The sequence below is a fragment of the Macaca nemestrina genome, chromosome 13 (genome assembly GCF_043159975.1).
Source record: "Macaca nemestrina isolate mMacNem1 chromosome 13, mMacNem.hap1, whole genome shotgun sequence".
Lineage (NCBI taxonomy): Eukaryota > Metazoa > Chordata > Mammalia > Primates > Cercopithecidae > Macaca > Macaca nemestrina.
In genome coordinates this window covers 84723813-84850692 of record NC_092137.1, presented here as the reverse complement: position 1 = coordinate 84850692, position 126880 = coordinate 84723813, and the positions used below count along the sequence as shown (strand labels likewise).

Below are 126880 nucleotides of genomic sequence, written 5' to 3'. Positions count from 1 at the left end.
ACGGCGGCCGCGGAAGAGGGCGGGCCTGGCGCGCTGCGACCGCTTCCTGTCTCGGCAAGCGGCTGCGTCACAAAGTTCCGAGGGGCGGCGTCACAAGCCCCGCAGACCCGCCCAACAGATGCCATCCTGTTTTTTTTGTTTGTTTGTTTTTTTGTTTTTTTTAGAAGCAGTGTGGAATGGTGGAAAGAGCAACGAATGGACCACATGTCCAAGGATAAGACCTGAGTCTCTGTTTTCTCATCTATAGAATAAGAAAAATACAGTATTATTGTGAGGATCCAATAAAATTATGTGTGTGAAATATTTTGTAAATTGCAAAACTTCTAGGCAAATGTCCAGGTGAATTATCTTGGAAAACACTTCCCTTCACACTGTCAACAGTCCCCCCTTTTGAGACTCAGTCAAAGATTTTTGTAGTATATTTGGGGAAACCTGTAGCCTCTCTGGATTTTGCAAAACCTGAGTGAGAAATTACTTCACCAGGCCTAGCATTTACTTTTTCTCTTGGACTTACCTGAAAAGAGCTGTCCGAAGTGTCATCTGTGGGAAGGTAAAGAAAAGAGGGGAATATGCTTCAGGAGGCAGATGGGGCTGGGCTGTCGACCCTTCAAACATGAAAAAACTGTGCTGCCTGGGACCTTTTGTGTGGTGCTTTCTCAGCCTGCAACAAAAAGCGTTCCCAATTTGTAGGGTCTGGAATGGCAGGGGTTGTTGCCTGGGAACCCTCTGCAAATATCAAACCCATTTTTGGGCTGAGGAAGGCATGGTTCTAATTGAATTTTTCCTCCCACCTTCTGTTCTGCAGCTGTAACAGGATTGCTTGTGCCATTGTGGCCTTTTTACCAGGGCTGGACTGGAAAAAGCAAATTTTATCCAATGCAATATATGAACAGGAATTAAGTCTGAACTTTTGAAGTATATAGTTTATGTCCTGGTATCTTCTTGCTGCTGGAATTTATTGTGCCCATCTTAAGGATAACATAACAGCAAGTCTTCATCTAAGTAAAAAGTAAAAGGGAGAAAGGCAGAGAGAGAAATGGGCAGAAACTTTGAAGGGTGGATCTCACTTTCCTTGTAACTCTATAAATGAGTTCCAGTTCTCTTTCATCTTAAAGCCTGTCCCCTTCAGCCCCTGCAAAACCCTTTTTTGACACTGAATTATTTCCCTCTTCCTATGGTTAAGCTGCTCAAAAATAATCTCTATTCATCATCTCCACCTCTTTACTGCACATAACTTGCCCACCTTCTGCCTTGCCCAGTTCACTGCCCACCTTGCTCTGCCTTCTGCCTTGCCCAGTTCACTGGCCTTGCCCTCCTGATATCACAATTGATCTCTCAGTTATAATCCTTTTCCTCTCTCTGGCCCCACTTCTGCTACTTTATTTCAGGCCACTGTCGTCTCATGGCTGAATTACTTCAACAGCTTTCTAATGGGTCCTCTTGTCTCCTATGTTGCCCCGCATTAATCCATTCTTTTTACTGCTTCCAAAGGGATGCTCAAAGGCACTTCGAGGCTGTCAGGATGCTCCAAATCCCCCAGCCTGGCTTACTAAGCCATTTGAAGTGGCCAGTGCCCACCTGTGGTCTTATGGCCTGCCCAGCCCTTCTGGTGTCCTGCCCTCCAGCCATACTGATCTGTTTGCAATTTCCCTAAGCTCGGCTGTTGCTCTTCTCAGGATCTTTACGCTGATTGCCTTCTCTGTCACAAATGCCTTCTGCCTTTGCTGGACTGATTCCTATTCATCTGTCCTGCCTCAGCACAGCCTCCCTTGTCTCCTGGAAGCCCTCTTGAGTCTGGGGGTCTTGATCTTGGGTCCTTCCCATGTTCCCTTCCAGCACCATGTGTTTTCCACATTCTTTCCCACTGTGTTTTTCTCTTCTCTTGACCATCTCCCTTTCTAGAGACTGGACACCTGAAGGCCTCGGAGGCAGGGACTAACATTAGGATTCATGCATAAGTGATATATTAAGGAAGGGCTCCTGTGGAGCCTGGTAAGAGGTGCAGGACAGTGGAAGGGAGGAAACCCAGCAAGAGGGCATCCTCAGGCAACATCCTGGGGGCAGTAGCTACAGCCTGACCCTGAAGGGAAGCTTTGGAATATAAGTTACACCTTGGAATTGCCCATGGAAGGCCAGGGAGATGGACTGTAGTATCCCAATACCTATGGTTACTGGTCAAGGGCTGCCCTGGGGGAAGTAAATTCCTAGGATTCCAGCTCTTCTATGTGTGAGTGTGTATGGACAAGCTTTTGAGTAGCTGGAGGGGTGTCCTTACTGCTGAGGTATACCGAAGGTGGGTGGTGTGCAAAAATGGCAGAAAGTGAACCCCGGGGTCCTGGGTGGAGCATTGATGTTATCATTAGAGTCCTGATCTTTGCATTGCTTGTCTCGGTGCCTGCAATGCCTGGCACATAGAAGATGTGTAGCAATTTGTTTTTTACATAAATGGATAACAGATTTCCTTTCTCAACTCAATTACTTGTTTGTGGATTTTCTTTTCTTTTCTTTTTTTTTTTTTGAGGTGGAGTTTCGGTCTTGTTGCCCAGAGTGGAGTGCAATGGTGCGATCTTGGCTCACTGCAACTTCTGCCTCCTGGGTTCAAGCGATTCTCCTGCCTCAGCCTCTCAAGTAGCTGGGACTACAGGTATGCGCCACCATACCCAGCTCATTTTGTATTTTTAGTAGAGATGGGGTTTCGCCATGTTGGCCACGCTGGTCTTGAGCTCTTGCCCTCAGGTGATTCACCTACCTCAGCCTCCCAAAGTGCTGGGATTACAGGCTTGAGCCACTGCGCTCGGCCTGTTTGTGATATTTTACACTGTTCAAGTCTCCCTCCTTGAAAATCCCCATTCCCTTGGCTTTGAACCTCACACTTGGTCCCTTTCTCCATGCTGCTTCCTTTCTTGGCTCACTGTCCCTGCTTCATTTTTTGCATGGCATTCCCCGGGGTTCTGTCCTCAGCCACCATCTCAGTTTACTCACTGTGAGTGGTCTTGCCTGTATTTATGTGTAGATTAAGTGTGGGTCTATATGCCCAATTCATAATTCCTCCATTCACTTATTCTTTCATTTAACAAGTATTTCTGAGAACCTGGAATGTGCCCACCACTATTCTAGGTTCTGGGGATGTAACACTGAACAGATCATACTAAGATTGCTGCTTTCATAGGGCTTGCAGTCTGGTAGCTGGGTGGGAATGGGGGAAGACAATATGCAATAATCAAAATAAGAAAATTATGTAGTACATTATAAGAAAAATGGTAATGCAAAGCAGGATGGGCAGTATTGGAAGGACTGCATACATCTCGGGCAGGGGGATATTGCAAGTGTAGATAGGGCGGTCTGGGTAGACCTCATCGAGAAGACGGCAGTTGAGTACTCTGAAGGAGCCAAGGGGGTAAACTGTGCAGTTCCATGTGGCGAGAACATCCACGTGGAGGGAACTACAGTGCAAATTCCTTGAGTTGTATTCTTGACATGTTCAAGGACATGACAAGGAAGCGTGTGGTTAGAACAGAGTAATTCTGAGGAGGAAAAGTAGGAAATAAGATCAAATGGAAATGTGGGGTGAGTAGATTATGTTAGGGTCCTATGAGCTGTGACAAGGACTTTGGCTTTTGCTCATAGTGACAGGGAAGCATTGCTGGGCTTTGGGCAGAGGTGTTACCCATCTGACTTACATCTCCTGCCTCCAGACTGGTATATTCGATTGCTTTTTGGAGACCCCGTGGGCAGCTCAAGTTAAATACTCAGTCCTCATTATTTGCAAATTTTGCAATTGGAATGTGCCTACCAGGTAAAATTTATTTGTAATCCCCAAATCAATATGTAAGATGCTTTTGTGGTCATTTGTGGCCATGCATAGAGTGAGAAAAGCTGGAATCACCTGATAGCACATTTCCAGCCGAGGCTGAACAAAGTAATGCTCTGATTTTGCGTTTCAGCTCTCACACTGTAAGTAAGTGCTCTGTTTGCGGTCCATTGAGTGCCACATTTTTTTTTTTTTTGCATTTTTATGCTTTTCCTTGGTTATTTCACTGTTTAAAATGGCCCCCAATCATAGTTCTGAAGTGCTATCTAGTGTTTCTAAGCACTAGGATGCTGTGATGTGCCTTATGGAGAAAATACATATGTTAGATAAGCTTCATTCAGGCATGAGCTATAGTGAGGCTGGCTGTGAATTCAATGTTAATGAAACAACAGTCTATATTAAACAAGATGCCTTTAAACAAAAACACACATAACAAAATGTTATGTATTGATGAACTGATGGAAAATATTTTGACTGGAGGCTTCTCAGAACCTACCCCTGTATTTCCTTCAGGAGCAATGGTTCAGTATTCACAATGCAGCATTCACAGTGACTATAGAATATAGTTACTGTAAATAACAAGAATCAACTCTGTGTTTGTAATACACTGAACTCCTTGTCTTTCTTCCAGACAGGATTCTCCTTTCGTATTATTAATCTTGACAATTTTAGCTCTACCATTCACTGACTCACCCCAGCCAGATAGAAACTTCCTTACTCCTCACATCAAACAAGTTTGAAGCTCCCCCTCAAACATCCTCTTCTCTCCATTCCCATTGTCACAGCCTTAGTTAGATCTTCATCTTTTGCTAGGACTAATATGTCAACCTCCTAACTGATCTCTCTGTCTCTGATCTGGCCCCTCTGATCTCTCCTTCATTCATCTCCTAGAGACACCCTTCTGAAATGCAGCTCTGATCGCATTATTTCCATGCACAAGCCCTTCAGGGAGTTCTCTTTTTGCCAATAGCAGTGATCTGATCTGGTACTCATTGCTAGATACCTACTGAATATCCACCTCCCAACTTTTTTCAGGTGGTAGTGTGCCCCGTTCACTTCCTCAGGCTCCTTTATAGCATGTGGCCCAATACTCACCAACAAGTTATATGCAGAAATTACTGGGTGCAGCTGATAGGAAGTGCTTTAAAGAGGATAGACTTGACTGGCATTAACCTTTTGTCCTTTATCCTTCTTTCTTTTCCCTGGGATATGATTTTGATGTGGCAGCCATCTTGCTGGGCGTGAGAATAGAAGAAAAACACAAAGGATGGTATTTCATTTGTTTATTGCAGTGCAACAAATCATCAAAAACTTAGTGGTTTGAAGCAACAACCATTCATTTCCTCACAATTCTGCCTTCTGAATTGGGCTAAGCTGAGTGGTTCTTCTGCAAGTCTTGCCATAGGGTCATCTATGTGGCTGGTCCTGGATGGCTTCAATCATATGTATGGTGCCTCGTTTTCCATCTGGTTTCTCCTTCTCTAGGAGACTAGGACATCCTTACATGATTGTTTCAGGGCAGAAAAGTGAGGGCAGATGTTGCAAGACTTCTTGAGGATATGGCTCAGAAATCACAGAAAGAAACTCTGCCATATTCTCTTGGTCAAAACAAGTCACATGACCAACTCAGATTAATGGACCTGTGTTCCAGGATGGAAGCCATGGTAATGGGCATCTTTGCAACCAGTCTGTCATAGAGCACAAAATCAGAATGGAAAGAGCCTGGATCCCCATGGTTACTGTGAGTCATAAAGCCAGTGCTGGACTTATTTTTATATAAGAACTGTAAATCTTATATGTGTAGCTTCCAGAGAAGTTGTTTTTGTCACATGGAGCTGGCAGTAATGGTGCCGGCCTTGGAGGTTGAGAAGAGAAGGGACAGATAGAAGGTAAAATATTTAGGAGGCAGAATTCACAGAATCCAGACATCCCCTGATAGTATTTTGAGAATTTTCCATAGACACCCTGTGTTAGTCTGTTTTGCATTGCTGTAAAGGAATACTGGAAACTGAGTAATTTATAAAGAAAGGAGGTTTATTTTGGCTCGTGATTTTTCAGACCAATCAAGAAGTGTGATGCTGGCATCTGCTTCTGTTGAGGGCCTCAGGGAACTTTTACTCATGGCTGAAGGCAGAAGGGGAGCAGGCATGTCACATGGTGAGAGATAGAGTGAGAGAGAGAAAGAGATAGAGAGGTAGGGAGAAGGGAGGGAGGTGTCACACTCTTAAACAATCAGCTCTTGCATGAACTACCAGAGCCAGACTCATTCATTACTATGGGAATGGCACTAAGTCATCAAGATCTGCCTCCATGACCCAACACCTCCCACCATGTCCCACCTCCAACATTGGGGATCACATTTCAACATGAGACTCAAATATCCAAACCGTATCACATCCCCAAGTTTATTCCTGATTACCAGTTTCAAGCTGAACACATTTCTAACTGGTAAAAGTCATTTCTAACTATGATGTTTTGTACCCTGGTGCTTCCCATCAGTTGTTGAGATCCCATGGGTAATTAATTATTACCACAAAGATGCCAAAACTTATTAATGGTTCATAGCACTTAAAAAATAAGGTATATTCGCACTTTGGGAGACTGAGGTGGGTGGATCACCTGGGGTCAGGAGTTCGAGACCAGCCTGGCCAACATGATGAAACCCCATCTCTACTAAAAATACAAAAAATTAGCTGGGCGTGATGGTGGGCACCTGTAATCCCAGCTACTTGAGAGACTGAGGGAGGAGAATCGCTTTAACCCAGGAAGTGGAGGTTGCAGTGTGCCGAGATTGCACCATCGCACTCCAGCCTAGGCAACAACAGTGAAACGCTATCACAAAAAAAAAAAAAAGAAAAAAAAAAAAAAGAAAAAATAGGGTACATTCAAGGTGCCAGTCTTGAATTATCTACCATTTTTTTAATGAAGAAAAAAGCAGAAAAACTCTGTCCTAAGGAGCAAAGCCATAGCTTTTTCCTTGAGGCTGGTGCAGTTTTGTTAATATTCGTGTGACTATTTGAGTCCCTACTGGCTTTATTATATGCTCTATAATTCTCACCCCCAAACCAGACTTTCCCCTATTCATTTCTGAGAGCCTCCAGCAGGGCTTCCAAGTGCATGCAAATCACTCTCGATTATTATTTACTACTGTTGCTTCCAAAGGCAGGACCTATAGTCCCGCAGATCTGACAGACTCCAGGAGATACTGCTCTCAGCTGGAACTATTTTCCCCTTGATGTTGCCTAGCAGCCTGCAGACCCGGAGGGCCCCTGATGATGTTCTCTGCCTCCTACCACCATGCAGCATTTATTGTTCCTCTTCACGCCCACAGCACATGCTAAATACCCCTTTCCTTGTTCAGACTAAAAAGGAAAGTGATCCCTTCTGGAGATGCTTGCTTAGAATCCCCCAGCAAGGTGGACTAAATGCAAAAGTTTTACAGCAGAAAACTCTTGTGCTTCCTGCTGGAAATAACTATAAGACACACTCTCTCTTTCTCTCTGTCTCTGATGGGCTTCAGAAGCACGGCTCTGAGTCGAACCCTGTTCTTGACACTGTCTTCACTAGGGGAGCTGAAATATCTGCTCCACTGCTGAGATTTTAATCAACCTAGTGCAGGAAACCATTCAACACCTAGAAAGGCCCTTGTGCACTGAGAAAGGTGTTTCTTTTGTTTTATTCAGAAATTGTTCAATACTGGTGTTGTTTGGGCCCTAAATATTTTTAGTAAGTGATACAACTTTTTCTTTTAAGTATAATTTTTTTAAAGTTTTTAGAATAACTACTTCAGGTATGTGATTAAAAACAAAAAAATCCCAGCAGTATGAAATGATACAACAATGAAAAGCAAGTCTCTCTAATCCTGAACATCAGTTCCTCCATCTTATTCACTTGAACAAACTTCCAGAGTAGTTTGTGCACTCTCATAAATATATGGTCTAGTCCTTTCAATTAATGAACACAGCTCAGGCTGATCTGGAGGCCTGGGTTAGACCAGGGTTTGAGAGAGGCCGCCTCACCAAGTCCAGATTCCCACTCCACTCTGGTCCTCAGGCTGCGCTGTTTGACTCAGCCAGCCTCCTCATTCCTTAATGGAAACTTCATTAGTGTCTTTATTCCATCTGTTGTCTTTTGAGGTCATATCAATCATGTTTGCACATGTCCAAACCCCAACAGGGGACAGGGTTTAAGCATTTTTTACCAGGAGGTTTGTGAGCCCCTATGTGGGAAGAAATCACCTACTTCCAGCCTTCAGATCCATCCGAGAATAAGCTCCAAAGTGTCTCAATACATGTCTCAGATTCCTCACTTACATAAGCCCCAGCTGCTCCACCGGCTTCATTCCCCGTCACACCCCTCACACCACATCTCACCCCTCACACCACATTTCACCCCTCACACCACATCTCACCCTAGCAATACTCCTTGCAATTCTCCCAGCCCAGAGCTTTCACACATCTCTGCCTTTACCAAGTCTTTTCCTCTCCCTAGAATATTTTCTGGGGTCCTCTTTGGAAATTCCTATGTTTCGATCAAGACTGAACTTAATTGTCACCTTTTCTGTAACTGTTTTCAATGAGTAATTTTCCCTCTTGACCCCTGAGCTGAAATCATTGTGTCAACTTTGGTCAATACTGTCTCTAGCACTTCTGTTATTCAGCCTAGTACACCATGCTCATTTTTATTATTTTATTTTTAATTTTTTCTTATGTTTTTCTCTATGAGCAACTTGAGAATAAGAACTTGACGTTAAAATGTATGCCTGCCACATAGATGGCATTTCACAAATGTTTCTTAAATGAGCTCTTAAACATAATATATAATTTTTGTACTTAGGCAGCTCTGGTGCTGTGGAAAGGGTTTTGAATTTGGAATCATTTGAAAGAAGCTGAGTATTGTTGCCCTGCAGGCTGCAGCCCAAAGTCCTTTGCATGTAAGTTGGCGTCCCCTGTATCAGGAGACCTGGCTCTAAATCCTCAGCCGCTTAGTAGCTGCAACAGTAGGTAGTCACTTAATCTCACTGAGCTTTGGTTTTTCTGTCTGGAAAAAAGAGGGTTTGTACACCCTGCAGAGTTCTGAGAAATAATTGTGACTATGAGAAGCTGCCCAGGAGAGTGCTGGGCACCTACTGAGTGTTCAATACATGTTAATTGAGTGAATGAATAAAGGAGAAAAACTTACATAAAAACCAACAGGAACAACATTCTGACTTGCAAATATATTTATGTGCTTCTACATTTTATTTTTGTGCATGCACACCCACACACAAACACAAAGACTCTGTCTTCTCTTGTATATACAGGTCCGGTCCTAGTTTATTTACTTTTGGTTGGTCACACAACAGACCTCCAGGAAGTAGTCTTGCAGGTGACAGAGAAGTTGAGGCAGCTTTGGTTGCAGTTATGACATTATGCTCCAGCAGCGTTTCATTTAATTTCATGTCTGTATTTTTTTTTTTAAGCCCAAAGCTGTTACATACCTTTCTTATATGCGTTCAGCTGGTGTGTGCCACTTACCAGGATTTTGTCAGCCGTTTTGATAGCTGCTTTCCACATTAGCATTCTATGGGCCTAGGATTTCTAGTCTTCCTGGAAAGCCCTGATATCTTATCATGTGGACGCAGGAAGTTTTTTTTTTTTTTTTTTTTTTTCCAGTGCTTACTTTGCTTCCATTTTTAGGTATGATTGAATTCTGTAAAAGCCTCTCAGTGAAAGAATGTCTTTTGACAAGCACTTGAAATCCTCCATTTGTCAGATTTCACTTTTAGTTTGTGTTTGGTCACCTTATACCACAAAGGCACTCTGGGCTCTCAGTCTCTCTCTCATATGTGCATATACCCATATGTCCTCTCAGTGCCTAGTCCCAGTCCACATCACAGCAGCATCGACCTACTCCCAATCCATTCTCCATCTCTGAGCGTATTTCAGGAAGAGTGGACCTTCTCATATCCACTTCTGTAATGGTTAATTTTATGGGTCAACTTGACTGGGCTAAGGGATGCCCAGATGACTGGTAAATATTATTTCTGGGTATGTCTATGAGGGTACTTCCAGAAAAGATTAGCATTTGCATTGATGGACTGAGGAAAGAAGATCACTGACATGAGACGGCATCATCCCATCTGTTGAGGGCCTGAATAGAACAGGAAGACAAAGGAAGGGCAAATTTGCCCACTCTTTGTTTGAGTTGGGACATCTATCTTCTCCTGCCCTTGGACATCAGTGCTCCTGCTTCTCATGCCTTCAGACTCAGCTCAGGACTTACCCTGATGGCTTTTTTGGTTCTCCAGCTTGAAGATGGCAGATGATGGAACTTCTCAAACTCCATAATCACATGAGTCAATTTCTATAATGGATCTCTCTCTCTTTATCTCTATGTATATCTATAGCTATATATCTATCTATATCTATATCTATCTATATCTATATATCTATATCTATATCTATATCTATATCTATATCTATATCTATATGTGTCTTACTGGCTTTGTTTCTCTGGAGAAGCCTGGCAAATACAGCTCTTGAATTGATCCATATTTAGCCTGCTTCTCCACTATCAGTCCCAGGTCCATCTTAAGTCTGAGCTCTTGTCCACTGATAACCTGACTTTTGGGAGCTACAGTCCTCTGTCAATAAGACGCTACTATCCCGACACTGTTCCCAGTGACAGAGTGTATTTGCAGGGCAGTGTGTGGGGAAGGTCATGTCTCCACCCCATACATCACACGCTGCCCATCCTGTGCTTCTCCTTAACACCACCATTGTAACACCAAGAGTCTCGACTGAAATCTTGGGGCTACTGAGAAGAATTATAGCACAGATCAGAAATATCTTGAAACTCTTCCCCAAATCAACTGGTCACCACAAAAAGGAATCTCTCTTTGATCATATCTCACTTGAGGCCCCAGCCTGCTAGTGGGTTGGTGAGTTAAAGCTTTCTTCTGATAGTTCCATTTCTTTACCTTCTTCATTGTGGTACTCAGAGCCTCCACCCCCCCGTCATGTTGTTCAAACAAAAACTCAAATAGTACTCCTTTATTACTCAGAGTTGTTTGTCTTCCCTCTGTATTAGCCACTCAGTCCAGCACAAGGCAGCCTCCACTTTCACAAGCAAAATGCCCACCAAGATGTCTTATTAAACGAAAGAGCAAACTTTCCTGCTTCTTTGAATTTTATCAGAATACGAAAATGATTACAGCTAGTTCCTATATTTAAAGTCAGTAACATGTTTTCCCATATGGCACACAGATCCCTACTCTCTCAAATATTCACCCTCGGTTTTATGTTCCAAATGTTTTCCCTATTGGTCCTTTAAAAAAAGACCCTTAAAATGCACTAATCCATTGCCATTTCACGTATAAAAGATCTACTAATTCATAGCTATTGTAATAATTATGGTAATTATTAATGGCAAAGGGGAATTATTGAATTATTATTAATTATTGGCATATAATGCATCTGTTATAAATAGTTGTGATAACTCATAATGTATAATCATCATGCAAGAGATGCATCTCTTTAGAGTCCCATACTTAGAGTGGTGTTTAGCTGACGGAATATACTGGAGCAGTGAACCAGCTGGCACATGTTTTGATAGGTCCATGGTGACTATTCTGATTGATAGGTGCCCTCCTTAATTGCCCTTGTCCATGCACATGTCTGGCATCTCATAAACAATTGGAAATAAAACCAGTCAAGCTTGTAACTACTTGGAATCCATAAGTCTAAGGATTAATTTATTTTAATTACTGAATTGGCTTAACCAAACAGATACTTAAGTATCAGAATTATGTTTAAGACTTAACTAAATGTGGATAACTCCATTCCAAGGGTTGGGACTATGTGTTCAGGGAGCTGAGGACCTAGCTGGACAGACAGGACCACCCCATATAATGAATACTCTATGCTTCTCTATGCTATGCTTGTTTTCCCTGGCCTCACCTGTTTTTGGGACACCCTTGGCTGCCACTGATGATGACTGCAGTTTTTGACTCTGATAACTTGCACACTTTGATTCCCAGGACTCTTTACGTCTATCTTGGGTTTCTGGTGGCTCACTCACTTGTTCAGTGGTAGTGCTTCTCAGTGGCTCCTGTAGTTTCCTGTCCCTGTTCCTCTGATCTTGTCTGAAGGGCTCTGCTGGGTTTATAGGAGGCCTGGGGTTCAGCCTGACTTGTGGCTAGGTGGCAGCTGTGTGTTGTACAGCAAAAGGGAATGGCAGGAAGCATCCCAGGCACAGTGTCTAGTGAGGGGGAAAGTTTAGAGATAGGGTAGGAAGCAAAGCCTAGAGCTTGCTGACTAAAGAGATCAGGCAGAAAAAGAGCCTGGGGAGATCTTTGAGGCAATGATCTGCAGAAGGTGGGAGCCTTTCAAAGGGAGCTGATAGCTTTGGGTAAAAGGGAACTGTGTAAAGGCTAATGGTCTTTCCAAATTTTTTTTAATCACTGTGAGTATATTCTTTCAGCAGAGGACTCTGTTCACACCCCAGGACCCCACTGCTCCTTCACCTGGAGAGAAGCCCTACAGGGGATCACAGAGCTTTTAGCAACATGACTTGAGCTGATATCTAATGACAGATCTCAGGGATTGTACTTCTCTTAAAATACTTCAAATAAATTTTCAAGGGAGCTTGTCTATGGCCTGTATCACAACCCAGAACTACCCTCGTATCAGGGGCCGATTTTGGGTCCTGCACAGTTCAGTTCTTTCCTATTGCAGTGTCCTCTCTGCCTTTCTGGATGCTCTCTTTAGTGGGATCCTTTGTGTGAGTTAGGCAGCCATCACTTTCCTCTTTGTCCAAAAGCCATAATCTCAGCGTCCTAGAGCCAGACCTTCAATCTGAGTCCCCGCTGACCTGGTAGCACTCTTGCAAATAGTTTCCTAGTGTCCTTTCCTGGAGCTCCATGGAGGTATGCAGATGGGTTTTTATGCTGATATCCAGGAAGGTACACCAATGGAAAGGCAAGAGAGCAGGCAATGATCACCAGGTCTGAGACTCTGCTGTGTCTGTTAAAGCCAAGGGAACAGGGACACCACTCCCAGGTTTCTGCTTCTTTCTTCTGTTTTAGTACAGTGGCGATCTGCTAGCCCTGCCTCCCTTCCTCCTGCCCCAGCTCTGGCTTGTCAGCCTGATGAAGAGACCTCAGAACTAATTGTCCTCTCTCTTCTGTTCTTGGGTACTGTTCATACATGTTAATGCTCCTCTCAACAGGAGTGAAGTGAAAAGTTCTCAACATGTGGTCTTCATGCTGTACGTCTGGTCACTGCAATGCTAGCCCAACTTGACAGAAGCTGGACAGAGGGTCGCTGCACAGTGTGCAAACCTGTCAGTTGCTGACAGGGATAAGTAGTGCATTTCAGACATTCCAGGCAGGAGGACTAAAAGGAATTTTTCCTTGCATTTGAAAATCACAAGATCCAGGTTACCGTTGGTAGGAAGCACATATTTCCACATTTTCTGATAGGAAGCACATATTTCCACATTTTCACAATCATTGCAGTATCTGTGTGGAGGGAAAAATGAACCAGCTGAGATTCTCTCCTATACACCCACTCCCACGAGTGCTAATGGTCTGGTCCAGGAGTTTGAACTATAGGCTGAAGTGTCATAAGGATAATATAGGGATCAATGCATCAGTAGGAGGAAATGAATCATGGCCAATGGACTACTTGGAACAGGGTGAAGAGCCCTGGGCTTACTATCAAGAGAAGGCTCCAAGGTCACCTGTGACATAGCTTAGACCTGTTAATAAAATGAAGGGATTGATATAGATAATTTCTACATTCCCTTTCAGCTGAAGACACTTACAGAAATGCCATAGATTTAACATTTCTGGACTTTAACAATGGCACATAAAGAGATGTTTGTATACTTGTGAATAAGATGCCGAACTGTGGGTGTGGTTACCAGAGTTCAGTGGTTTAGTCATGGGTGAGATGTCCTAATAATCTGTAAGTTATATGTGATATCTACCAAGAAGTGGGTACTTCATGATATGCTAGAGTTCTTTATCCTCCCCTAAAACTTTCTTTATAATGTGGATGAAGATATCAAAGCATGTATACAGATTGTATGGTTGAAGAGTGAGAGAGATGGCAAGAAAGAATGAAGGTTAAAAACATCTCCACCTTCATTTTTATCCTAGTGTACACCAACTTGCGATGTGAAACTCTCCTTCTCAAAATCCTAAGATAAGAGGTGTAAATGAGTAGAGATCTGAGCTTGTCAGCAGCATGTGAGAAAGACAAGGCCACTATTTTTTTTTTTTAACTTTTTTGGGTCATGGACCCTCTTGAGCAACTGATGAAACACATATTCACATAGAAGTATACATACACACACACACACACACAAGCATACATATAACATTTTTTGCATACCACAATCAGATGGTTCATATATCTCTGAAGCCCACCCATGAACTCAATGTTAAGAACACTTGACTTAGGAGATTCAGTCATGAGCATGATGTAGTCACCCCAAATCTCATGGGATCATGGAGCGAATTAACGAAATACACTACAGTGTTTAGTGATAGTCCATATTTAACCTGTTCACATCAACTGACCCTGGGAATTTGTGCTCCATTTTCAGTGACTATTCAAAGACATCCAGATAAGCCAGATATTTGCAGATGAGAGTGGCCATGGAATCTTGTTGTTTGTAGAAAATCCGAGGAAACTAAGAAATCTATTCATGGAGAAGAAAGGAAAAAGGCCTGAACAATGCTTAGAATGATGAGCCTGAAGACTCGAAGGAAGTAGACTGGAATTTTCAGGATAATTTTCACAATAAGTGTTGAGATTCAGGATAAGCCTCAGTTAACCAGAAAGCTAAATTTGTGAGACACTTCTATTTCCCTGGTGTTCCACTTAGTTGAGGTTTTATTGTGCTGATGAGGTTGCATGAATTAAAGTGTATGGCAGGTGCAATTCTGCAGGTAAACCTGATAAGTAGGCAGATGTGGAGGCCGAATCAACCAAGCATGCAGGCACTGTAGGCTACCTTTAAGCTTTAAAGGACACTAAAAAGGTCCTTTACCTTAGTACCTTAGTACTTTAGTATCTCTCCCAGTGTTTCCAACCTGCAGTCAGGCTTTCCCGAATGTCTGACTGTCTCAGATGGTTCTGGTTCTGACCACAAGCCCAGATATACAGTGTAAGCACAACTTCCTTTTTTTTTTTTTTAAGGTATAACAACCTAGTTTCTACCTCAAGCTCCCATTCTGCCTAATTAGTCTAGTTATCTCCAGGTAAATTCTGTAATTTTCAGGTTTTCTATGTTATTTTGGGTAGAAACCCAATCAATTCAGGATGTCTTTTCATTCTCTTTCTCCAGATTCTGGGTCTTGATGCAGATGGAAAAGAGGGGGTTTATGAGGTATCTAGATTTTGAAAAGGTCATCTGGGCCTTGGGTATAATGGCTTTGGATGAGATATTTATTAGGTTTAATGGCTCTAGGTCACTGGTCTCTGTTTCTACCAACACCCACTAAAATATCTATGCTCACTCTCTGTCATATGGCCGTAGTTCCTCATATTTACATTTCTTTGTCTCTTAGGTTCCATAGGTTCTCTCTCAACCTATTTCTAAGCCTCCATGAAAAGCTGTTCATGTCTTGTGGGGGCTCTATCTTAAGTTCCCAAATACCAAAACACATGATGCTCTAAGCTATACTCAATTTCTGTCCTACTGTGCTGGTGCAGGGAGCAGTTTTTACTTTGGTAGGATGTAAGTCATTGGGACTCTTTGTTCTGAAATTTCTCAGTTGTATCTGGTACTTCTGTCCCCTCCTTCCCTTCCTCTGTCCACTAGCTCAGCATGGGACTGACAGATGCACAGAAAAGTTTATGCCTCTTTTCCTACTCTCCGACTTTCATTCTCCCCAGCAAATCTGCTCTTGATCATCGTGGACCTTGGCACTTTATATATTTTCATTTTTATTTGAAGAAGCTAACATTTCATGCTCTGTATTTTTTAGGTATTAAGTTTTCAACTAAAAGAATCCCAATAGGTTTGGAAATAAAAATTCATGACTCTCAAGCCTTTGCTACAATTTTTCAAAATTTATTTAGAAGCTCAAAAGCGTAGTGAGCCTCTGTTTCTTCACATTCTGGGCAACTCCTTCCAGGAGGTAACACCTGCCACTGACTCAGGGGATGTGTATGAAAAATCTGATTAGAAAGTGTGGAGGTGGGAGGTTGCAGCGACAGCTAAAATTATCCCATGATATGACTGGATACGTATTTTTTTTATTTAAGTCCATTTTCCTCTGATGGACACAAATATGGAAGGAACAAAATGGAGGATCCATCATCGGTTTGTATTAGCAACTTGAAATTTGTTAACTTCTTTTCTTTACACAGATTTCTGAGGCCAGGCTTGATAAGAAGAGTGGAGAGGCAGATTTGGGATAAGGGAAGTAGAGAGAACAGCTGGAGTTGAAGGAAAGAGCAGCCAGAGGGCATTTTGTGGGTAGCAAAAGGCTGGGATGGATGGTTAGGGCTTGGGAAAAGGAAAACAGGGAGCACATTGAGGGGCACCAAAGGCAAGCTTTCCACATTTTACAGTTATGCCAAAATCGAGGAAACATGAAATCAGCACATTCAGGCAGAGGATGCGCAGAGTCGGTATTCAGTGCCAGGTCAAAAATCGACTCCATGATTTGTAAAAGGATGTAGGACACACCCTGCTCAGATTTCCAGGTGATGCAAAGTGATGGAAGAAATTTCCAATGTGACAGAGGTGAGAGTGACCAAAGAAAAATGGATGTGAACGGGGATGCCCAAGTCCAGTGGGGAGGAAACCATTCAAGAATATAGGTGGGAAAAGTGACTTTGGCATGACCTGAACCCATTACGGGACAGAGAGTTCTAGGCTGGGGGATAAACAGCCTGGGGGATGGGTGAGGGTATATCATTCTAAAATTAGAGCTTTACATCTAGAGTGAGGCCAAATAGGATCATACTTTTATGACACAGGACTGAAGAATAGCTGGGGATTGTCATGCTCTTTTCAGTGTTCTCCATTCTGCCTCCCTGATCCATTGCTGCGTGGACACAGAGAGTGCTTCCCCGATTCTTACTTTGATCACGAGTAATCAGAAAGCGTGACGTTGCTTGGAAGGCAGGCAAATGCAGCATACAGGCTTTTTCCTTGAAAGCTCCTTGTATTCTGAATTTTTGACTCACTTTTTAGGATATCTTCACTAAAAACCATTCTATCACACGATGGCAGTAGAGATATAATCTAAATTTATAAGCTATGATGCATGGATGAATCCCAGTGGGGGGAAAAAGTCTAATTTATGTTTGTCCATATATTTTTCTTTGGTTGGTGTTTGTGTTCTAAGTTTCTGGAGGCATCAAACATAGAAAGGCCCTGTAATTCCAGATGGGATTAATGCAGACAATATTTCATTCAGGAAATGCAACCATAAATAAGAGAAGGTACTTTTAAAAGGCCTCTAAATTTTTTGAGATACCGCTCAAGTGCCTGTAAAACCAAAATCAACTTTCTACTTGCATTCTTAATTTTCTCTGCACCTCATTTCTTTCCCTGATAGAGACAATTTTTCAGGCTGGCTGGAATGGGAAAAGAGCCTATGAAAGACTCAAACTTTTCCTTTTTCACATTCTCTTCACCCTAACTCTGAGTTTCTTCTGTTTTCTTCAAAGAAAATTATTTATTTGTCCCTAACCAGTGATAAATGAAGCAACAGGGGAAGTGTGGAATCTATTAGGATGAGTTGAAAATTTTTGTTTGGAAAGATTTGTATATTTTGTCATTCTGTCTGGATATGCTTTTCTCAAGCCACAAAAGGGTTCCATAGAATAATGTTCCACAATAATGTCAGATTTTCTTCTGAGAAGGAACTCAAATGCCTCTCAGGATTCATTCATTCATCCAACACTAAATGGGTACCCATTATGTGCAACATACTAGGGAAATAATACTAGCCAATATTAAGTGACTGCTACTCACACGTTTTACAGTGCTCCAGGTTTTTGTTTGTTTGTTAGAGACAGGGTCTTGTTCTGTTGCCCAAGCCGGAGTGCAGTGGCACAATCTTAGCTCACTGTAACCTCCACCTCTTGGGCTCAAGTGATCCTCCCACCTCAGCCTCCCAAATACCTGGGACCACAGGCAGGTACCACCATGCCTGCCTAGTTTTTGTGATTTTTGTAGAGACAGGGTTTCACCATGTTACTCTGGCTGGTCTTGAACTCCTGAGCTCAAGTGATCCTCCCCACTCAGCCTCCCAAAGTGCTGAGATTACAAGTGTGAACCACTGCACCCCTGACTTACTTCAAGTTCTTTACACAAACTGTCTCATTTGATCCTCTCTGCCTTGCCACGAGGCAGTTACTAGCAACATCTCCGTTTTACAGATGAGGAAGCTGAGGCATAGGGAGGTGAAGTAACAAAACCACACCATCAGTAAAGGAAAGACCCGTCATTAGCAACCAGATAGTCTGGCTTCGAAGTCCATGCTATTAACTGCTGAGCTGCAGGTGACAAAAGTTCTGTCTCCAGGTAATTTACAAACCAGTAGGAAATGAAAGCCTACAATCTAAGGCAGACATGCTGAAACTAAGCGAGATGTCATATTGATGGCACACTGGACATAACTCATGGGAAAATATTAGCCAGAACATAGGTCAATTCATTAAAGGTTTATGGTTTATTCAGGGAAAAATAGGGATATAGGAAATTATTCCATCTGGAGAGTGAATGGACATTTCTTCGCTTCTTCATCCTGGGTATTGTAGGTGGGATGTTTGATAAAAGTGTGAGGAAATTGAGTCTCACTGGTTTCAATTGGTGAGAGTGGGAAATCTTGGCTTTTTTTTTTGTTTTATTTTGGATGGAAGGCAGTGGCTATTGGCTAGTGTTTTTGGAAGTATTTTGGCCTGAGCGCTTTTGTGGGGTTGTCTCTCTTTCATTCTATTTTCCTTCTTCAATTACTTTCCTCCTGAGACTCCCCGTTGAAGCTGGAAAAGCTCAGGGAAGAGAAGCAGGCAGACTGCATGGTGTGGAGCTGACTTCAAAGGTAAGAAGAAAACCTTTGGATTTCCTTCTAACTTGCCCATCTCAGCTCATTTGGGATAGGAAAAGAGACAAGGATTCAGGTTAGAAGCTCTATCCAGGAATAGAGATATGCATTTATCTGAAACATCTCTTGTGCTATAATTCTCAGGAACCAAGGTGAGGCAGATGGATTACATAAATCCAAAACGGATCTCTTCATATGAAAATGAAATATCTGCTTGAATAGCAAAGGTGTCACTAAGACACTAAAGGTGTCATATTCTTTGGTGCATCTAAAATTTTGTTAACTTTGTATTTTCCAATTAAGTTTTATGTTAAGAATAATTTGAGGTTGTTTAGCTCTTGTCCTAGAAAACATTTTTATTTTGGAATAATTTTAGTCCTCCCTATTTTTTTCTTTTCTACATTTTGAAATTTGCATGGGTGGGTTAGAAATTAGATAGCTAAAAACACTTGCTTTCTCTGTACTTCTAGACACAAAGGATGATTAGGCTGTCTTCTAGTCCACTTTTAAATATCTAAAGTTTGAGAAAAACATCTTCAGAAGACAGATAATAGAACTGAAGCCATTCTTAGGGATCATGACATTAAATGGTGCTAAGGATACTCAAAATGACAAAAACCCAAGGAATAAAAAATAATGCTTGACTTTCATTTTACTGTTCAACCATTTGAACTATTAAAAGTGAGAAAATTTACTACAGTACAACAGTTTATGTTTTCCCATTTCCAAAGAGATAAATAAACAGAGAAATGGGGCCATATTTCTCCAAAGATGAATAGCTTAAGACAACAGAGAGACTACTCACTAAAAGCCGTAATGAGTAGGGGCTAAAAATACAGCTGCTTTACGACGTCTGCAGTAGCTTTTCAGCTATCTGCATTTTATAGGGTGAAAGAGAAAGTGTCTTCACTTGCCCCAACATATCCTCTGTTCAGTGCACTTATTCTATCTCTCAACATCATTTGTTGGCATCCAAGGTATTTCCATTTATTTTTACAACAGCCAAAAAGCAGGTTAACTTAGAAGGCCAATCTGAGTGTGAGATGGGAGAGAAGGCAGGAGGTGATGTGATAGTTTTGACTGAAATGTCTATCTGTGTGTATCTCAAACCCTAGAAGTAAAACTTTTAGTCAATTTATCCTCATTTTAAAATCTCTCTGTGTTGCCAGGCATTCTTGTTAAGAATAAACAAGGCAGTATCGTGAAACAGGAAAAGCTCTGCACCCATGAGTAGGATTACTCTCAGGTTGCATTTAAATAGTCAATTGAAATTCTCTCCTATGGAAGGTGCATCTTGTATGTCTTATAGAGAGAAAACTGTCCATTTTTAGACAGCCCTTGCCCTACTTCAGAGCCAGTCCAAACTATATTTCCTTACTATCAAAGGAGGAGAGAAAGCTGAGAAAGTTGATCTGGAGTGAGAATGAGAAAAGAGAAAATGCAGTAACAGCTTTGCAGTTTTTTATCTCCTTGGTTTTTGTGAGAATCCCTACATCCCTGTAATAAATTACCCCAATTTATTTTATCTAGATTGAATTGGTTTCTGTAACTTGCAATCAAAGCATACTAACTAAAACACAGACTAAAGAAGACACCGATAATTTATTTGGCTTGTGGATTTATTTCCAATAATTTAAAATATAAATCTAAAAAATTCCTTGTACCCAACTTGATATGACTTTAGGACAGGAAAGTCAGGTATTGACTAAATGTGCCATAAGGATGTGCTTTGAAATTAACACAGAACAGATATGAATGTTGGCTTCTTGTTATTTCTAAGAAAGTAAGCATGTTACTTAACCCCTCTGAGCCTTAATTTCCTCAGCTTTAAAACTGAAATCATTCCTACCTCATATGATTGTTTATAAACTTATGAGCTACAATATATAAAGCAGCTAGCTAAAATATAGGCATTCCTTAATAGTTATAGGAACTTTCTACTGGGGCAAAGGCTATTAATATCCTTTTTTCTCTCGTCCTGCTCAGGATTGGTTAGGAACTGGACAAGACAGCATCTAGGCATGGAGAAGTTACAGCGTCTCCAAGCAGAGACTGAAGGAGTAGGAGACGCTGGTGGGCTAAGGACCTCAAAAAGGGGAGAAGATAGAATAGGGAAGGGCAAATACAAGCTTCCTCCACCTGACAGTTTTGGTAATGACTTGCCCAGACTGATAGATCCACAAAAGACTTATGGCAAAGTTGCAGTAATCATACTACAAGGGTGGTTTCCCTTCTCACCAATCTGAGGCCCTGATGCATTTGCATGCTATATACATTTATATGCAATGCTGCATTTATATTTGGTATCCATATTTCACTGAGCCTCTTAAGTAGGGTTTCTCGACTTTGGCGTGATTGACATTTTGGGGCCACAATTCTTTCTTTTGGGAGCTGTCCTGTGGATTGCAGGATGTTTAGTTGCATTTCTGTCCTTTATTCACCAGTTATAACAACAGAAAATGGTTCAGGACATTGCCAAATGGCCCCTGATTTTGGACAGGGAGAGGGACGCCACCAGATCACCTCTGGTTGAGAACCACTGCTCGAAAATAATATTTTTATTTTATTGTTTTTTATCAAAAAATTTAAAATTTTTTTCAAAATATTCAAAATAGTTTTCCTTACCCATTTTTATTTTTTAAATCTTTTTTCTAAAATTATTTTTTAAATTGACAAAAATTGTACATATTTATGGGGCACGTAGTGATACAGATAATGTATAGTGATCAGATCAGGGTAATTAGCATATTTGTCATCTCAAATAGTTTTCATTACTTTGTGCTGGGAACATTCAATATTCTCCTTCTAGCTACTGGAAAGAATATATTATTATTAATGACAGTCATCCTATAGTGGTATAGAATACTAGAACTTATTGATCCTGTCTAGCTGTAATTTTGTATCCTTAACAAATATCTCCCTATCCCTCCCCCTACCACCCTTCCCAGATTCTAGTATCCTCTGCTCTACCTTTTAATTCCATGAGATCAACTTTGTTTCCCTTCTACAGATCAGTGAGAACATGTGGTGTTTAACTTTTGTTCCTGGCTTATTTCACTAATATAATGTCCTCCAGTTCTATCCATATTGCCTTGAATAACAGAATTTCATTCTTTTTTTATGGCTGAATAATATGTCACTATATATCTGTACCACATTTTCTTTATCCATTCACCTGTAGTTGGACACCTAGATTGATTCCATATCTTGGCTATTGTGAACAGTGCTGCAGTAAACATGGGGATCCAGATTTCTCTTCCATATACTGATTTCCTTTCCTTTGGATAAATTCCCAGTAGTGGGATTGCTGGATTATATGGTAGTTCTCTTTATAGCGTTTTGAGGAACCTTCATACTGTTCTCTATGATGAGTATACTAGTATGCATTCCCACTAACAGTGTATAAGAGTTTATTTTTCTCTGCATCCTCACCAGGATTTGTTTTTTTAAATTTTTAATTTTTTTTTATTTTTTTATTTTTTGTGTGTGTCTTTTTCATAATAGCCATCCTACCTGGGGTGAAATGATACCTCACTGTAGTTTTAATGTGCATTTCCCTGATGATTCAAGATGTTGAGCATTTTTTTTCATATATTTGTTGGTCATTTGCACGTCTTCATTTGAGAAATGTTTGCTTAGATGATTTGCCCGTTTTTAAAATAATTTTTCTGTTGTTGGTGTTGAGATGTCAGAGTTCCTTGTATATTCTGGATATTAATCCCCTGTCAAATGAGTAGTTTGCAAATATTTTCTTCTGTTTCATAGGTTATCTTTTCACTCTGTTGACCGTTTCTTTTGCAGCGCAGAAGCTTTTTAGTTTGATATGATCTCATTTGTTTATTTTTGTCTTTGTTGCCAGTGTATTGAGGTCTTATTTTTACAGATTAGTAACTCTGTTTTAATCAGGGATTTGAATCACAGGAAAAACAATTAGAAGCAATGGGATGCTGTACTTCACTATTCCCATCCCCATCTCCCTGCCCTGCTTCTTATAACTTGGCCCTGATTGCCTGATATGATGTGAGATTTGGGATGCTTGGATCTGGAATGAGAATGCCTGAGTTCAGATCCCTTCACTGCCTCCTCCTAGTGAGAAAGTGGGATGACGTCAGATTTAGGGGAGCCTAATTCTCATCTCTCAGGATTCTGACTGATAACATAGGCATACTGATCACTAACAATATGGTGATTAAAGGCTTGGGCTACTCTCTGGGCGATTGCAAAATATCTCCTAAATGCCCAGTCATGTGCATGGGGGAATGCAATTTAGATGGGAGTTTACTCCCAACCTCATCAAGACTTGGGATCCAATGCTTGGGGGTATCCCGTCTAGGAGACCCTGAGGAACATTCCGCCAGCCAGCAGCAGGCATGTCTCACACTCCCAAACCTTTTCAGGGGGTGTAGAAAGCAGTGGGCCTTCTGCACTGGCTGGAAGCTTTGCTTATTGTGACTGGGACCAAGAAGCCTGGTAGAAGATGTGCACTCACTGTTGCCAGCAAGAACCAAAGATCCAGAGGCCACAAGACACAAACGTAGAAGGCCAAGCCCTGGCTCCCCGCAATAGAACTGTGGCCCAATCAGTGACAGCTCTCACCAATCAGGAAACAGTAGTAAAAGTGAGGGAACCCGCATTCCTGCTCTTTAACTTTCTGGCTTTCGGGAGAGGTAGGCGACTCTTCTTAGAAGAAATAGAAAGGCCCAAGAGGGGGAGATGGCAAGTGTCTCCCCCAAGAGACGCACCGTTCTCCCTTTTTATAACCCAGACATGTGCAAAAAGAAAAAAAAAAAAAGAGAGAAAGAAAAAGAGAGAGGGAGAGAATGTATGGGACAGATCTCAGTAATTCTTAGTGCTATTTTAAAGAAAGGCTTGGCATTGATTTAGTTGACTATCACCAGAGTTCAAATTCAAGAAGATCCTCTGCCACTTCTTGCAGTTTGTGGACTGTGGTAGAGGTTGAGCTGGTCTGGCATCAGCACAGCAGGACAAACTGGAGTTGGAAGACTACATGCTGAAGTCTCAAGTCTCAGAGAGAGCTGGATTGGCAGGCGAGCTCTGGAGCAGGGAGGTTATAAATTAAGCCTACTCCTTTAAACAGTTTTTTTTTTTTTTTTTTTTTTTTAAGTCTGTGTAAATTCTTCTTTGATCTTGAACAGGGTGCAGTGAACACCATCTGCTTTATTTGTTCTGTGTTTGGAATGATGTAGAATAATTCCTGCTGACCCTTGATAGATGCACAGCATGCCCCCCAGTAGGCACAGACGGCTCTGCTTGTGGGTGTCTCGTGCCTGCTTTTCATAATTACTTTTGTTTATCGTTAGGGACAGCAGCTCACATTGCCAGAATTTGTTTACCAAAAAATGCTCCTAATTTCTTGCTGAAACTGAAGGACAACCTTAGGTACTAAATGGCTAACCTTACTAGAGTAGTCCCTAAAATAGGAATAGACAGACTGATTGAAGGCCCAGGCACATTTCTCTAAGTCATGAATCATATTAGTTCATGTACTTTATCATATCTGTTTCATAACCTCTACTCTTTCTCCCATATTACAGACAAACAAATGTTACTTGTTCTGAATAGTTGTGATTTTTAATAACTGGCCTTTACTAATCTTACGGAGTAGAATACATACTGGTACCACCTAAGTTCAAATAATATTAGCTGGAAATAAACATTTTAGGAAGAAAATCAATTCTACCGTTAGATTTATTTGTCAGGAACCAAACGACAGCTCAGCAGTAAACTAAGAATTGAGGGAGAATACATTAAATACTGCATTTTGGGAAACACTGTTGCAAAATATGTGCATGCGTCTTTGTCAACTTAACTGAATCAATTGCTTAGCCCAAACAAGTTAGCTTAGAAATCATGTCCCCAAGATACGCTTCTATCTAATAGTATTTTAAAATGAGCAATATTAAGGATGCTTTAAAATGCCGTAAATCAATTTTCTTTACCTAAATCTAAAGCTCATCGAAATGCCTGTTATGAAGACCACCATATGTGAGGCAGGCAGTCTTGACCTTTTTTTGGGAAGGGAAGGAGTTAAATCTGGAGAAATGTCCTCAGTAATTGATTGCAGGATTGGATATCTGCAAAGTGTGATAGAACCCAGGGTCTGTGCCCTTCTTGTGGAAGTAGCAGTTCTAGTGTCCCTGTTACAATGAGAACCCTTTCTAGAAGACAGGCATCCTGGAACTCTATTTGGCCTATCTGGATAACCTTTCCTTTTGTTGACTTCTCCCTGCATAGTAGGAGAATTTTCTTTCTGTGATTTGGGATAGTCTGGGAGGACAGCTCACAAGTTTTCTGGATTGGGAATGAATAAGAGAAAATAAATGTAATGTTTCCTGGGTCTAAATTCTTCTCAAATCCTTTACCAACGGTGTGATTTCGGGGTGACAGTGTAATTAGATAATGCATTTAAAGTGCTATCACAGTGCCTGATGAATAGTAAACATTCAATAAACTAATGTTTTATAATGTTTAAATTATTATTAAAACACTATTTTTCTTTATTCATGATTCACTAAAAATATCCAGCAATTCAAAGTGTCTTCTCTGTGCCTGGTGCTGTGGAATGTGGGGGATGGTTTGGCATGTTTTCTGTGGCCTTCTGAGGTCTCCCTGGTCTGTCACCTCCTGCCCCACCGAGTGGGTTCATCCAAAGCAGACGAGAGACTTGTAAGTTGACACAATGTGATGAGAATGATGGTTTTATTTATTCTTTTCTCAGTACACTCTGACAGAGTCTGAGTTGGTGCCAAGGTCGATGTGCATGGGACTGAAAGGCCCTCTTAGTCCCCAAATACCTCCTCGCAACTTGTCTCAGTCTCTGAAATTTCTCCCATGAGTCCTTCTCTTTTGCAAGGGAAGTTTTGGAGAAGCAAAGGTAAGTTTTACTAGTTTATTCCTCCCTTTTAGAGGTGAGAAGATGGGTGGATTCCTGAGACCTACCATATTCCAGCTCTTAATACTGCTATCAAAGATAGGTTCCTGGACAGGAAAAGCCATTGACAGCTTTTAAAGTTTTAAAACTTTCTCATATTTTTCATGGGTGGTTTCAATAGGAATAAACATAACATGCAAGCAATTTCACAGTGCTTTGTGTTGAAATCCATGGATTTTAGATTTCTATCAGAATCCTGGCCTTGGGCTTTGGTGATTCCTATGTCCTTCTACACTTTAGCTGTAGAAACAGCAGGTGGAGTAAAACAGCCTGTTCAGAGCAGCCAGATTTTGTTTTGGTTGTCAGCTAAAACAGAAACCCCATCATTCTCGGCTCGGCAGCTTGTTAGTAGAAAAGCCACTGGGAAGCTCTAAGTTGGTAATTTAGAGCACAAATGTATTCCCTGATACAGCTGCAGAGCAGCAGGTGTCTGTGGACTTAAGCAAACACTAGCTTTGAAAAAGTGAAATAAGAAAATCAAAAACTTTTTTTTTTGCACATGTCAATATGGCTGAAAATATGTTTACTTCTTGTTCCTGTTGGTTTCCTTCTTATTAACTTGCTTAGACATAGATAAGTGAACATTTCACTCAATTCAATTCAATTTAACAAACATTTATTGAGTACCTACTGTGTACCAGACTCAGTGCTAGGTGTTGGGGATCATCATTTTCTGTTTTAGATTTTGGTGTGGAGACAGACATGCATACGGTTTCATAATAAAGGAACAAATAATTTCCCTCAGAGCACTGGACAATTCTGATCACGGAGTGGGAGAAGCCTTTTAGGAGAAAATGAATTAAAGGGATAAATATTGCTGAAATGGATTGGAGGGAGATAGTTCCAGGCAGAAGGAGTTGGAGGAGAATCTGAAGGATGTCAGATTGATTGAAGGTAGGAGGAAAAAAGAGGAATGTTCCTTTTGTGTCTCTGTCTGATGGATATGCTTATATTAAAAAATGCAAACATTCCTTTAGACCACCTCTACCAAACCATCTGCCCTGGGGGCCACAGAGCATAGAGCCACCAAACTACAAAAGTATGCATGAACATTTTCTTGTTATACAAAGCAGGGGGAGAATAGAAAAAGAATCATCAAAAAGAGATGAATACTAACTATAAAAACAAATATAGAGTAATAAAAATGTAAAAAAACCCTCAGATATAGGAAATTTCATAATTTTGTCTATATATCTATTATGGCCTCAAAGATCTAATGAGAAACTTTATCCATATGAGCAGTACAAATGTAAAATACCTGTGATTTACCTTAATCCGAAATTTAGGGCAAAGCCTAGAAAAGAAAACTACAAATGCCATAGGAGCTATTTTAAAAAGATTATTAAAATAACTTGACTAAATAAATAAAACTCAGAGACTGCAAACAGGAGAGGGGAGAGGGGAGAGGGGATGGCGAGAGGATGTTTAGTGGATAGAAAAATGCATTCGAAGGAATATGATCAACTGTTCAGCAGTATAGTAGGGTGACTACCGTTAACAATAACGTACAGTTCAAAATAGCTAGAAGACTTGGAATGTTTTCAACAAAAAGAAAAGATGAATGTTTGAGGTGATGGATATCCCAATTACCCTGATTTGGTCATTATATATTGTATACATGTATCAGAAAATCACATATACCACCCCCAATTGAGCAAAATATTAGAAAAATGAAAACAGAGTTTATGAATGAGAGCCCTCAATTTGTAAAGACATTGTGGGTTCCCAAATTATTATGGGTTTAATGTGATTCCAATTAAATTCCAACAAGATGTTTAGAAACTGTTCATGGTAAAAATTCATTTGTCAGGTACTTCAAAATAATAAGAGCCATCTATGAAAAACTCATAGCCAATATTATACTGAATGGGTAAAAGCTGGAGGCATTCCCCTTGAAAACCAGAACAAGACAAGGATGCCTTCTCTCACCACTTCTATTCAACATTGTACTGGAATTCCTAATCAGAGCAATCAGGCAAAAGGAAGAAATAAAAGGCATCCAGATAGGAAGAGAGGAAGTCAAACTATCCCTGTTTGCAGATGATATGATTATATACCTAGAAAACCCCATACTCTCTGCCCCAAATCTCCTTGATCTGATAAACAACTTCAGCAAAATTTAAGGATACAAAATCAATATAAATAATTAGTAGCATTTATATGCACCAACTACATCCCAGCTGACAGTCAAATAAATAAAGGAATCCCATTCAAAATAGCCCAGAAATCAACCTAGGAATATAGCTAACCAGGGAGGTGAAATATCTCTACAGTGAGAATTGTTGATATAAAACACTGCTCAAAGAAATCAGAGATGACCCACAAACAAATGGAACAATATTCATGCTGATGTATAGGAAGAATCAGTATTATTAAAATGGCCATACTGCCCAAAGCAATTTACAGATTCATTGCTATTCCTATCAAACTACCAATGACATTATTCACAGTACTAGAAAAAACTGTTTTAAAATTCATATGGAACCAAAAAAGAGGCTGAATAGCCAAGGTTATGCAAAGCAAACTAAACAAGGCTGGAGGCATCACACTACCTGACTTCAGACTATATGACAGGGCTACAGTAACCAAAACAGCATGGTACTAGTACAAAAACAGACAGACCAGTGGAACAGAATAGAGAGCCCAGAAACAATAACACAGATATACAACCATCTGATCTTCAACAAAGTTGACAAAAACAAGTAATAGGGAAAGGAGTCCTTATTCTGTAAGTTGTGCTGGGATAACTGACTAGCTATATGGAGAAGATTGAAACTAACCCCTTCCTTACACCATATACAAAAACCAATTCAAGATGGAATAAAAAGTTAAATGGAAAATAAAAAACTATAGAAACCTTGTAAGATAACCTAGGAAATACGACTCTGGACGCAGGACTTGGCAAAGACTTCATGATGATGATGCCAAAGCAATTGCAAGGAAAGCAAAAATTGACAAATGGGACCTAATTAAACTAAAGAGCTTCTGCACAGCGGAAGAAGCCATCAATAGGGTAAACAGACAATCTACAGAATGGAAGAAAATATTTGTGAACTACACATCTGACAAAGGTCTAATGTCCACAATCTATAAAGAACTTAAATTAACAAGAGAAAAACATCCTCATTAAAAAGTGGGCAAAGGACAAGAGTAGACACTTTTCAACCGAAGACCTACATAAGGGCAACAAGCATATGCAAAATGCTCAACATCACTAACTATTAGTGAAATGCAAATCAAAACTACAATGAGATATTATCTCATACCAGTCAGAATGGCTTTCATTAAAAAGTCAGAAATAACAGATGCCGTTGAGGTCATGGAGAAAAGGGAAAGCTTATACACTGTTGGTGGGAATATAAATTAGTTTAGCGATCATGGAAAGTCATGTGGCAATTTCTCAAATAATTTAAAACAGAATCGTCATTCAACCCAATAATCCCATTATTGGGTATGTATCCAAAAGAATATAAATCATTCTACCATAAAGACAATGCATGCCTATGTTCATTGCAGTACTGTTCACAATGGTAAAGACATGGAATCAACCTGAATGGCCATCAATGGATAAAGAAAATGTGGAACATATACACCATGGCATACTACACAGCCATAAAAAGAATGAGATCATGTCCTTTGCAACAATGTAGATGGAGCTAGAGGCCATTATCATAAGGGAATTGATACAGGAACAGAAAACCAGCTATCAGGTGTTCTCACTCATAAGTGGGAGCTAAACAATGAGAACACATGGACGCAAAGAAGGGAACAACAGATACCAAGTCTTCCTTGAGGGTAGAGGGTGGGAGGAAGGAGAGGATTAAAAAACTACCTATCCGGTACTATGCTTATTACCTGGGTGACAAAATAATCTATACACCAGACCCCCATGACATTCAATTTACCTATATGACAAACCTGCACATGTACTCCTGAACCTAAAATAAAAGTTAAAATAATTTTGAAAGTAGTGAAGCTAATAACAAAGGTATATTACGGAAGGTTGAGAAAAAATGCCCTCTTTCATTGTATCTTGTAATTTTAGATTCTGTGAGCAGATATTAGAATGCAAGGTCAAAAAATTTCATCTCTTAGAATAGAAACAGCCAATTAGAGAAGTTTGAAAAAAAAAGAAATGCTATCTTACTAGACAGTAAAATGTATTTTAAAGCTAAAATACACATACTACTTTATGTTGAAGCAAAAATACAGAAAAATTAATTGAGCAGAAAACAAAACAAAGCAAAACTCTGAAACAGATACTTGCAAATATAAAAATATAGTATATGGTTAAGTAAAGATTTCAAATTCATGATTAAAGAAGAAATTTGTTAATTTTCAGTGCTATAACAATTAGTTACCTATCTGAGAAAATTAACTAATCTTTATAACACACAATATACTAAAAAACATTAACAATGGATTAAAGAGTTAAATGGAAAAGTCTTTCTTTTGACATAAAAACAAAGACATAAAACATTACATAAAAATAGATAGACTACCATGCTTATTTTTTACATAAAATTTGTGACTAAGTCAAATTTTTAAAGTGGAAAAATATTTGTGACTTATAATCCAGTCCTTACTATATAAAAAGTTTTAACAGATTGTCTTACTTCATTCAGGCTGCTATAAGAAAATACCATAGACTGGGTAGCTTGTAAATTACAGAAATTTATTTCTTACCATTCTGGAGGCTGGACATTTCAAAATCAAAGTGCTGATAGAGTCATGTCAGGGGAGGGCTGCTCTCTGCTTCATAGGTAGCATCTTTTAGCTGTGTCCTCACATGGTGGAAGGAACTAGCTAGCAGTCTGGGGTCTCTTTTTGTAAGGTCATTAATCCCCCTCATGAGGAATCCATTCTCAAAAACACTCAGAACATAGTACTGATCAATATACAAAAGGTAAAAAAGAAAACAAAAACAAAAACAAAAAACCCCACACACACAGTAGGAAAATGAACAGAGGAAATGGATAGACAATTGGCAGGAGATGACAAACAAAATGAATACCAAAATTGTTGTTTGCTTATGAAATTTGTGAAAAAAGGGAAATGTACTATTTGGTAGTTACAAGGGTAAGAAAAATGGAAATACTCTCTTATTGTTAATGGGAATTTAAATGCTTATAACCTACGGAGAGTGATTTAATGATAGCTATCAGAAGCCTTAAACATGCTTATGCCCACTCAGCAATTCCTATTCTAGGAATGAATCCTAAGGAAATGATCAGAATTGTGTGTATATGCTTACTAATGAATATGTTTATCTCAGTGGTTTAAAAAATAATAGTGAATAATTGGAAATTACTCAAATCTCCAAAAAGAGAATTGCCTAAATAAATTATATGATAGAACGTTACATAGCCTAAAAAATTATGTTATGAAAGATTGTAATGACCATGGAAAATATTCTTCATTTATGTTGAAGAAGAAAAAAAAGAGACCATATAACATGATTTTAATTTTGAAAAAAATGAAACAGTTCTGCACATATTTACAAATTTAACAAGCACATAGATCCACTTAACAGTGATTATTGATGAGTGGTAGGATTAGAGATTATTTTAATTACCTTCTTTGTATTTTTCTTTGTTTTTCAAATCTGCTACACATAGTTCGAAATTAAAAAATAAACACACACACACATTCTGTTTTCAATGGTCAACGCTCAGTGCCCAGCACAGAGCATTCTTTCAGAAAGGGTGCCCACAACATTTAATAGTTGGACGTAAAATCTGGAAATAAGAATGCCAAAGGCAGTGGGGATGGTGCCAGGACCTGGGCCCCCCAGGTTCATGGCAGGCCAGAAGGCCCAGAAGCCACATAGACAGAGAGTGTGAACAATCTGTAAAACACCACAGATGCCATCTCCTCCCTGTTATCTGCTCTCCCCAAACTCCCTACACACACCCAGAGCCAGAGGAAGGAGCTCGGCTTTGCATAGGAACTAAAGGGCTGATGAAACAGTGAGGGGAGCTGAGCTCTGGTGCTGTGGATTGATCTACTGCTGCTCTGACCTTGAGAAGTAACTTTTATGTAAAATGGAAAAATGCTTTCTTCTTTAAGAAGCTGTCAGATTAGAGAATCTGAGAGTCAACATGGGCTGAGGATTTCTTAACTCAGTAGGCCAGGAGACCTTCATCAAAAAGAGTCAGCATGATGAATGTGAATTCCCATTATCCCAAATGAAAGTGAAAGGGGTTGACTGTAAGTGGGTTAGGGCTGAGAGTAAGGCCTGGGCAGAACGCAGAGGATGAAAGTTAACAGAAGATTAAGGCTGATCATTCATTTCCTCTGTCTCTGCCTGTCCCTTCCTCCGCCCACTCTCTCTCTCTCTCTCTCTCTCTCTCTCTCCTTCCTTCCTTTCCTCCCTCCCTTCTTCCTTCCTCCCTCCCTCCCTCTCTCTCTCCTTCCTTCCTTCCTTCCCTCCCTCCCTCCCTCCCTCCCTCCCTCCCTCCCTCCTTCCTTCCTTCCTTCCTTCCTTCCTTCCTTCCTTCCTTCCTTCCTTCCTTCCTCCCTCCCTCCCTCCCTCCCTTTCTTCCTCCCTCCCTCTCTCTCTCTTTCTTGTTTTCTTTTCTTTTCTTTCTCTCTCTCTCTTTCTCTTCTTTCTCTTTCTCTTTCTTTCTCTCTCTGTCTCTCTCCCTGCCCCCCCCCCCACCCTCCCACACCCCATCTCTCCTTCTTTTCCTTTCTCCTTCCCTCTCCATATTTATTAAGCACCTACTGGGTACCAGCATACCCTGGGAGCTTCAGATCATTCAGGTCCTAATGATACTACCCTTCTCAGTTTAGGGGCTCTAATTGGCTCATATCCTCCTGTAGGTTTACTGATATCTTGTTTTTCTATTCTTTCCAGAGGGATAAAGTGAGTGATGATTTGTATTCTCCCCCGTGATATTAAGTAGACTGTGGTATTTAACGCTCTTCTCCCTTCAAAGTGACTGATACTAGAAGGACAGAAAAGAATGGAGTTTCCTAGGTCAGTGGAGTGAGGTTAAAAGTAAGGGTAGGAGAATCTTAAAATACAGATTCGTGATTCAATTATTCTGATTGAGTAGATTTAGTATAGGGCCCAGACTGTCTGCATTTTTAACAATGCCCTTGGTTGATTCTGAGGCTTGTGGCCCTCCACATTTTGAGAAATGTTGAGGCGTTAAGTCTTCATCATCCTGACATACTCTGTTTCTGGTCTCATAGATGACAGATTCAATGTCTCCCCTAGAGGCTTCTGTGAGCAACTTTCAGGTTTTCAACCAGGCAGTAGATCAGTTTAATACATGATCCTCATGTACTGACACACCTTCCATTGAGCTCCCTTCTCTTGAGCCCTTTATACTGTTGTAAAACTCGATCAAGAAACAGCATTTTGGATGGACTTGTCCAGCATCCTCTAGGTTTCAAGACAAGTCCTATAAAGATTTTCTATTTTCTTCATAGACAGTTCCAGAGAGATCTCTAGGTCAGCAATAAGGGAAGTAATAGCACAGCAGCAAGACTTAGTTGTAATAGGGAAATCTGCACCCATTAGTGCAGAATTTCTGCTGCCATTCAGATGCCTCTCAGGTAGGCTGTGGTAAACTATCCAAGCTACCAGTTTTCTCTTCCTACAAGGAAGGGAGGGGAGAAAGCACTGGAGGATCTTCTTGCTTTATTGCTGTTCACTGGTCATGTTCTGTTCACCACCCTTTTGCTATCTTTCTATTTCAGGGCTGCCTGTGGTTCTTATTCTGGTTGTCACTTTACCTGCTTCTCAAATCTCAGGATTGGCTGAGTTTAGAGACTTGATTTGTTATGTTTTCAAACTTACTTTGATCTTGTAAAACAAAAAGTGTTTGAGATAGGTGTCAATCAATGTAGAGGTTTATTTTGCTAAGGTTGAAGATACGCCTGAGAAAAAGAGACACAAGTGCCATTGGAATCTATGGCCTGTACTTTTTTTCTAAGAGGGTTTTGGGGGTTTAAATATTTAAAGGAGAAAAAGCAGGCAGGAGGGGAAGGAGGAAAGAAAATTAAAGGGAGGTGTGTAGTGAGGTAAGTGTTCACATTCTTGCGAGGCTTTGATTAGCACTCACTAAATCCATGTTGCATGTAAAAGGAATAAAGGAACAATCAATTATACATACATCTTATACTCAATAAATCTGCATTTTACATGAGATAAGTAAATAGAGAGTCTACTTTATTTTGAGGGAGGAGGAGGGATGATTTCTAGTCTTGTCTTTGTCGTGTACCTGTGAAGATAAGCCATTAATTTACATCGTCAGAGTGAGGGAAGCTACCTGGGGAGATATATGGCCTTTTATTTTATAGCTATCTGTTTAGGAACAAAAGGAAAGGCATTTTTTCTTTTTTCTGTGACTCAGTTTCTGAGCTTAACTTTTCCCTTTGGTATAGTGAGTTTGGGGTCTTGAGATTTTCTTTTCTTTTAACAACCTCCTACCTCTGACCTCAGGGATTCTCTGATCTGGGTATCGTTTTCTGGTACTGGTGCTTAGTATGATGACTGAGAATGGTGATACAATGTGATACACAGTGGGCCTATGTTTTGCTTCACAAAGAGAATAAATTAGATGCCAGACATAATTCCATAAAGCCCCAGCTTTAGGAACACATGGTCTTAAAGAGTTCTCTAAGGAGATTTGCTAGCTTGACAGACATATCTAAGGCTCTGCCATCATGGAAAGTCTGGGGATTTACCTCTGGACCTTTTATCAACAAACTGCAAAATACAATCTTTTATTAATTTTCCACCTTTGTGTGTTTGGTTGAAGAAAAAACAAAAGGCTCCACTGGGGTTGGAGAAAGCTGAAGTTCTTACACGCTGCTTCTGAGAGTTGACAATTATTTAATCAAGGTCGGAGAAGCAGTGATAAAAGGCATTTCATTTCGGATCTACTCTGCCTGAGCAGAGTGACTACGAGGGCAGCTGATCCCTGAGACAGGCAAACAGACACATGCTGGTTCTCCTGGTAGCACATGTAAACTGAGGCTGGTTCTGTGGAGGAGATGAGGAAAGGCCATAATTGTACAAGTTGGTAAGACCACTTTCTTTTTTTCCTTGTCTGGCCTACAGTTTATAAAGTTACTTCTGAGCCACTTCTGCAAAAAGTCTCATTTTATTCTGCAATCTTTCTATATAATTCCATCCAATTTTTCTGATTTATTATTTCCTTGAACTCTTAGAGCTTTTTGTCCACACTATTAATTTTCCATTGCATATTTCTCATCCTTTTCTGCTTCTTGTCTCTGCAATTTGATTTTGATCATTTTGAGAGCCTGTTTCAAGTTGTTCTTTGTCTTGTGGAGGTGGATTTGTCATTCTTTCTTCCCTACATGTACGCCCCTCTGTGTATCTCCTTTTCTATTTCCTCTATCCTACATCCTGTTTCCAAGAGTGGAGGAGCTGCCACTCTGAGTGTTCACAAGATAGAATTTTATCATGTGCAAGTATGGCCACTGTGTTTTGAAGGTCCACACTGCCTGTAGTACTTACTTTGGAACTTCTTGCCCCCATAATTGTACCTGGTCAGGCTCTTTTCTCATTCTTCACATTGGTGTTCTCTGGGGTTCTCTCAATTGAGCCCTGAGCATCTCCATTTGGTGTTGGAGGGGATGGAGTTATTTATGTTAGTGTGTGTGTGTATATGTGTGTGGAGGTAAAGACTTAAGATGAAAACCTGGTCGGACGTGGTAGCTCACGCCTGTAATCCCAGCACTTTGGGAGGTCGAGGAGGGTGGATCACCTGAAGTCAGGAGTTTAATTAAGACCAGGCTGGCCAACATGGTGAAACCCTGTCTCTACTAAAAATACAAAAATTAGCCTGCCGTGGTGGCACATGCCTGTAATCCTAGCTACTCAGGAGGCTGAGGCAGGAGAATTGCTTGAACCTGGGTGGCGGAGGTTGCAGTGAGCTGAGATCACACCACTGCACTCCAGCCAGGGCAACAGAGTGAGACTCTGTCAGGAGGTGGCGTTTGTAGTGAGCCAAGACTGCACCACTGCACTTCAGCCTGGGCGACAGAGCAAGACTCAGTCTCAAAAACAAACAAACAAACAAACAAACAAACAAACAAAAACAAGACAGATGGAAGCACAAGCCATGTCCTCTGAGTCGGTTGTTATCAGAGAGCCCTGAATGGCTCCATAGCCTGAGAGCCCTGAATGGCTCCTTAGCTTGATACCATGTTGATACAGTCCAGACTCCATCAAGAGATCTTAATGTGATGCATTTTCCATTGCTCTTTCACCTTGTGAAGAACTGAATGAATAAACAAATGAATGAAATAATGAAGCCAAACAAGGTGATTTTTGAGTTGCATCTTAAAGTATGATTTGAATGTTTGACAATAATAGAAGACATATTCCCTGTGTTGGGGAAGGGCTGGCCTGAGGCAAATTTGTCAAGTAGCTTGCCTGGTTGTCAGGGGTCCTATTTCCTGCTTAGTCATCTAGTTTCCTAATCCTGCCTTCAGGCTGTCTAAATTCTTCCAGTTGTTTTTATTTTATTAGTTTTTAGTACAGGATTAACCCCCACACACATTCCTTGTCTACCACTAAGGTGAAGCAAATTCAATGTTTAAACAACTCGTGTATTTTGAGGCATGTGTCTGAGCCTGCAGGAGACACATTCCATAGCTTTGTGGGGATGGGGAGCTAGAGGATCCCACTGGAGTTGTTGGCCTTTGGAGAGTAGGGTAGGGAGGGGCTTGGGCTATCTTTCCTTTTTATTGTAGAGGTGAGGTTTCTAGGGTCTGATGTAAGGCCAAGAAAGTGGCTCTGTGCCTAACATACCATGCAGAGAAGAATGTCAACTTTCCCTGTGAAGGGTGATGAGGTCACAGTTGTGGGCGTGAGGGCAGCTGCCCATGTAGTGTGATCTGGAGGGTAACAAAGTCTTGTTAAAAAATCATCCCCCTGTGGGCCTACCATAGTGCTGGAAATGCCCACGCTTCTCGTCCTTGTGGATATAGATACATTTTGCAAAGCCCTTGTCAAAAAAATAATCAGGTTAACTGGGAAGTCATGTAGGAGTAAATACCCTGATGAGGAATGGGAATATATAAACTCATGAACATCTAGGAAACATGGGAATGGGTTACTTGATAAAGCACTGTTACCTGTGTCTGACCCTAGGGAATAGAACACAGGTCTAGTCAGTTTTGGGAGGCTAACGTGTTGTCAGAGGGGGCATATATGGAGATTCTGGGAAAGAGGAAGGGACGTGAGGTTTTGGGTATTTAGGGAATGAGTAAAGGGGAAAAGCGCAAGAAAAGATGTCTAAATAGAAAGTGGGGCACTGATGACAATCTTTCCTCACTTCAGAATTTTTTCAACCTTTATTTTTTTCTGTGGCTATATGCATTTAAATAATTTAGGAGTGAACCAACAGCTCATCCTAAAGGGGAGACTTTAACTAATTGCATATTAGAATATATTAGATTACCAAAATGCTTATCTCAGGCTTGTAACAGACATCCACTCAGGGTAGTGAACTCTATGGATTAACTCTCTATACTACTTAAATAAATGAGATAATTATATTTATATATATCTCTCCTTAAAATCACTCCATGATACCTACAGAAAAATAAGATGATCCTTTATACTTGTGGCCTACATTTTGGTCTGTCACACACTTACTTTCTGTGCAAAAAGGAAGGAAGAGGGTGATTATATGTCTTGTGATGGTTAATTTTATGTGTCTGCTTGACTGGGCTTAGAGATGCTCCAATAGCTGGTAAAATATTATTTCTAAGTGTGTGAGGGTCTCAGATGCACTCAGAAGAAAAAGGATTATCTTATTTTTCTGTAGGTATCATGGAGAGATTTTAAGGATATATATCAATTACCTCATTTATTTGGGTAATATAGACCATTAATTCACAGAGTTCACTACTCTGAATGGATGTCTGTGACAAGCCTGAGACAAGCACACACATCTCTTCCTCTTCTGAAAGAGATTAACATTTGAATCAGTAAACTGGGTAAAGAAGACAACCCTCCCCAACGTGGGCAGGTGTCATCCAACCCATTGAGGGCCCAAATAGAACAAAAAGGCAGAAGAAAGGTGAATCATCTCTTGCTGTTTGAGCTGGGGCACTTATCTCCTCCTGCCCTAGGACACCAATGCTTCTGTTTCTCAAGCCTTCAGACTTGAAATTACACATGCCCCTCTGCTGGTTGCAACTTGTGGTATTCTCTGTTTCCATAATCCTATGAGCCAGTCCTTCAGAGTAAATCAACCTTTCTCTCTCTCTCTCCCTCTTTCTCTCTCTCTGATTGGTTCTGTTTCTCTGGAGAACATTGACTAATATACTTGTTAATTGGGGAATTAAGAAGACATTCACGATCTTTCCTTTGGTTGTATGAAGGAGGTAAAAAGGTTTGAGACCTTGTTCAAAAGAAGTGGTATGACATGCTATTATGTTTTAATTACCTTAACTGTAAGGCCTGTTTTGTGAACAATGCATTCTACTGCCTTATTTCTCTAAGATCAATAAGGCTGCTTCGTAGGTTTGCTCTGGAAGTCCCTATTCCTCTGTCACTGTTCTTCTCCTGCAGTTCTCTGTTTTTTGGTCAACTAAAGATGACACGCTTTTCACTGTATCAGCTGTGATAGGCTAAGCTGTGCTCTAATAATAAACATATGCTGACATTTCAATGCCTAGAACAAAAATGTTGTTTTTTATTTGTCGACACCTGATGTGGGTCTGCTGGGTTTCTCTTTCAAAAACAGCGTGGTGAGTATGTGGCACAATCTCTGCCCTTGTCACTGATAAAAATGATTAGGCCAGAAGTGGTACCAGGTAGAACTGAAAAAGGGTGCAGGCCAAGGTCAGACTGATCTGGGTCCGTCCACACATCAGCTCATTCTCTGAAAATGAAGATAATTTCATGAGGTTGTAAGGAGAATTAATGATCTAACACTTATAAAGCTTCCAGTTCAGTGCTTGGCTCTGAGCAGATACTCAACAAATGTTCTTTCCCTTCACTTCCCATGTTATGTTACATACAGCGTGGTGAATAATGGGAACAACATTATAACCCAACTTCTCTACGTATCCTGAATAGATCTTTTTTTGGGGGAGGATAAGGGGTGGCGAGCTACTAAAAGTGTCAGGCTAATTCCTTCAAGCCACTCTTTCGGTTTATCTCTAGACTTAACATTTACTAATATAAACAGGAGTATCTCTGACCATCAGAGTGCTGAGCTAGAGAAATAAACATATTGCCTCTTTCTAATTAATCTGGCTACTCCTTAGAGCAACTTTAACAAGCTATGATATGCAGAGAGATGAAACATTCCAATTATTTTTCTATAATGCTATAATCCTTTTACAAGTGCTTCCCTCTGATGTTTAATCTCCTAAATCAGACACTAAAGAACAAATACCAGCTTTGATTTGACAAGCCTCTCCTTCTCACTGAAGGAGGGAGAAATAACCTACCAGAAGCCTTGATTCTTCAACAGCTGTGAAGTATTCCCTCCAGAAGGAAAATCTTTCCGCTGTTGAGTGCTGAGCACTCCTGTGCTTGATTTGTTTCCTGCAGGGGCCACCACTGATTATGGCATTTGAATTCAGTGGCTGTTTTCTTTCTGATGAGAATGAAGGAGGCGGGAAGTGGGTGGGGTGGATGTGGGAGAAGGAGCAATGATGAGGAAGAAAAATACAAGGTGGAAACGGAGGAGCTGTGAAAGTGACAAGGGCAGAGAGGGGTCACATGGCAAGTGACCAACCTCAAAAGCATCCGCTCACACAAAGGCACAAGACCAGACAGCCTGGGAGCGGAAACCAGCTAGAGATGAAAATGGAAACCCCCGACTTTGAGTTTTGTGAGACTTGACAGTTGGTTTTGAGTCCTGGGTCTACCATTTTCTAGCTGTGTGCTTTTAACTGTCAAAATAACTGTTGTGAGATTTTAAAAAAAACAAAAAATTGAAAGAAGCATGTGGAACTGAAGGCACCGGACAAATATGAGTCATTTTTAGCTATTTTATAGAAATGTAGTTAAATGCATATAGAGTTAGGTTGAGAAACAGCAGGAGAGACAAAACTTATACTCATTTAGGAAAGTTTCTGACACTATATATTACATGGGACAAGTTTGGTGACGAGTCTCAACTCACTGGGAATATAAACAGGAAGTAGTTTTCTTTTTCTCAACATCTGCAACCAGCTGTGCCCTGTTCAACATTTCTGCCTGGGAGCAAGACTTCTTATGGCCTTGGTCTGATTTCCCAATTTCTCAGACCCTTTGTGTTAACAAAGCAGTCTCCAAATAAGTTCTGTGAGGCTCAGTCCTGATTGTTTGAGAACTTCATGCTCATGCATAAATCAAAACCATTCTCCATTTCCACCACCTTTCTCCTTGTGCCGGGATGTTAGTGTTCTCTTCTGGGCTTGTAAATACCATTAATCTAGTCCCTGGGCCATTGTTAGCCCCTGGGCCAATGTGATTGGAGAGACACACTCTCAAATTGCTCCACAGGCACTTTCTGCAGAAAGTCACATCTGGCAAACCTCAGTTGGGACCTCCCAGGACAGTCATCTGCACAGGTGCCTGTCTACCTCAGGACTGAACGCAGCCAGCCCTTGGGAGACATTGCTACCCCCAGGAGTAGATATAGTCTAAACATAAAGTGGTGGGCTATATGTATATTTTTTTTTCTTAGCCATGCCCTTAGTTGTCAAAACTAGGAAGACTGAGGAGGGGAACCTGATCTCTCTGAAGTTCAATATGTATATTGGTATGTAACTAAATAAGATGTGCATATTAAACTACAGCGGGATCTAGCTATCATTCATTTTTATCTAAAGCCATTCACAGAAAATCTTGAAGGCTTTTCATAAATATAATGCATTTCAAATTTTTTCTTTGAAAAAATGGTAAATATTTCCTTTCATTTTACAGAGAAGATCATTTTCATAATGCTATAACCCCTTTTGTAAATTTTTGAAACCATGGCAATCAAGTTGTACGAAAATTCCAAAGGTGGCCATGATGGAGAATTCTACTTAGGACATGACATAAAATGCAAGAGAGAATTTGGTCTGTAAGTTGGAGGTTCTTTGTATTTGATGTAAAGAAACCTTAACCTTGATGAAATAGGAACATGTGGTTAATGTTTTTCTTAAGGGAATAATGAAAACTTTTAAATATTTTCAAATTTATTGTACTGTAAGTTTACCTGTTCAGATTTGTGTTTTATAAATGGACCACTACCTGTAATGTTTCGTTGATTCTGTTCTTGGAAACACTTTTGTGGGGTCCATACAACCTTAGAGTCATTGTTTCCTTTAATGTAAACTTCATGCCCTCATTCAATGCCAAACTCAGCAGAATGTGTTTCCACACGAAAACTGAATCTCATAGGTGGGATCTATCATTGCTTCCCTTTGGCTCTGCAGACATGAAGCCATTGCTATGTTATTTTCTGATATTTAGGCCCAAGGCCATGAGAAAGATTTCACTGAGGTATTCTTATTGACAACAGAATCCTGGGAAATGAAATGGAAACACAGTTGCCAATCACAGGGAAGGGCCTGTGGGATTACCTCTTTTTCTTATTCGTTTGTTTTGTTGTTGTTTTTTGAGCAGAGTCTTGCCCTGTCATCTAGGCTAGGGTGCAATGGCACGATCTTGGCTCACTCACTGCAACCTCCGCCTCCTGGGTTCAAGTGATTCTCCTGCCTCAGCCTCCTGAATAGCTGGGATTACAGGCACCAGACACCATGCCCCGGGGTATTTTGTATTTTTAGTAGAGATGGGTTTCACTATGTTGGCCAGGCTGGTCTCAAACTCCTGACCTCAAGTAATCCACCTGCCTTGGCCTCCCAAAGTGCTGGGATTATAGGTGTGAGCCACTGCATCCAGCCTTTTCTTGTTTTTAAATGTGTGCAATAAACTCTTCGGCCAAGACAATTCCATTAGGAAGATTCTGCAGAGACATATACTCAGTAAATTAATTTAATCCCAATCATAGAGTTAGAAAATCTCATAGTTGGAAGAAACTTTGAAAACCATGCAGTTTAGTAACCTTCCTTGCGTTCAATTCACCCTCCATTATCCTGAAAATATCTTTTAGCATCTGCTTGAACAGCCCCAGAGACAGAGCTGCTACCACCCCAGGAGGCAGCACATTCACAAATACTGAAAGTGCATCCTTATGAAGAACCTAAATCTACCACTCTTGGATCTTGAATATAGCCATTTTCTCTCCTTTAGAGATCTTCTCCATTTCAGTCATCCTTTCTCCTTTCATCACATCCTCGTTTGATGAAAGTTCAAGACCACCATGATTTTGGCCATTCTGCTCATCTATAGCTACTTTAAGTGTTACTCCTAGATTGAAACCTGATATTCCAGATATAGTCTGATCTAGCTCAGAGTAGGGCAGAATCACATCTTTCATTCCTTAAAACCTCTAAGTTTTCATTTACCCTTCTGTCTACTTTTTCCAGTTGCTAAGTCACATCTCCCTCGCACCTATGCAGTTGAATTTTTTTATTTTGTGGTTAAATTTTAGATCCAAAGACAAGATCATGCATTTGTAGACACTAAATTTCATATTCTTAATTTCTTTTAGAAACATTTTTCTATTTATTATATGAACTGCTCAACCTGCTTACTTTATATAATTTTTCTTTATATTTTTCTTTTTTCTTTAATTAAGAACAAAGTTTTAAATGAAGATTTCTCCTGGGAATTTGCAACCATTTCTAAAATTTGGTTTATATGAGGATTGGTTTACATTCCTCCCTCCCCACCACTCACCAAGAGAGACTGTTTACAAATTTAGAACAATTTTCAGATTTAAAAAATTGTCCCTAATATCACATACCCTTCCTTTTCATACTTCTAAACATACGTTATTCATTATTTTAATTCAAGAATTTAAACACTACTTGTCTGACATCGTCTTATGAACATTTTACACATGTTCTGAAAGTCTTTAAAAAATTATATTTTTTTGGCCGAGTGTGGTGGCTCATGCCTGTAATCCCAGCACTTCGGTAGGCCGAGGCAGGTGGAACACCTGAGGTCAGGAGTTCGAGACCAGCCTGGCTGGCATGGCGAAACCCCGTCTCTACTAAAAATACAAAAATTAGCTGGGTGTGGTGCAGGCGTCTGTAATTGCAGCTACTGGGGCAGCTGAGAAAGGAGAATCACTTGAACCTGGGAGGCGGAGGTTGCAATAAGCTGAGATTGCATCATTGCACTCCAGTGTGAGCAACAAGAGTAAACTCTGTCTCAAAAAAAAAAAAAAAAAAAAAAAAAAAAAAAAAAAAATTCTTTCTTTCTAGTTTAACTTTAGAATAGTTGTGACAATGTTTTGTACTATTTCCTCCATATCTCCTGTTTCACTATCTTCCAGAATGCTTATGAATTGGTGATTACATCTTCTTGATCAATTTTCAGAGTTCTCTATATGTTTTTTAACCCTTATTGCCTCAGTCAAGGAGGTGAGCTCCTCTTTTCTCTGTCTCTTCTGTGCCTCTAATTCTAAAGGTCTTCCTTTTGATGTTTCTATCTCACTGTAACTGGTTTCCTATCTTCTGTTTCTTTCTTTTACTGTCATCTTATTCTGAGTTCTTTTCAGTACACAGTGCTCTAAAGCTTCCTATCAGAAATTGACTAACCTTTTCCTGTAGTGTCTGTGTTTCAGCCACATGCACCTTCTCTGTTGGCCCTTGCTTCCGACTTCCTGATTTAGCACAGAAATCACTAACAGTGCTATTCATGTCCGTCTGTCCGTCCTTCCTTCCTCCCTTCCTTCCTTCCTTCCTTCTTTCCTTCCTTCTTTCTTTGTTGTGCTGTTCATGAGTTTTTTTTCTCTTAGTCCTTTGAAAAATCATGTTGCAGTGTAGCTGATGGTTAAGCCCCCACATTCAGTTCACTCCGCATCCCTAGTGGAGACAACCAGTGCTCACTGAGTACTTGTGGTCCTTGCTAGTTCTCAAACTTCCTTGCAATTAGGATGGCCATGTGAGTTGTTCTGGCCACATAGGTGTCACTTCCAGGCTGAGAGCAGTTCAGTATCCAGTGTGCCCTCCTTTTTCTCTCTTCTCTACCATCTGTGACTGGCTGATCCTCCACTTGACCAAGAAGCCAGAAGTTGGTAGAACCACGAGATGGAAGCTACCTTGGCCTGTAAATTATAGTTAGAGGAGAGTAGCCCAGTGTCTTTCAGGCTGTGCCTTTAGTTAGAAATGAACTTCTGTTATGTTAAACCACTGAAGTATAGGGTTTATTTGTTACCTCAGCATAGACCAACCTACCTTGACTAACACAGACATCATCTAACACCTTGATGCAGGTGATTCTAACTGTAATGAGTACAGTGGGAGATGACTTGAAGTTCATGGCACTCATGTTTATTTAAGTGTGAGGACCATGAATACAGGGGCTATTCATGAGCCACTGGGTTTGCATTAGTGGTCATCAGTTTCCCAGACATCTCAAATTTAATGTTGCCTAGGCCCTTTAGAGGAATCATTTCCTTTTTCCTCTTTTGCTTTCAGGAGCTTGGTCTTTCAAAATGCAAGCACTGAAGTAGCTTCTGTTCATAAGATCGTCTCTGACATTGGCTCAGCTACTGGTCTTTGAAAAACTCTAGAAAAACTTATTTGCTTTTCCAAGCCCTTACCGAGGCCCCTATTGTTTCAGACTCTCTCCCGCTATCCCAGGAATGTCATTTTTTAGTTCAGAATGCTGGGGGCTTCCATTTAGGCGTGTGGCCAAATGTGCCTGACAGCTGTCTTCACTAAATTGGGCTACATGAGCTGCCCAGAGAGGAACTGGGCAGACTCTTGGCTTCAGGGAAATCCTGGGGCAGCTCACAACTTTGCTTCTCCGCATGTCTGCAACAGAAGGTGCATGGAATAGACAATCAAGTGCTGCCTTTTAGGTGATTTTGAACCATCTAGACCGTGATCAGAGAGAGACAGGCTTTCGTGATGTTTCACAAACGTACACTGTTCCTCCTTCCCTGTAATCAACGTCTTCCTGAGGCAAGTGAATACCCCCAGAAGATGAAGAACCAGGGCTGGGGTTTGTTTCCAAACATAATTGCAGAGACATACAGTAGATATAGTTTTTTCATCTTTGGTAGCTCTAAATCTGGTCCAACCAGGCCATTGCACCTGCTGACTCTTGGGTCAGGACTCCAGATCTGTTTCTAAAACCACCTAAAGTTAATAATTTGTAGTAACTGTTATAAAACGTTTAGAGCTAATGGAAAGTTTCATCTCTCGCTGCCTCTTAAGGAAGTAAACTAATGTTTTATCCTCCCTTATTAAAGAAGGTAGATACACAGTTCTGAAAATAGTACATTTCTGTTATTGACATCAAGACTGGTCTCTTTTCTTAACATGTAATGATATTTTTTTTTAGGTAGGGATTTGGCACCAGGGATGACTTTCAGGAGCCTCTTCCCTTGTATCATTATAATAGAATAATTATCATATACACTTGAAAGTTCTATTTATGCTGAAGTATTGGTTATAGAGAATGACATAACCGTCTTCCAATTATACTGGCTGCATTAAGAAGAGAAAAGGTCACATTGAGGTAATTTAACATCATTATCTTTGGAGTTATTTCTTCTTCATTAATGTTTCTAAAAATCCTCCTATTCAAAGCTAGCATTTATTGAACAAAATTGTTCTTTCTTGGGTTAGAACATTGTTCACAAAGCCCACAAGGCTGGGAAACATTTAGTATCAACCCTCTCTGTGTTCATCAGTTAGGATTAGTTTTGTCTCTTGGTAAAAGAGACTCAAACTAAATAACTTAGAAACTTATTTCGCTCTGACATGAAAATGTGGAGGCAAAAAAGCAGTCCAAGGATAGAATGATGTTGTGAGCAATACAGCCTTCTTCTAATATGTTGATCTACTTTTCGTGCCTTCTGTTTCTAATGCCAATCAGTGACCCAAGATGGCTGCACTGGCTTCAGCTATCAGGTTTGCATTGCAGTCTACAGAAAGGAGAAAGGGCTATGACAAGGGGTGCATGCCAACTGACTTTTAAGGATGGCCTCTGGAGGTGCCACACATCATTGTGCTTAGAGTTCATCAGCTTCATCAGGCAGAAAACTTAGGCATCTGGTCTCATATAATTGCAAAGGAGACTGGGGAACTTAGGTGTTTTTTGTTTATTTTTTTCTCTGGGCAGTCATGGATTGAGCTAAAAAACCCAGGGTTTTATTACTGTGGAAGATGGGAGAACATTTGTTAACAGTCATCCAGCAGCCTCAGTCTCACTGTCTTCAAATCCCTGAATGAACCAGAGGGACATGGGTTGGAACTATATCAAGGAACACTCTAAATGAGACCAATAGAGGATCATTTGGATTCTACCCCAACTGCAGGCCTTATGGGCAGTACATCTTGGCCCTCTGGGGAAAGATATTTCTTTCTTCCAGCCTGCATTTCTTATATAGCCCATTTGTGTTCTTTAAGACTTCAAGGTTTTGGATAAATGCAAATGTTCTCTGGGAATATTAATAGATTGAATTGACTAGCATAATGTAGTATAAGAACACAGATGCTGGAACCAGACAGAGTCATGTTTAATTCTGGCTCAGTCCCTTATTAAATGAGTGAGTATAAGAATGAATATGAATATCCTGGGCTTAGTTTTCTCATCTGCAAAATGAGTTACAGTAATGCCTTATGTGTTTTCTGTGTGTGTAGTAAATGATACAATGTTTGCAAAGTGCAAAGTTGGTTATTAGAAATGGTCCCTTCTTTGCCTTTCTCTACTAGCAGTGTATATAACAGCTCTAATCAGAGTCTTATATTATCGGAGCACTGGGCCCCAAGCAGATGTAACCTATGATGAGTAAGTTTTGATATTCTGGGGGAAGAGAAGAAGCTTTCTGATAGGACTGGATGTATTACTGTGATTTAAGGCCTGATCAGCATTAGGCAGGATTGGAAGTCCCAACTGTATCCAGGAGCACATTTATTCTGATGTGTTGCTGTGATGGTTTTAATCCAGTCATTTTAGCATGGGGTATTTTGATGCAATCTAAAACACAAACCATGGAATTTCACCTTTTGAAAGTTGTCAGTGAGCCCACAAAACCAGCATCCGTCTGGAGTAAACTTCAGAGTGTGTTTGAACGATGAGGTGAGTGTCAAGAATGAGAGTGTGATTCAAGAGTGAAGTAGGGATCAGGGATAACTGTTGCACACTTTTTAAAAATAATAAAAGCAGTGTTTTACTTTTTATCATGGATGTTTTCAGTCACCAATGCAGCGTCATCAAATGCATCACGTCAAAATGTCCTGCTTAAAATGCAGTCTTAGTGCTGAATAAGCATAGCATATACTGCTTTGGAAAAAGACAGCCATTTAAGAGGGATGCAGTTTTCTAGAATGTCAGGAAATCATCAGTGAAATTGGAGAGAAACACCAGGATGTAAATATGCCTTCCCAGAAACCTGGGAGAATTGGCATGCAGCATTCGCTAATGCATTTCGGCATTTGTGTTCACTGCTACTGTTGCTGTGCTTTTGAATTTGTGCAATGACGTGCTGTGATTTAGGGTGGTCTTGGCCTTGAGTAGTTTTTACCCCATAAAGGACAGTTGCTGAAGGATTGCTCCCTTCTCCCTGTTTTACTGCTACCATCTCAATGCTGTATGTGAGTGCAGTGAAGCAATGATGCGCTAACTCTGCCTTTCAGAGCTGTGTAAATCCTTTCGTTGATAAACTAGGAGCATGTGAACAAGATAAATGCCCTAGACTGAAGAAGCTACCCAGGATCCTGAAAGAAAAGCATCCTGACATATGTCATAATAGGCACGCAGAGAAAATTCTGCTCAGATGAGTATTTTTCTAGACCTTAGAATTTTGTGTCATATTATCTTTACTATCTAAAAGCCTTCCGTCTGGCAATACCTAAAAATTTAAGAGGAAAGCAAAAGAAAGAAAATCAGATAAATGTGGCTATATATCTTATCTTTGTTATAATGTAATGGTGATACTCTTTGTGTAAGCTTTGCTGACCCTAAATAGGGATTTAATGTAGTCAACATAAAAAGAAATATGGTATATTTCTAAAATTACTGATATATGACACTGAACTTATGATGCTACAACTGAGAAAGCAGTGAAGTGAGCATTTTTGAAAAGAAATAAGTTAAACTGTCAACTCCTACCGTTGTGTGTTACAAACAGTTCTTGGATAAGAGAGATCAGTTCCAGTGTTGTGTATCATAATTGTGAGGTGTAAATAAAATATGGTAACAAATTCATGCAACTTTTATGCAGAAAAATAAAAATGACATATTGTCTGCTATAAATTGGGGTGCAGCCATCATGCGAGGCAAATGTTAGGCCAAGACATAAAGCATGCGCAATATATGGCCACAATTTTCTGAGTTTAACTTTTTCTGGAAGTTGACCTTAAACAAAACTGTGGATTAAACCTGTAACCCTGAAACTGACTGTATTAATTTATTGAATGTATAAATGAGCTCAAAATATATACTTTTTCTTCAACAGAAATAAATGCTTGTTTGTTTTTTCTTTTTCTGTTTTAACCACCAGGGAAACAGTTTGAACTAAACCTGAACTCAAATATATTCAAAATCCAAAGATATAAAACACCAAAAATAAGTCCTGGATCAAATAAAAATTCCATTTTTATCATCTCTTGAGAAGGTTAAACCATCAAAATATTCTCATGAACGAATTTCATTATTAGACAGCCAGGCAGAAGCAAATTGTGCAATCCCCACCCTTTCCTTTTTTAACCTTTTAAAAAACTTTATAGGTGCTTTTCTTTTCATTTGCCTCTGAAACACCTTCCAGCATTTAGGTTTTCATTTAATTGTCACACAGCCCATTTTGCATGGTAAATATTTGCTTATTTCTGACCGATTTCATATTTCTCTAATATTTGATATCATCTAGGGCTTCCTTGTTGGTTTTTAATTGAAAGCTTCATCAAGTAAATACACCATAGTCTAGAGTGTAGATTTATCAATTCACAGAGGGCACAGCTCGCCTGTGCCCCAGGATGCCAAGTTTATTGATGGCCATGCTGAAGATTCAGACAGGAACTCTCACAGAGTGAAGGCAGAGGAAAATACAGAAGAAGAGAGAGATCTGGAATTTGAAAACGTGCCTCTTTTTGTAAATGTTTGCGTGTACCGGAAAAGTCAGGAAGCTTAGTGTTTTCAGTCTTTTGGTTTTTTAAACATGATTGGTGCCCAGTTTGGCTTTGATGGAAGAACCATTTACCATCTCTGAACAATCACCAGAGAACCTTGCTTAAAAAACAGTCACTGGGCCTGGTGCAGTGGCTCACGCCTGTAATCCCAGCATTTTGGGAGGCTGAGGCGGGTGAATCACCTGATGTCAGGAGTTCCAGACCAGCTTGGCCAACGTGGTGAAACCACATCTCTACTAAAAATGCAAAGATTAGCCAGGTGTGATAGCCCATGCCTGTAATCCCAACTACTTTGGAGGCTGAGGCAGGAAAATTGCTTGAACCTGGGAGGCAGAGGTTGCAGTGAGCGGAGATGGCACCATTGCACTCCAGCCTGGGTGACAGAGCGAGACTCTATCTCAAAACAAAACAAAACAAAACAAGACAAAAACCAAACAAACAAAAAAAACAACTGAAAACAGTCAGTGATGAACATTTCAACCAACTAAACAAACAAACAAACAAAAAGACAACACCAAAAAACAGTCACTGGGCAATTGTTAGTACTGAGAGAATAACAACAGGAGAGATGCTTTCGTCTCTTCAAAAGAACTTCCCAAGCATTTAAACCTTATCAGAGCCTGCTCTGGTTATATTCTGGGTGAACATTACTCAACATCCTCCTTCTCCCCAGGCTAACATGCCTACATTTTTTACAGGCTATTCAAAGCTTACATTTATGTGCCTCAGGGTTTGGTATTTGCTGCTACATTATTTTTGTTTTATCTTCACCTCCAAAGCATCGAACTGAATCATAAAATACTGCTGTTAAAACACAGTCATACACAGAAGAGGAAGGAGCCAGCTTGACAGTGTGCAGCAGGAATTCAGGTCATCCTTTTTTTGGAGCTGCGTAATCAACATGCACAAGATGGGGATTCACCCAAAGGGGTGAGGGACAGAATCTGAAGTCCACTTGGGATACAGGCTGTGGGCATTTTCCAAACCCTGGGTGAAAGATGCCTAACGTATCTTCCAACTTCATTTTGTTTTTGCTGCTTGTACTTTTGTTTTATGTTTAGTGCCTATATCCCTAACGTGTCATGGATATGATCAAGGACAACACCATGCTGACCCACCACTTTTTTCTGCCGGTTATGTCCATGGGAAGAATCAGAATTCTGGGCTGATTTGACCACAGCACTTATACTAGAGGTAAACCCTGATGGTCATTTTAGAGAGACATTTGTATTTTGTTATCTTCATGTTTCCCAGATGTCCACATTTCTTCCTGCAGTATTGAGGTACTATTGGAGTGACATATCTGCTTCTTCCTCTTCCAGTAACCTCTTCACTTAGCTCTTATTTGATGATTCAATTGCTGAGATTGCTAGAAAGCTAACTTCTCTTGGACCTCATTACCTAGGCAGCAAGGCCAATGGATTGAAAAGACAGTGCTTACCTGTCCTTCATGCATCACCCTGAACTTCAGGCTTTCATTTAGGAGGGTGATGTTTCCATTCCTAGATCATCATTAGTACTTTGTGTTTATAACCTTTGTTATAAGGTTATAAGCATAAGGGAGAGGAGGGAAGTAACTGGTCTTCCCAGGGTGCCTACTGCCCACATGCTGGCTGATGGCTACTGAGGGCTCCCCACTACTGAGATCTTTCAGGACTGACCTGCAGCATTTCCTAAACCACGTGGCTCACTGAAATCATCCAAGACAGAAGGTGAAAATACAGATTTCTAGTATCAACTCCAGGGCTCATGAATCAGCACTTCACAAGGTGGGGTACATGACTCTGTATTTTGAACAAGTCCTGCTGGTGACTGTGATGATTAATCAAGTTTGAGAAACCTCTTTTGAGACTTTCCCCAATATCCTTCTCCACAGTTAAAACTGACCTTTTCCTTATCATATTCTTTTTCAGGTTGCTATTTAGGAAATAATCAATGATTCATTTTTGTTGAGGCTTTTGGTTTAATACATACTGCTAAAAAAAAAGGGTATTTCTGTGTGTTATCAACTATCTTCTGGAGACAGTGTTAGAATTAAAAGAGGGATGCCATTTCAGGCTCTGTGTTAGAGTGAGAGTGCGTGTGGCGGAGCTTGTGAAGCACTCTTACTCCTGGAGAACTCACAGAGGCCCTTGCAGTGTATTTCAGGGTGACAGTTTTTTCTGCCCGTGCTGCTGGACTTGGAATGAGAGAGTAGATGAAATGTAAATTCAGACACATTTGGGAATCAGCAGTTCCTTCTTTCGAATAGATTGGCATAGAGTAGAAGATACAGGTGACAGGCCAGGGGCTGGGTGACATTCATAAATTATCAGATCCTAAAATTCACATTCTAGCAGAATTATTTTAAAGAAGCTTAGTTCTCTTTGGGTGCATAATGTCTTATTCTTTCATCTTAAGCATTCGTGTTTGATAAAAACGATTCCTCATGTAAATTCATTTATTGTAATTCAGTCCTTCCTAAATTCCCTTGATATAGAGCTACAGAATGTTACTTTTCTTTTTCCTCCTGAGAAAGGTGCTAAAAATGCAATACTGCCTTATGGTATATAAATTTATCCAGAACTCTTGGAACCAATTCTCCTGCCTTTTAGAAGCTCTGCCCTTCTATAACTTGCCTTTCACCTGCCTAACAAATTATTGTTCACTTTTGAAATACATATATATGTAATTCATATATAAAATATAAATTATATAGAAATATACATGCATGTAAATGCATGTAATTTATATAAAAATATCTAATTTATATATAAACAAACACATAGATACATACATACACATATGTGTGTGTCTGTGTGTGTGTGTGTATGTGTGTATATATATATATATGGCTCATGAGAAATGAATTCAACCAAAGTTATCCAGTTGGTCTGTTTGCCTCATTCTGCTTTACTGAGCAGTCTGTCCTTCACTACCTTGATGCTTTCCGGCTTGTTTCACTCCATGGGGTGAATGCACCTTCAGAGTGACCATCCCATCCTGGTTACCCCATAGTCATGCCAATCTAAGTTTATGGCACTGACTGACAGTGGTGCCAAGGAAGACTGGTGTGAGAAGTGGTCAGTGACTGTCTTGATATTGACCTCAAAATTACAGAGATGTATAGTTTACTTTTCCCTGGTAATTATAAGATAAAATTAACAGTAATATACCAGTTATGGTATATTAATCTTGTGAATATTTAATTTATAGACTGAGGGATAAATAAATGTCTCCTAGGGATTGGGAGAGAGTAAGAGAGAAGAGTTCTGGGTGCTGTGCCCCACTGGAGATGAAAATGCAGATGGACCTAATCTGCATGCTAAGTAGTTCTCTCTGTTCCTGTTGCATGAACAATGCAATTCAGTGCTCTATTTTGTAGATGGTTTATGTCTGGCAAATAGAGCTGCTCAGCCTTGGAACCAGCAATACTGAGTCTTCTAGTGACATGCCTGCCGGAGATGGGCCTATTGAATTAGTAGTTGCTATGAGACAATAAATGACCAGTTCAGCGGCAGGAAGCAAGCAGAGCAAGAGGGCTTTGTGTTCACCTAGTTACTTCTAATCCGACTTGGGACCAACAGAGAAATGCTTTGGTGCCCCCAAATCTGATTTGGTTCCTCCAAACCCTGTCCTTAGAAATTCATTTCTTTGAGATAATATACTATACTTTTAGGAATCCTATGTTAAAAATGTAAAACTCTTCTTAGGGTATCAAGTTATTTTTCTTAGCCACCCATAATAAAAGATGGTCAGTCACTAAATACTAACAGCATCTTGAGGACTGTAGCAAAGGATTGGAAAGTTTCAGGGCAAAGAAGTGTAGGATGACCAGATGCTTACTTTCTCCCAGGAAACCCTTATCACTCTTTTGGTACATTTTGCAGTAAGCTACAGTAGGTAGTGTGAATGCAATTTCCTAGTGTCCAACCTAATGAGGAGATACTTAGAATAGAGTACTGAAAGGCCCAGGCTCTGAACTGAACAATCCTCATCCATAAATTGTTCTCTTTGTTCTTGAGAACTCTGTACTCTACTCTAATGCACCCTGGGAAGGGGTACCTGGGGAAGAACTTCCAGCCTTGCTGCCTGGATTCATGTTTCTTCTAATGCAACTTTATTCAGGGCTTTTTATGCATGCCTGGTGTCATAGTAAATTGCCATCTGAACACCCTTGTGAATTTGATTTAAATTTTAAAATATTTATACCTCAATGTTTTTTTACATTGTGCATAGATATTTCCAGCATTGCTCCTTAAATCACAATTATTTTTTCAATAATAATCATTATTATTTTAAAGTAAGGCAGTAGGTTAGCCTAAGAGATTTACTTCCAGGAATTGCTGGTTTCTGAAGAAAACTATTTGTCCAACCACCCAAACATGGCCTCCAGGTCTTGCTTTAGTAGCTTATATATTCCTTCACTCTCTAGGCTCTTTTCTGTTGAAGGAGGTGTGAGTCTGGCTCTTAGATATGTGGAGCAATGCAAGGCTGAGTTTTCCACTTTTTCCTAACTGCAGATCTTTCAACTAAAGTCCTTGGGTTGATATATGCTTAGCCTTGGGTTGATATATTACTTCACGTTTTATAACTTGAGACTTATAATCTATGTGAAAGGCAACCAAGGATTTTTTCTTTATTTTATAAGCCTCACTTTCCATAGGAACAATGGACCTATTCCAGGGAGGGAAACAGACCACAGGGGTGTGTGTGTGTGTGTGTGTGTGTGTGTGTGTGTAAAATCAATTCTATGCTCTACTATAAAAAAGGTGTAAGAGATGGGGAGGAGCAAACAGAGGCTACAAATAGACAGAGTTAGTTTTAATTTATATCTGAGAATGGCAGAGACTCTAAAAACTGAAAATGTTTATATCCATAGTATACTCTAAGAAACTATTTTCCAGGGAGGCCACTTTACCCTCACATAATGACTTCTCTCTAGAAATCGATTTTACTGAAATTAACTCCTCCCCAGCCCATATCTTAGCTTTACCAAACATAGCTATATGGAAGTCTACAAATGAAATTTAAAAATTTCAAAAAGCAGAAATTATAAAGTTAATATTATCATTTAAAATACATCAACATTTAAAATAGGCCGGGCGCGGTGGCTCAAGCCTGTAATCCCAGCACTTTGGGAGGCCGAGACGGGCGGATCACGAGGTCAGGAGATCGAGACCATCCTGGCTAACACGGTGAAACCCCGTCTCTGCTAAAAAATACAAAAAACTAGCCGGGCGCGGTGGCGGGCGCCTGTAAGTCCCAACTACTTGGGAGGCTGAGGCAGGAGAATGGCGTGAACCCGGGAGGCGGAGCTTGCAGTGAGCTGAGATCCGGCCACTGCACTCCAGCCTGGGCGGCAGAGCCAGACTCTGTCTCAAAAAAAAAAAAAAAAAAAAAAAAAAAAAACATTTAAAATAAGGGAGAGCTCTGCCAATTAACCTAAAGCAAACAAACCAAAGCATAAAATCTTCTGAATATCATATGATTTAAGGAGACAGTAAAATGACAGTCATGAATTGCTTAATATTGAAGGGGTATAGAGCCCTATATATAAAAGCCTATGGGAATACAGCCTCCATCTGATCAGGAGTAGAGAATACTGGGGCCATGATTGCTCTCACCCCAGGTTACTTGTAGGGCAGAGGTTCTATACTTAGTGAGACAAGAGGAGAAGACCAGGGGTGACTGAACCACCCAATATCCAGAGTAGTGTTTCGGAGAGTTTTACCCCAGAGAAGGTGCAGCCCCAAAGAATGAGAGGTTTCAAAGCTCTCTCCCAGAGGAAGTGATTCAAGCCTAAGGGCATTCTAAAAAATGATAGCTCCACTTGTTAAAGAAAAACAAGCTAAGGCATAGACCAGCTGGCTCACCACAGAGAAAAACAGAAAAGAGGGCCTACTTGTGAGCCTACTTGTGGTCAGAGAAATACCTCAAAGACTGGCCTCAAACATTATCCCTTCTCAAATTTTATGAAATCTTATCATAATGCTTAGGGAATTGTCAGAAACAATAGAGTAATCAACAGGTGTTTAGTGGAGCTTAACAGGCAGGATGTACCACCAAATGAAGCTACAGCTTAATAGAGATATCAGGAAAAAGATAGTCAAAGAGACCCTGTCAAAACCCTCTTATTTCACAGTGACTGTGTGCTCTCGGAGGAACAACACAAAATACTTCACATTTTTGAGACAGAGACTTGACTAAATTAGCCTACCTAAGTCACAAAACAAAATAAAAAAGAACAACAAAAACAAGCCTTGGAGGGGGAACAGAAAATCAGTATATAGAGTTAACGTATTTTACCTAAAATGTCTTGTTTTCAACAATTATATGAATATGTGACCTATATATGGGAAGAAAACAACAACAAAGCAAGAGGCAATGGAAACAGCCTGTGAAGGGGACCAGTAGTCAGATGTAACAGACAAAAGCTTCAAAGTAGCCATTATAAATATGTTAAAAGTACTGGAAGAGTACTTAAAGAAGTAGTAGAAGGTGTGAAGACAATGAATGTCTCAAAAAAAAAATAGAGAATATCAATAAAGAGATAAGAACTATAAAAACAAAAATTAAAATTATGCAGTTAAAAGGTATAATAACGAAAATGAAAAATTTATTAGAGTGGCTCAACAGTATTTGAGCTGGCAGAAGAATCAGAGAATTTAAGATAGACCCATCCAAAGAACAGAGAAAATAGAATGAAGAAAAATGAACAGAGCCTCAGAGAAATGTGAGACAACAATATGCACAGCAGCATATATTTAGTGGGAGTATCTCAAGAAAGGACAAAAGGGAAAGGGGCAGAAAAGTTAGCTGATGAAATAATGGATGAAAATTTCTCAAATTTGCTGAAAAACATTAATATACACATCCAAGAAGCTCAAAAACTTCAAGTAAGAGAAACACAAAGATATTCATACTAAGACATCTTACAGTACAAAATGCTGAAAACCAAAGACAAAAAAAAAAAGGTGAAAGTAGCAGGAGAGGCTGGGCACAGTGGCTCACACTTGTAATCCCAGAATTTGGGGAAACTGGGGTGGGAGGATCACTTGAGGAGAGGAGTTTGAGACCAGCCTGGGGAAACATAGCAACATCTCATCTCCACAAAAATAAAAGCAAACAAACAAAAAAACAAAAAATTAGCTGGGTGTGGTGGCATGCACCTATAGTCCCAGCTGTTTGGAAGGCTGAGGTGGGAGAATTGCTTGAGCCTAGTTCAAGGCTGCAGTGAGCTATGATCTCACCAACACTCTAGCCTGAATGACAGAGTGAGATGCCGTCTCAAAATAACACAAGATAAAACAAAACAAAAAACAAACAAACAAAAAAACCTTGTCATGTACAAGAGAGCTCCAATAAGATTAACAGCTTATTTATCATCAGAACAATGAAGGCCAGAGGAAGTAGGATAACATATTCAAAGGGAAGAAAGGAAAAAAAACAAGTGTGAATCAATAATTCTATACCTAGCAAAGTTATCTTTCAAAATTAAAGACATAATAAAGTTATTTCAGATGAACAAAAACTGAGATAATTTGTTGCTAGCAGATCCACATTACAAGAAATACTAAAGAAAAATTTAAGTCTAAGCACAGATGTAAATTTGTTTTTTTTTTTTTTATTATACTTTATGTTCTAGGGTACATGTGCACAATGTGCAGGTTTGTTACATATGTATACATGTGCCATGTTGGTGTGCTGCACCCATTAACTTGTCATTTACATTAGGTATATCTCCTAATGCTATCCCTCCCCAGTTCCCACACCCCACAACAGGCCCCGGTGTGTGATGTTCCCCTTCCTGTGTCCAAGTGTTCTCATTGTTCAATTCCCACCTATGAGTGAGAACATATGGTGTTTGGTTTTCTGTTCTTGTGATAGTTTGCTGAGAATGATGGTTTCCAGCTGCATCCATGTCCCTACAAAGGACATGAACTCATCCTTTTTTATGGCTGCATAGTATTCCATAGTGTATATGTGCCACATTTTCTTTGTCCAGTCTATCATTGATGGACATTTGGGTTATATATTTTTTTGAGACTGAGTCTCATTCTATATGCAGTAATGGGATGGCTGGGTCAAGTGGTATTTCTAGTTCTAGATCCTTGAAGAATCGCCACACTGACAGACATAAATTTGAATCTACATTTTAAAAAAGCAAACACTGATAGTTGTAACTATGTAGTTATAAAAGTCAGTATAATACATATTTCTTTGTTTTTCTTTTGACTAATTTAGAAAATAATTGCATAAAACAATATGAATATAATTGTATTGTTGAGCCACAGCATCTAGAAATGTAATATATTTGACAATAATAACAGAAAGGGGTGAGTAGGAACACTGGATTAAGATAATGACTCCAATACAAATGCATACAAACAAATTTAAAAAGTGAGAAATGGGAAGTAATATTTTAAAGACATAATAAAGAAGGAGAAAATGCAAATATAACAAACTATAGATAAATATTTGCTCTCCTTTTTTTCCTCAGCTTCTTCAAGACATAAATTCATAAAAAGTAATGATTACAGCAATGCATTGTTGGGCTTGTAACATAGATAGATTTTGTATATATAACAACAATAGCGCCAAAAAATGATGAGGAAATATAGCTATAGAAGAGTGATATTTTTCTATCTCACCAAAATTAAGTTGGTGTAAGTCTGAAGTAGATTCTGGTAAGCTGAAATGTGTATGATAAGCTCTGGAGCAACCATTATAAAAATGACTAAGAAATAGTAAAAAAAAAAAATTTAAGAAATTAAAACATTCCACCACAATATCCATTTAATAAAAAAGGATTCAATAAAGGAGAAATGGAAGAACAAAAAAGATGTAGGTCATGTAGATAACAAAAAGTAAAATGGCAGATATAAATCTAATGATATCAATAATACTAAATGTGAAAAAATTAAACAATACAGTATATATACAGAGATCTCAGACCGGATAAATAAACATAATTCAACTATCTGCTATTTACAGGAGAAACACTTTATATTCAAATATACAAATGGATTGAAAGCAAAAAGATGGTAAAATATATACCATGTAAACAGTAACTATAAGAAAACTGGAGTGGCTATACTAATATCAAAGAGAAATCAACATTTCAACAGTAATAGTTACAGACCTCACTACTCCATTTTCAGTAACTGATAGAACAACTAAAGAAAAGATCAACAAAGCCGGGTGCAGTGGCTCACACCTGTAATCCCAGCACTTTGGGAGGCTGAGGCAGGTGGATCACCTGAGGTTAGGAGTTCAAGACCAGCCTGACCAACATGGTGAACCCTGTCTCTACTAAAAATACAAAAATTAGCTGGCTGTGGTAGTGTGTGCCTGTAATTCCAGCTACTTTGGTGGGCTGAGGAAGGAAAATCACTGAAACCTGGAAGGCAGAGGTTGCAGTGAGCCGAGATCACGCCATTGCACCACTGAGTGAGATGGAGTCTCACTCAGCCTAGGTGACTGAGTGAGACTCCATCTCAAAAAAAAAAAAAAAAAAAGAAAAGATCAACAAGAAAATGAATGCAATGGTTTAACGTGTGCCCTCCAAATTTCAGATGTAAATACTTAATGGCCAATGTGATGTTATTAAGAGGTGGGGCCTTTAAGAAGTGATTAGGTTATGAGAGATCCTTTACTTGTGAATGAAATTAAGGGCCTCATGGAAGAGGCTTCACACAGCCTTCAGCCCTCTTGCAATTTCCATTTCCCACCATGTGACGATAGAGTGTTTTACCCCTTTGAAGGATGAAGCATTCAAGGCACCATCTTGAAAGCACAGACCAGACAACAAACCTGCTACTACCTTAATCTTGATCTTAGACTTTCAGTCTCAAGAGCTGTGAGAAATAAATTCCCATTCTTTATAAATTACCCAGTTTCAGGTACGTTGTTATAGCAGCACAAAAAGACTAAGACAGAGGACTTATAAAACATTATAAACCAACTATACTTGACATTTATTGAACACTCCACCCAACAAAAGCAGAATACACATTTTTGTTTAAAAAAAGATATCCTGAAACATTCTCCAACAGAACTGTTATACATTTCTTTTTTTCTATCCCTGAAAGGTTTTTCCTGCATGCTCTGCTTAGTCCCAGCAAGAAAAGAAGATAGTTGGTGCCACTTAGGGTTGGATTTAGATCCTGAGCCAAACAGTATTGACTGTGTGAGTTGCACAAATGACAACCTCTCATCTTCTATCTCTGCGTGGACAAAGTGGGGTTAATCACACATGCAAACATTGAACATAATGCATATAAAGTTTTTAGCAAAACACTTGACACATAGTAGATATCCAATAAAAAATGGCAGTATATCGCATGTTTTTTTGTACTCCTTATGGTATCAGTTAGAATGAGTATTTTTGTCAGGAATGTTGCCTTTTCTCTACTTCCTGAAGGGCAGGAAACTTTTCCAGCTCTTGGGCTTGTGATATTTCATTTATTTCTGACTGAGATACAGGGGGATCCTCTGAGAACTGTGCTCCAGGCAGTACCGCCAGGGTCCTTCTCTGCCCTCTGCATGAGACAAGCATTCCCTGCAGCATGTCCCTTTTGCCGGTCTTAGCCAGAGGCCCAGAAGTTGCAGTCCTTGTTTGGCCCAAGAACACCAGGTGGTAGCTGTGGCCCGTCCTCTGCTGCCCACTACCCAGACACAGCCAGCTTTGGGCCACTGAGGAGAACAGCAGGGCAGCTGCTTCCAGTGCAGCTGGGCCAGCTCCTTGTCTGTCTCTCCACCTGTCCTTCCTCCCTGCCTGTATCACATCCCAGCTCCAAATAGAAACACTGATCATCCCGAGTCAGAAAACACACCTGTCCACAGGGTAGGTTTTTTTGGGGGTACCCTAGAAATTATCCCTCCGTGATTATGGGGTGGGAGAATGTGCATATTTAAAAACATTGCTCTTTTAAACTGGTTTCCCCTCTACAAACTAATTGTACAAACTGCTGCTTCTATCATGGTATATGTTCATAAAAATTTGTTTGAGGAGTTCACACCTGGGCAGTAAATTATTTGATTTTACTCTCTCTGTAGCTAGAGGTATCCAGAAATTTGAGGGTAATCTGGCAAGAGAGTAAGAAGAAGCCCCTCACGCAGAAAAGATTAATAATTAGAATGACAGAAAATGGAGAGAATTCTGTTGATTAACCATTAATTGCTTCAGGACCTATTAGAAAACATGTTTGCACATAGATCCTGTCTGGATACATTGAAACGAGTTTGGTGTTTCCTTTCTGTGCCTTGAAATTAACCTAAGCAAAGTAAGAGAATGGAATCCTTTGAAAAATGTTATAAAATACATTGTTTATTCTGTTACTGTTTTTATATTGTTTTTCTCTCAGTAGATTGTGAGCTATTCAAGGTCAGAAACTACCCTTCATCTGTGTCCTCTGATAGTCATTCATGCAAATGTAGAGCCTCATTTTTTCCTGGGCTATTAGGAAGTTTTAATGAAAGCAGTTTGCTTTGCTAAAAGCTAAACTGAAAACCGTTTTTTTTTTTTTTTAATGGATGTGATGATGATATGCAGGCCTTCCTGATTTATTGAATCTGATCTAGCGAAACTGATGGTGAAAGCCCTCAGAGCTATTATTCTAAACCTCACGTCTCCATGTTCAAGGCTCAGGAGGGAGCTGGGGCAGGTGTAAGCAGGACTGGAAAAGAGAAGGCTTGAGCAGTTCCTCTGCCGTCCAATGCCCAAGGCTACTTTCAATATTTCATCATGACACGCTCTCCTACAGAGCTCAGACAAAGTCTTGGTATTCTTCCTGAGGGGATGCTCCAGGCAGCCGCTGCCTGATGATGGGAAATAGCAGTTGAGATGAAGTCCTTCTGCTAACTTTGGTGCATTGAGCCACAGATGTCCTCTAAATCTCCCTTGTTACTAACTTCTTAATATCCGTGTACATTTCTGAGATTGACTCCTTTTGCCTTAAAAAGTGGGGAAGTCACCAAATTGGAGCAGTCAGCAGGTTCTATTTAATATGCATTTACCTTAGTGTTACTACTGATTTAAGTGAAAATTGTTCAGTTATTTTACTTTGCATCAGTTGAGCTCAATACTCCTGACTCTTGAAGTAGACACAATTTATTTTTTCTTCTAATCAGGACATGCACTCAAAAATATTCTAGACTTGCCTATCTCTAGGAAATACTGCTTCTTTACTTGAAAAAACCCTGTTCCTTTTCCCCAACTATCTATGTAGATAATCACTGATTTATGATGGTTTGACTTAATGATTTTTCGACTTATGATGGTCTAACAGTGATATACATTCAGTAGAGATTGTACTTCGAGTACTCAAACATTCTTTTTTTTATTCACTTTCAGTACAGTATTTAATAAATTACATTATATATTCAGTGCTTTATTAGAAAAGGGGCATTATATTAGATGATTTTGCCAAACTACAGGCTAATGTCAGTGTTCTGAGCACTTTTAATACAGGCTAAGCTAAGTTATGATGTTTGGTATGTTAGGTGTATTAACTACATTTTGGCTTAGGATATTTTCAACTTCTGACAGTGTATTGGGATGTAATTCCATTATAAGCTGAGGAGCTACATGTTCTACACAGCCTTGAAGGTACAGGTCCCACTCTCCTTCATCGATTCCTCTCATTATCACAGCTCTTGTGGTTCCCAGTCCCTTCTGAAGGAAACCTATAGGACTATGCTCAGTTGACTTCTTTGAGAAAAAAAAAGAAAACTGTAGTTTTTTGCAAATTTTAATTATTTATTTATTTATTATACTTTAAGTTCTAGGGTACATGTGCACAATGTGCAGGTTTGTTACATATGTATACATGTGCCATGTTGGTGTGCTGCACCCATTAACTTGTCATTTACATTAGGTATATCTCCTAATGCTATCCCTCCCCCCTCTCCCCTCCCCACAATATGCCCCAGTGTGTGATGTTCCCCTTCCTGTGTCCAAGTGATCTCATTGTTCAGTTCCCACCTAGGAGTGAGAACATGCGGTGTTTGGTTTTCTGTTCTTGTGATAGTTTGCTGAGAATGATGGTTTCCAGTTGCATCCATGTCCCTACAAAGGACACGAACTCATCCTTTTTTATGGCTGCATAGTATTCCATGGTGTATATGTGCCACATTTTCTTAATCAAGTCTGTCATTGATGGACATTTGGGTTCATTCCAAGTCTTTGCTATTGTGAATAGTGCCGCAATAAACATACGTGTGCATGTGTCTTTATAGCAGCATAATTTATAATCCTTTGGGTATATCCACAGTAATGGGATGGCTGGGTCAAATGGTATTTCTAGTTCTAGATCCTTGAGGAATCACCACACTGTTTTCCACAGTGGTTGAACTATTTTACAGTCCCACCAACAGTGTAAAAGTGTTCCTATTTCTCCACATCTTCTCCAGCACCTGTTGTTTCCTGACTTTTTAATGATCGCCATTCTAACTGGTATGAGATGCTATCTAATTGTGGTTTTGATTTGCATTTCTCTGATGGCAAGTGATGATGAGCATTTTTTCATGTGTCTGTTGGCTGCATAAATGTCTTCTTTTAAGAAGTGTCTGTTCATATCCTTTGCCCACTTTTTAATGGGGTTGTTTGTTTTTTTCTTGTAAATTTGTTTGAGTTCTTTGTAGGTTCTGGATATTAGCTCTTTGTCAGATGGGTAGATTGCAAAAATTTTCTCACATTCTGTAAGTTGCCTGTTCACTCTGATGGTAGTTCTTTTGCTGTGCAGAAGCTCTTTAGTTTAATGAGATCCCATTTGTCAATTTTGGCTTTTGTTGCCGTTGCTTTTGGTGTTTTAGACATGAAGTCCTTGCCCATGCCTATGTCCTGAATGGTATTACCTAGGTTTTCTTCTAGGGTTTTTATGGTTTTAGGTCTCCTTACTCCTTATATGAAAACTGCAGTTTTTTAAATCCGTATCCCCAGTCATGCTGGGGATGGTACTTGGCGTGCAGTGGGCTCCTAAGAAATTCCTATGGAGTGACTGAACATGTATAGATATTTACATTTTATTATGTTACTTTCACATACATTTCCCTGTTATATTCTCAAAATGTCCTTGTAAGGCAAGTATTTTTCCAGAAGAGGACTCAAAGTGATAGCATAACTGTCCTGAAGATGCACAGCAAATAAGAGACAGAGCTTATTCTTCTAACCCTAAACTATCATCCCCTCCTACTCCCCACCCATATCATAGTGCTTCTTGATTATGAGCTGTTATGTATCATTTGCTGCAATATTCTGAGTTCACCTTGTCTATATAAGTATATCATAAACTCCTCAAGGGTAAGGTAAATAGCTTGCTTTTCTGCTTTCTGTACCCCTTCTCTCATTATTGTAATAGGTTGGCAATTCCAAAAGCATGTATTCTGTGTTGTCTGATCATTGGCTATCACAAATCACTGTGAGATTAATTTTTTTTAGCCCCGCTTTGCCAAAAAACTGATTTGTCTAATGAAGTCATTAAAAAAGCATGAAATATATTCAAATGACTCTGGAATTTCATGCTGTGATGGCAATATTTGAGTTGCCTGAGCACGTATTAAAAACCATTAAAGAAGCCGGTGTGCTTATTAAAGCTTACAAAAAAGTTTTCTTTAGTCATTGTAATGGAAAAGACTTCAGTATCCACTTGTCTGCCAAGAATCACAGATGATCTAGTGGGACAGAATCTTATAATAAATCCTGGCACTTGGAGACAGGTCCTGGTTCCATGAAAGTTTCTTGTCTCCTTTTCTGAATAGGAATTTTCCCAGCAAAGAAACAATGGTTGGGTAAATCTGGTATGTCCCCTTTAACTCATCCCCACTCGCTAATACATGTATATTCCTAAAGTTAATGGGGCCTTCTGAAATTACACGATCTGAAATTATATTGCCATTTAGCAGGAGCTGAAGGCAAAAACCATCCAATGGTTAGGTCTTATAAAACCTTCCATTCAGCCAAAACAGTACTACCTATAATGATATATCTTTTGATTTAACTTTTTCTTCTTTGGAGAGAGCTAAATAAGCTTATTCAAATCTATAATCAATTTATTTGAAAGCAATTCAGGGAGGTGACCTCCTGGGCTCAACCTTCTCACCTCAGCCTCCCAAGTAACTGAGACTACAGGATTGCCACCATGCCCAGCTAATTTTTGTTTTTATAGAGACAGTCTCTTTGTGTTGCTCAGGCTGGTCTCTTACTCCTGAGCTCAAACGATCCTCTCACCTTGGTTCTGGGATTACAGGCACGAACCACCATTCTCGGCCACACAGGGTTTTAAGGTAAATTCTTCAAGAGATTAAACTACAGGTCTATGTTTAGGGGAGGGAGAGATTACAACCAGCTTAGACAATCAGACATTGTGGGAAATCAGGCTTTGTGAAGAAAGTAGAATTCGGAATGAATCTTAAATGTGGAACTGAATTTCGAATGGTAAGAAAGAGTACACCATGAATGAGGGAATATTGAAAATCCAGTTTACCAAAATCTCTGGGTATGAGCAGAGAAATAGTAAGAAATAAAATTGGAAACCCAGATAAAGTTATGGCCAATGAGTTAAAAACTCTTTATGTAAGCTGTGGAATCTTCTACTGGAAGGTTTTTAACCAAGGTATTTCCAGCTGTTAGGAGTCTGGGTGAGATCGTAGAAGCTGCTCAAAGAGGGCAATCAGTGCCTCAATAAACTGGTGATATGACCATATCGACTTTAAATACCAAAAGACAGCTTTCATGTCCAGCAAGCAGTCGACTTTTGATTCTGTGCTGAGTACTTTTTGTTGGCTCCTAAAACCCAACTCTTCCCCTCTCTAATCTGCTTTGGGCCCCAGGAACTGGCGTGGCCTGTAGTCAACGGGTTTGCTTCTCTTTGGTTTCTATTCTGGCCAGTGGGAGGTGCTGGCTGGAGCTCTGTGTCAGCAACCTAGCCTTTATTCCTCAGTCACTTCCCCTGAGCCATGGCTGGCACAGGTGCTGGCGGTCACCGGGTTCCTTCAGATATAGGACTTATGGGATTCTGGTCACCTCTCCCTCTTTGCCCCTTCAGGTCTAGGGGTGTATCCTTGGAGATGCTTCACCTGCCTTCTTTTTCCCTTAGCTCTGTCCTTCTTTAAACTCTCCTTGGTCCGTGTTATGAATGTGCTGTCTGTTTTCTGAGGGGAACTTTATTAGTTTTTCATGTATTTTGGTTTCAACAGTGACTAAGTTGTGGTCGTTTTCCAGTTGTCCTCAAAATGGTAAACTAGAACTGCAGATAGGACTTCAGTGCAGAGGAATTCAGGTTGCAGACAGGTCTAACCAATGCAGAGGGAGGTGGGGCCTCAGTCCCTGTAGCCTTCAAGCTGGGCTTCTATTAACACATAATTATTTTTTCTTAGAGAGGAATCATTTGCAACTGGGTAACAAAGTTTTGTGTGTATAGTTCGCTAATATTAACCTGTAAAAACAGCTTTGTTGGCAGAAATCTTGGTTGTAATAAAGTTTATTATATATAACCCATTTTCACCAATTTACCACAAAGTTGAGTCTGCCCTGGAAAAGTCAAGTTGGACTTGGAGATGTATAGTGCACATACCATGCACATACCATTCCCTTACACTGGGAAATTCAGGGCAGACTGGCTAGGACAAACAGGAACCCTCAGGACAGGTTCATGTGGAATTTATAGAGGAGTCTGTTTTCATTGTCACCTCTAATTTTTCAAACCTAGAGAAACACTTTTCCTTTATGTATTATTTAACTTATATCTTCCTACCTGCATGGGCTGAGTAGAACATTTCCACTTGAGATTTAAATTTATTTTGTCTTTCTGCTTTCTCCTCTTTCTCTAAGTCTTGCTCTTTAAGTTCCAGCTAAAAGCTCTTTTCTCTTTAAGGTGGAGCTGAATTTTCACCTCTTTTCTTAACCTTCTTTTCTATGTCTGAGGATAAGAAATGTGTGTCGTTTGAGGCCTCCCATCACTTTAAAGGGAAAAGACCCTCAGCTGTTACTTCTAGACTGGTGAAATGATACCAAAGCAATTTCTTAGCTAGAAATATTTTGTGGATGAGAATTTATTATGCATTGCACAATTTAATAAAAAAAAATTACAAGTAAAATCTTTTAAATAAGAACTGGAAATATTTCTGTTTCGATTTTGGTATGTCATTTCCTAGCTAACTCTTGCTCATCCTTCAGAACTCATCTTGAGAGCAAGCCTGGCCTTTCTGGGCATCACGCCCACCCCCAGCTGAACCCAGTTTTGATACTCCTTCTCAGCATCCTTAGACTTCCTTGGTCACAAGCCTTTCACATTGTGAATTGCCCTTGATTAGCTCCCATTTCTCTCCCTTTGTATTGTGAATCCTTTGAAGGCAGGGACCATCATGTTCTAACCTTGCATGTTCAATGCCGAACATGGCCTGACACACATTGTTAAAAGCAGGAATGAAAATGGAAATCATCATATTTGCTTCTCTATTTCAGGATTTGAGCTTCAGTGCACACAGGAATAGCTGGGGGAGTTCACAAAGCAAAATGCAGATTTCTGTATTTTTTCCTTTTGTGTTCACTGTCCCAGGAGATTTAGACTCATCAAGACTGGGGTCATGCCCAAGAATGTAAATATTTGAAAATATACACTATGCATTGTGACAGAGGTAAAGGGTGAGAGTCGTTTACCTAACTTCCCCTGGAAGCAGGAAGGATAGCGATGAATTTTGCTTCTGAATTCATAGAAAACTACAGTGAACTTGAGACTTCAGGGCTTTGCCTCACTCTGGTTATGAGTCAGTATCTGGGGATCTAGAGAAACTTTTACCCGTCTCAATTTGAAAGCAATCATTCTATGAAGACTTGAGGGCAAGTTGGTTGAATGGTTTTGTGTTCAAACACGTTGAAAAAAACTACGGTAAAAATTTTAAAATTTGTGTAAAAATTTAAATTTCTTAAAAGATTACACAGGATATCAAAAGTTTTCAGGTTGAAATCCTCCATTTTTCTGGGCAAAGATTAAATCACCTACATAACTGGTTGCTTTTAATAAATTCTTGCCTGTGTAAATAATTTGCTTCTGGAAGTACCCTGTACCCCTGCATTATCAATTTTTTCACCTTCTGTTGGATCATTTCCAACAGCAAAGATACTAAAATATCTTGCATCCCTTTTAAAAAAGTTATAGTGTCCACCTTGCTCTCCAGCTAATACCCTATTTTTCTGCTTCCATTTATAGCTAAACTGTGATAGAAATTTGAACAGTATCTCAGTGTTCATGCCCTGGGAGTCAGGACTGATAGGGACAGGTTTAGTGTTAGAGCCATGCATAAAAAGCCTGGATTCTGGAACAATCTCAAAGAGGGGATGTGAGTATGATTTACATAAGATAGCAGAGCAGCAGTTCAAAATTACAGATTGGACATACACAGTGGCCTGAAGTGAGAAAAGGAGAATGGCCTTGCAGAGCAAAGAGGAGATGGGAGGCAAGGAGATGACACAGTAACCCTGAATTTTTTTCTAACAGCTTGCCTATGTAGAGAAGGAAAGAGATAAAGTCATACTTAGAGGGCCTGGGAGGTCAATTTGAAAAATATAGGGCATTATTTAGCTTGGATAAAGTTTGGACAATTGGGCCTTTTGGAGGAAAAGAATGAAGTTACTTAATTAAAGTTAGCTGATCTGACTGTGTGAACTACTTTCTAGTCTTTCAATCATCAGATTGATTTTCTGATTCTACTATCTAGGAGTTGGAGGTGACATCGCATACATCACAGAGAGTTTCTTTTCTTTTGTTACCAGAATCACATATAGTACCACTAAGTATCCTGACAGTGTCAAGTTCAAATGGATCACTGTATAAGGTATTGAATCAGCTGGCCAAGTATCATGGTTGATTAAGGGGCATTAAAAATAGGTAACCACTACATTTTTATTTTATCCAATGTGTTCTCCTAGTATTGTGAGCATAGTACAAGAAATCTTACCATGAGAGCTGATCTAATAATCAAGAATGCTGATCTTAGCATATTGAATAATTGCTTTATCTTAGATTTGGAAGTCCCTTTAGTCTAATTTGTGATCTAATTTAGAAATCTATTATGTCATCACCATATAGCCTCAGTTTGTGCTTACCTACGGGGCACTTACTCATTCCTAATCTATTTTCTTCTATGAGGGGAACTAATTGTCATCTGAGTTAACCAGAACAGCTTGCTGTCACTTAACAAAGGTAAAGGCTCTCAGAGAATAGGTATCAAGGAAATGGGTATGAGAATAAAAAATGATTTCTAGAATGCTGCCCAGGGAGAATCTACTTAAGTGAAGCATAAGAGGAAAAGCGGAGGATAAAGGGTTTGACTTTATTGGTTAGAGTATCATTGAAGGAATACAAAAAACACGTTGTGGGTTTTTCTTTCATCATTTTCCTCAGCTCTGGCTGTGAGTAAAAGAGTCCCGTGGTTCCATGCCTAACAGAATGCTTGGCACATAGTTGACACTCAAGAAACATTTCTTGACTAATAAATATCACTTAACAATGTGTCTGCTATTTAAAAACGTATGCTTTAGAGTAAAAAAGCCCTGGGTTTAATTGCTGGCTTTGCCATTAACTCACTGTTCCTCCTACCCCACTAACTCTCACGATCTTTTTTGTGAAATGGATTTATTGATCGTATGCATCTCATCGAGTCTATGCAAATATATACAAATACACATATGCACACCCATAGGCATCTCTATCTCCATTTCATTCTCTATCTCTCTAAAGAAAGATAAAACTATGCTTAAGGAGTACTTACATGACAGGAACTATTCTAAATATTTCCCATAAATTAACTAATTTAATCTTCACAACAGATCTACGTGCAAGATAATTTCACACATGAAGAAACAGGCACAGAGAGTTAAAGTAACTTGCTCAGCTAATGAGTGGCAAGCTGGAATTTGAAGTCAAGCAGATTAGTTCTTGAGTCCTTACTGTCAACTACTGTATCACCTTTCCAAGGTAATGCATATAAAAATGTATAATATTTGGCTAGCACAATTTTCCGTTTTTTCTACTGTTACTATTATTTTCACCTCAAGTTAAATTCTTGTTATGGTTTATGAGATCCCCAGAAAATTGAAAGAAACAAGACATCCTAAATTGAAAGGCTGGGTAGACAGATCCCCATCTCAGAGGACACAAACAGTGGCATGTTTTGGCAGTAACCACTGCTTCTCCAGCATAGCTTTGAGTTTTATCAAATGTGATTATGTAGCACACTCCTTAGGGAGAAGCCAGTTTTCTTGGGTGCTCAGTACAGAATCCAGGGTGCATGTACTTGACAGTTTACTTCCAAAGTGATTATCACACTTGTGTTAATCTATCAGTAGAAATGACCACCAACGATTCACAGAGACCGAACAATGCAGTGCAAGATCAATATCATATTTCACTTTGGCGGCAGTGGATGTCTGGGATAGCTGAGTAGGATGAGAGCGAAATGAGCTATTGGATTATTGAGCGAGTCTCCTCTGGAGTCATCCCGGGATTCATCAGATATTAACTAGGAGCTGAATTTTTTGTTGGCCATAGATCTAGAATGAGATAAAAAGTCTTTTATTTGATAGCTGATAAAGTATAACTTATGGAGCATGATGTAATTAATGAGAAGTTTTCTTGTTTATAAAGAAAAGAAAAACTTCTATATTGTGGTAGTAATTGATTATATGTTTATAATTCCCTCCGAGTTTCCAAACTTTTAAAAATGTACTATATTTCTCCTCTAGCATGTGTATTCTTACTCATTATTCTTCTCAGTGCTTTTGGAGAAAAAAAATAGTTTGCCTAGATAATTTCTCTTCCCCTTTTGTTCCTAGCATTAGATTACAAAGGTTAGTTATTTAACAAGTATTTGTATTTTGCTTTCTCTGTGCCAGGCTGTATGGTAGGCAGAGTTGACATGAGGCACATTCCCTATCATTAAAGAACTTGCAGTGAAACAAAAACAACTGGGTATGCTGGAGCCAATTCTACTGTCTAGAATGACTGATGCTTCAGAAGGAAGTGGGAGCCAGGTGCGGTGGCTCACTTTATGAAGCCGAGGTGGGCGGATCACCTGAGGTCAGGAGTTCCAGACCAGCCTGGCCAACATGGAGAAACTCCGTCTCTACTAAAAATATAAAAAATTAGCCTAGTGTGGTGGCATGAACCTGTAGTCTCAGCTACTTGGGAGGCTGAGGCATGAGAATCGCTTGAACCAAGGAGGCAGAGGTTGTGGTTAGCCGAAATTGTGTCACTGCACTCCAGCCTGGGTGACAGAGCACGACTCTTAAAAGGGGAAAGAGTGTGAGAGGTGAAATGGCTAAAATTTAAAAATCCTAAGTATATTAGGGTTCTCTAGAGGGACAGAATTAATAGGACAGATGTATATATGAAGGGGAGTTTAACTAAGCAGTATTGGCTCACATTATCACAAGGTAAAGTCCCACAATAGACCATCTGCAAGTGAAGGAGCAAGGAAACCAGTCCGAGTCCCAAAACCTCAAAAGTAAGGAAGCCAACAGTGCAGCCTTCAGTCTGTGGTCGAAAGTCCAAGAGCCCCTAGCAAATCACTGTTGTAAGTTCAAGAGTCTAAAAGTTGAAGAACTTGGAGTCTGATGTTTGTGGGCAGGATGTACCCAGCATGGGAGAAAGACAAAGGCCGGAAGACTCAGCAAGTCAAGTCCTTCCAACTTCTACCTGCTTTTATTTTAGCCACACTGGCTGCTGATTAGATGGTGCCCATCCAGATTGAGGGTGGGTCTGTCTCTTCCAGCCCACTGAGTCAAATGTGAATCTCTTTTGGCAACACCCTCACAAACACACCCAGGAACAATACTTTGCATCTTTCAATTCAATCAATTGACACTCAGTATTAAGCATCACAGTAAGGAAGATGTGCAGAAGAGGCACTAGCACGTAAGGAATCTGGCCCCTGTGTTTGTGTGTGTGTGTGTGTGCATGTGTGTATGTGGTATAGGGGATGGATCTGAGAGGTTATTTTATTCCATCAAAACACCTGAGAACTGACTCAGGAGCAAATGTTGGGAGACGCAGATAATTCTGTATCAGTCAGGATAGGCTACGTCACACGGTGATGACAAACAACTCTCAGATCCTAGTGATTTATTACAGCAAAGGGCTTTTTCTTGCTCATGCTAGCTGTCCATTTTGGGTCAGCTAAGGCTTCTACTTCAACATTTCCTGACTTTTGGATCCATGCTGACAGAGCAGCCACCATCTTAAATGCTGCCAGTTGTTACATCAGAGGGAAAAGAGAATGAGTTTCTTGCACTGGCTGTTAAATGGTCACAGTTTATTGGCCAGAACTAGTAATGCTGCTTTGAAGAGCCAGAGGTGGGCTGGAAGTATAATACTACCATGTGCTATAAAGATAGAGAGCTGGATATATTTGGTCAACAGCATCAATGGCAAACTCAATTTTCTGCAGAATATGGAAGAAGGAAGTCAGATGCTAGTGAAAAAGAGTTCAGGTTCTTTTCCCAGGGCCAAGAAACAGCAGTAAAGGCTGGCAAAATGAGCACAAGAGGAAGCAACATGAGGACAACCAGATTCTAATCCCAAATCAGCAGCCTGACCAGGGACAGACCCCTGAGTCACAGTTTTCTTCCCGTGGCCAATTTTATAGGACTGTTCTGAGACGTAAATTATATCAAAATTTCACACATAAGAAGAGTAAGGTAAGCCAGGTGCAGTGATTCACGGCTATAATCCCAGCATTTTGGGAGGCTGAGGCCAACGAATCACTTGAGGTCAGGAGTTCAAGACCAGTCCGGCCAACATGGCAAAATCCCATCTCTACTGAAAATACAAAAATTAGGTGGGCATGGTGGCACACACCTATAATTCCAGATATTCAAGAGGCTGAGGCTGGGTGCTGTGACTCAGGCCCAGCACTTCGGGAAGTTGAGATGGGTGGATCACCTGAGGTCAGGAGTTTGAGACCAGCCTGAGCAACATGGCAAAACCCTGTGTCTACTAAAAATACAAAAAATTAGCTGGGTGTGGTGGTGTATGCCTGTAATCCCAGCTACTCAGGAGGCTGAGGCAGGATAATCACTTGAACCAGGGAGGTGGAGGTTTCAGTGAGCTGAGATCGTGCCATTGCACTCCAGCCTGGGTGAAAGAGTGAAACCTTGTCTTAAAAAAAAAAAAAAAAAAAAAAAAAAAAAAAAAAAAAAGAAAAAGAAAAGAAAAGAAAAGAAAAAAAGATGCGGAGGCAGAAGAATCCCTTGAGCCTAGGAGGCGGAGATTGCAATGAGCAGTAGAGTGAGACTCTGTCTGAAGAAGAGTAAGGTAATATGGTGAAGAGCACATAGAGTTTTCCTATTCTTCTCCTTTTCTCTGCTGTAATGTCTTCTGTTGTACCCAAGATCGTGTATTCTCTCCAAGGTAAAGGAATGAAAACTGCTTGAGTGTTTATCTCAGGAAGTGGGCAGGCCTGCATCTGCAGAGAGAAGGAAGTTTGCAGCTGAAGGAGACATCAGTGGCAGTGGTTCTCATTCAGGGAACCCTCTAACCTGCCAAAAGTGTTTGAGTTTATGAAGGAGGCATTTTGGATATTTGCAGTGATTAGGGTGCACGACTGACATTTGGTGAGTATTAGATAAGGGTGCTGATTGTCCTGAACTGAGCAGGACAGTCCTGCACAAAAAAGAATTGTACTACCCCAAATACCAATAGTTGAGAAAAATGGGTAAGGGAAGAAGCAGTTGTCCACCACAGAATATAAAAGCTCTGTAATTTAGGATGGCTTTGATCTCCACAGAGACTTGCCACAAAATTGCCAGACTCATAAGAATGTGATTTTAGCTTTCCTTTTCCACTTAGCTGGCATTGCAAACAGTGATTCCTCAATTCAATACATGGTGAGCGAATGCCCCAATTACTATGCTCCTGGCTCTTGCCCAGCTCTTGCATGACAGTATTCCTTAAGATAGCTAGAGGCTTAAAAGAGAGATTTAGGTAAATTCACAGATGGTATTCTTAGCAAGTTAAAAAGGGTAGATAGGAACATCTAGTAAATGTAAAACTTTTCAAGTCAACATCAAGAGCAGCTACTAACACCTTGAGCCCTGTTAGAAACAAGACTCTTTCCTGTAGGCACAGAGCCTGGTCCTGGGTCTGGGTCCTAGGTCTGCTTGTCTATGCCGTGCCTTCTCTCCCAACTCTACTGCGCTTCAATATCAGGCTCAATTATGCTTCAGTAAGGAAACTGTGATGGAGAACTGAGCAAACCGCAATCTCTCTGTCTTTTAAAATCCTGCCTCGTTTATCACCTGAAACATTCATCTGAACTGTCTGCTTCTTCTAAGAGATCTTAAACAAAAGATGAGATTTGTATTGGGAAAATTTATTCTGCAAGTGGAATGAAGGGTGGCAGTTAGAGATAAGAACTTGAAAATTCCAGATATAGTCAGTTGTGCTATCACGCTTGTTTTGAAAACAAATTTGTTTCAACACGATTGAAATATTAGGAGGTGATCTGAGCACAATGTGATTTTGCATTTTCTTATGCATGGTTTTGTCCACAGGGAATGCTGGGTAAATGCAGAAATTGCATTCTGTTGTATTGGGCTATGGAAGAATACACAAAATGGGCATGTGCATATCTACCAGCTCTGTCAGCTCACTATGTGTATTATCAGCTGTATCCCTCCACACCTGGCCTTTCCACATTGTCTGATTTCAACTAACCCTCCTTCCTCCATTTCCCAGTAACTTACAAGCTGCAGCCTTCCTAAATTCCCATACATAGGCAAACTTCAGGTTTTTTTTCAAGATAAGGAGTCACATTTTTTGCAATATTTACTAGCCATTTAACTTGTGCACAACTATCTTTTTTATTTGGTTCCTATCTTTTGTTTACATGTCACTGACAACATTTTTAAATGTTGTGCTCCCATTTTCTTCTTAAACCCTGTAATTTTTCTTGTACAACTTTGCATAGCATGGTGATGTTTAGGAATACTATATTACATTATAACAGAACTGACTGTAGTTTTACAATGCAAGTTTTGGGATGTTAGGTTAATATTGCTGTGAGGGGGAGAAAGTGGGACACAACTTTTATCCCACTAATTATCCCCAAGCCCCAGATTGCATAATATATAGTAAAGGTCTTTATCAAAAGGGGACAATATATAGATGCTCTGGGGGAAAATACTATGCATCTGTACATTAAATATACATTAAATGATTAAGAAATTACCCTCTTAGGTCTAGTCTTATCTTCATGAATTTTTTTTTTCTTCTTTTCATGTGTCAGAGAAGAGAGGTGACCCTTCTTCAACTCTATAGGCATGCCACAAATTCCTCTGTGGACCCATGGTGAGTTCTTGATCACTCTTCTTAATTTATGTCTTCAAGACATGAAATTGAGTTATTTCTTTACATATTTTTAACAAAGTCCAGAACAGGTACTTAATAACAGCATGAAGACAATAAATAATAATCACCCTCTTTAGTTTTGAAATTACATCTGAAATCCATCTTTTGCCTTGAATAGTAAGACAGTGCAACTTTTGGGAAAGGTTTTGTTTCATATATTAGATAAAATTGTGTCTCTTTAGAGAATAATAGAAAAGTCTAAGAGTTAGAGGACAGGGTTTATTTCGAGGCACAAGGAGTCTTTTTTTCTAGCTCTAGCTTTCTGTCTACTCTATCTGCTCTTGGCTTCTCCATTTTCTGTCTTGAGCATCTATCATTTAGTCAGGCTGCATCTTATCCTTACAGACTGGTCGAAAACCCTGAATATGGCACAGATTCTGTCAGGGAGTTTATAATTTCTGGATGACTATTGCAAAATGAAAAAGCCTTCAAGATTCAAAGGAGTAAATTTCTAATGATAAAAATCCAGACATTGTGGCAGATGTTTCTGAGTTTTGTCTAAGGATTGAAGGCTAATTAAAATGAGAGTTGCTCTTAGAGAAAGATTTATATCTACAAAAACCTAACACGCATACAAAATGGGTCAATGGTATTCATAGATTAAAGAGAGCAAGTGGGGACCATTAAGTGCAAGCTTTTGGAACTCTGTTTGGAGACCTCCTTGGTGGGGTGGCACTCAGAGGAGCGGAAAGGCCAAAAGCCAGGTTTTAACTTAGATCTATATGCATTTATATGAGCTTTCTTTTAATAAAGGGTTAAGTGCTTTAAAAGTGTTTGCAAACCAGTGGCTTAGCCCCATGTTTGTGGGGCTCCCAAAAACTCAGTGCTTTTTTCCATCAATAGTCCCTTGGGAAAGAAGTTCCTTAAAATCAGCGGACTGAGCTGCCTGGCATGCTAGTGACTCAGAGTAGAGTTTAGTCCTGGCGAGTAGGAGAAGGAAGAAAGCAACTAATGTCTATTGATTACTCATAATAGGCAAGACAGTGGGCTGTGAACATTTTCCATTTTATTGTTTCAGTAACACAAGAAGGTGGCTGTTATTATCCTCATTTTGTAGTTGAGAGGACTGAAGATCAGAGGTGAAGTCCCACATCCCAGGCCATAGGATTCAGCAGTTACAAAGCTTATATGGAGTATAGGCCTTTTGTCTTTAAAAAAACCCCAATTATTTCAACTTTTCATCACATTTTGAAAGGAGAAGCTTTGGGATAAAAGAAACAAGACATGTGACGCAGTGTCTGCTGCCAGAAATCTCACTTGAGGCAGAGACTAAGAACCACTTAAAATTACTGTCCACCTGGGTAGGTAATGATTCCTTATTTGAAAGGTCACTTGGATTTTCCAGCCATAGTTGACAGTTTGTTTCACTGTGAGTATTGCCTCCGGTTTTCATGCTCCAAATGGGATGGCATTTCTACTTACCACTAGCATACATGGTGTTGTTTTCTTTCCTTGTGCAATAATGGATTCACAATTTAAAGGTGAATCTGCCTTTGGCTCACTCATTTCCAATCACAGCACTTGAGGCTTTTCCTGGTTCTTCATTCCTGGGAAACAAGGTGCTCTAGGAGGGATGGAGGAAGCAGATGTTAAGCTTCAAAAAAAGGAGCTGAATTCTGCTTCATGGTCTCTGCAGTTACTTCCATTTTCTTTCTCTCTCTCCTGATTTCTGTCTTCTGCTGTTCTTACAGCATCCACCTTAGGGCCTGTATCACTGAAGCTTCAACTTCAGGGGCATAAACAAAAATCCCTTTTCATCTACAGATAAAACATTTTGTGGTTTAGAAGAATTTCCATAACATGGCCAAGAAGAAAATGGTCATGTGACTAAAATGTACGATTGCATGTGTGTATAGAAATAGCGTGTCACAGAGAATGGCACCCTGAACCCACATTTGGAAGGAGAAAGATGGTTTTACACACACCGTCTCCATTTCTTTTTTCATATTAGACCAGGAACATTCCTATGAATTCTTAGTACAACTGTGAGACTTTGATGGGTTTTGTTTGGGGATCTGAGACATTTGAATTGTAGACAGATTAAAGTGATTGAAGAGAAAATTACTACATGATAGTAGAACTAAAATTTAGAGTCCAGTTTTCTTCTTTCTGACCACAGCAATGAGATTCCTTTTAGCATTTAGTCCTAATTCCTGGTCAGAGGGAAAAAGAAGCCTTTTGTATGAGATTTTTCACTGACTAGACTCTCTGATAATCAGGTCCATAACACATTGTCCATGTTGCCTACCTGGTAAGGGCCTTTATGATGGAATACATTCCTTTTTATCTTATCAACTTTTTATAGCTTCTGGGTTGTTTGAAGATAATGTCCTTTATTTGCTCCCATTTGCTCAGAAAATTGTTTTCTGTGGTTCCTCTAGATTGGATGTGGGGCTACCAGGCCATGGGGAGCACACACATGGATGTAAGTGATTTATTAGATGTTGAGGGTGACATAATACATCTAGGGACTTTGAACAGGGCTCCCTGGCATGTGCTATTTATTGCAAGCTCATAAGAATTTACAAGATGCAAGCAGAGTGCCCACAGAGAGAAACATCAAAAGCATTCTCCTTTTGCCTCCTTTGAGAACAGTGCTAATTCTTTCTTTTGGATCCCGGGTGATACTGTTGACAACAGGTAGCTGAACTAAGATGGGGCTGAAAAGAGGCAGTCATATGGAAGGAAGTGTAATCCATCATGCTTTTGAGCAATGTCAGTACCATCGTTTTTCCCATTCTCAATGTGTGTCAAGAGCATCATGAGGTCAATTAAGTAAATCCTAAGATTTCTAGGACAGATTGGCTTCAGAGTGGCCACGGCTCCTTGTCAGGAGAAAAGCCCTGGAGCAGTAACACCAAACATTATTGTACAGAAAGCAGCCTTAGGTGAAACTCAAGGCCATCAGGGTCTCAGTACATAGAGATTTCCCTGTTCACGAGTCATCGATTCATTCAACAAACATTTATGAATGCCTATTTTGTACCAGGCACACTAGGAAGAAAAGTGATCTGGAGGTGTTCCTTACTTATCCAAGTATCATTTGTATATAGTCTTTAGGAACTTGAGTAGCTGCCAGATGAAACAAAAATCTGGAAAATAATAAATCTGAGATTAGATATTTTGGAGGCCATGGATAAAAAGATCAACTGTGTTGTCACATATTCCTGCTGTAGACTGAATATTTATGTCTCCCCAAATTCTTAGGTTGAAATCCTAAGCCACAGTGTGATGGTATTTGGAGGTGAGCCTTTAGGCGGCCATTTGCTCATGAATTGGATTAGCAGCTTCATGCAAAGAATCTCAGAAAACTTTCTTTCTTTCTGCCATTTGAGGACACAGTGAGAAAATAGCCATCTATGAACAAGGAAGCAGGCCCTTGCCCAACACTGAATCTGCTGGTGCTTTGACCTTGGACTTCTCATCCTCTAGAACTGCAAGAAGTAAATTTCTGTTGTCTATAAGCCACACAGTGCGTGGTATTTTTATTATAGCTGCCTGAGAAACAAAAACAAAAACAAGACACTTCCATACCACAGACCATAAACTGTAGAAAAGCAGAAGCATGAAGAGACTCCCTGGTTTCTTCCTGCCTCATCTCGCTGGGCTCTTGATGCTGTGGGCTCCCATGGGATAGAGGGGCTTTTAGGCAGCTGAGATGCATAGGGTACTGTCCCATTTTCCAGAGTTAAAGAAAGAAAGTGACACTCATTCTCAAGTTTATCCAACTTTAAAGGGAAAGGGGAAAAATAAAGGGGCGGAGGAGAGAAAGTATGAGCACAATTAGAGAAATCTGTGTCAGCAACCCTGTCAGATTTCCCAAGGACTGCAGAACAGGAATCCCTGGGTTCTCAAGCAAAGCCCTCTACCTGGGTGGCACACCAGAGGCATCCTTGTCATATTGCATTGGCTTTAGGAGCCTGGGGAGTTTTCCAGTAAAGACAGATTGCTGACAAAAACACAGTGGAAATGTTGGGTGTCCTGGGGGAGCCCCCAGCAGTCACATGAGGTGGGGCTGCAATGTCTTTGGGCTTCACGTGGCTGGAGTCAAGGTGCCTTTCCTATCTCTTTCTCCTTAGAACATGGATATTACCAGATGCCAAGAGTCTGCAAAACAGCCAATGAAGCTCCCCAGAGAGAGAGAATAAAAACTCCCCTTTTCTGCCAGTTCTAATAAGTGTTCTATGGACGTGGGCTTTTTGATGAAGTTACTGGGTTTGCCAACACTAGGCAAAAACGTGGTTGCCAATGTGTCTAGAATTTCTAGGACCCCCGTAGTCTGCTGGCTCCTTGCCACAATCTTGGGCCTCTGTTGGACATAAACATATGAACTGCTGGGACCCTCCTCTCAGGCCCACCCCTCAAAATGTCTCCTTCTGCTACAGCAGCGCTACCTCTCCGGCCACACGACTGGACACAAACATTCTTCCAGTTGCCAGAGGCAGCACATCGCTGAGAGGTGGCGTCGTGGGGGACCACCTCAGGGTTTATGGATTCCCTCCTGACGTGGAGGTTTGTACTCTCCTGCCATCTTTCTCTCCCCACCCTGCGGTTTTGTTGCAGAGAGAGAGAAAGAGAGAGAGAGAGAGAATACCACTGAACTTCAGCCTCATATTTGCCCTTCTGAGTCTCTCTTCAGTGAAACCGTCTCCTCCTTTCTGAGTAATCGGGCTTCCTGTCCATTCTCTCCATCCCATGGCTCTATCCTTAAACTAAAAGCATTGCTCTTGATATGGAGAAGGAATCTTTTGGAATTGAAATGTCATTTTCTCCCTCAACACAGCTAGGCTGTTAGGATTATTGTTTCACACTAGATTTAAAAAACCCTATCTGAAATTCAGTGCTGAGTAAGAACCTCTTTATTTTCATTTGGCTCCTCCCTCCCCTAAACAACAGCAGGGCAATGATATTCATAAAAAATGGGGGATATTTTAGTTTAATATCTCAATGTATTATTACTGAAATGAAGTTTATGAAATACTCACATGCTAATTGGTTACCTTTCAGATTCCTGAGAGAATCTGCAAGCTCTTCGAATGCTAAGGCATCTGGCCTTTTAAACAAGCTGGAAAGAAGAGATACATACCACCACCAAGCATAAGAAAAAATGCTCAACATCTCTAACCATTAGAGAAATGCAAGTCAAAACCACAATGAGATACCATTTCATACCATTCAAAATGTCTATTATTAAAAAGTCAAAAAATAACAGATGCTGCTGAGGTTGCAGAGAAAAGGGAATGCTTACACACTGCTGGCGGAAATGTAAATTAGTTCAACCATTGTGGAAATCAGTGTGTCAGTTCCTCAAAGAACTTAAAACAGAATTACCATTCGACTCAGCAATCTCATTATTGGGTATATACCCCCAAAATATAAATCATTCTACCATAAAGACACGTGCATGTGTATGTTCATCTCAGCACTATTAAAAATAGCAAAGACATGGGATCAACCCAAAGCCCATCAACAGTAGATTCAATAAAGAAAATATGGTACTGATATACCATGGAATACTATGCAGCTATAAAAAAGAATAAGATCACGTCCTTTGCAGCAACACGGGTGGAGCTGGACACCATTATCCTAAGCAAACTAATGCAGAATCAGAAAACCAAATACCACAGGTTCTTACTTATATGTGGACACTAAGAGGGGAACACGTGGACAGTAAGAAGGGAACAACAGACACTGGGGCCTACTTGAGGGTGGAAGGTGGGAGGAGGGAGAGGATTTAAGAAACTACCTATCTGGTACTATGTTTATTACCTGAGTGACAAAATAATCTGTACACCAAACTCCTGTGACATATAGCTTACCTATATAACAAACCTGAATATGTACCCCTGAACCTAAAATAAAAGTTAAAAAGCATAAGCTGAATGCCATGTTTCTCAAGCTCCAGTAATGTGCCACACGTTCCTATTACAGTGTTATTATACTCTGAGTACAAACTTCTTGTGCTTGTAGCTCTTGACTCTAAAAGAACTATTAAATGGAAAAAATGCATCAATGCATCAATTTTATACAAACAATTCAACTGCTATTTTAATAACATTCAGAAAAATACCATTATTTGGATATGGCTGATAATGTTTGCCTGAAACTATTCTATGACTTAAAGGTGAAAATGGCACTGATGGCTGTAGTTTGGGTTGTTGGATATTATGCACTTGGGAAGGTGTTTCTACTGTGGTGTGCAAAGATTTAATTCTCCTTTTTGCTTGTGTCTGAGCTACTTAAACCTTGGTTTGTCAAGTACATCAATTCTCCACTTGGTTCAAACACCTTCTTTTCACATTAAAATTGTTAGTGTTTCATTAGCCACAGCAATTAAAAATTGCACACCTAGCACATTTTAATTTTTATAGTGTTAATACAAAAATCCCTATGATGGGCAGACTTCTAAGAGGGTCCTTAATACCCACTCCTACTGATTGGTGGCTTGCGCCTGATAAAATACAGCAAAGATTGTGAGATGTCACTTCTATGGTTGGTTACAGTAGTTTGTAACTTCCATCTTGCTAGCAAACTGTCTCTAATGCCTTTCTGGTTTGTCTGCTTTGGTGGACCAAGCTGCCATTTTGAAGCGGTGCACATGGCAAGGGACTGGGGAGTAAGCCACCAGTCAACTGCCATCTGGCAACCCAGATCCTCAGTCCAGCAGCCCGTGAAGAACTGACTCTTTCCAACAGCGACGTGATCCTTCCCCAGTTGAGCCTTGCTATGATTGCAGCCCAAGTGATACATTGATTGCAACCTGAAAGGGACCTTGAAGCAAAAGACCCAGCTGTGCTGGGCCCAGATTCCCAACCAACAGAAACTGTGAGATAAGAAATGTATGTTGTTTTAAGCTGCTGACTTTTGGGATAATGTGTTGTGCAGCAACAGGTAATGAATACAATTAGTTTAGTAAATAACTTAAGACACTAAAGTCTTATTTTGTGGAAATTATCTTTCAATGATACATGTAAAACAATCTTGCCTATAAAATAGTAAGAAAATTCAGAATTAATATAATAGGAAGATGTGGAACATAAGTATATATTTATATTTATATTTACATTCGGCCAGAAGTGTCTATCAAGACATCAAATATAATCGTACTTTTGGTGATTGTATTTGGTGATCACATAAAACCAACCTGATTGGGGCAGCTGTTTGCAAAAACAGGAAGTGAAAATGTGTATATTAGAACTTGTGGAGCTCTGAGACCATGTTTAAATAACACTGGGCTAGACTATCAGAGTAGAACTACAGTAGGTAGTAGAGATGGCCATTGTTTTATATTATTTCACTAGAGAAAGTTTAAATACTTCAGTGTAACAATGGCAGAATTTGTTTATTTTTTTTACTTTAATAAAATAGACAGTTACTTTATATTCTTGGCCTGGAACTGTCTCCCACACTGTATTAGGAATGTGTCTGCCAAAAGTTGTTGATTGTTGGGTGAGCAATCTCAGCAATTGTATTGGAGTTTTTATTACAGTTAAGTTTTCTGTACTCCTCTGTGAGGCATAGTTGTGATTTTCTGGACTTATGTCATTTTCTCCAAGTAAGTGGGAACCTACCAGAGACTCCGGCAGTGCTGTTTATTTTATAGTGCTTTTTAGTATAGCATTAGAGATTAGAAAATCGATCTTTTATATTTCTTTCCCTGTGTGTGTTTCAGGTCTATGTAGATCAAGAACTATGTACGAGGATGCGTGTAGAACCTCCATGACATGCTAGAGAGTTGGAACTATTAAGATACTGCTGTTAGGGCATGTTTAGTGGTGTTACCCAGGAATTGTCTTTGTATCTATTTTTATATTCCAAGGGACAATGTTTTTCCAGTCCAAAAAGCTTTGCGAAAGTTCCATTGTGGAAGAGTGACACTGTGCCAACAATGCACAGAATGAATTAGAACACACAGCATTCATGCACAAAAAGATGAGACAAAACCAGCACCATGCCCACAGAAAGAATGGACATCCAGTGTCCGAAACATCGCAGGAACTCAGTCTGTGGGATCCCCATTGCTCCCACTTGAAGCCTCAGGAGAGAACACTGCCTTGCAAGTAGTCCTCCTAAAGAGCCAGGGTCCCATAAGCCATGGCCAGCAGGAAATCACTTCTTCATTTGCTGAGATTGGTGTCTGTCCCAAACCCTCCTCTTTGTGTAGTCAGCAGAGCTCAGTGCTGTGTATGCCTCCTTCTAGAGAATGCACCACTGACAGGATGGGGAGATAGTCACTGAAGGAGTTTTGTAACAGGTATTTATTTTTTACATAATAGGTGTACATATTTTGTGGGTTCTGTGACAGGTAGATTTTTAATGGTCACAGCCATGCAAAAGGACCTCGCAAGAGAAAGTAAGGGAGAGTACCAGGGCCCAGGAAGAATAAAACCTGGGACTGAGTCCTGACACTGCCTCCTATCAATCCCAGGAATCTGAGCAAGTTCCTAAAATGTTCTGCACTTTAGTTTGTTCACCTGAAATATGAACGCAGTGTTAAGGGAGGTCTTACTTTAACATTCTTGTATTAGTCCATTTATGTATTCATTCACTAAATATTTATAGAATGTTTGCAATGTGCATGACACTAACTTAGACACTGTGTATAAGACAAAAAATATTTCCTGCCATAATAAAGAGGATCGAATAAAATATTTGATTAAAAATACCCATAAACTTTAAGGCACAGAAGACATGTAAATTATCATGATGGTATTAATAATGCAACTTCTTACATCCTCAGACAGCTGTTTATTCCCCTTACCCTCCATGTAAGCATGCTGAATACACAACATCAGCAATTTCCTTCATTTGGAGAAGAGATCTTATTTTCTCTGTTAGTCTAGGCAAGCCTGTTGCAGTGTTTGTATTTATAATTGCCCCTGAACAGGCTCCCAGGGCCCCCAGAGCCAAGGCATGCCAAAGTTGTTAAGATGCAGCCTCCCCTTCCCCTTCCCTCACTCTCTCCATTATACAGGCAAATGTGTCATTGATGTGTAATTAATGACAAGGGAGTCGGGGGCCAGCATCAACAGACACAAATTAAAGCCTTCTCAGCTATGGATGTGTCAATGAGATTTTTGTTCTTTTGGCAATATTTATTGTTACAAAATGCTGTACAGTCTAGGAGGGAAGGGGAGTGCCTTTGTGGCATTAGTGATGTGCTTTTTTACGCAAGTCACAGGGACAGCATCAGCTCAATCTCCTGATGAATTCAAGGCTTTGCAGGCTGAGGCGGATGTGGGAGCTGGAGGGAACATTCTTCGGTTGAAAATTTATGTGGTGTGCAGATTCCCTCTGATTGTGAGCTGGCTTTAGTCTCTGCAAGCCAAGGAGATTCTAAAAAGTTTTGATCACCCCAGAAATATAAATTTACTGAGCATTCCCTGTGTACACTGAATGAGGCTTGTAGGTAATGGAACAGAATGCGTTTCGCGAGTTCAGGGATTTTACACTTAGTTGATGGGGAATGGCAGACAGGCATTCAGAGATGGGAGTAATCTTAGAGTTCATGCCCAACACCCTGGGCAGGAGTTCTCTCCATATGATGACTTCTAAGGGCTTATCCTTATTTTTCTGGCTGTGGTTAAACTGATACAACAGGGGGTCATGGCATAAAATCCCAACTCCTCAAATATTGGAGGAGAAAGAGAGGAGTGTGAAACTGGCTCACTGTGCAAAGGTTATCAACTTTTCTTAATCCAATGAGACAGAGCACCCACTGGACACACACCATGTTACGTAAGTTGGATTTATAACATACAGATAGGCAGCAAGGCAGAATATAGGCAAAAGCCTGGGATTTATCACAAGCTGATCCCCAAAGGCTCAGGAAAGCTGCCTGGAGTGGATGGAGTCTCCACTGTACATATCCCAATTGCACCACATCTGAGAAATGCAGGAAAGCAGCCCACATTGGGCTTTATATCCTGAGAACAAGAGGACCACTGAGCTAAAGCACTGAAGGACATCTTGTTTCTAGGAGAGACTAGAATGGAGCCTGAGATGTTCCACCAGTCTCTCACTGTCTCAGGATGTGGCATCCCCAACACATTCTATGGTTATTATAGAGACTAATGCCCAGGATTGAGGTCACTACGTCTGGCTAAGTCCTTTGCGCTGAACCTGTTGGCAACACTAAAGCTGCCCCAGGTCTGAGTTTTTTGTGTCTCACAAGACTTCAGCAGAGCTGTGCCTTACTTTTAGTTCCACCTTCTATTTCTAGTTTTTTTATCCTAAAACTTAGGCATACACTCTTGTGGTCTACACTAGATACAATTCAAATGACACACAGTGCATTCTACACCCAATATTCCTTCCTACCCGTCAACTTTCTTTTCTACCCTTCCATTTTGTTTAGGAAGAGCTCTTTCTCTGAGGTTGGAAGGTCCTGTAAAGAGACTCCCAGCAGCTCTGTGCCCCCCACCTGCATCCTACAGATGAACCTCATAGATCTGATTCACTCCTCATATAAGCAGAGCTTAGATTTCTACCTTTCCTCAATTTTCAAAGAAGAATTATGCCCTTTCTAGTCTCATTCACCCCTTCACTCAAGACCTTGCTCTATCAAATTTTTCCTTTCTTTATGGTTTTCAGTCCTCCTGCTTTTCTATTGGCTGCTTTCCTATGGTTGACAAACAGACCCAAATGTCCCATCTTAAAAAAGAAACTCTCTGTCTATCTTAGTGTCGTTTTCAGTCTTCTTCCCTCCTTCACAGTCTAATTCCTTGAAGGCATAATCTACACATGCTGTCTGTACTTCCACATCGTTCACTCACTCTTCATCACTCGACCATCTGGCTTCTGTACTTACCACTCAAGCGAAGCTGTTCCACCAGGATCATTAGTAACCTCCTAATGCCAAATCTAATTGACTCCTTTCAGCCCTTACCATATTTGACCTCCCTGAGGCATTTGACACCGTCAACCACTCCATTATTTGTGAAGCTTTCTCCTTTCTTAATTTCTAAATTTCTATGATCCTCTTCCCCTTCTGTTCCTCCTCTTATCTCTCTAATTATTCCTCTCTAATTATCACCTTTTGTGATTCCTTCTCATGCCCCAGAAATCCCTCATGACTTTCCCTTGTGAGTTCTGTCCTTGGCAGGACTTATCTTTTAGCCCACTTCTCTTCTCATTCTACATGCTTTCCCTGGACAGACTTTATCTTCTCCCAGGTTAGCTTGATGCAGCTCCTATGTGCTGATCATTTCTAAGTGTGTGTGTGTGTTTAACCTTGTCATCTCTGCCATGCAATAGACTTGAGCATTCAACCACCTGGGTAATCAACAGGCAAGTCAACTGCAACACAACTAAATCTGAATGCTCTGATTTTTGCTATACACCTGATAATTTTCCTTTGTTACTATTCTCAATACATGAGATCATCTGCAACCTCCCTACTCAAGTCAGAAATCTTAGAATAAACATTTTTCTGTCATTTTTTCTGACCAAACCTCTAAATGGTCTCCAAGCCTTACCCCTTTGGTCTGCTTAACATCTAAACTATATCTCATCATCCCCATGCCCACTGATATAGATTCCCATCATCTCCTGCTTGACCTCAAATGAGGAGATGAAAAAGTGAGACACTTCATACAAAGCCCTCCGCACAATGTGGGTACATAGTATGTGTTCACCAAGTGTCATCCACTCAGCTGAGTCTCATAGTTTTCCTTCAGCTTTCCAAACTGTTCTAAATCCTTCTCTAGAGTAACCTTTCCAAAATGCTAACTAAATCATATTAAACCTCCCTTGCACTCCCTGCCTATAGAATAAAGAACTAACTCTTGAGCAGCACACATGAGACTTTGCAGGAATTGGCTTTTGTTCTCTTCAGCATGATCTCTTGCAACCTCCTATTTTCCCTGTTTAAACAAACACATTGATTCACTCAGGCATCTGAGCACATGTATGCACTGTGACTTCACTGTGACCATGTCCCTCCTGTTCTACATGCCCCTTTCCCTACTAGGCACTCAGGGAACCCAATTGTTTTAGAAACTTGACTCAATCCTGTCTTTTCTGGAATTCATGTGTGTTCCCAATAGAGGAGGCACTGGACCTCTCTCAGGCCCTCATATGTGAAAGGTATGATAATAGCATCTGCCACATAGGTGGCTGGGAGGGTGTAATCACATACAATTATATAAAATATCTAACTCTGGCTTGTACTGTTTAATACTTAATGCATGCTAGCTGTTTATATTCATGCTTTGCAGATCTCTGCTATGATGATCATCATAATCCATGACTCTATCAATGTGCACATTTCCCTGTGCCTACTAGGTATGAGCAGTGTCCTATTTATCTTTGTGTCTCCAGTACTTAGTATTATGTTGAATAGATGAATGAATGGGATTTGCACAAGCAGATTTTTTAGAACAGTGAAACTATTGTGTATGACATTTAATGGCAGATATATGACGTTAAACATTTGTCAAAACCCATAGGACTATAAACATGGAGTGAGCACTAATATAATACTATGGACTTTAATAATGTATCAATGTGGTTCCTCATTTGTGACAGATGGGCCGCACTAATGCAAGATGTTAATCCTAGGAGAAACTAGGAGAATGGAGGAGCAGGAGGGTATAAAAGAACTCTGTACTGCCTATTTTTTTCATAAACTTAAAATTGTTCTAAAAATAAATTCTACTAATTAGGAAAAAAGTAGTTTAATGTAGCAGTTAAGAGGAGAGGATGGCATTACCTGTAAATCAGAGAAGTGGTGTGATTGGCCCAAAGTCACACAGCTGTATCTGGTCAAGGAGCGGATACAAAGCTCCTTAGGGGTACACTTCCCTGTGTGTCGTGTTCTCTGCCCTGTTTTTTCCTACATTGAGAAAGCTGCATAGTCAGTAAAAGAAGACTTTTTAATCTCCATTCAACTTTTTGTGAGGAATAAGGCAATCTCACCATTGACATTCTTCTTTGAGTACTTTGGAAAGTCAGTCTTAGGTGGAGTGGAGTTTATTAGGGACTGTATGAGAATACCCTTCACAAGACTAATTTAGAGTCTTTATGACTCAGTGGAGGCTGTCAATCCTAAGTTATTTGACATTTAATTCCTGCTGATGTAAATTTTATATGACAAATAGTTTCATTTAATTGTGTCACCTCTGGCTTATACACACCATAAAAGGTTGCACTTTTTAACAGCCAGCAACAAAAGAGCCCTGGCTGCGAGGGATAATGTCAGGAAATCTTGCAAGGGCATGGCTGGTTGGGGAGAAAAGCTCTCTGGAGGGAGGCTGGGCTTAGGGCAGACCTATACTTGTACCTGTGCTTCTGCTAGAAGTGCCTGGGCTGGCAAGGGTGCTACTTCCTCTTGGGACCTGGACATGTATATTCTCTTTCCTGGTCCACACACTCGCCCCTCCTCTGACTCTTCCTTTCTGACGAACTTTCCACAAAGCACTTGCTTTGTAACATGCTTTGGCACACACCAATAACAATCATATTTTGTGGAAATTCCCCAACTCTGTGTCTTGTTTCTTCATCTAAAATCACTCTTAAGGAGGATGGCTTGACCGAATCTCATTAAATACTGAGAAAGTGCTGACTTGTATCTATGTATCATGAAGAAATTGACTCAGCATCTACTATATGCCGGGCTGTGTGGTAGATTCTCTGGAAAATGAGCACCATCTATTCCAAAGAAGCTTTCAGTTGACTAGGAAGCTCTGACATACATATATAAAGAGAGATATATAAAGGCATATGGTGTGCAACATTTTATGATTTATTAGGGACTTCCGTGTGTCCATTATAACCATACTCTCTGGGTGAGTAGAGATATTATTTCATTGGTGAGGATTCTGAAGTTCATGATGTGACAGCTAGTTTTCCACCTCCAAGGTCTGGTGTGCTGTACTCATCACACTTTGTAGCCCTGCATCTATACACACACTACAAAGTCCTCCAACAAAATACAAGCTCTTTCAAGATCTTAATAATACAAAATAAATGCTGCGCTTGTAGATACCATTGTTGATAATGCCTTCTTCATGATGTTGAGCATATTTTACTTTTTTTAATTATGAAGAAATCAATGTAAAGACTGGTAAATATCATTTTAGCCTTTGTGCTAGTATGCATGCTAATATCCTACTAACAAAATGCATATAGATTTTCTAGGGCATTCTATATATGTTAGACACTTCTCATTTTGAGTAGACTATTCCTTCATAGTACCAACCTTTGACTATTTGGTAGTTCTATTTTCTACGTGAAAGATGTCATATTTGGCCAATCTTTGGACTGACTCTCACTACCTGTGCCAGATACTTTGGACTTGCTCCAACTGATCCATTCTTCATTTTTCTATGCTGTTCTCTGCCTGGGGAGGATGTCCTCTCTGAATTCTATCAGCAGGCTCCTGTGGCCTCAGGAGGAGGCATCCCATTGGCTTTGACCCATGGGGAATCTCTGGCAGAGAATCAGAGGGCTGAAAGAGAGTGAGGTCAGCATGTCGACTCCCAGACTCCATCTCCTTGAAGTCATTTTGGGCTGGCTCTGCTGCCCTTCTTATGGAGAACCTCCTTTTCTTCCTGCATCTTCTCCTTCTCCTTGCCCTTCAAGTCTAAGGGCAGTAACAGCTATTTACCAAAACAAGAAAATCTGATGTACTAAGGAAACACATAATTTGAAAAGAATCTCTTTATTAGATTCTCCTTGAATTATTCTAATCTGAGTGTGACCCTTGTTTCCTACTGGGACCCAATTTTCTCTTGGGATCCTTAAAGCGTCCCTGTACCTTGGAAGGCCTATGTTCCATGCATGGACCTGGTTCATGGCTTATCCTCACCACTTTTAGGCATTTTTCAAAGTCAAAGTGAACACAGTGACCTAAGTAAGAAAATACAGGCAAAAAGTGTGTTAGAAAAAGTAAATGTGATGTAAATGATGAAGGAGGGGTGAACATGGGCAGAATCCACTAACAAGACGTCTTTCTGTTTCTCACCGAGTGACTTTAATTTTGAGGTACACAGAATTACCCCCTAGGAACATCTATTTCTAAAACACTTATATATGTTTATTAGGGAAATAGAACAGTGCATGTGGAGGAGGCCTGAAATAAACTGGTGATTCACTACTTAACAGTTTTAGCATCTGTTGACCTCTCGGAGGCTCAGTAACCTCATCTATAAAATACGGATAACATTGCCACAGGCCCTTAATAAGTATCTCTATTTCATTATTTGGAGTTTAATGCATAGAAATGTATTTTCCAAAAATACATAAATATGTTCTTGGAACATTTTTTCCTAGCCAAAAAAAGTGTTGAGGGGTACTTTGTTTTTATTTTAGAGATAAGAGGAAGTATGGGCTAATTAATATTCACCCTGGAAATTAAGTTCATCCCCAAATTATCCATCACTCAAGGTCAAACTATCCAAGGCTGAGACAGTCTCAGTTGATGTTAGCCCACCATAAGAAACCTTTTGGATTAAGGATTTTGAACCTGATAACACCACATTGTATCATTAAATGACTTTTTTTTTTGTTGTTTGTTTTTTGAGACAGAGTCGGGCTCTGTTGCCAAGGCTGGAGTCCAGTGGCGTGATCTTGGCTCACTGCAACCTCTGCCTCCCAGGTTCAAGTGACCCTCCTGCCTCAGCCTCCCAAGTAGCTGAGATTACAGGCTTATGCCACCACACCTGGCTAATTTTTGTATTTTTAGTAGAGATGAGGTTTCACCATGTTGGTAAGGTCTCAAGCTCCTGATCTCAAATGATCCACCCACCTTGGCCTCCCAACGTGTTGGGATTACAGGCGTGAGCCAGTGTGCCCAGCCTTGCATCGTTAAATGAATTTCACTAAAATGTTTAGTAATTAGCTCAGTATCTGCTATATTTTGTCTATGTTTTGTGTGAGGTACTTCAGATGTAAAAACAAATAAGCTTTGGTCCTTACTTTCAAGCGGACTCCGGCTCAGTTAAGGAGAAAGGATAGGAGATGACCTGTCAAGATGGCAGGTTATGTCTCATTTCCTTTGTCTCTCCAGTGTTAACGTAACTCCTAGTTCATTGCGGGTATCATCAAAGCTTGTTAAATTTGAATAAATTAATTACCAGTAATGCCAAGCATAAGATGCAAAGACACTAAGAATATTAGAAATTCAGAGGAGAGGGAGCTCATTCTGACCTTAAAGTTTCTCAGAGGTGGAGAAAATCTGGGCCTTAATAAATGTGTAGATTTGGGTGGGTATAGAGGGGAAGGGTCAGCCCTGCAGGGGATTGTCTGATTATTTGCTTAGTATGGAATCATGAAAATCAAATTATCAAGTAAAATGGTATAAATTTTAATGGGAAATGATTTACAGACACAAATTTACATAGCAGTGATTTTACTAGGACTTAACTTACACGTACAATCCAGAAGGCTATATCATTTTTTAAATCCTAACCAGCAGTATGTGAAAGCACTGTTTCACCATAACTGCACTAACATAATGTGTTATCTTTTACAAATATTTATTCACCATAAATAGGATGGTGGCACCATATCTCAATTAAAAATACATTAGGTGGAAATTTTAGTTAACTGAGCAATGTTAGGGTCGAATAAACATAGACTGCGATTACATTGAGGTAAGATGAGGTTGTAAGAAGGACTGTGGCTTGATAAAGAGGCATAACAATAGGTTAAAAGAGAGCACCCTGGCTAATGCAGGCTGTATTGACGTGGCTGTTGGTGGTATAAATAGCAGGGGGATAATAGGCTGTAGAAAGTAAGTAAAGCTGGTGTGCAGGAATAGGCATGGTGAACAGAAACACATTTGTCACGAAGAAGGGAGGCTACCAGTTGGAGTAGTGAGTGAGAGGAAGGTGTAGGATGTGGCTTGTGGTGGCAGGAAAGGGTCACCACCGGCAAGGCAGATTAGGGACTGGGTGGATAGAAGTCAGATGATTTACAGACACTTTCCCGATGTACCTGAAAATAACGTCAAGCATTGCAGGAAAACCCGATGTCACTTAGGGCAAATAAATGGCAGGAGGGCTCAAGGAAATGTCCTGAAATACTGGGGGAGAAATGGGACATTAGGGGAACATGGAATATTGGAGAGGAGGAAGTATGGTTTAGAGAAAGGCTACAAGAAGGGGTTTGTACTGGGCTCAACTTGTGTGGCTCTTAGGGAGCCAGTAGAGTTCCACGGCTAAGAACAGCACTGGTTTCTTCATTTATTAGTCATATTTCCCTTTCTGTGCCTCAGTTTTGTCACCTGCAAAATGGAATTCTTGTGGAGTTTAAATAAGATCTTACATTTAACAGGAGTAAAACGATATTGGGCACTTATTAAGCATTAGCCACATTTTTTTTTTTTTTTTTTTGGTAGTAGAGTTGTATTGTGGCTGGACGGGGTGTTTTTTCCAGTTTTTGTTATTGTATTATTGTTGTTGGAAATGAGGTCTGTATTTTGTTATTGTTATACCAAGAATGAGGCAGAAGTGTGCAGGACGGTCCTCTAATCCCTCCCAGTAATTGTAGGATACCCCCAGGGGTTGCTGGAAGAGGGCTTCAGCACCCTCTATGAGTATCTCATGAATTAGCATCCTCCTAATACTTCGAAGTTTTTGATACTAGAGTTGTTTTATTTCCAAAGTAACTCTCAAAAAATAAGCAAGGCAGGGCTTGGGGTAAATATTTAATGTTCACTGCAGAGTCTTTCTTACTGGGAGAGAGGAGAAAAGTCTGGACTGACTTTTTGAACTTAGCCGAAACACGACTCTTTCTGGTAGGCAGCTGGGGAAACCAGCCTGACTTCTGCCTTTCATGAGACCCAGGGGTCCCTAAGTGCCCATTCATAGTCTTGGCTTAATCTTAGTTTTCTGCTCCTTTATGTTGGGGTTTATGTGGGTGTCATCTGTTTTGATAGGCTTTGCTCCATAAGGTGAGCTTATGAGCTTTGCAAAAATCTCAGCCTCCGTTTTTAGTACCCTTTGGCTCTTTTGTTTGACATTTTTGTTTATCTGTTTGGTCATGTGATCTTTCTTTTGTTCTTGGTATGGCCTGATGAAAACAAAGAAACATTTCCTGACAAATTTAAGCCCAGATTTTATAGCTTCGGCTATGTTTCTGACTACTTTATATTTGTCTAAAGTCAAAGTTGTGTGAGAGCCCTGTTTCGTGTGAGGATTTGGACAAAGGCTGGAAGGCTTTTCCTTTCATGTGCCCAGAGATAGAAGGGCCAAAAGAACCAGTGTCCAAACTCATGGATGCATTTCAATAGGGGGATGGAGCAGTGCTTCCCAACTCTGGGTTTTGGATAAAAGACCCTTCCGACTTAGATGAAAATAAGTTGCAAAATACATCAAGCAATTATTTGGCTATGAACACCTTAGTCATGGGTTAGTTTATAACATTCACTTCATTTTAAGTATTTTATCAGGACAAGCCACTTCTGACAAAGGGACAGAAGCCAGGAGAGGTCCAGGAAGGAAGGGTATATCCTAGGAAGGAAGGGTATGTCCTGCCCAAAGAAAGTGCATGCAACACAGTCTGTGCTTGTTTCTGTTGGAGGTGGTGGTGGTCTGGTTGAGGGAAGAAAATATAAAAGGATAAAGGGAGCTTAGAAAAGCATTGCAGATCCTGATTGACAATCTTAATCTCACAGTGTTATCTTGGGTTTGCCCTGGACATACACAAATCCATATAAGAGGCTGATATGGTTTAGCTGTGTCCCCACCCAAATCTCATCTTAAATTGTAGTTCCCAGAATCCCCACATGTCATGGGAGGGACCAGGTCAGAGGTAATTTAATCATGGGGTTGGTTACCCTCATGCTGTTCTTGTGATAGTGAGTTTTCACGGGATCTGATGGTTTTATAAGGGGCTTTTCGCCCTTTTGCTCGGCACTTCTCCTTGCTGCCACTATGTTGAAGAAGGACATGTTTGCTTCCCCTTTGGCCATGATTGTAAGTTTCCTGAGGTCTCCCCAGCCATGCAGAACTGAGTCAATTAAACCTCTTTCCTTGATAAATTATCCAGTCTTGGGTATTTATTCATAACAGCATGAGAATGGACTAATACAGAGGCCCTATAAAACCTTCAATCAATCATCTCATGTGATTAGGAGAAACCTGGTGGGAAAGAGGCAGATCTAGGATTATCTATGAATGTTCCTTTCATTACTACCCCATCTGAGGGAAGGTGGTTCTGCTTCATGAAACAACTTAGGTAGGATTGCATGACACAATGATTCTTTCTTTCCCAGAACAATGATTCCCTTCTTATCTTTTCATCACTCAGTGAGTTGCCACACATGTTGGTTCACGAATTGTTAGTTATTTTGTGATCTCAGTGGGTCTAGAGATGGGGCAGAAAGTGTTAGAGGCATAACCAATTGCATATCCACAGAAAAGAATATGTATTATCTATATAATTACTTTTTAAATATCTACTCCAACTAGACTTACAGTCTGCAAGCACACTTTATTCACCCTGATCCCAAGGCATTTTTCCAGTTTTTCTATCCAATTTCACAAATCCAGTTCACATTCTGTCTCCTCTATGGATTCTTCCTGTAAGTGTATAACCTGATGTTCCTTCAGCCCTAAATGTCTTTTTCTGAATGTGTTCCAACTTGTTGATTTCCTTCTTAAAGTGTGATGTTCAAATTTTGATACAATACAGTGGGCCTTTTGTATCTAAGGATTTCACATCCGAGGATTCAACTAATCGTGCATCCAAAATATTCAGAAAAAAACCAATAAGAATAATTCAGGAATAAAAACAATATATTATAACAAATATTTACATAGCACTTACATTGTATTATGCATTATAAGTAATCTAGCAATGATTTAAAGCATATGGGAACATGTGCATATGTTATATACAAATACTATGTCCTTTTATATAAGAGGATTGAGCATCCTTGGATTTTGGTATCTATAAGGGTCCTAGAACCAACCTCCTACAGATACCAAGAGACAACGCTACATCATATGTGGTCAAATAAATGTTAGCTAAAAATAAAACAGAAAAATTATTTCCCAATTTTCAGTATCATGTTTCCATTGGTGCCATTGAAGGTGACAGACATATTCCACAATGAGCTCTTTGCCCCCTAAAATTTCTGCTCAGTTATAGTCATACTCCAGCTTCTTTGTGCAATTGGCTATTTAGATTCAAGTGTAGGATTTACATTTATCTTCAGAGAAATGACATCATGATTCGGTTCATTACACTAGCGTGTTGAGATCTGTTTGAAACTAGATTATAAAAAATTAATTTCCTTTTCTGCCTAATGTTATCCTTGCATTTGATGAAAGTGGCTAGAACTTTGTAAAAATGTGGGAAAATACTTGGTTGAAGACGTACTTCAGTTCAGGAGAGCTGTGCTGATGCCAGTAGGTGCTGCTACCAAACCTCATTCAGATCCACAGCAGCCAGAGGAACTCCATTTCTCATGACTAAAATAATTATTGTATTCCCAATAGTTAATGTTGCCTGAGCCATTAATATATACCTGGCACTATGCTGAGTATATTATATGCATTATGTCATTTATCTGCACAGGAATTCTATGTGCTGCTTAGTATTATTGCCCCATTTTATAAATGTGGAATCTTAGAGTATTCAAGTTACTTGTCCCAGCTCACCAGGATGTGTCACAGCTTGAACATAGGTCATTCTGATGACAAAACCTGTGATCTTCACAAGCCTTCCACTTTGGGTTGTAAAGTCCAATGGCCGATTGGTTGTAAAATCCAAAAGTTGTGGGTCACGACTGGTTCTAAATTTATTTCCTCATCTAACAAAGATGCCTCACAGATGACTGATGGAAGGCATCCAGGGCTGCTTAGCATGTATGTATTGAATGAATGAGTAAATTAATGAATAAATAGGTATCATACCACATTCTTTTTCTTCCTTAAAGTACAGAAACATCTGGGGACTTTTCTTTCAAGGTGAGACAGCTGATAATGTGCACTCATCTGGAGTACTGGCAAACACAATCCAGTGGACATCACCAAGGTTTCAGAAAGTGTCTCCTTCTTGGAACCTTTCCTCAAGTTAATGCTAATGGATTTCATGTAGACTAAGGAAAACACTATCAATCTTCTTTTTGGATATGTTTTTCTCTGCAGTTTGAGCTTTTCTTTTTAATCAAGTCAAAAGTATTTTAGAGCTGGGCGCGGTGGCTCAAGCCTGTAATCCCAGCACTTTGGGAGGCTGAGACGGGCGGATCACAAGGTCAGGAGATCGAGACCATCCTGGCTGACACGGTGAAACCCCGTCTCTACTAAAAAAAAAATACAAAAAACTAGCCGGGCGAGGTGGCGGGCGCCTGTAGTCCCAGCTACTCGGGAGGCTGAGGCAGGAGAATGGCGTGAACCTGGGAGGCGGAGCTTGCAGTGAGCTGAGATCCGGCCACTGCACTCCAGCCTGGGCGACAGAGCCAGACTCAGTCTCAAAAAAAAAAAAAAAAAAGTATTTTAGATATTTGGGGGTCTTTGTTTCTTTTCTAAAAGTAAAATCAGTGAAGTTAATAGGCTAAAATAGGGTACGTCTATTGAATGAAAGGAATCTAATTAAGAGGCTATTTTTCCCCCGGCTTTACCTTCTCTAGTTTGGCTCTTTCTGTGTATTTAACTTAAAAACATTTAAAGTTAGCATGTGACAAATTTGACATCTAAGATGTTGAAGGGTGACATTGGAATATGGCCTGCCTAGATTTTTATTGTCACTCTGTTATTGGCTGCCAGGTTAAGCCTTATTTCTTCACATATCATTTGCATGGAGATATAGTTATTGCCTGTGCCACTCATGTAATCAAGGCCTCCCAATGTTTTGTGTTTCCAAGGGTTCTAGGAAAATGATGACTCCTCTCCCCTCTTAAACTCCAACTCTCTAGCTTAACTTTCATCTCAGTTAAAGTACAAATTCCTTGGCAGGGTTTTGCTAAGTTATTTACACCTTACTCTGTCTGAAACTCTGATTAAGGGAAATAAATAGAATCACATGAGAGACATCAAAACTGGGCAAGTGTCAGGGGGTGGGGGTGCAGAATTTGGAATCTTCAGGTACAGAAGACGAACTCACTCACCTTGTAATATTGAGTAGGGTGAACATTTCATCAGGGATATTAGGAATGCTCATGTAGGGCCCGTACTAGGAGAACCATCATGCTCTTCTCTGATGGGGAACAGCGGCTCCTTGAATTACTTTCCTATTGCCTTGTCACAGATGACTCCAACTTAGTGGTTTAAAACAACATCCACTTGTTATTCCACCGTTCTGTAGGTCAGAAGTCCTGCTGGGCTTGGCTGGGTTCTTTACTTAAGGTCTCATGGGGGATCAAAGTCAAGTTGTTGGCTGGACTGGGATTTTATCTGGAGGACCTGTGAAGAGTCCCCGTCCAAGCTGCCTCGGGTTGTTGAGAGTCAGTCCCTTCCAATTGTAGGCCTGAAGCCCCTGTTTCCTTGCTAGCTGTCATCTGGGGTTGCCTTTGGCTCTTTGGGTCTTGTGCACATTCCTTCTCATGTGGCTCCTTCCATCCTCAAACGGTAATAGTGCATTGAGTCCTTCTCATGTTTCAGATCTCTCTGACTCCCCTTTATGTCTTTCTCTTCTCTCAGCAGCTGAAGAAAACTTTATTCTTTTAAAAGCTAATGTGATTAGGCTAGCTGTATCCAGAAAAATGTTAAAATTTTAGTGTCAACTGGATTGGGAATTTAATTACAGCTGCAAAATCTGTTTACAGCAGTGCCTAGGTTACTGTTTGATGGAATAATCGGGGAACAGGAATTTTGGGGAGGTCATCTTTAGAAATTTGCCCACCACCCTCCTCTTAGTCACTTCTTGGTCCGACAAACAACATTCTAACCTCTATCTTGTGCCTGCTTCCGCTAAGGAAATGAAGAATTAATTGAACAGCTGCTTATAGAGCTCTAGAATCTAGTCAACTGTGTGTCTCATAGTTTTCTTGACAGTTCACTTTGTGAACAATTAGTTCATAGTCCATTTAGTTTTCTCTATTAAAACAGCTACAGAACACCTTGATTTATCCGGTGTGATTCAGTGCCTGGGGCCCATCCTGTTGACTTGGATTGGAGTCCTGTGTGGAGGAAGCTGGAGATGCTTATGCTGTGTTTGAGAGACTCCCATGCATCTCTGATTTGCATCTGGTACTGCTCAATCCCTCCCTGGCGAGTACCTGACAACTGGCAGTTAAGACTCTTTTCTTGAGTTTCCAGCTTCCACCACCCCATAAAGAAAGCCTTTTCACTATAGTCAGATGCAGCCATTACAATAATCTTAGTCAAATTGAGCCTAAATCTGCTTTCCATTAGTCTCAGTTGTGGCACTATGTAGAATAGGTGATTCTAACAGCTCTTTTTTCTTATTATTCTATTTTCTGTTTTGCTATTTTTTTTTTCTTTGCCAGACTGTAGCATGTTTCAGTCAGCTGAGTTTCAGATCATGACCTCTCTCTCAAACAAGCAAAAAAAACCCGCTGCCCTTCTTAAATATTTTCTTCCTTCACATATGCCTTTGCCATTTTTAAATGCATATTTCTGATGGAGAGCTCTGCAGCCTATGTGTCGTGGTAACACAGTGGATGCAGATCATAAACACCCAGAAACCTCAGTGCACTGGAAAGAACATGTTCAGCAGAGTCAAGTGGGATTTCTGTTCACCTTTCAAAATTAGAGCATGCTGTGGTGCGAGGGGAGGTTGTGAGGAATTCATGTAGATGATGTGACCAGTGTGGGCCTCACAACGCTCCCACATCTGCTCATGCAGAGGCATTCTCGGATGGCAGAAAACCAGGGATCCTCACAGGGAACAAGCATAAACCTCCATGTTTGTGTAGAATGCGGTGAATGGCTAATTATGAACCAGAGGCTGAGGTAATCTAGGAAATTTCAATGCCTATTTACATCACAAGCATGCCTTGAAATAGATGTATATATAGCATTTTGTGTATTTGAAACTGATGGTAGTTACAGTGCATGGCATGCATTTCAGACATATTCAGGACTGCAGGGGAGGGCAAATACATAATCCAATGACAATATATCATATTCATGCAGTTGTCAGCTGTTATCACTCTGAGCTTCGAGGTGTGAGTAAAATTGTCTTAGCCCCACATTGAACATCTGGTAGGAAATTTTATGTCTCCCCCAAAATTTGTGTGATTACCTGGGGCTTCCCCTCTTATGGGTACTTTGGATTAGTGCCTGTCTCTCCTTCAATCTCATTTCCCATGACTGCTCCATTCCCTCTGCTCTGTGCTTATCTGGTTGGAGAAATTGGCACTCTCCTTGTTTTCCCCCAAACTACTTACAGAAAGCATTTAAAAATGTAGCAAGTTTTATGGGAGGATTGGGGAGGAGACAAACTGATTTATAGCAACATTAATAATTCTAATTGGGATATTAGCTATCCCTCTTCTTACATGTCCTTCAGTTACTCAGTCACTGAAAATTTATTACTGGCCACTTTCCTGTAGCACCAACCTTCTGCCTTATTTCTTTGCTGTATCCCCTTTTTCTTTCCATCTCCCCTTCTTTCTTCTTCCCAAGTTCCTCCAATTCCTGTTCATTTGTCATGTAAAACTATTTATCAGTTTGCTCCAAAGTCATCTTCTAAACCATGACCCCAACTACTACACTCAGAGGAGCTTCCCTAAGCACAATTCTGACACTGTATAGAATAAACCTAAACGTGGACAATTCTCTTATGGCAATTCTTCAAATAAAACTTTTTTTTAACCTACTGTACATTATTTATTTTCTGAAGGGAATTTATTGTAAAATTGTGTGGCTAAATGGTTGTATATCGGTCTCCCCCATAGGCTGTGAGTTCTTCTAGGGCTGAAAGCTTCTGTATCATTATCTTTGCATGTGCAGCCTCTCACAGCTCCTCAGCACAAAAGCAATGCTCAGAATATATTAAAAGTGACTTGGCCAGTGTTCTGTTTCTTGATCTGCATTGTGGTTATATGGGTGTTCTCAGTTTGTGATAATCAATTGACATCTAATATGTTGAATGGTGATATTGGGATATAGCACGCCTAGAGTACACAAAGCACTTGTGATTTATGTATTTTCTGTGAATGTGTTCTATGTCAATAGATATGCTTTTTAAGAAATACACAAGATGACAATTATTGACAAGCTAGGATCATGGACTCCCAGTGAGGAGCTTCCTCTAATACTGAGCTGATTCTCTGAAAACTCGGCTGCCTTCTCTAGAAACGTTTGGCTCCGTATGAAATAAGCAAAGTTTGTGTTGCCTCCCTATGACTCTCCCCCTTTTCACTGCCTGAGTCTGCCCTTCAGAGCCCTAGGACCTGGTACATTCTTTGCTACCAGAGACTTTGCTCACATCCTTGAACAGAGTGGTACTCATTTGATTGCTTTTCTTAAGAGCATTATTATCTATTATTATTAATTATGTGGGTAGGGGTTCACTCCACCACTCCCCCAAGTTACAGGAGGACAGGTTTACAGTCTCTGGTCAGGGGTATTGGGTGATGGAACAGGATGCCACTTCCAGAGGTTGCTGTCTGCTCTACCTCAGACAGGGGATTTTAGTCTTGGCTGCACTTAAATCACCTGGGGAGCTTATTCAGCTACTGAGCCTTGGGGCCCTATCCACCTACCCCAACAGAGTCTATTGTAATTGGTCTGAGTATACCGGTTTCAGAAGTTCCCAGAGGATTCTAATGTACTGCCATGGTGGACAGTCATCGATCCTGATTTAATCCCCTGGCAGGAGCTGCTGAATAAAGATCTCAGCTAGAATAGGAAATAAGAGACTGAGAAGCATCCTGATTTTTAGCTCTACTTGGAATGAATTCTCCTCCTGAGCATGTTAGAGAATCAGATATTCTTGCTATATCATGTAATAATGGGTAAATGATTCCCACAACTCTTGTTTAATCCTCACCCATAGACCAAGTTCGATTGAATAGTTTATAACAGAGAAGATCTCTTTAGTTGTATAAACAGGTCCTCTCGAGTTCTTTTGCCACTTTTATCCAGAGGACAGCAGAAGAGTTAGGAGCTATGCAGTCATGAGTATGTGGTATCTGTCCATATATGATTGTCCCCACTTACCAGGTGGGAGGACAGTGCCCAGAGTTGGTGGGGCTTCAAACCCAGAGTCCAAACAGAGATCGGGGAGCACCACCATTTTAGAGGGGAACTGACTGACTGGAAAGGGGAACTGCACAGAAGCTGTGGACTCAGAAGGTGAGACAGGTGGGGGCAGGTGAGGATACCTCACAAGAGGCTATCCAGGATGTACCCGACACTTTAAGCCCGGCATCCACATAGAATCTCAAGGGCTGGGCTGACATTCCACATCTGACGGTAGGGCTTTGACTTGACTCTAAGCCCCATCAGATCCTGCTGCCACTGCTGCTGCTAAGCACACTGTGTCTGACATAACTGGCTTGCAAACAAGGCCAGGGCCAGGCCTGCTGCTGAGGGGCACCAGTGGGACCAACAATAGGAGCTGGAGAAGGCACCAAAAGGTGACAAAAGTGAGGCTGTGGAGTGCAGATACAGCCTAGAATTTCATCAGCTCTCAGGCCTGGACTAAGGTGATGCCTTTCTTCCTTCTTTTATCTGTTCTCTAGTTATTAAGTGGTTCACCTGTCACCTAGAGGCTGGACTGCTTTTTGGTCAGTGATGCCTGTTTTTGGTGTTGCAAATGTAATTTCTTTGCTACTCACATACATGGCAGCTGTCAAAATTCATTAGCCAAACATCATGCCAGCAGTGGTTATTGAAGACTTGTCAGGAAAGATTGAAGGGCTTGTCTGTGGATTTCTGGGATAGGTTTTAAGGCTTATCACTAGGCTACCACTTAAAACCACTAGGTATCATTAGCCTAGTGATACCACTAGGCTATCACTTGGCTGTCCACCTGCCACTCTGTCCCTCATGGCTCCTGGTAGTCCCTGTGGACTTTCTCTTTTCTCGTCCCTCATCCCCTCCCCCAAATTCTTATGCATGATTTGGATGAGCTACACTTTTCCTTCTAAGGCCAGGTTGGGAGCAACTCTTTCAATTCCACATTTTCCCAGGGAATTGTTTTTCTCTTCTAGTTGTTCCTTGCATAGACTGTTTGTAGCTTTCTCCTGGCACTGATTATAAACTGCTTTGAGGCCAACATTTAAGGAGTGTTGACAATGTTACTAATGTAACTATCAGTACAATTAGTATTATGTTACTAAGTTACATTGCTTTCGGCTATTGACTACCTATTAATCTCATTTATTCCCCTCAACAATTCTATACAGTGGATACTGTTATTAGCCTTATTTTACAGCTGAGAAAACTGAGTTTCAGATATTAAGTGGGCACAGATATGGTGTATAAACCCAGATACTCTCTACTTGTCTACCCCCTGGCCTAGGTCATAGAATGCAGGAATGTGTCTTTTCAATGAGATTCACGAATATCTTTTTGTATTTACTGTTTACCTCTTACTCTTCTTTCCACCTGGCACTATGACTCTGTTCCTGAATATCCATATGTTTGTTGAATTGTTTTCTTTGACTTTTGTAAATAGAAAAGCTGTAGACTTAGGAAAATGCACGAATCAATGGTTCCCCCGAAAACATTTGCTTGTTCCAGTTGAAAATGTACCTTTTCTGATCATGGTACATTTTAGGTACAGTACATTTTAGGGATGCCTCTAGAGTGTATATGAACAAGCCAATATTTTTGTGGGATTCTTAAATATATAAACAATTTGAGTCATCCCATATCAGCATGTTGGCTCCATCTGGCAACCCAATCTTATGCAATTCCACTGAAGGAAAACCAAACAAGACAGTGGAAGTGATGGGCTCCAAGTTGGAACAGGAGTCCACTCGGGAGCTAGTTGGGCTCAGGGTGCCCCACCTAGCTGTCCAGATCTGGCCCTCTCAGAGGGAGGTCTTAGAAAATATTTTAATGATAGGCCCTGAGTTGGGGGCCCAGGCAGAATCCTGTTGGCCTGGGTGTAAAATGTGGTGCGGACTAGAAATATGTGATAGGCAAGTAATGGTTAATAATTGTGAGAGAAGACTTTACAGGCATATGTCAAACTCTGTATTCAGTAGGCACTTAAATACTAAACTGTATTCAAGTAGGTGCTTAATAAAGACCAAAGTATCTGAGTGTCATACAAATTACTGTTGAGCGCTAAGTTTATAATCAATTTCTTGCTTTTTCACTTACAAGATCTGTGATTGGACAAACAACGAGGTTTTCTGAACCTGTTTGCTCAAGTCGGTAATGGACAGTGAGAGCTCCCTGACAGGGCCATGTGCAAAAGTGCTGTTATGATTATAACAGCCTGCATTTATTAAATTCCTGTTGGGCATCAAGCACTGTTCTAAATGCCTTATATAGATTATCTCTTTTATCAATCACAATAACATTTTGAGATGGGTTCTCTTATTCTCTTTTTATAGACGAGAAAATGAGACACAGAGAGGTGACCCCATTAGACCTGTGAGTTTAACGCCAGGATTATCACGCCATATCACCTGGCTCAGCCCTTCCCATGCCTGGCTATATGGTAAAATTACTTGAGCAGATTTTCAACGGTACCAGTGACCAGGCATCACCCCCTCAGAAATTCCACTTTAAAAGGCCTAAAGTGGGGCATGGGTATTGATCCTTTCTGTAGCTCCCTGGGTGATTCTCATGGCAGCCAGGGCTGATAGCTCATTGACAGCAGGCGCACAGTGAACTCGAGTCGCATCTCAATCAGGGTGGCTCAGCCTTGACAATAGCAAATTAGTGACTCTTCCTCTGGGCATTCCAGAAGTAAGTACTTCACACATATAAGAAATTCTCAATCAAGTAGCTGTTTTTACTACTGGATATATGTTAAGCTTGTACTTGTCTAGGGTCTACTTGGTTCATTCCACTGACCAGAGTATTAGATATATACAGAGCATCTCTGAAGCAGAGGCAGGGGTGGGAAAGCTGGGGGAGATGATGGGGTTCTGGAAGTGGTCTGCTACAGTGGAGAGAAGTATTGTATCCGTGATATTGTTTAGAATTGCTAGGGTGATATCGTTTGCCTGTGTTCACACCCAAATCTCACCTTGATGTGTAATAATCCCCATGTGTCAAGGATGGAACCAAGTGGAGATAATGGAATCATGGGGGTGGTTTCTGCCATACTGTTCTTGTGGTAATGAATAAATCTCATGAGGTCTCATGGTTTTATAAAAGGGAGTTCCCCTGCACAAGCTCTCTTGCCTGCTGCCATGTAAGATGTGACTTTGCTCCTCATTCACGTTCTGCCATGATTGTGAGGCCTCTCCAGCCAAGTGAAACTGTGAGTCAATTAAACCTCTTTCCTTTATAAATTACCCAGTTTTGTGTATGTCTTTATTAGCAGTGTGAGAACAGACTAATACACAGGACATGGTTATAATAGAATATAAATTAATTCTTGGTTGGTTTTATTATTGTTAGAATTCTCTGCAAAAAATGCATCCCATTATTATGAACACCTGGGGAGGACCACTCCCATCCTTTCCCCTTTGGTAGCTACCTCTTGGTATGTTACTACTATTACTTCTAAGTATATCAGCAAATGATAAATTTGATGTATATGTGTATATATAAACATTCAAATAAAATTATCCATAAATATATATAAATAGTATATGCACTATAATGTTAACATTATGTTTATATGTAAATTATTTATAATTTTATGTATGTACTTTTACTAAATACATATATAAATAAAGTTATACAAGCAAAAATATTTATCACAACAACCTTTTGAAAAAGTACTGTTTTCTCCATTTTACAGATGAAGAGCTTGAAACAGAGTTGAAAGCTTGTGCGCAGGGCTAGGAAGCTCGTAATAAGTAGGAAACATTTACTGTGCATTTACTGACTGATTTCCCTGTATTATTTCTCTGAATCCTTTTAACAATCCTATGAAGAGATACTATTATTGGTTCTTTTATAAAGAAGGAAGGCACAGGATAAAAAGGAGTCAAAGTCACAGGGTGTTAGTTTTCCCGGACTCACCCAACCAGGAAGTGGGTGAACCAGAACTTGGCCTATGTGGTACGGATCTGATACTATGTTCTTAAATGTATGCCATACTGCCTTTTGTGTAAGGTAGTAAGAGGAGGAACTCAAAAGCTTTTTCTTGGTATACTGCCCCTTCTTCTTCGCCCTCTCCACTGTCTTCTTTGATTCTTTCACTCTGTCTTTTACTTTTAGATCCCTGTCAGTAATGCACACAGTTTACTGGGTCCCATTTAATCTTACGGCCTCAGCATTTCTTTCTGGTTCAACCATGGGTATCTCAATGTGTCAGAATTGCACTCCTCTATCTGCCCTTATGTCTACATCTTCTCCTATGTCAGGGGTCTGGTTAACTGGATCAGCATCCATGGGGCTCTCACACTTGACTTGCACTTTTCATCTGGGAACTGTTTTACTGCCTCCTTAGTCAGGGATGTGGCTGCAGGGCACATAGAGCTGGCCTCCACGCTCTCTCTCCTAATCCCTCTCTGTCTCCTGAGTACCTCTGTGCTTACCACAGTCCTAAATCTTATGGATTATAGTACAAGGATGACAATATATACTATAGTATAGGACTATGGTAACAGGAATAAGAAGAATTTGAATCGAAATGTAGTGACTGTGTGACTTTGGAGAGGTTAACAAACCTCTCTCCTAGATCCTTTCATCTGCAAAATGGGAGGCACAAGCTGAAAAAGTGTGGTAGAAAAGCGGTCATTATTACAGGGGATACACTTTTTTGCAGGAGAGAGAGGACATATTTGTTTTGCCTGTCTTTCCTTCTAGATTCAGTGTGCAATGGAAGCCTGGAGTTTGGAGATATGTTTCATTTCATCTGTGTGTGGAATTAAAAAGTTAATATGATCACTGTTAGGGACTGAATTGTTTCTTCCCACTTCCCAGTTCCTATGTTGGAGCCCTAATCCCCAAGGTGACTGTATTTGGAATACAGGACCTTGAAAGAGGTAATTACAGTTAAATGAGGTCATAATGGTAGAGTCCTAATCTGATATGACCAATGTCCCTAAAAAAGAGAGAGAGCCAGCAGGGATGAAAGAAAAAGCCACATGAGGGCACAGTAAGAAGGTAAGTCAAGGAGATAGGCCTCAGGAGAAATGAAAACTGCCAACACCTTGATATTGGACTTCCAGCCCCCAGAACTATGAGAAAATAAACTTCTGTGCCTTAAGCTATCCAGTCTGTGTCATTTTCTTATGCCAGCCCCAGAAAACAGATATAATCACCTTTGTGCTACAAATCCTATTCAAATGTGATTGTTCCAGTGTGTTCATCACTCCTTGGCAGCAGCGCCCATGTGAGAAACATTCAGTAACTCTCATCATTTCGTTATAAGAAAGAAATAATCACCTTAATTTGCATGCAAAGAATTTTTATCTCTAATGACCCAAACTGCATACATATCATCTTTCTGGAAGGAAAATAATCAGTTTTCTCTTTGTACTATACTTCTGGTCTTTTGTGTCATTTTAGGGGCCTGACCCTTTAAAAATACTTTGATGTTTGTCCCAATTTTATTTTCGTTATTAAATTTCTCTGCCTGGCAGGGATCTGAGGTGGAAGCTTATGCCATCCTCCCCTTTTTAATTAGATGCAGGATTGAGTGACAGATCAAATGATCTTAAATTAATAACAATGACAAATTGCCCTCGGATGGCACTTGTACATAAAAGGAAACACTTCCATTAAACAAATGTTATGTCATCAAGAAACCCATTAATAGCACTGCCAGTGATCATAGCTCTATAATTCTTCTCATCATTCTTAATAACCAGCAAAGTTATAATTGCATATGGAGCTTAATTAAAATTTCTATCCTATTAGAGAGTGCCCAGGCTTTAGATCTCCCATGAAATACTCTGCAAAATTTAGACCATATTTCTTGAATTCCAGATTTTTAGAAGACATGAGAAAGTATGGACAAAGATGACATTGGATTATAAAATTTCAATATGCTGCAATTACCAATTGTTGGCTATTAGAGATGGAATTGGCCTTAAACGTTATTTAACCTAATTCTAGTATTTTAAGCTGATTTTTATTTTATACATTTATATCTTTTACATACTCCCGGGCTGGAGTGCAGTGGCATGATCTCGGCTCCCTGCAACCTCCACCTCCCAGGTTCAAGCAATTCTCTTGTCTCAGCCTCCCAAGTAGCTGGGATTACAGGCATGCACCAGTATGCCTAGCTAATGTTTTTAGTAGTGATGGGGTTTCACTATGTTGGCCAGGCTGGTCTAGAATTTCTGGCCTCAAGCAGTCCACCCACTTCAGCCTCCTAAAGTGCTGGAATTACAGGTATGAGCCACCATCCCTGGCCTAAATTGTCTATTCTTTAAGTAAATTAGCCTTTTACTTAGCAAGTAAACCTATCTCTTTATAAACTATTTTTCATTTTTACATCTTTTCCCTATCCATTTATTTACATCTTGTGGCACAGACTGGCCATAAGCTCACCAGACCCACTTTCACTTCTTCCTGGGCATGGACATATATTATATCTTATAGTCCCCTTTATCAGGTTGGGGCTGGGGGACATGTGACTTGTTTTTGGGAATGTCTATGAGCAGAAGCCATGTTTATCATTATTGGTGGGGGCAGTTAAGAGCAGGTAAGCCTCTTCACCCTCTCACTTTCTATGTCCGCCTTCCAAAGAAGGAGGATCTAGAAAATGAGGTTCTAGGAAGTGGTAGAGCCACTAGTTGGAAGAATCTGGGGTTCCTAAATCACTGTATGGAGCAGAGAACACCCAGAATACCTTGCTGACCTTAATTGGACTACGATATGAGTGAGAAATTAACCTTTATTCATTTCAGCCACTTCAATTTCAGAATAATTTTATAGCACTTAGTCAACTATAAAGCACACATTTTACCTAATTGTATAAGTAGTTATAATTTTTTGTTTTACTTGTTTTACATTTGAAATTGCTGGATATAGTTGCTATATACTGTATAGTTTTTCATGTGCTATAGAGTTATAATTTTTATGCCTGGGTAATGGTCTATGTTAAATGATATGCTGAATTAACATAATTAATTTTCACATATTATATAGATTATTCTTATGCTTTCTTCTTTAGGAAATATCTTCATTCATAGGACACATTTCTTTTGAATTATGTTACCAAATTATTTTTTACAGTCATGTTCAGTTTGCATTCTCCTTTGCCATTATGAGAATATGAGTTTTAAAATTAAAAATTTATTTGTTCTTTTAAAATTTATTTGACATTAAATAATACTTAAAAATACAATATATAAATACAGTATATATTATATTTAAACTCTTTATTTGTAAATATGAAGACACATATAATTTGTGTTTCTTTAATAACTAGTGTGTTTTACATTTTCCAAATATATTTGCTTACTACTAATAGCTTCTTTGACATAGAGAATTTAATTCTCTCCATTGGGGAGCACGCAACTCCTCAGTTTAACAGATGACACAACTGAGAGGGGAGGTGATTAGTGAGAGGAGGCAATGTTGAGATAATGAATGAGTTAGCACAGAATACAGATTTTTAATTTAATACAGGAATTTTTCTATTATAGCAAAACTTCCATATTTATGAAATATGGTGTGTCATTCTAGTCCTTATGACTGCCATCCTGGAAAGAATGATTATGATATAAATAAAAGATGCTTTTCACCCTAGATCATCCCTTTTCACTTAATAGACAAGATGAATTCAATAAAAGCCTCTGGGCACTCAGTGGAAGCACAGATATCATGGTCCAGCTCACTCCAGCCACACACAGAGTCAAGTACAACAATGTATTTCACAATCTAGCCTCCTAGGTTTTGTCTGTATAACATAGGGGTGGGTGAATGTTTTAGATGAGTGATAGGGTATTAATGCTTGAATAATTGAGAATTAGAAATGGCAGGAAGAAGGGCAGAGGCATATGATATTTTAGCACTTGTTGGTCATCCTGAATGGAGAGTTTATCTAGAGAAATGAGAGATAAGGGTGGAAAGACAAATGAGATTTGGAGTAATTCAATTCAGTAAATGAGTATTTAGTTCTTACTACGTACCAGGCACTGCCCTAGTTATGGGCTAATGACAGGCAAATCAGATTAATGTCTTGCTTGAGCTCCTAATCAAATAAGGAAGATTATAGTATAGTGAAGAAAATAAGATTCTTTGGAATTAGCCTTGGGTTTGAGTCTCAACTCTAATTTTGTGAGCTTGGTGTATTAGTCCATTTTCATGCTGCTGATAAAGACATACCAGAGACTAGGGCAATTTACAAAAGAGAGAGGTTTAAATGGACTTACTGTTCCACATGACTGGGGAAGCCTGACAATCATGGTGGAAGGCAAGGAGGAGCAAGTCATGTCTTACATAGATGGTAGCAGGCAAAGGAAGAGCTTGTGCAGGGAAACTCTCCCTTATAGAACCATCAGATCTCATGAGACTTATTCACTATCACAAGAACAGCCAGGGAAAAACCTGCCCCCATGATTCAATTATCTCCCACTGGCTCCCTCCTACAACACATGGGAATTCAAGGTGAGATTTTGGTGGCAACACAGCCAAACCAAATCACTCTGCCCCTGGCCCCTCCCAAATCTCACATCCTCACATACCAAAACCAATCATGCCTTCCCAACAGTCCCCCAAAGTCTTAACTCATTTCAGCATTAACTCAAAAGTCCACAGTCTAAAGTCTTACCTGAGACAAGGCAAGTCTCTTCTGCCTACGAGCCTATAAAATCAAAAGCAAGTTAGTTACTTCCTAGGTACAATGGGGGTACAGGCATGAGTGAATACAGCCATTCCAAATGGGAGAAATTGTTCAGAACAAAGGGGCTACAGGCCCCATGGAACTCCAAAATCCAATGGGGCAGTTATATCTTAAACCTCCAAAATGATCTCTTTTTACTCCATGTCTCACATCCAGGTCACACTGATGCAAGAGGTGTGTTCCCATGGTCTTGGGCAGCTCTGTCCCTGTGGCTTTGCAGGGTACAGCCTCCCTCCTGGCTGCATTCATGGGCTGGCATTGAGTGTCTGCAGCCTTTCCAGGTACACGGTGCAAGCTGTCAGTGGATCTACCATTCTAGGGTCTGGGGGAAAGTGGCCCTCTTCTCACAGGTCCATTAGGCAGTGCCCCAGTAGAGACTCTGTGTGGGAACTCTGACCCCACATTTCCCTTCTGCACTGCCCTAGCAGAGGTTCTCCATGACAGCCCTGCCCCTGCAGCAGACTTCTGTCTGGACATCCAGGTGTTTCCATACATCCTCTGAAATCTAGGTGGAGGTTCCCAAATGCCAATTCTTGACTTCTTTGTACTGGCAAGCTCAACACCACGTGGAAGCTGCCAAGGCTTGAGGCTTTCACCCTCTGAAGCCATGGCGCAAACTCTGTATTGGCCCCTTTCAGACATGGCTGTGGTGGCTGGGACACAGGGCATCAAGTCCCTAGACTGTACACAGTATGGGGACCTTGGGCCCAGTGCACAAAACCACTTCTTCCTCGCAGGCCTCTGACCCTGTGATGGGAGGGGCTGCTGTGAAGACCTCTGACATGCCCTGGAGACATTTTCCCCATTGTCTTGGGGATTAACATTTGGCTCCTCGTTACTTATGCAAATTTCTGCAGCCACCTTGAATTTCTCCTCAGAAAGTGGGATTTTCTTTTCTATCGCATTGTCAGGGTGCAAATTTCCCAAACTTTTATGCTCCGTTTCCCTTTTAAAACTGAATACCTTTAACAGCATCCAAGTCACATCTTGAATGCTTTGCTGCTTAGAAATTTCTTCTTCTAAATACCCTAAATCATCTCTCTCAAGTTTGAAGTTCCACAAACCTCTAGGCAAGGGCAAAATGCCATCAGTCTCTTTGCTAAAACATAGCAAGTCACCTTTACTCCAGTTCCCAACAAGTTTCTCAGGAAGATGAGAGACTTGTAGACACAAGATGTAGACCCACAGATCTGTAGCTTGAAGCAAAATTACCTCTTTAAATTCAGTTTAGATCAGTCAAGTTCCAAATTGATGAGCAAGAAATAAATGGTCATTGTTGTATGCCAGTTAGATATAGATATTTTTCTTTCTACAACAATGTTGGGCTGATACAGGGTGATGTTCAAAGATGATATTTTAGAAGAACTTATTTATAAATTGGATTTTGAAGGAGGAATAGGAATTCACTAGGAGGAAAAAATGATGTAAGTATATTCCAGATGAAAGAATATAAAGCAGAAAAATTCTGGGCCTTGATTAAAGAATATAATAATAAGGGAATCAAAAAAGAAGACACAATGGACATGAGAGTTAAGCAGAGACCTTAGGAAAATATATTTTTTCTTCGAGATATGGTCTTATTGTGTTGCCTAGGCTGGACACAGTTCACTGCAGTGTCAATCTCCTGGGCTTCAGTGCCTCAGCTTCCCAAATAGCTGGGAATACAGGACGCACCACTATACCTGGCAAATATTTAAAATTTTTTTTTTTTTTTTTTTTTTTTTTTGTAGAGACAGGGAGGGTTTCAGTGTGTTGCCTGGACTTGTCTAAAACTCCTGGACTCAAGCAATCCTTCTGCCTCAGCCTCCCAAGGTGCTGGGATTACAGGTACGAGCTACACTCCTGGCAGGATAATGTTTTGTACATTAAACAATAAATGGAATAGGTGATTGGACAATTTACTAATTTATATTATGAGCCAGCTGGGTTGCCTTACTTCTCTAGGTTGTGGTTCTCCAGGGTTTTTTAATATATATATATATACACACACACACACACACACACACACATATATGTATATGTGTGTGTATATATATGTGTGTGTATATATATATGAAGCTTTGATTAAATAAACTCCAAGGCTTCTTATAGCTGTAACAGCCTATGATTTTGTGACAACAGCCTATGATTTTGTGACAAAATAGTAGCCTTAACTCTTTGTAAACATATCTTCTAGGTGTCTCTTTTATGCTATGGGGTTCACTAATGGGAAATCAATATATCCTGTGGTATCTGAGAGAGCAGTTTACTACTGAAAAGTTACATCTCAGTTCACACATACACAAAATCCTAAAGGCCATTTGAGTTGAACAGGTGTTTGACCCTACAGCTTCCTTTGCTGGGGTTGACTGACATAGAACCACCATTTTTCAAGTTTATTTTGGAACAGTAGCTAATCAAATAGTTCTGCTGCCTCTTGCTTGGGGTTTAAATGATCACCTGATGAACCATAAATATAACTAGATTGATACTGCAGGAGTAAAATCCTTTATGAGTTCATAATCATAGATAGCCTGTTCTCTTTCAGGTTCTCAGGCAGGATTCTGTAAATCACTGAATGGCATAATTGCTCCCTGAATAGTAAAGTAAACTCATTAGGAGCCCATGAGAAATTAACTCTCATGCTGAAGAAAATATAAATTGGCCAATTTCCTAGTTATTTCCGAAGATAATGGGCACCCTATTGGCCAACTGCTCTTAAACTTTTCATCAGAGGATTATATACAAGGCAAAATATAATCATGACCTTTTAATTTTCCTCAGTTTCAAAATGAGAGATTTTTGTTTAATTGTAAAGAGATTTTACTGTAGATGACAATTTTGGGGGAAATTATGTATCCATCTTGTAGCAATGGTGGTAAGCAGGAGTGATACATCATCTTTTACCTAAAAAATAAATATGAAGCCTATTTATCTGAATAATCAGCAAAATATTTTGATAAACATGTATATCACTATGCAAGGTACATTTAGGAAATAACCCCCAACAAACATAATTGATAATGATAAAACAAAGCTCATAGTGTTTCAAAATTAAAAAGCAAGAATGTAAGCAAATGAAATCCATAACCTACTGAAGACAACATTGATGATGCATCAACAATCTTGTCTTATTGTATTATCAAAGATCTCCAAGCATATATTGACATCAGGGATTTTCACAGAATTGTCAATACTTGCAGAGCAGAAAGACTTAGCAGAATACTGAATTACAGTCCCTAATAAACTCATGTGCTACCATAGTTTTCCTTTGAATTTCTATTGACCTTTAACTAACATAGGAGGTCAGTAGTCAGTTGTAAGTCACCTTCACCTTTGCAAACATGAGATGAGTCTACTATGGGATTGCCTACCATTTACACAATGAAAGAAATTGTATCATTGTGAACTGAAGAAAGCTCACAACCAAGAAACAGCATGTCATAAGTAGACATCTAGCAAAATGCCTTGTAGACTAATTGGCTGATGCTTATTAGTACTTGATTTTTATGTGGAAGTTTTGGTATTTGTATGAGACTACATTTTTGTATAAAATAGATCTTACTCTCTTTCAGCAGTTCACTTAAATCCAGGAATTGAGAATTTGAGGACTTAATCAAATACTCACTAAAGATATGTTATCTTTTTTAAAAATAGCTTTATTGAGGTATAATTGGTATAAAAGTAACTTCACATATTTAATGTGTATAATTTTTTTTGAGTTTAAACATATGCAAATACCTGTGATACCATAATCGCAATCAAGACAATAAACATATCCATCACCTTCTAGAATTTCTTTTTCTGTGTGTGTTAAAAATACAATATGAAATCTATTTTCTAACAATTTTTGATGATCACAATACTGTATTAAATACAGACACCATAATGAATAATGTTTCTATGATTTATTTATCTAGCATAACTGGAACTTTGTACCCATTAAACAACAACTCCCTATTAGTGTAGTCATCACCTGAGATAGAAGAAGAGACAATCACTAGTTGCTCACTAAATATCAGGCATTTTGTTAGATGTTTAAAAGCAATAGCATGTTTTACCTATGGTATTGTATTTAGTCTTTTAACCAGTTTATGAAATACTTTTTACTTATTATATATTAGAAGGCAGAGGCTCAGAAAATTAATCAATTTGCTCAAGTTTATACAACTAGTAAACATTGGAGCTGATATTTGAACCAGTATTTTTTTTTTTTAGTTTCAAAAGCTTGTTCTTTTCACATTATGGTTTCCCACAAAGGTTTTACAGACGTCCTTCCCCAACATTTAAGACACAGAGTTTGCCGAGACTCTTACTATCAGTCTGATAGATTTGCCTGAAATCTCGCTCGTGGTCAGGGGACTACAACAAACGTGAAGGCAGAACCACAATGAACGACCCACACTGAGGTTTAACACATGATGTGAGTGTCTTGAGAGCATTTTTAGAAATAGAATTGACTAATTTCTGCCTGTCCACATGATAACACAAGGAAAAAAAGTCTTTCTTCTTTTTAAAAATCAAAGGAATGGAGAACTTGGTAAGTATCACCAACTAATCCTTTGAAAAGAAGACCGACGAGAGGAACACCATACTTCCTGGGGTTATGAAAAAACTTTCAAAGCCAGCAATATCACATTTCATCTCCTCTTATCCCGTAAGTCTATCCCACCCAGGAATGTCACTAGGGAATTCTGATGCTTTTTAGAGTAGAATATCAAAGAACAGGCAATGAATAAGTCATAACATTGGAGGAGTGTTTAGCCACTTTGCTTTTGAGTAGGATGCTCCAGAGGCAGCTCTACAATGAAGACAGGTGAAAATGAACATCTTGCTTCTGTGAGCATAACACCAGAAGCCCTGCCAGTAATTTATGTGCATAAGTGTCTATAATTACACATGTTCATACATATTCATTCACATGCTCCTAATTTTAGAGAACAGAGAAGTGAATTAATTGATTAGTAATTTGATTGTATTTGATTCAGCTGGCTCTCCAAGCTCCTTATAAATGTCCCAGGGTAAGTTTCCACTAATAGAGAATTTAGCCAGAGACCTTGGGGAGCAGTAGATTGACTGATGATGAAGTGATTGAGCCATTTGTTTATTTAAACATTTAATTCATTCATTCATTCAACAATTAGGCTCTTCTGTGCCCAGGCATCATGTCAAGTATAGAAGACATCCAGTTTGATAAGTGATTGGACTTGACCTGCAACTTCTATCCTTGCAGGGAAGACAGTCTAGTAATGAAGTCATCGACTGCAGGATTATGTGGCCGAGCACTAAAGATATCCAATGCATGCTGTAGTTTCAGGAATGATTTTTTAGAGATGGAGAAATCTGAGATGCTTTTTGAAGGAGGGTTAGGAGTTATCTGAATGATGAAACATAGAAGGCATTTCAGATGGAGGCACAACAGTAAAAAGAGTATCACATTTCCAGCATTTTTTTTTTTTTTAACCATTAGAAGGAATTGGGGAGCATGGCTGAAAAAGAGGAAAGGTCAGATGGTGAATTGTATTTTGTGATGAAGAGTTGTAGTTTCTCTCTCCTAAAAACTAGCATGAGATCAGGAAGGTTTTAAGCCTAGGAAAGACACACTAGATTTTCATCTCGTGAGCATCAGTCAGGCTTCTATGTAGACGGAAAATTAAGTTTGGCACAGACTCTGGACAGGTAATTGAGTTAGAAAGTTATTGGAGGGATTCACACAAGTAAAGATGCAGCTGAGAGCTTAATTCATAACAGTAGAGACTGTGAGGAGGAGGGGAAGGCTTGATAGATCAGAAGCAGATAAAATCGTACAACTTGGGGGTATGATGGTAAATAAGTGCGGATGTAAGGGTAAACCAGGTTCTATTTAGGCAACTGGAAGATTGTGATGCCATTCATGAGAAGAGTCCAGTGATGTGAATAGTTTTGGGGAGGAACGTGTATCAAATCAGTTTAGGAATATAATACATTTAAGACAAGAAGTCACTGAATTTGTGCAAAGTTGAGGCTTAGCCACGCTATCAAACTGCCAACAATCAGCACACAAGATATAATCTATTTTTTACTCTGGCATAGGGCTATTTTCAGACTTCTGATCCTTTGGACATGAATTTGCATCTAACCTGGAATGTCTAATGCTCCTCTTTCCCCCTCATTCCCAGAGAAGCTTATACTTCAATTTTAAGGATCATCTCAAATGGAGCTTTCTCTGTGAAAGCTTCTACCTCCCACTTTGCCTCCACTTCACTTCCATCCTCACTGCCTTGGAAGAGCTAAGTCTTACCTCCCCTTTAGCCCTCATCATACTAAATTGTTATTATACGTGCACATGTCTGTCTGTCCTGACACCTTGAGAGCTCCCCAAGCGCAGGGGAAATCCATGTCTTAATCACCTTTGTAACCTAATCTCCTAACAGGGCCTGATACCTAAAGGGCACTCAATAAATTCTGTTGGATTTATTCTCTTTCTGGCCGCTCTGTTCTTTCCTTGAATCTTTTCTTATCTGGCATTCTATTGTCACATAGGATGGGGCCATAGCTTTCCAAGTGAGGGGTTATGAAATTATACCTTGATTTTGCTCATCTACCTGGTAGCTCTACCCCTAGGAAATAAAGCAGAGTGGAACAGCTCAAGCTTGTTTCTTAGAGGGTGGCAGGGTTCCTAAGACAAACATTAGGGTTGAAAACAGCGTTCTTCAAGTTCAACATGATTAATTCCCCTGCTTCCTGTTTGCTGGTGCTCCATGCTTGGCAGGCACACACAAGCAACAGAACCATTAGGAGCAGAGGGAGCCAGAGAACTCACATGTACCATATAAGTCATCTCTCTGAACCTGGACTGGGGAGGCACAACTGCAATCTCTATGATTTACAGTTTAGATGGTAGGTTCCCCCTTGTAGAATTTTGACTTGGAAACTTAGTAAACTACCAGCTGTGAATTCCAGTTTTCCCCAGCTCCTCCTGGCTGCCCATGAAGATCACTCACAGAGAAGTCCACTAAATTCCCAAACCAAAGAAAACCTATTTGGACTCTGAGGGTAGCAACACCTTGTTCAGCCACAGCAAGTTGTGCCCTCACAAAGTCTAGTCTTGGACACTCTGTCTCTAATGATGAAAGACTTGGAGGTGAGGAGCTCTCGGTTGATGACAGCAGGCTCTAACTCTGCCAATGTGCCCAGTCCCATTAAGTCTGCCTAACCAACCATTCTTCTAGCTGGATTTAGATTTTGGGGAGGATTAGGCCATTTGGCACCTCTGTTTGTCATTTTCCCATAGAGGACTTGTGATTCTGGGGCTTTAGTTGAGAGCCCGACCTGTTTTTTTAGGTGGCCCTAAGTTGTGCCCACTTCTTGTGTCTTAGCTTTATGACTGATCTTTGCTTCTCATAGTCTGTTACATCATTGCAGACTCTATTCAGTAACCGTATTCCCTCTCACTGTGAAAAGTGCTCTGATGGATATGTTTTCTACTCTCCCGCTTTGGCCTGGCTGCTTCTAAGACTCTTACACCTTTTCAGACTGTTTGTAATAATTGACAATGCTCTTGGGACTCTCATATTGGCTTCGGCATGACTTCTCCCTGCCTTCCTACTTCTAAGCCATCTCACTTTCCCCCAGCTGAACCCTGGACAAGCTGTTCCTGGGGTGCTGTCAGTTTATACTGGCTTCTGTTTGCTTATTTTTTCTCTGCCACTGCAATAGCCACTAACTAGCAAAGCAGCCAATGTCAACACCTGCCTCTTTTCTTTAGATATACAATGGCCACCATTTGTTGTGGATTCATTTATTACTCTGGAGTTTGTGAAATGAATGTATAAAGAGAGAACAGAGGCATTTGTTCTGGAAGGGAGCCAGGGAACCTGGGTCTGTCACATCCTAAGCCATGCTGGGCAGAAGCCAGGCCACTTAGCTTAAGAGAGAAATAGAGAACATCCACATGACAGGCATAGGCTCTGGAATTTTACTACCAAGACTCAGCAGCCAGGCTTTCATAAAAGGAGGTGTACAAAGACAATAGATGGACAATCAGCTGAGAAGTTGTCTCTTCTAATCAGACAACTTAGAGGAGATGGTATTTGAAGGGACAGACATGTGGATTAACTTTGCTTGAGATGTGTTTGCCAGGACCATGCCAAAAATCAGAACCTTACAGACTCACAGAACATCAGAGCTAGGAAGATTGTGAGATCATGTTAGAGAACCTCACAGGGGCAAGGTGGGCCACCTAAATAAGTGAGTAAGTGTGGATGATGGCAGATAGTGGGTGGCAATTCTCTACACACACAATTGGTACCATGCAGTAAGTTGGGCCAGTGTTGCAAGATCTTCACAGTTTTTAAGAAAAGCCAGAAATCCAGATTTTATGTAAATTTTGTGACTTTTAAATGCTATCAAATAATTGAAGTTGTTTTCAAACACAGAAAAATCAAAGCACACCTGTGGGTTGGATATAGCCTACAATCTAAATGGGCCCTATATTTTTAAGGTGATAATAGCTGAAGCACAGGAAATAAGTGGATTTCTCCAAAGTCCAATGATTTACTTGGAGAAAGGTAAGTACTTGATGGCTTAGTATACTGTCCTTACTCTCTTCCTCTCTCTGATCCAACACCCTGTGGAGATGTGGTGAACATAAAGTGTTCTATTTCCTCCTCAACTAAAGTGGGGCCAATGACCTTCTACTGCTTCTTGAGTTTTTACTAACTCAGCTCCTCGCCCGTGAGGTTGGTCCCCATTCAGTGAAGTGAGAGTGTGAAGAGACCTGGGCTGTATTCTAGCCCAGGCTGAGTTATTTACCGTGTGGCCTTGGAAAATTCTCTTCTATCTTTGGACCTTATTTTCCTCATAGACAAAGTACGGCTGTCAGTCTAGGTAAATTCTAAGTTCCTTTATAAGTCAACCCAAGTGAACCCAAGCTTGCTTTAAGTATCTTTCTAAGTTCCCGCGTCATCACCCTTCATTATCACTTACTTCTGTTCCATCCCTCCCTCCTTCCCCACACATGCCCTCACACCCAAGCCCACATCATGAGTACCTGGTGTTTGCAAGCTGCTGCTCAACACCTGGAGTCCCATTGACATGCAACACTGAGATCCACCCTCCACTGCCCATATTAAGATTCATTCAAAATCACTTTTACCAATCAAAACTCACCACCCAGGTAGAGAAGTAAGATGACTAAATATTGGAAATGGGTGAATAAATGTCTCAGTATATGAAGATTAAACTGAAAAACTTTGGAAAATCATTAGAACTGATAAAAGAATTGAATTAAATAAATACACAAAAGTCAATAGTTTTTCTCTGAATAAGCCATAACCAGTTAACAAATATACACATACACTCTTCTGCAAAAAATGTGATTTTAAAAAAGTGTATAGGACCTACATAAGTAAAATAGCAAACTTTTACCATGGTGCATAAAAGAAGATGGGGACAAATGCTCATGCAAAAGAAACCATATTGTAACAGATGTCCTGGAAGTTAATCTATAAACTCAGTGGCTTAATTCCAGTTTGGTACATTCGTAGATTAGTAGTAAATATCTCAATCACATTTTAGATGTGGTATATAGGAAGTTCTAAAACAATTCTCAGTTTCATTTGGAGTAATGAGGTACTACATTCTAAATTTACTCAAGATCCAGTCACTTATTTCCACCTCCTTTGGTCCAAGCCCTGCAGGTTCCTCATGTGGATCATTGCAGTAGCCTTGTAATAAACCTTACACTTTGATCCTTTCTCCTTTCAATCTGTTCTCAGCACAGCTTCCAATGTATTCCTATCAAAATGCAATGTCACCTTCCTAACCAAAATCTTTCAATGGCTTTCCACCTTTTAGCAAATAAAAGCAAAATTATCCTGATGGCCTGCAGTGACCTATATGATCTGAACCTTGTTATGAGACTTCCTCATCTCCTACTCCTCCACCGCTCATTTAATGTAGAAACACTGTTTTCCTGGGTGCTCTCGGCAGGCACTCTGTACATTCCAGCCTCAACACCTTTGCACTTGCTGTTATTGCTTCCTGGAATGCTTTGACTCCAAATATCTAGGTAGTTTACCTTCTCACATCTTTTTGTATTTGCCACATATATTATCTTTTCAGTGAGCTATATCCTATATAATATTTCAAGCCTCTTCCCTCAGACATCAATCACTATTTTTCTCTGTAGTCATTATCATAGTTTCAGCATACTGTATATTTTATTTTTGTAAACTCATTGAGGGCAAGGGGTTTTGTCAGTTCTGTTTACTGCTGAATTTTCGGTGCATGTGCTTAGCTAATAATCTACACTCAATAAATATTTGTTAGATGAGTAATGAGGGGAAACATACTATAAGACATTAAAATTTATTTTAAAGATAAAATAATGAAAAGAGCATGAAATCAATAAGCTGAATAAAAGAAAAAATCCTAGAAGAGACAAATTCTAAATATCAATTCAGGACGTATCAAAAGCAGCATAGTTCTTATCTAGGGCCAGTAGAATCATATCAGTGGAATTAAAAGAACTAGTTAGGAACAAGAATGGATAACTATTCTATAATATGCATACATCAAAATAAATGACAGATGGACAAAAATATTCACCTAAAAATCATCTTCCACAAAGACAGACCTAGGTCAAAATGGCTTTATTGGCAAATTCTACCAAACATTTGAATAATAATTAATGCCAATTATTCACATAGTTTTCCCAAAAATAGAAGAGGTCACAAAATTTCTCAACCCATTCTATGAGACGTTGTACTGTGATACAAAAACCAGACAAAGAAACTGCAAGAAAATATAACTACAGACCAATATCTCTTAAAAATATAGTAATAAAATGCTCAACAAATTACTAGCAAACAGAATCTAGCAATATATAAACAGGATTATACACCAGGACCAAGTGGAATTTATTGCAAGAATGCAAGGTATTTAACGTTTAAAAATAAATTAATATAATAAACCTTACTAATAGAATAAAAGGCAAAACCAACATAGTCATCTCAAAAGCCATAGAAAAAGCTTTGACAAAGTTCAATACCTTTTTATAATAAGACACTCAAAAAGCTAGGAATAGAAGGGAATGTCCTCCACCTGCTAAAAGGCATCTACAAAAAGAACCCTACAGCTTACATCATTCTTGTGAAAGACTAGACGCATTTATCTTAAAATTAAGAAGAAGATAATAATGTCATTTCTTATCACTCCTATTTAACTTTATACTGGAGTTTCTAGACAGAGCATTTAGGCAAGAAAAAGAAAAGAAAAACATATAGACTAGAAAGGAAGAAGGAAAATTATCTGTATTTGAGGATGACACAATCTTGTACACAGAAAATCCTAAGTAATCTAAACTACTAGTAATCTTAAACTACTAAGTAATCTAACAAGTTCAACAATGTGGTAGCATAGAAGATAAATATACAAAGATCAACTGTGTTTGTACACACTTGTAATGAATACTCTGAAAATAAAATTTTAAAAATAATTCAATTTATAATAGCATAAATAAGAATTAAATACTTAAGAACAAATTTAATAAAACAAGTGTAAGACTTGTACTCTATAAACTACAAACCACTATTACATAAAATTAAAGAAGCCTACATAAAGGGTACAACTTCTTATGTTCATGGATCAAAACACTTAATATTGTTAAGATAGCAATCCTTCCTAAATTGATCTACAGATTCAATGCAATCCCTATCAAAGTCCTAGCTATCATTTTTTGCAGAAATTAATGAGCTGATTATAAAATTTATATGGAATAAGGGACCTAGAATACCCAAAGCAGTGTTGAAAAAGAAATACGAAGTTGAAAGACTAACATTTTCCAATTTCGAAACTTACAACAAAGCTATAGTAATAAAGACAGTGTGGGATTGACATAAAAACAGACAATGAGATCAGTAGAGCAAAACTGAGAATCCAGAAGTAAACTGCCACAAATGTGATTGATGAAATTTTATAAATTGTAGTAACAACATTTAACATGAAATCTACCATTTAAGCAAATTTTTATGTGTACAGTACAGTATTGTTAACTATAGGCATGATGCCCAGGAGATCTCTAGAATTTATTAATCTTATATAACTCAAACTTTATATCTATTGACTCACAACTCCTTGTTATTAATAACATCCCTGAAAACCACTATTCTACTCTCTACTTCTATGAATTTGAGTCTTCTAGGTGTCTCTTATAAGTAGAATCATACAGTATTAGTCCTTGTGTAACTGGCATATTTTATTTAGCATAATGTCTTCAAGTTTCATCCATGTCATTGCATATTGTGGGGTTTTCTTTTCTAAGGCTGAATAATATTCCATTATATTGATATGCCACATTTAAAAAAGTCCATTCACCCATCAATAAATATTTAGGTTCTTTCCAAATCTTGGCTATTACAATGTATCATTTTTTGACAAAGTTGCCAAAACAATTAATTGGAGAGAGAATTGTTTTTTCAACAAATGAGGCTCGGACAGCCAACTATTCACATGGAAAAGAATGAAGTTGGACCCCTTCTTCACTCTATACTCAAAACTTAAAACGAATCAAAGACCTAAATGTAAGAGCTAAAATTATAAAAATCTTAGAAGAAAATATCTTCATGTTCAGGTTTGGCAAAGGCTTCTTATATGACATCAAAATTACAACTGACCAAACAAAAAAAATAGATAGACTTCCTCAAAATTAGAAACTTTTATGCTTCAAAGGGCGCCATCAATAAAGTTAAAAGAAAATCCACAAAATGGGAAAAAAATTTCAAATCATATATGGTCTAGTATTCAAATTATGTGAAGAATTTTTAAAAGGTGAATAACTCAATTAAAAAATGGGTAGGATATTTGAGTAGATATTTCTCCAAAGAAGGTTTACAAATGGTCAATAGACACATGAAAAGATGTTAAGGACAGTTAGTAGTTCTGAAATGTGAATAAAAACCATCATAACATAACACTGCATATACACTAAGATGGTCATAACAAAAAATAAAGGTAGTAAAAATTGTTGGTAAGGATGTGAAAGAATGGAATCCCTCTTACATTGCTGGTGTGAATGTAAAATGGTATATGTATAAGGCCCTTTTTACATTGCTATAAAGAAATCCCTGAGACTTTGTAATTTATTAACAGAAGAGGTTTAATTGGCTCACAGTTTTGCACGCTTTACAGAAAGCATGGTGCTGGCATCTGCTTGGCTTCTAGGGAGCCTCAGGAAGCTTACAATCATGGTGGAGGGCGAAGGAGGAGAAGGCACATCACCCGGCCAGAGCAGAAGCAAGAGAGAGAGAATGGGAGGGGAGGTGCCACACACTTTTAAATGACCGGATCTCCAGAGAACTCACTATCACAAAGGCCTCACCAAGCCAAGAAGGATCCACCCCGTGACCCAAACACCTCCCACCAGGGAAGTGTTTCCTCCCACTGGGACCCACTTGCAGCACTGGGAATTAAAATTCAATATGTGTTTTCAGCAGGGACAAATATCCAAACTATATTAGAGAAGTTGCTTGGAAAAGAGATTGGCAGTTCTTCAAAATGTTAAACATAGATTTAGCATATGACCCAGCAATTTCACTCCTAAGTATAAACTCAAGGGAAATTAAAACATAAGTCCACACAAAAACATAGCTGCATTATTCATGATAGCCAAGAGTGCATGGAAACAAAGCAAATGTCTATCACTGATGAATGGCTAAAGAAAATATAGTATATCCATACAAGAGAATACTATTAGATAATCCAAAGGAATGAAGTATTGATACACGCTAAAACATGAATGAACTTTGAAAACTATGCTAGAAGCTAGTCACAAAAGACCATATATTGTATGACTCCATTTATATAAAATATTCAGATCAGGCTAATCTCTGGTAACAGGAAGCGGATTAATGTTGCCTAGGTCTGGAGATGGGGTGGTGTGTGTATGTGTTGGAGGAAGAGTTGGAGAATGTCTGCTAATGGTTATGGAATTTCTTTTTTAAGTGTTGAAATCTTCTAAAATCGATTGTGGTAATGGCTGCACAACTGTTTGTACGGAAAACTATTACATTGTGCACATTAGAAAGGTCATTTGTATAATATGTACATGATATTTCAATAAATCTGTTATAAAAAGTATGCCTCAAAGGTAAAATGATTGTTTACAAAAGACTGTTATACATACATTATCTCATCCTTTCCTCCAGCAACCAGGAGGATGTATTCTAGGGACATGGGATCACCTCCACTGTGTGGAGGAGAAACCCAAGTTTCAGGTTTAGCCATGTATCCAATGTTATTCCATTAGTAAGTGAATGATCTAAAAGTAAGAACTGCTGGCTTCACGTTTTATTTTATCCCTTTCCTTACACAACTTTTTATTTCATGTCCTTTTGATTTCCATTTTTAGACCTGACCTCTGATCACTTCTGATTAGCCCTTCATCCTCTGTTTGCATTTTTTTTTTTAAAACCAGGACCAGTATTTAATTATTCATTCATTGTAAAACATAAAGGCTAGTGTCTCAACTGACTGCGAGAAATCTGAATTCCTTTACATCAACAGTTTGAAAATTCCAAAAGTAATGGTCCTTCATGAAAAATACCTTCTGGCCTCCTGTTCATTGTGCAGTCAGACTATAGCTCAGTTGGCTGATCTAACTGTCAGGAGAGGTAACCTCATATGGCCTTGTCTGAATGTACTTATTTAATTTCATGGCTTTTTTCTTAAAGTCTTACCTTAGTGACACCCTGTCTAAGCTGGTTAGTCTGAAAGTCTGCATCTATATAGCTCTAGTACTCTAAGAAACTGTACTTCAGGGCTTGTCTTTGTGGCCTCTTCTCCCTCATTCCTTCTTTCTTCTTATGGGTTTTTCATTTGTTTTCCTAATAAATATTTGAGGAATAAATGGATGAATAAATAAATAAATGAGTACCTGGCACACAGGATTTTAAGAATGGCAAGGGCAACCTTTTCATTTAGGGGATTATCTTTAGTGGCAGACAGGAGAATGCACTAGATAGAGGAGAGTTTGAGCACTGGAAAACCATTCAGTGGACCATTCTTATTTTTGATAGTCAGTTATGGTGGTTGATTTTGGTAACTGATGGTCTTTCAGAATGTCACGGTGTCATTCAGAGCATCAGAAATTCAAGTATGTTTTTTATGGTTTGAGTTTCAAGATCACTAACCTAGAAATTGGCAATAAAGCATCTACTCCAAGACCATAATACATTCATCAATTTATTCAGCAAATTCTTGTTTAGCATCTCCTGTGTTTTGGTGTAGCTAAACTGAATATGCAGCAGAGGAGAAAAACAGACATAGTTCTGGATACTACAGTCTGGTGACAGACAGTAAGTAAACTAGCAAATAAATGTGAAAGTGGGTATGCGAATAGACTACAGTTATGTGAACTGGAACTGAAGGTCTGGAAAAAGGAGTAATGGAAAAATAAAAGTAGTGAGGTTAGGAAGGGCTGCCAAAGAAAGATAAGCCTTGCAGGCCAACGTGAGCCAATGGTGATGATGATGATGATAATGCTGCTGCTGCTGCTGCTTGGTATTCAGGTAATACTGTTACCTTCATGAAATGTTCTCATAACTATTTAATTGTTGCACCTTTTCTAAATGAAATGTGAGTTTCACAAAAAAATGAAATGAGTCATCTGTGGTTACAGAATTGCCAGAGGCAGAGGTGGTGTTAGAACCATCTTTTGTGATTAGCATCTCTAAATAGGTGTCACTGCAGAACCATTTGTTAACAGAAAATCTCACATATAAACCCATTCCTCACTTTGACCCTATCTGAATATTGCCCTCTATCTTCCTTCCCCCCACCCCCCCAGGGCAAGGTCCAGGCTCCAAGGAATACAGTTTGGACATTCTTATACATCATGCTTGCTAGGGAGACATGAAATATTGGGAAATGAATTTATTGTGTAAGTCTAATAAATGTACTCTGGTCTATATGCAACCTCATACTTTCCATCTAAGCATTGCTAGAGAAATGTAGTCAATGAATGTAAAATTGTTTGATTCCTATTGTAGCAAATAGGGTTGTTTGGCTAGTTACAAGGGAGAAAAAAATCCAAGGAGACCTATCTGTACCTCTCTCTGTGCTTGGTGAGATCTCTTCACCCTGTTCTGGCAATGTTGTCCTCGTCTGAGCTCTGGGATGTGCAGTTTTCCCATTGTGCCCTCTGACTCTTCTTTTTTTTTCTGGTTGCTGCATATTAGCCTATAGTTCAACATTTTGAAGTCAGGGCATTTATTCCTAAGCCCAGGAAAATAGATACTACAGAGTTCCTCTGAAAACTGGAGTTCCTGGCAGAGGCTCCTCCTATTTCTTACTTTCTTACAGACAGATGGTAATTTTTCTGGCTAGATTTAACCTATTTAGGGAAAAATCAATCTTTACTAGCCCTCTTTAGACTGGCATCCTTACCTGGACCCCTCTTTGGCCCCTAGGAACACCATCCCTTTCCGTCTTTTGAAAATGACTTCATGACATCTTTTCTATTTGAGTTCCTCTCGAATTGAACAGTCAGACCACCTCAGACTCACTCTCCCAGAGATACCAGGTTTTCTCCACCTTTTTCCACTAAGAACTCTGGCCAGCCAGCAGCTCCTGAACCAGAAGCCCACTCTACAACTACAGCCTTTGTCAATTGGCCTTTCTTCATGGGCCTAATATTGAAACAGTTTTTGTAGATGTAATTCATTATGATGAGGTCATACTGGATTAGGGTGAGTCTTAAATCCTTCCTTCTTGGAAGAAAGGCCAATTGACAAAGGCTGTAGTTGTAGAGGAAGCTTCTTTTCTCTAGCTCTCAGATGGTCTCCAGTTATATTGTTTTGTCTCCTTGACCCTTTAAACTTAGCATGGTCATGTTGGTCCTCAACGTCCCCTGCAGATGTTCTTAATCCTGCCCACATTTTCATAAATATTTCCATTATTAAAAACTCTACTCACATCTCTCCTCATGTAGCACACCGACGTAGCTCCCTCTTTGCCTCTGTCTAGTGGAGAATTTTAGAGCACTTACCGGGGCTTATGTCTGTCTCTCCCAGACTGTGGGCTGTCAAGCACAAGCATACCTGAACTTAATAGTTTCAGCATTTCTCACAGAGACTATTCTATAGTAGCTGCTTAGTAAATTAATAAATGAATACATGAGGAGGAAAGCACTTTTACAATCTGAAAGTACTTAATTTAGAAGTTCATGTTTTGAGCTCCTAGGAATGTCAGGCTGGGTTTTGGAGACATGTCAGACTATACTGTCTAGATAATAAAAAATGATTATTGGAGCCCATTATATTCACAGAGTGCTCACGCATATTTCATGGCACTTGATCTTAATCGCAACCTTATGAGAGAGAAGAAAAAGCCAGATATGATCTCAGTTCCCAAAAGAGATAACAGACCCAAAGAAATTAAAGATATTATAAATAAGTAATTATATATTTCAATTATTATTCAAAGTCATGATTTAAGTTTAATTAATAAACCTTAAGCATTTTCAGCATAAAGTGAGACACACAAACACAAGCATTTTATCCTGAAACAAATACAATACTGTAGGTGGGAAAAGAGACTATCATTGAAAGAAGCTATTATTAATGCTCCTTCATCCATTCACCTTCTATTTTTTTTAGTTGAGAACTGAAGAATAATTAAGTAGGAGTTACTGAGTTGAGGGGATTAGAGGTTGGGGTGAAGAGGATTTT

At 39.7% G+C, this 126880-nt stretch overlaps 1 long non-coding RNA gene across 2 annotated transcripts; it reads left to right on the top strand.

The window, feature by feature from the left end:
• The first annotated feature begins 5336 nt into the window (after positions 1 to 5336).
• Positions 5337 to 77936, top strand: LOC105465355 (uncharacterized). 2 transcript variants are annotated; one of them, XR_011611952.1, is made up of 6 exons: positions 5337 to 5700; positions 18202 to 18346; positions 18791 to 18863; positions 74275 to 74336; positions 76778 to 76821; positions 77604 to 77936. It is a non-coding gene; the product is annotated as an uncharacterized lncRNA (long non-coding RNA). The 2 variants fall into 2 exon arrangements; XR_977504.3 differs by lacking the exons at positions 18202 to 18346; positions 18791 to 18863 and adding an exon at positions 68819 to 68966.
• Positions 77937 to 126880: the final 48944 nt, after the last annotated feature.